Source organism: Mugil cephalus, chromosome 9 (assembly GCF_022458985.1).
Source record: "Mugil cephalus isolate CIBA_MC_2020 chromosome 9, CIBA_Mcephalus_1.1, whole genome shotgun sequence".
NCBI lineage: Eukaryota > Metazoa > Chordata > Actinopteri > Mugiliformes > Mugilidae > Mugil > Mugil cephalus.
This window is the reverse complement of record NC_061778.1, coordinates 14,301,493-14,443,790: the sequence shown is the minus strand read 5'-3', so window position 1 is coordinate 14,443,790 and position 142,298 is coordinate 14,301,493. Positions and strand designations below refer to the sequence as shown.

General features: G+C 42.2%; 9 protein-coding genes across 12 annotated transcripts in view; 4 read left to right on the top strand and 5 right to left on the bottom strand.

The window, feature by feature from the left end:
• Positions 1-31,215: 31,215 nt before the first annotated feature.
• aipl1 (aryl hydrocarbon receptor interacting protein-like 1) lies at positions 31,216-36,170 on the top strand. The gene is made up of 6 exons (XM_047593997.1): positions 31,216-31,558; positions 32,740-32,919; positions 34,313-34,501; positions 34,635-34,811; positions 34,891-35,032; positions 35,424-36,170. Exons 1-6 carry the CDS (start codon positions 31,454-31,456, stop codon positions 35,621-35,623), a joined length of 993 nt encoding a protein of 330 aa, XP_047449953.1. The 5' UTR covers positions 31,216-31,453; the 3' UTR covers positions 35,624-36,170.
• A 1,608-nt stretch (positions 36,171-37,778) lies between these two features.
• On the top strand, positions 37,779-53,077 carry trarg1a (trafficking regulator of GLUT4 (SLC2A4) 1a). The gene is made up of 3 exons (XM_047593999.1): positions 37,779-38,783; positions 50,345-50,471; positions 50,912-53,077. Exons 1-3 carry the CDS (start codon positions 38,376-38,378, stop codon positions 50,923-50,925), a joined length of 549 nt encoding a protein of 182 aa, XP_047449955.1. The 5' UTR covers positions 37,779-38,375; the 3' UTR covers positions 50,926-53,077.
• A 2,196-nt stretch (positions 53,078-55,273) lies between these two features.
• Positions 55,274-74,744, bottom strand: gosr1 (golgi SNAP receptor complex member 1). Its single transcript, XM_047593998.1, has 9 exons — positions 74,615-74,744; positions 73,806-73,917; positions 72,731-72,818; positions 72,234-72,341; positions 71,943-72,034; positions 66,592-66,666; positions 59,408-59,437; positions 56,219-56,301; positions 55,274-55,968 (listed from the first exon to the last, which is right to left on the bottom strand). Exons 1-9 carry the CDS (start codon positions 74,646-74,648, stop codon positions 55,844-55,846), a joined length of 747 nt encoding a protein of 248 aa, XP_047449954.1. The 5' UTR covers positions 74,649-74,744; the 3' UTR covers positions 55,274-55,843.
• Positions 74,745-75,490: 746 nt separating this feature from the next.
• cpda (carboxypeptidase D, a) lies at positions 75,491-93,736 on the bottom strand. Of its 2 annotated transcripts, none has more exons than XM_047593889.1 (21): positions 92,940-93,736; positions 91,484-91,731; positions 86,474-86,616; positions 86,171-86,340; positions 85,327-85,742; positions 85,037-85,228; positions 84,360-84,527; positions 84,132-84,241; positions 83,878-83,980; positions 83,437-83,579; positions 83,175-83,344; positions 82,764-83,069; positions 82,318-82,513; positions 81,932-82,067; positions 81,613-81,759; positions 81,084-81,182; positions 80,917-80,981; positions 80,592-80,723; positions 80,256-80,441; positions 77,929-78,031; positions 75,491-77,567 (listed from the first exon to the last, which is right to left on the bottom strand). In XM_047593889.1, exons 1-21 carry the CDS (start codon positions 93,587-93,589, stop codon positions 77,341-77,343), a joined length of 4,110 nt encoding a protein of 1,369 aa, XP_047449845.1. In that variant the 5' UTR covers positions 93,590-93,736; the 3' UTR covers positions 75,491-77,340. The 2 variants fall into 2 exon arrangements, with proteins under 2 accessions (XP_047449845.1, XP_047449846.1); XM_047593890.1 differs by having other exon boundaries at positions 92,936-93,088.
• Positions 93,737-96,083: 2,347 nt separating this feature from the next.
• On the bottom strand, positions 96,084-99,108 carry cryba1a (crystallin, beta A1a). Its single transcript, XM_047594482.1, has 7 exons — positions 98,989-99,108; positions 98,514-98,856; positions 98,017-98,083; positions 97,741-97,859; positions 97,328-97,469; positions 96,987-97,129; positions 96,084-96,472 (listed from the first exon to the last, which is right to left on the bottom strand). Exons 3-7 carry the CDS (start codon positions 98,053-98,055, stop codon positions 96,325-96,327), a joined length of 591 nt encoding a protein of 196 aa, XP_047450438.1. The 5' UTR covers positions 98,056-98,083; positions 98,514-98,856; positions 98,989-99,108; the 3' UTR covers positions 96,084-96,324.
• A 1,348-nt stretch (positions 99,109-100,456) lies between these two features.
• On the top strand, positions 100,457-104,049 carry crybb1l3 (crystallin, beta B1, like 3). Of its 3 annotated transcripts, none has more exons than XM_047595221.1 (6): positions 100,457-100,552; positions 101,679-101,752; positions 101,871-101,989; positions 102,086-102,218; positions 102,665-102,807; positions 103,035-104,049. In XM_047595221.1, the coding sequence occupies exons 2-6, from the start codon at positions 101,687-101,689 to the stop codon at positions 103,201-103,203; spliced, it is 630 nt and encodes a 209-aa protein (XP_047451177.1). In that variant the 5' UTR covers positions 100,457-100,552; positions 101,679-101,686; the 3' UTR covers positions 103,204-104,049. The 3 variants fall into 3 exon arrangements, with proteins under 3 accessions (XP_047451177.1, XP_047451179.1, XP_047451178.1); XM_047595223.1 differs by having other exon boundaries at positions 100,552-100,570; XM_047595222.1 differs by lacking the exon at positions 100,457-100,552 and adding an exon at positions 100,586-100,651.
• Positions 104,050-104,968: 919 nt separating this feature from the next.
• On the top strand, positions 104,969-121,215 carry unc119a (unc-119 homolog a (C. elegans)). The gene is made up of 5 exons (XM_047595236.1): positions 104,969-105,331; positions 117,673-117,786; positions 118,038-118,131; positions 119,931-120,103; positions 120,207-121,215. Exons 1-5 carry the CDS (start codon positions 105,208-105,210, stop codon positions 120,317-120,319), a joined length of 618 nt encoding a protein of 205 aa, XP_047451192.1. The 5' UTR covers positions 104,969-105,207; the 3' UTR covers positions 120,320-121,215.
• Positions 121,216-122,308: 1,093 nt separating this feature from the next.
• foxn1 (forkhead box N1) lies at positions 122,309-132,569 on the bottom strand. Its single transcript, XM_047594545.1, has 8 exons — positions 132,422-132,569; positions 128,189-128,327; positions 127,146-127,670; positions 126,941-127,053; positions 126,749-126,845; positions 124,452-124,659; positions 123,925-124,350; positions 122,309-123,168 (listed from the first exon to the last, which is right to left on the bottom strand). Exons 2-8 carry the CDS (start codon positions 128,306-128,308, stop codon positions 122,855-122,857), a joined length of 1,803 nt encoding a protein of 600 aa, XP_047450501.1. The 5' UTR covers positions 128,309-128,327; positions 132,422-132,569; the 3' UTR covers positions 122,309-122,854.
• Positions 132,570-138,984: 6,415 nt separating this feature from the next.
• The window catches only part of LOC125013565 (solute carrier family 13 member 2-like), an 8,889-nt gene continuing 5,575 nt past the window's right edge, over positions 138,985-142,298 (bottom strand). The window contains exons 9-12 of the mRNA XM_047594350.1: positions 141,149-141,264; positions 140,891-141,052; positions 140,091-140,228; positions 138,985-139,868 (exon numbers count right to left, since the gene is read on the bottom strand). Coding sequence (XP_047450306.1) covers positions 139,740-139,868; positions 140,091-140,228; positions 140,891-141,052; positions 141,149-141,264 — 545 coding nt within the window. The 3' untranslated portion in view covers positions 138,985-139,739. The remainder of the gene's footprint in view (positions 139,869-140,090; positions 140,229-140,890; positions 141,053-141,148; positions 141,265-142,298) is intronic.

The following is a 142,298-nucleotide window of genomic DNA, read 5'->3' as shown; positions in this document are numbered from 1 at the left end:
CATTGTGTTACTGCTGGTGTAAAGTATGTTACAACAAAAAAAGGGTTGACAGTTGGTTGCCTTTGATCTGCAAAGCCTCACTGCTCCGTGCCATGTAAACTGCATTCCTTCCATTACATGGAAGTTATGGATATGTGAATGCCCTCATGCTAGCGCGTTTGAGCACGAGCACGCTGGACCATCTAGTGATACTCACTCTCGTGACAGTATGAGAAAATGTGTGTGTGCAGCATGCACACAAAAGCACACTACATTAAAAAGTCAAGAGAAAATTCACTCAGGATTTGGTTCTTCTCATGCATGCACTGCTGTGGCTTGAGAAGACTTCAGGTATCGTCAATTATGCAGCACTGTGCACTGCTTGTCAGTATCAAAGACTCTATACTCTCCTCTGTACAGTAGCGTGGCTAAGCCTCTCTACAAATATCTTATTATGTAAATTACATCATGTGCATTTTCAATTCACCTTCAGTCCTCAAGAGAGAGTTACATCCACAGCTGTCACACAAATGTTTAATTTTTTTTTCTGGTTTGAAGGGAAAGTGTAGCACATTCCATTCTCTTTTCCAAATGTGGAATTGTGACTTCAGCGAGCAAGCCTCCAATTGAGGTTTCCGTCCACGAGAAGTGCAATTGCTTATTTGGTAGTAGAACCCGATTCCTACTTCACTCCAAACCACAGGAATGCTGTGTTTGCTTAAAAAAAAAAGATGTGAAACTGAGCGCTGGAAAACAATTGAAAATGCTTAAGGAGTTTGGGTTGGTTAAATGTCAGCGTTACACAATTTGCTTCAACATGGAGACTTTTCCCTTGATGGGAAATATAACGAAGAAAAGGTGGGTGGAATGGAGGCTGTCACAAGTTTCACACGGCCTTCAGCCTGGTGTGTCTCTCTATATTATTTTGTGAGGAAAAGTACTATTTGTGTGGCTCATTTACTTGGGCGTTTAGGGATACTGTATCAGCCCTGCAATAACTGTCAGGATTAAAAGCCAATAAGTCCAAGTGCTGGTCCTGGTGCTTTGGGAATGAATAAAGGACCAATAACACCCAAGATCTAATGGCATTTTTTATATCGTAATTCTCTGCATTTTCATCTGCTTCCAGTTTCATAAACCGTGTGGACCCACACAGTGATCCCGTAATGTTCCTCTGAAATCTTTTAGTCTTGTTGTAGTAATATAGCAAACAGTGCTTCCCAGAGCTATAAAAATGAAAGACAATGATGCAATGCAGCCAGCATCAAAAGAGCTAAGTGAGGCAAAATACATGCGTAGAAACCGTGTTAGCCGACCTGAGGCTAAATGGTGGGGCTGTTTCAGAGCCGAGAAGGTGGTACAACAAAAGTCACCCACCATCCCGGACTCTGTAACGTTTCGAGGTCTGTGTTGGTGGACTGAGCAGCGCATTAGCAAAAACAGGAACAGCCACAGCCACACTTGAACTGGGGTTTCCACAATGCTTGTAGTTATTGACGTAAGCTACATCAACCTTACTGTCGCCGGTTATACGGCTGATACTTATTCACACACGAACAAAATAGAAGCCACACGAATCTCGAAGGTCACAATGTGTTGAGAAGCAAAAATGAAACTGTAAACAAGAGCTCCTGACTTGTGTCTATCCACAGTAAAAGTGCCGCTCAACTAACACAAGAAAACATGGTACCGTCTGTTGGAAAGGTGTCGAAAAGGTGAATTTGATAATATCAAGTGGTTGACACCTCTTTGAAAGTTAAAGCTATAGCGTGGGACTTAAATATTAGTAAACTTACATTGTTTCCAAGCCTTTGCAGAGTGAGTTAACACATTTGAGGTTAAGCTAATCAGTGACTGGTTGATTAAAGACTAATGATGATGATGAGTATGTTGGAGCAACTAGGAGTTTCAAGGAACCAATGGCAGAGAAACAAAGTAACTTAGGTTGTATGAGCTCAACATCTCTGGCAGTATATATAAAAAAAGAAAAAAAATTAACAAATTAGGAAGTGTCCAAAGAAAAAAAATCTGATGCTTCGGATAAAATAGAAACCATTCTTAGAAAGACTTATAATCTGAAACAGAAACTGATCCGTGTCGTTGGTGTTGCGTTTCCTTATTGAAGAGTGTAAAGATTGTAGACTGTAATAAGGTAGGCATGTGTCATAAGTACTCAAGGACAGTGTTTGTAGAATCTGTCACCGGCAGAAAGAGAAGAAAAAACCTTGTCTCAGTAGCTTTAAAAGGCACACACTCTTAAACGTGGGGGGCTTGAACAAAACTAAGTTTTCCTTTTTATGAATCTAGAGTCTAACTTTAAAGTATGTGGGCCTTCAAGTCGCTTTGACACAGAAGCTTAAAATAGCCATTTACTTTATGGAGTGTTGACTACTGAGTGTTGACTACTGGCATGTCATCATTTACAGTAAAAAGAAAGATTCATGTATAATTTCAGTTTCATCTGTGGCTTTTGGCTGTAGAAAAAGTTCCCCAAGCTTCTCGTTTAATGCTTCCCAACACCTAATAGGTCCGAGGATAAAACGCCTCCTCATGGGCGGATGTGACACCATTGGTCAGTATTTGTAGTGCCCGCCTTGTTTCCCCGTACACATGTACGCCGTGATTAGTCGATGCACCTGGTCGTCATCGTGCGTACTCGGTGGGCGTCGGCGCCGAGTTTTCCGGTCTGCGTCTGATTGGCCGGTCGTGCGCGTTGACGTCACGGTCCTGCCAGCTGATCGGAGTGAGAAGCCGGTTTGAAGAGAGGAGTTGGACCGGAGAGAGAGACCGGGGAGGAACCTCGAGGAGCAGCGAAGAGCACGGGGTGGGACCGGACAACCGGATACACAGATTGGATCGTTTTTACATGTCGTTTTTTAGAGCTTTAAACGTTAACACCGGAGATGCAAAAGGCGACAGTGTGGGTGAACTTGTGGGATTCGCGTCTCGTCGAAATCTCTGGAAGTGTCAGGAAAAAAAATTGATTGAGAGTTAAGGTGTGGCTGAGGGTTTCTGAGAGGCTTCTGCACTGAAAAAAAAAATGTTACAAAACCGACTGTTTCGAGAGTGGCTGATAATCTACCACAGCTTTAAAGACTCCGTTCAGTTATTTTTTAATAAGGAATATATTACATAACAAACGCATTGCCATCTTGTTGTGCGCACCTTTTTGTTTTTTTCTTAAATCAATCCCCGGCAGCGGTAGCTTAGATTAATTTGACTATTGCGCAGTTAAGGAGTGAGACGAGTAATTTTCAGCGTTTGGCAGGTTCATGTTGGTTTCATAAGAAATGTAACGGACGTGGCAACTTTACAGTAGCCAGCCCCGCTGAATGCCACAGGCAAACAGGGCGTGGGGGGGTGGAGGGGAAGAGACGACTCTTAAAAATCTTCAAATCTCTCCAAAGCAAAACGCAAATTGCGCATATTTCTCACACTGATCGCACTGGCGTGCGCGTCTGTGGAGCCAGTGGATTGACCTGAGCCGAAGTAAGTGCGACTGTCAGATACGTTTTGCAAACTTTTTTAGCGGAGGTGACATTTAAAGGCTGCAGAAGAGGCCGTGCAGCCGTGGCACATTAAAGACATTCTGTCATTTAGTTTAACTCTAAACTTAAAGAAACGTGACCATTTGGCGATGACGGTGGCGCGTCGGTCGGCCGAGGCCTATATGTAGCAGCTTTATTTTCTGTATTTGTCCACGATACAGTCCGAGACTGTGAGCAGGCTGGGATGGAGCGGGCGTGTCTTTAACCATGGCTAACGCTCGGCCGCTGAATGAATCCAAATCCAGCAGGGAACCGAGAGGAATTATGAGTTGCGCTGTATTACAGTAGTCTGCTTGACTTGTCAAAGAACATCGAGGAGTCGCTTCTCTCACTCTTAGGAACTCGATCATAATTGAGTGCACATGCAGACTGACCCTGTGTAGTCTAATTAAGATTAGCTTTAAGTCGAGAGGAAAGCAGATAGAGTGAATTCCTCAAGGCCCCACCCTTTGCAGCGCAACATGGATGTGGAGAATTGCCTGCACCACCTCCTCCTCCTCCCTCTCTCTCTCTCTCTCTCTCTCTTTCTGTCTCTCTCTCTCTGTCTCTGTCTCTGTCTCTCTCTCTCTCTCTCTCTCTCTCTCTCTCTCTCTCTCTCTCTCTCCCCGCGCCATTAATTTCCCCTTTCAAGCTTGTCTTATGCTGTTTTTCCCCTCAGTATCTCCAGGTGCCCACAGCAGATCTTCTGGTCTTTTAACAAACTTTAGATCTGGATCTTCTTCCAGGAAAACTACAGAGGTGTTAACTGATGGAGGTAAGGCTCGGTTGTATTTGTGTCAACCTGTGGAGTTCTGACAGATCTGTGTTTGCCAGTGTAGCGGAGACACACTGTGACATGTGTTTTATGTCTAAAATCGCTTTGCCTTCTATTTGTTTCTCATTCCTCACCTGTATTTCGGCACCTCTACTCACCGCACCACGTCCATCAACCTGTTGCAGGTCGGTCTATGTACTCTGCCCTCTATTTTAACTAATTCCAGGGATTATGTAATCTGACGGCAGTGTTGGGTTGATGCAGTCTCAGTCTAAAGGTTTCCGCCTCGAGGAAAGCAATTGGTTAAAATGTCTCAACTCATCGAATGACAGAAAACTGCACGAGTCCGGTTATATCACAGCAAGGACCACCACACATGTATTTAATTTAGCTGCCACTTGCTTTTTTTTTTTTTTTTTTTTTTTTCACCTGCAGCCCATCTATGTCAGGCAAATGACAGCTGAGACCTTGTCATCTCTGGTCTTCGTGAGGCATAGACGCTCCTGATGGATCACTTGACCTTGTGCAAATCATGGCCATTTCTGTTGGCCCGATGACTTGCCTTTTTCCCTCCCAGATTGTAGCTGTGGAGGATTCATTAGAGGGTCTCTTTGCTGCTTATTTTACAAGGGCCTGCCCCATACCGACAAGCTCACATGGGTTGCGTTGCAAATATAACTATGCTGCCCCCCCCCCTCTCCTCCATGTTTTTCCTCCAATTCAAGACAATGTAGCACAGACAAAAATGCACTTTAAAGGATGGAGATGCACCGGAATTGCTTGTTAGTTGCATAGGGCTCGCATCGGCCATCCCCCCTTCAGCCTACCTTTTCCTCTAGAGTCTCCTGTAATTATTCTATCTTTGCCTATGAACAGTGAATTATACATGATGCTGCAGGCCGGACCAGAGCCCCGCACCACTGGACACATCTGGGCCACATCAGGAGGCCACCATATGAATGTGCTCCGGTCATGTGCTATATTTTTTAAGAGAATTAGTCTAGGCAGTAATAGTCCCAGCACACGTCCCGCCCACGCTCCGCGCAGGAAGAGCTGTGTTGGGACTAGTTTGACGTAGGAAGGCGATAATGTATTTACAAGGCCCCGTTGACTTAACTTCCATTGAGGCATTGAATGGCATTGTAAAATTGTTTAAAGGCTGATATGAGAACGGATGTGGGAATTTTGATTTTGTCAGAGGAGTCATGTTAAAGGAAGTGTGGCGCAGGTTTGAAAGTGCACGTTGATGTTCTTTAAGTAAGAAATAAGGTGAATTTCCAGTTTCTGTGGGTTGTTTGGTGGGTTGAAGGGTAATTACTGATTATTTGTGAAGAAGTAAATAACTTTTTAAATCCTCAATGGAATTGTTGTTCAGTTGGCAGTCTCCTTCACTCCTACAGACTCTGTACCTCTCTGAACCATTTAGAGCTTACAACCTCATACACCCCCTTCTGCCCTCTTTCTCTCCTTCTCCCCTTTTGCCGTCTTGCATGAATGTTTACTCTGTCTGGGTCCTGATTGTGCAGCCCCGTGGGATTGACCTATGCATGTGTGCGTTTGCGGTTAGCCGGCGCAGTCGTTATCTCTGTGTGGCTAGGTTTGATTAATACAGCCCTCCGTCAGTGACGTCCCTTGCGCCACTCCCCAGACGCAGACTCGCGGAAAGGACATAGATGTAAGAGGAGAGAAAGGTTGGATTTGATGTTTGTGCTGGCAAATTTGTGATCCCTGTGTTCTAGAGTCAAATGTCAAGTCAATGTAAAAAAAAAAAAAAAAAAAAAAAAAAAAAAAATTGCAGGTCCTTAAATTGGGGCAGGTGGCCCGACAAACCTTCCACTTAAAATGGCGATATAGCCACAGGCGGATCTGGAACCATTTTGGCCCGTCATGTCATGCCGACATTGATCTGAACTGTTGAACAATTTAAAAAAAAAAAAAAAGTGGAATTTGATGAGTCACTCCATGGCTGCTAGATTGAGCTCATGAATGACCAGCTCAATAGGCGTGTTGGCGTCTCTGAGCAGGACTGAACATTGACTGTTCCTGAAGGCCAGTCAAAGAGGGGAGGATCTGCGGTGGAAATGCGGCAGCTGCAGTGAGGTTGCACATTTTCATGGCCACACCCAGACAGCCTCGGAAGGCTAACTTTGACTAGTTCAAGCTAATTCTTTTTTCACGGGGCCTTGGGCTGAATGTTGCATCTCCATACGCAGCTGTAAGAGGTTAACAAGCTGAGAAATGTTAAGCGGGTGTTGGTTAAGAAGACCAAAGCTCTGAGGCAGGTGTTGTCAGGGTGTACGTAGGTATGTATGATCTGATTGAAGGACAGATGTACTCTGTCTGTGCTTGCTTGCACGGAACAAAGATGTGTGGGTGTGCGCAGCATAGTGAAGTCTGACATATAGTAGTTGGTGATGCAGCGCTAACAGTATTCCAACCATGTTCCAGGCTATAATGAAACTGCCTCATACGGAGATTGTCATCAGTCTCAGTGAGGGGTTTACCAGAACAGCCCACACTCACATGTATGGCACATGTTGCAGTATGTGCGCCTGCCCTCTGGGGAAAGTTCTCTTTAGAAACAAAAATGCAGAACTAAAAACAAAATGAATGGCTGTCTTTGGTAAATGCAGTTAGTTGAGCTGCGCCAGTTTGGTCGTGCAGTCCCGGTCAGTTTTATCAGAAGTGCTCTCAAATAAGTTGGATTTGTTGGACGGACGTCTATCCTGCACGATAAGATATCTAGGTTTAGTTTTTCCACACTTTTCTGTAGGTGACCCAGTTAAAGAATAGAACTATTGTGCTTTGCAGAATTTGCGCGCATATAGATAGAGGCAGATCTAGTAGCCTGAGGGAACAGATATACTGAGAAAGAAACTACAGAAAGGAAAGGGGGATAAATGAAGCGGCAGTGGGGGCTTTGGGTTGGGCGTTTATTTCACAGTTCTGATTGTTGAGGCTTAATAAGGTCTAGCCTCACGCAGGCATAGGCTGAGCCAAACTAAAGCAGTGTTAAGATTATTTTAGGCTGAAGCAATGCAGTAGCACGCTCAGCTTTGGGCTGGTCTCCGCAGGGCCAGCAGCGAGGAGCGGTGGGCCTCTCGGCAGACCGGCTGGAATGTGGACCATATGTAGCAGGCATCCCAAGAATGTAACTCGGCCTCGTTGAACTGACCAACCTAAAGACGCAGCGAGGGTGCTGCAGGATAAGGACCAGAAAATGAAGGTAGAGCAACGAAGATTACACTAAAGGGCTAAAATAGATCATGGAGGATGGAGGAAAATGAAGGCTCGGTAGTCAGAAGATGAGCGCGTAAGCAGAGGGTGCAGAAGCAAGGGAAAGGAAAATAATGAAAAAGAGGGAAGATGCACACTATAAAAAAAAAAATGTGGTACGAATTATTTAATAGGATAAAGTTTACTACATTGTCTTTGTCAGAATACCGCAGGCAAAAAGATTTGTGGTGTGTGTGCGCGTTGGGGATATTTTCCTTGGATTTATTTCCGAATGCTAAAGGATGTACGATATCCCCTATATATATATATATTTTTTTTTTTAATCTGTTCATTTGTTTCTCCCATACTTAAATAAATCCATGTGTGATGTTTCAACAATTGTCCTTTTAAAAAAAAAAAAAAAGGAAAAAATAAATAGTTTTAGTAACTATGCATTTTTAATACTGACCAGACCCATGGAACTGAAAATGCAAAACACTTTGGGTTATTAAATGTCTTAAAATGTCAGCAAGGAAAAGGCTGAAAAATAGAGTATTTGGACAGTTTTTTTTTTTTTTTTTTGCCTCAGTAAATGTGTCAGTAATTATAGTGTAGTTCCGAGGCGGCCTGCACCATTAAGGCAGGCTTCATTTAAAACTGGTGGATACCAACTCCGCGTCTCATATAATGTATTCAGTGGACACCTGCACAGTGCAATATGGGATGAAATGTTTATGTTATTAGCCCAGAGCTCTGGTTCGTAAGGTAAATAGAGTAAAGGCTGGGTTCGTTCGTTGTGGGGTGTCAGGCCACAGTGTTCTTCCAGCTCACTAGCTCAGGGTGAATGTCTCTTTCTAGTCTCTGTTAGCTTAGCACACTGTGCTCTTAGGCCATCTGGGTACAGCTGGGGCCAGAACGGCAGGAAACACACTCGCACACAGATACACACACGCGCACACACTTATACAAACATTCTCATTTTTTGGGTCTAACCCAGCCATGCCCCCAAAACACACACACACACACACACACACACACACACACAGTGTGATGAGCCTGTAGTTGCCACATTTTTTCAATGACCAACCGAACTGTCAACAGCTTATCATTTTGTCCTCTGTCAGCGCAATAGACAAGCAGTTCTTAAGCCTTTTCAGCCTAATGAGAAATTTAGTATAAAGCCAGGATCCAATAATCCAAATTATTATCTCTGCATTGCGTGGGCCTGCGGTATAGGACCCTTTATGGCTGCTGGTGTGCATTTTGAGACGAGGCGTTACGCAATAGTTCGAAGAGGTCAAAGGTTAAGTCAGTTTCACACTGTCAGTCACAAAAGACAGATTTTTATGGATAACTGTAGATAGAGTAACCGAAGAGAGTTTGGGCTTTTCCCATTCAACTCTTGGCCCTGTAGAGTGTAAAGACAGCAGTAATAAGTGGTGATAGAAACCCAGTGAATATTACACAGCCACAACCATCAGGAAATCAGTGCCAAGGTTGCCCTGTCTGAGATGAAGATTTAATTAAATAATGGGGTAAAAAAAAAAAAGTTACTGTAGGTAACCTTAAAGAAAAAAGAGAAGAGCAAACATCCTATATTTAATCGCTGTGATGTTATCTACTAGTGTAAATGATCCAGACGTTAAATACGTCAGGATCCACGTCAAATTGCTCTATCAAATATTCTTAGGAAAACGTGCGAAAACAGATCTTTGACCTCTCTAAAGAGGTTATCAGATCTATCTCAGAGTTCGTTGCCTTCCACTGTTGAACTTTGTATTCGTTGAAGAAGTTAGTTTTTGGCAGTTATTGGGTAGTTGTAGTAGGTAGGTAGACAGTGCTGGAAAGAAAGCAGGGAAGAAAAAGCTGGCGACTGCGCTGCGCTGCTGCCTGCATTTTATGTGTTATGCAGCCTTACAGTTCGAGCTTTTTTCTTTCTGCTATCTGCATAATTATATATTATAGAGGGTTTGATGCCAAATGCAGTGGGAGTAAATGACTGGGGCCAGCGTTGCCAGATATACGATAATTATCGTATTTATACGATAGTTTCAGGGCCTATACGATAGTTTGCCATTTGACTGACAATGAGCACAGCAGTTGTTTAAGTCCCGGTGGATATTGGCAGTCACTTGCGCATAGAGTAGCTTTAATTTTAAATGCATTCTCCTAGTGTGTGATTTTTTTTTTTGTACATAGGATAGTTTTGGTCAAATTACGATAATTTTGAAGTGACGGTACGATATTTCTTCATTTCACTGACTGGGACACTGCTCGTTCATGAAGTCAAAAGTGAGCGTACACAAGTCCGACCGACTGAACACACATGGTCAACCAGCGGTGTGCGGTTTAAAAAGTGTGCGTGTTGTAAAGAAAGCGCTCATTAGAGAGGTGGTGTATGGCATGTTTCAGCTCTGTGGGTCTCTTTCTTGCTTCTCTGGAGGGAGGATGTTTGGGACGAGGGGATGATACCGAGGATTCGTACCATGCATGGGCAGCTGCCACTTCTTATTCATTTGCCCTACAGGCATTTCCTGTCTTTCAGCACGCTAACTAAACTGCCAGTTTGAGGGGGAGGGTGACAAAGGATATACGTATATACAGAGAGGAAGGATGAATTTGCTGGAACTACAGAGGCATTTAACCGGAGCAAGGAGCGGGCACAAACAGATACATAGGGAGAAACAATGTACTCTTTGACACACTCCTTCTCAGTGCTAGGAAGGGAGATGACAGCTGGAGGAAGCGCACAAATCTTTTCTTTATGTTGGGCCACCGCTTCGTCCAGTGCTCACTGCTTCCACCCCTCTGTTTCTCTATCCCTCCCTCCTCTTAAGTTTTATTTTCCAAGGACGATTTGATCCCGCGTGCATGCAGAAAATTTAACTCTCGATGTTCTTCACAGGGAGCTTGCATCTGACGCACACACACACATATATATATATGTAAGGGGGATTTGAAATCAAGTTATGTCACCGTCTTGCGTGTTTGGTGGAAACGGCAGGACCAGGTCGCCTGCTTCTCATATCATATCATGACGTCGCTGATGTAGATGCCCCTCCACCTTCCTCTCTTCCTACACACACACGTATTCGCTTCTGTTCCCATGCATTCCTGACTCCAGATGCTCTGTAATAATTCCTGTTAGATATTCTTCCTCTTTCCCACCTGCTGACTTCCTGCCGGTTGACATCACCTCTTCCTCAAGTGAACGCTGTAGTCCGTTTGAAGGAAATCAGAGCATTAGTAAGCTGTGCTCGCTGGTGGAGATAATGACTGTGGCATAATTGCTGTCAGGTTTTTGGAGCTGGATGTGTATTTTTGGACAGAAGTGCCCCGTTGAGATGTTGTGTTTGTGTTTGTGGAACTGAGTCACTTGTTTATGCCTTGTCTTTTTTGCTCCACCCTTACAGCTGTCTTTCTCTGAAATGCTCTCCTTCACCCCCAACCATCCAACTTTGGCCTCCAGGCTTTAAAAAAAAAAAAAAAAAAAAAGTGCTGTGGGAAATGACTGGATGTTTCCTACCAGGGGAACACCTGAACCAGACAAAAGCTCTTGCAAGGAACGCATTAGTCTTTTACGGGGCTGCAGTCTATGTTTAAAGCATTCCTGTTTCCCACCACTGGAAGTCTTCTGCTTCTGCGCCTTTTTTTTTATTAAATCATTAATTCAAATCCAGATAAACAGCGGCCGTGGGCACAAACAGAGATGATACCGTGTAGAGGTACGGGGCTCGCGCCTGCTCGGCTCCCTCATTCTCTGTCAGCAGCGTCAAGCGGCGTTATATAATTCACGCGGCGTTGGTGTGCTGGTCACGCTTCCGTAAAACAAAGTGGACAACAAGCAGAATTTATAAAATCTCAAAGCGGGACAATTACACACATGGATCCTTGAATGTATTTGAATGCAAATGACACAGCAGAGAATCAGAGTCTTTGTGTAGTATGTGGTTACAAGAAAGCAGAAAAAAGGAAGCACCTTTAAAATGAGATTACTATCAAGATGAAGTTCATTGCAATGATGTTGATATTTTACGTTAAAGCCTGGATATTTTTGTAGCCTGCATTCATATGTTTGCCAGTTCCCATGATCACAGCATGACAAGGAAAACTTAATATCGCAGAATATAAGCCGCCGTTCTTGCCCTTTCTCCTACATCTCTAATATATATCAGAGATACGTTTGATTTGGGACGAACTGGAGGTCGGTGTAATAAAGCTAACATTAACTTTTCCGCCAAGCCTGTGGCTTCCAAGGGAAAATATTTTAGATTACCGCAATACCAGAAAAGATGAGGGCTTGATGCTGCTTGTGAAATGAATATTGTTGATGCGTTCGGGGGGCAGATAAGAGGCTTGCCAGAATCTGTTGCAAAGCCACTCTCATCCTCATAACAGAGCAAACACATGTGTAAGATTATCCTGCTTCATGTATAGAAAAACAACTACGCTATACTCAGCTGTGGCGTTAGCCCTTTTATATTCGCACAGCATGCAATCTGGCTTAAATCTGCGTCAGGAGTTTCTGGTGCCCCTGTGCGTGTTGCAGGATAATCATTTAACTCATATTACCACTCATTCCCATGACAATGAAGCAGTATAAATGTCACAATACTGGACGCATTTTTTTGCAATTGATTTTGGATAGGAAACGGCATTCTTGGGATGATTCATGGGGCTTCCCATTCTTTTGTGGTGGCCAAGTCATTCCCTGCAAGGCCCTTTGGGATATGTTGTTTTTGGCAAGCAGTCATAGATTTAATCCATCCTCTGTGTGTGTGTGTGTGTGTGTGTTGTGTGTGTGTGTGTGTGTGTGTGTGTGTGTGTTGTTTTTAGTCATACTTCAACAATTAGATACCAGTCAAATTTACCAAGAGCGACCACTAGAGCTCAAACCGAACGCTCAGCCCCAAACAACGTGGACTGCACTGGGAAGAACTGAGGGCGTTTCCCTGCCGCTGGAAGATGATATCTTGCCTGTTTTGCATATGGTCAAATCGTTGCAATAATTTTTTTTCGATTCTCACAGTGACTTTGCAGTTGAGGACGTTTGGGTTAATGCACTACCAGTAAAACCTTGCCCTCATCCTAACCCCAAGTTAACAGTCACCTCATCTCCAGCATTGCAAAACACTTTTCGGCCTAGTTTGTGTTTTACAGGATGGTCTTTGCTTTAGTGCAGCTGCCTCTTTAGCAGCTGAGTGTGCCGCCTCAGGAAAACCCGAATGCACCGAAATCAAATGCAAACGCAAATGGGACGTTTCTCTGTGCCTGTTAACCTGAGAGTAATGACCCAATTGAGGGGGCCGTGGGCCTTTTTTCTCCAAGTTATCACTCGCTCACTGCCAGCAGGGCTTGAATCAGTCACACATGCACTGTGTGTGGCGCTCGTGTGTTTGCATGTTTGTCCGTGCACACTCAGAGGAACCATTTTCAGCCTGTTGCTCAGGCTGGCTGTAATTGTCCTGGGAATCGTCAGCTCTGTGTAATAAATCAGTCCTCTGGTACACTGTGTTCTCCACTCTTGGATGGCCTCTGCGTATGTGTAGTGTGCATGCTTAACATATCGTGAGCAGAGAAAGAACATAGCTAAAGCATAATAGGGATTGAGAATTACATTTAGAGGGGTGAAAAACGTTTTTTTTTGCCGTATGATGAACCATTGTGCGCATGTTATTGGTATATAGTGAGGATATAAGTAAATTCACTTTAATCATTTATATGTTACTTTTAAATGTCTACTTTCTTTTTCCCGGGTTTTGCTGGTCTGGCTTTGTGTGAGGCTTCCTCACTTGAAACATACTGAACTGCACTCTTGAACTTGCTCTCTTGAGTGTCACATTTTGAGCCAATGCTACAACTCAGAGAAAGAAAGTCAAGATATTTCCGCTTGCTGGCTAGCCCCAGCCAGGCAGTTTGATTGAACGTATTAAATGCTCCTTCCTTTACACGTTATGCCTAGATCTGAACTGACAAGTTGTAAGATTTTAGTGTATCGCCAGAGGGAGATGCGTTTTATTCTGTGTCATATTAAGGTTATTGCACAGTCTGTTTTCCTGTAGCAGTGCTGATATTGTTAGCGTTAGCTGCTTCTCTTTTCTTCCATTATTAATTTGATCTGTTTACCTCTCTTGCCATCTTCTCATGAAACCGTAATCTTCTTGCGGGCTTAAACACAACCTGTGGGACACTAGAAGAAACTAATCTTCTCGCTATTAACAAAGGCCAGTGATGCTATCAGGTGCCTCTTTGTAAATTTGCTCGGTGAGTACAAAAGAGAAGCCTTTGCCCTGGATCTCATCTCCAATATTACACACTCACAATGGATCCCTCTGGATTCAGTACAAGATCAAGGCCCACAGCCCATTCAGAATTCTTTCCCAAAGTAGTCTCGGTAGAAGAGGACCATTTGGTCACATTGGGTGTGTATGCATGTGCAGTCCAGAGCTGTCCAGTGTTGCTCAGAGCAGCGTGGGGTTCGTTGAGTTTCTAGGGGTTGCTGGGTTCGCTGTGCTGCTCAGAGCTAGTTTGCCCAAAGTCCTGTCCTTGAACTGTGAAAGAATATGCTGCTAGGGAAAGGCTTTTCAGACTGACTGACTGCAATAGTTGAAGTCAGGCCAGCTGAATGGAAGCCAGGCAAGACAAATCCTGGGCTACTCGTAAGTATTACACAGTGGCCAGCTGAAAGGGGATGTTAAAATGGGACATCGCATAAAGGGTTTTCTTGTCACTTTTAATCACTAACTCTCGATTAGGCCATGGTTGTTCTTTCAAAATTACTTCACAGCAAAGAGTGACGGACCCGACTGGCCCCGTGTTGTTCAACTCAAGGGCTTGATCCTTCTACCAACATTTCCTCAACTGACATTTATTGAGATGCAGATTTGTGGGGTTTTCTCGAAGTGACATTACAGAATACCTGAAGTGTTAGAGAAGCAGTCTCACGCCCAAGGGAGTGGAAGTGTCTAAACTGCAAGGAAAATTCCTCCATTCAGCCCTGTACGGCTGCTGTAAACTGAACTGCCCCACAGGACAAGAGCTGTTTTCTATCAGGAGTTCCAGGCTGTAACCAGAGGCCGAGCTATCTAGCTAGCAAAGACTTCTGTATTCAATTATGGCAAAAGCAGAAAGAATTCTAAATCAGTAGCCTGGCATTCCTGATGCAGGCTAGTTTCGTGCCGTTGCTCACACTCAGCCCGGACGCTTACGGGTCAGTGGACTTTCAAAGTCGCTGTAAATATTCACGGTTGTCCTCTGATATTTTTCTGTTTACCTCCTCACCTTTCTACCACAACATCTCCTTGAAGGCAGCTCAGAGAGAAGCGGCGCATGTGTGCGTGTGCCAGGCAGCAACGTCCATGGCCAAAAGCTGAAGCCAACGCTGGAGCGCCTTAAGATGGAACACAAGTAACAGTTGCTAGATGCTGGCTCCGAAAGAATCTGCATAGAATTCCACTGAAAAACGTCCCAATTAATATTAACTTAGTTAGATTAACAACTTCTTTAACTGGCTAACTTATTTCTTGGACAGGGATTTTGAAGATGAATGATTCTCCATTACAGACATATTAGGGTTTTTCAAGAGCATATCTACGGTTGCGTTTGTTTAATTGAAAGGTGTCCCAACCGATCATCCTCACTTTACGTACTGCACTGATGTTCTGTACACATTTTCCTTCAGGTATAACCACTGCCGGCTCACTGGCTGACCTACAGCAGTTCTTCACTGGCAAGCTTTATGTCCTCATGCAACAACTAAAGCTGCCAGCTGAAGAACTGTTGTGGTCGGCTTTTTCCTGCATCGAAGACCCGTTCAGTCCAGAGTGGCGGCGAGGAGAACGGACGGAGACGGAAACGGAAACCCAGCCTCCGACCACCCTGTAAAGCAATAAGCGGAGTCCCTCATCGCGGAAAAATCCTGTTACTTATGCGGCACGTTCATGTGTTCAGATTCCCACCATGACACCTGCTGTATCATGTAACAAAAGTATTGCATCATGGGAGCCGTCTGTCACTCCGCGTTAGTTTTCTCGTGATGGCTGTGCAGTTCAGCGTTTCTTTTAATGATGTTTTATTATAATGTTGTACAGTGCTGGCACGACTGTAAGTTTCACCTGGCTTGCATCACCCTAAAAACACATTTTGGTTGGGCGTCAGCCGTCAACATTTTTCTCATTCCAGGCATGAAATGCGATTCCTCGTTAAAAGTTAGCGAGAGAGAGAGACAGAGAGAGAGAGAGGGGAAAAAACATCTGAAATTGATTTTTAGCTATTGAAAATCTCCAGTGAAATCTAACTTTAACTTTGAGTGTTGAAACAACCATCTGAATGAGTTTAGAAGTTGTCCTCTGAATTTCCAAAAAAAAAGTACAGCTGAAGCTTCTCAAACTTAAAAATGATTCCAGTGTAGTAACACTGACATAGAGGATCTGAGGTACTGTATGTCTCAGTATGGATTTTATGGTTACATTAGTATTTAACCATTTATTTAATAGTTTAGAACAAGTTGAAGCTATTAACACTCATACAGGAAATGAATAAAATGAAGCCTGAAGTCTGCCGTCGTTAACATTTTTCCTCTGTAACGACCGTGAGCGCCATGCGGAAGAACGCGCATATAAACGGGCAGACAGACATCTTGTCTGTGACCTTCAGCAGCCATAAATCGAACTTCAAGAGAGAGGGCAATGCCCAGAGCAGGATGTGAGAGAGAACGTGTCCCTTTAAAAGCTGCCAGCCAGAGTCGAACAGAGGGAAGGAATGTTCTGGGGCCTTAACAAAACCAGATGCCCCGGCTTACTCTCTGTCGCGCACATGCTTCGTGCTGCCTTCTCTCACTCCTCAAGCTCTTACTTAACACCGCAGATGGAACCGGGCAAACTCCTTCTTCAGCCTGTCTCGAGTACATCGTCTTCTTTATCAGCGACCTTTAATGTGGTCTGGCTCCTTGCTCCTTGTCTGTGCCCCAATCTCCTTATCTTCTTGTCTGCTCCTCTGTACCTCCTTGTCCTCATGCTTGGCAGACCTTTCTCTCATCCCCACCTCCTCCTCCTCCCCCTCCTCCTCTGCAATCCTCCTTCATTTCACTCGTGCAAGACGGGAAACACCAACGCAGGATTATTCCTCTCCCTCTCCTTTACATCCTCTTCAGGTGGCACTGCCAGAACTCTGCATTAATGCGTCATAATGCTGCATATAAGGGTCATGCCTTGACTTTGTGTGTCGTATAGGTTTGTTTCAGGTCAGTGGTTCGCCTGGCTGAGCCGCTCCCAGGCAATTGGTCTGTGAGTGCATTAAGAGATTGCAGAAGGAGGGATGCGTGAGGAGGACAAATGCAGTAAGATGAATCCACCTGACCCGGCAAGAACCTTTCCGCTTTCGGGTAGTGTGTGTTCGAAGGCACGTGGGATGTGTGCATCCAGCCCCTTCCTCCCCGCTACCTGTGCCACGCGATGTGTGGTTGGCCTGTACCTGCGGCAGCTGTTTTGCCAGCTGTGGAGGGCGAGGGAGTGGAGCAGCATCGCCGACAGAGATGAACAGGCAGCTGCTGCGAACAGGGAGATGGAGCGCAATCATCAAAAGAGGACCGAGTCAACCTGCACACCATCAATCATAATATATTTTTTATTGCCTCGGTCAATTTGTCGCGTTTTACAACTCACTGTGTTCTAACGGAAAACCATTTGAAATTGGAATCAGGTTGCATAATTTGTGCGCTGTAATAATGTCTGATTTTTTTTTTTTTTTTTTTTTTTTTTTTTTTTTACAAAAATTGGTCTGTGGTTATCAGTTTCATGCTTTTCTGCCTTCTCAATAAATAAAAACTGAAATGAGATCCATTAAGATCCATTAATGACGCGAGGCTTCCGTACCGCTAACCGTTTCACAACATTAAGAAGAAACATTATAAACCTTTACACTGAGATTCTTCTCATTAAATCCTAATGCTGCGTAAGTGCTCTGTTTCTAACATCCATCAGTCATCTTGCGTCCGACTGGGGTTTTCAGACTCACATGTCGCGAGCTGAACCGCAGTACATTAGTGTTCCAGACTCCAGGCTTATGGACTTACGTAGCCAACACACTTCCTGCTGTAGACATACATTGTGCTGCCAGAGAGAACGTAAACAATAATCTGCTTAAGCCGTGAGCTGTGAACAGTAATAGCAAGCCCTTACTCAAGCAATTTACTATATCTGAAGATGAGATCGTGACTGTATCATGAAGTGGAAATGCGGTGCAGTCAACATGGCACATCATGGGAGCTGAAACAACTGTGCTGATGATTCGATTTTAATAAAGATGAATTCCTCCCTGAACCTGCACGGCAAAATTGATCACGTCACTATATTAGCAGAATATTGCAGCTTTATCAGTTAGTGCTCCTCCAGAGACGTGGGACATCTCCGTGGAATGCATGATTAATGTTATTGATTACACACAAGCTTTTTTGTGTTATGACATGACAGAGGGTCCATTGTTTGTCTTTGATTAGCCAATCATTTTTCAGTGAGAGCAAATTTTCACTGTTGAGAGCTTTTAATCAACATCAGGCAGGCATCTGCTGACGTTTAGTTAGCACACAAACAGCTCAGCAGGCTGTAATCTGTCTTAGCTGTTTGAGACGCTGACAGAACTCGGAGAAATCCAGAAAGCAGTGGAGGGAAAAACAAGGAGACGCTGCAGCGCTTTACAACCGTGGCCACAAAATAGTCAAATAAATAAAATCGAGTAAGTGGAGTGCATTCAGATATCTTTCATCTCAACCTCAGCTTTCTGTTCTTTTCAATAGATTTTTTATTTATTTTTTTACTTTTTTCAATGGTAACATAATCTCTCAAATTTAATTTTGTTTTATTTGAGTCAGACGTCGGGCTTCTTTATTTATAAAAACATCGATTCTGAATTTTCCTCTGAAGCATTATCAAAAGCCAGAGGTCTTGCTGAGATGGTTCTCTCTGCCAACCTTATGGTTTCCACTGCACTTTGGAATGTGCAGCTGAAGTCGCATCGTTGCGCAGCGTATATAGACTTCGGGCCGTTGACTTTGACCCCTAACTGTTAGCAGATTAACTTCACTTCCCCAAGCCCTTAAAGAGAAGGTCACAGAAACTTCCTAGTCTGTTTTAACTATCTTTCTTCTGTAGAGATACCTTCCTTCCAGATCTATGTTCCTCATCACTTCCCATAGTGGTGCTTTTAGCGGGACAGACAATAGATGTGTTGAGGGAGAACAGCGCACAAAACTTGACACGATGTTGTAGATGTCTAGACTTGTAGAGACAGAAATAAATTAAATGCCAATTATCTATAGCGTCTGCTATACGCCCCCCGTTCACCTCTTAAGTCAGAGCAGGAAGAAGATCCAAGGCCAGGTCTGAAGAGGTTTACAAACCTCTCCTAAATTCTTCCCTGTGGGCGAAATCATGTGAAAGCTGCTTAGGCAGATTATCCCTGCCTCGACGGCAGCTGGCAGTGAGATCCTTGGGAGTGCACCTGACTCAATAGTCGCTGTGACGCAACCGCAGCCTGTGGCGCAGCGTGCTCCCGCAGACCCCCGTGACCTTTAGCCCCCCCGGGAGGGAGAAGTGCGTCTTGTGGTCAAAAGCGCGCAGGAAGCAAAATCAGGGGACGAATCGACGTGAGAGTGATCTGATTAAAAGAAATGTAGATAATCTGTTACAAATGAGGCGCGGTAATCAGTTAATTGGATTGTCCAGGAATGTGTTTTAAGCATTTTAGAGTGCGTGATTATGAATAGATATTGAAAATGATTGCGTTTAATCGGTAATCAGAGGACAGTTTGGGATTTGGTTCTGGTTTACTGATAAAATTCGACTAAAATTACTTATCAGTGATAAAATGTTCCTGGTATTACACAGTGCTTTATTATATTGAAGATATACTGTTTCCTCACGTCTAATGTAAGATGAATAATAAAAAAAATCAATAGAAGCAACAATAACAATAAGATAATAAATTAAAAAATAATTCGAGTCAGAATTCTGTAATGAAATATTACCTCACAGGCTCTGTTGTAGTTATGGAGAGGACAAATCCTGCAGGATTCCTGGGCTGTCCCACTGATACATAGCTCATCTGATGCTGTCATCAGGTTTCCTCTGGTGCGGTCAAGTCAAGCTAGTCCCTACATATTCGCTGCGGTGCCTGGTTGCAAAAGTGAGTGGACAATGTTATGTTTCCTGACAGCTTCTGGTCGTCTGATTTTGATTAGTGGATATTATTATGCAGTGAGCCGCTTCTACTGTACCCTGTCCATTATGTAGTCTGCTGCAATAAAAGTCCTGAGTTATCTGCAGGAGCTGCTTCAGGAAGCTTTAAATCTGGGGAAGTGAAGCTTGCCCGTGTGAGCTCACATTTGTCAGCCGCCGGCAATTTACATGTAGATGGAAAGTGTCATTTTTCCAAATTAGGTCTAGGCATAAGTAAAATAATGGTCTCCCTCCGAGCGCGTTTTAATGAGCTCCCAGGTGCGCTATCACTTCTGGAACAACACAATGCTCCAATAAAATCCATGTCCTATCAGGCTCAGCCACTGAGGCAAGTTTTTATTAAAAAATGAACAGACTTCAACTCCAGCGCTTCACGCAGCAGTCAGGCAGAAAAAAACAAAACAAAACTCAGAAGCAGAGCAATGCTAAGAAATATCTTTTCCCTTCAGCTGATGCGACGAGTTAAACTTCGCCGCTTGGAGCTGCTGAAATACCCTTCATTCTTGAAAAACTACAATTTCAGGGTCCATTACACGCCCCACATCTAAATATACCGAGGCGCTGTCTAGACGACAGCTGTAGTGTTTGATTTGAAAACAAAAATATATATTTTCTGTGGTGATTTGCTCACAGTAAAGACAGGGAAATGCAAAGAGAAACCACTGTCTCTCATCTTTGCAGACGCTGTAACATTTTTTTTTTTTTTTTTGTAACAGTTCTGACCTAAAGCCTGTGCAACTGTAAATCACTCTAAATATGACTAACCAGAGTTTTTAGAAAACACTAACTAAAACCTAATCCACTCCGTAAATGAGCTACTGTGTGAAAGCACGTTCAGCTGGTGGTCTCGGCTTATAAACAAAGTTATATTACTGCTCATGCTCAGTGTCTTCACCAGGCCGAAAACATAATGGGAGCAGTCGCTGGCTTGATTTGTCAAATTTATGCACAAAAGTGTCAGCAGCTCGCTCGAGAGCAATTGTAGGAAATGGCAGCGGCTGAAATGTGGCGAGGTCTGGTTTTTCTCGCGTTGTCTTTCTTCAAGCGTTGTCGAGTCTTGCTTTAAATGTAGGGAATTTATCACAATGACCCTCTGTTTTGTCTCTGGCAGCTGTTTAATGGGGGCCATTTTTTTCTTTTTTCTTTTTTAAAAAAGGAGTTTCTTGTCATGTGTCACTATAAAATAGTGATGACTGTGAATCATCTCATGGCTGTCAGTTTTAAGACAAATACCACTGACGCCCACCTCTGCAAACTTACCGTGGTGGAGTAAAGGCAGAGTAATCATTTTAGGTTTTTTTTCGTGATTGTTTGAATGTGGAGACCCACAGGTGAAAATCCAATCAGTCCAAAAAGAAGAGAAAAAACAATGCTTTTATCCTGTGTGTGTGATATAATAGTATTTTGAAGCCAAATCTACAACGAAAAATCTCCTTAAATGTGTCTCGGAAAGCTTTAAATTTGCTTTCGAAACCAATGGGCTGTCAAGGATTATACAAAGTAGCCTTCACCCACTCACCACGGCGCTCGAGCCAGAACCCGTCTTGTCTCAAAGGGGCCTCTACTCGTGATGTGTTCAACACATTGCAGCCGATACTTGGCCGGCACCGAGCTCCCAAAATAGACGGCAGTTCCAGATAGGTGGGCTGCGAGGAGAAAGGGAGAGAAAGTGGGAAAGCAAGTGAGAGTGGGACGTGTGATAATGTAACAAAAGACGAGGAGGCCCGGCTTTGTGTGTCTCAAATCTGCTGCCTGCGCCCTCCACCCTTAAACTTCACCCTGTTTGTGTTTGTGCGTGTTTGCGTGTTTGTGTGTGCGATGACGTCAGGAGCGGTGCTCTTGTCAGCCTGGTGCTCTTCAGTGAAGGCCCATTACGTAATTCCTCGGAAAGTCTGACCAGTCGCGGCCAGACAATCTTGTTAAATGGCTGTGATGGGCAGACACATACACAGACTGGGACGTGCAGATACAGGATCCCACAGTTTTAGAGTATTACGTAGGCCAACGCACACCCGCTAAGGGAGCCGCTGTGATGTGTTTCCCCTGGAATCCGTGTAATAAAGCGAGAGCGCAGACGCCCGTACATGTCTATGCACTGAAAAGGGCCGAAGAGAGCGGAGGCTTACCGAACCGAGTTATAAATAACTGGACGGCCTGCACCTTAAGACGGTTTTGTCTGGGTGGAGGGTGCTCAGAGTTCAATGTAACCTGACAACTTAATCCCTTGTAAGAGAGAGGGGAAGACAGAGAGAGATTGGTGAACATGGAGCCGTCTAGGATTTCCAAAGCTACTGTTGCTTATTAGCGCTCGGAGAGGAAGAGCAAACATTGGCTCTTTTTTGGATACAGATCAGTGTGTAACACACACACACGCACACACACACATATCCGTAGCGTGGGCACATTCACTTATGAACAGATGCACATTGTGCTGCTTTCCTTTTCCGCTCACTCTCACATTATTACTGGGTTACTGTGGAATGAGTAGATAGAACTTGGGAATCAATGAGATTGAAATCCTGGTAAAGGGTCGTACCTTCAGATGGAGCCAGGCCAGCTGTTTACGTCCTACGCTAAGATTTAGATAGCGGTTAGCTTCATATTTAATTAAAGAGTAGATGTCAAGATTGATATCAATCTTCTCGTCTAATCCTCAGACTATTAAAGTGAATATTTCGCCCAACAAACATTTCCTTTCTAGACTGAATATATCAGGACTAAATAAACAAATAGAAGATTGCTGGCTCATCTCATCACTTGCTACGTTTACACTGACACTTTGACATATCCAAATAACTGCCTGGTCAGAATAAATATCTATACGCCACCTCACTCCAAACAGACTGAGGAAAGAAAGTTTTTGCCATGCACAGCTCATGTATAGCTCAATCTGATCATGTTGTCTCTAGCTGGAATTGATTCTTTCTTTCTCTGCACGGTTGCCCCATGTAGACGTCACGTGACACGATGAGCTCACAGGGGAGACCGAAAAAAAAATCGGTAGTCAGTCGATAAGGATCGCAAACAAGTGCTCGGAAAGATGTGAGCTGAGTCTAAAGAGTGAGTCATTTCACTCAGATTTGTGATCTGGGACACGCAAAGGCATTTATCTCTCATCAGATCATTTTATTTAACGCCCATGTAAACACTTGAGATGGAATCTACGTATGATCATAACAATTCCTGTCAGGTTCAGGACACACTGCCCGTGTAAATGTGGCCGTTTGATGTCAGAGGCTGATGGCGTTACAGCTTCTGACAAAATGTCAAATCCGTCAAACCGTGAAAATATTATTTTGTCTCCTTTACTGTAAAGTAGCAGATGTAGGCCACCTACATGCTTCCTCTAATTTTACTAATGCAAAAAAATGTGGAAGCTGAATCAATTCTCTAGTGTCATTCTCTGGATACAAGCCCATTACCAGGGGCACTTTTTTGGTATAGATAGATAGATAGATAGATAGATAGATAGATAGATAGATAGATAGATAGATAGATAGATAGATAGATAGATAGATAGATAGATAGATAGATAGATAGATAGATAGATAGATAGATAGATAGAGAGCATGTGTCTGCTCTCCACATGCAACAGCCATGTGACCTTTGATCATACTGACCTTTGATTTCAGCTGCAAGCAGCAACTTCCCTGAGATGGAAAATGTTGTGCATGTGTGTTTGCATATCTGGGAGTGTCCCTTCTTTGTGTGCATCTCACGCATACTTGAGGAAATTGTCAATAGTTGCTCATGAGGACCAGGACCGGTTCAGCCCCGGGAGCACATGGTCCACATTAAAGCTGGTCAGACGCTGCCTTCTCCCACAAAGACGAGCTCGCCATCGCTCTCGAGTCGATTGTCTGGCTCTTTCAGTGCTCTTCCTTGGTCAGGAAATGACACTTTGGGTTACAAACAGCACTTCCGAGTGGAGTGAACTCTATACTGGGAGTGGGAGAGACTGGGAGATGCTGGGAGTGTCGAGCAGGAGGCTTCAGCAAGTTCACTGGGTTCGTGTTCAGTCATGCAGCGTGTACCAACGGACTGTGGTACTGTAAGGCTGGGATCGATGCATTATTCACATAACTTGGTTTAGCTCCAAATCCCCGAAAGCAATACAGCCTCGTCTCATTTTAAAGATGTGTGGAGCCTCCTCAAGGCAGCTCAGTTCAAACTAAACTAAAATGTACATGAGACAGTCTACACGTTTCTGACTGATCTGCCGTAAAATAAAACCAGCGTAACATTCCAAGCATTGCAGATGAGAAGAAATATGTTACTGCACCTAAAATATTCCTTTTAATGTCACACTTCACTTCACTGCAGATTCATCCATCAGTCAAATACAGGTAGAAGATTTGCCACAAGGGCCGGGCCAGGTTAATTGTATTGAGGTCAGACAGGATGGCCACTGAATAGTTTAATCCCTTGACCTGGTCTAGGACCAGCTTGTTGAGGAGGGAAGTACTGTTGCTCTCTGTTGGCTGCACTTCAATCACATTCAATATCCCACTTCCTCCTCTCACATCCCCACTGGGCCCAGCAGAAAAGGTCAATACGGCAGCATCACATAGCCTGAGCGGGGCACTACTTTAAACAATGAGTAACGCCAGCAGAACGAACGGGCAGGGCGTTTCAACAGGATGACTTCGCGGCATTATCTAAACCAGAAAAGGGCCGGCAACACCACGAGAGATAATAAAACTGCGAGCCAGACACGTTCCATAAATAAAGATGAAAGCAGATCATTAACACTGGGGACTGCGACACGACATCAGTTTGTTCATTTCAGATGTAACTCACCTGCCGCCTGGATCGATCACGCCGCTAAGTGAAGGGCGCTTAAAACACTTTAAATTATTTTTTATCAAGGTATCAGCTTGCAAGTTTGTTAGAAACGCTGCCGATGTGCCGGCTGTGGACCTTTTCTTTTTGAGTAATTCGTCAGGAAGGTAGTGGGAGTGTAACAGGAAAGAAGAGGTACAAAAGCAAAACGCATTCTTATGTAGAAAACTTAGTGGTTTGTGTTAGTCGTTAGTTTGCAGTTTTTCTATTTGTCATTAGCTCAAAAACTACATTTTGTGCCTTGAGTGAAAAAAACAAAAAACGTACTGTCATGCATCTGGTATGTGTCTGTTGTGTGCTGCGAGGAATTTTCTTTGTAACTAAAGTAGGTTTTATTGTCTTTAACGTTACGGCCTTTGCATGCTGCTAAATGAGAAACAGTCAGCGAAGTCGGGGTTTGTTGACGTGCTACTGTGGCAACACCGTCATGAGACTGGAGTTCACAATTTATTGTGCTCAGAGACACTTCACACGATACAACGCGTGCGAGATTTTTTTTTTTTTTTGATGCGCTGACCTGTCGATTCTCACGTTTGTTTCGGCCGCAATAATTTCATGGGAACGTTGATGGTTCCTCTGTGGAAAATGGCTCCGCGTGTGTGTTGTTTGTCGTGCAGTTTGCTTTTTTTTTGTTGTTTTTTGTTTTTTTGGAGAGAGAGAGAGAGAGCTCTGCGGGTCTTGGTGAATGCCTAAGTAGTAGCATGAGGTCTTGTTGTAAGTAAATAGTAGGATTAGGTGTGTACAGGTCTGTGCAGTCCTGTTAGGCCTGTTAGCTCGCAGCACGGCATCCGTGGGATTTGACTTTTCTTTGTTAGCGTCTCATCAAAACGATACCACCAGTTATGACTGGAAAACTTTGAAATGTATCACACACGTAACTTCTTTTCTAACGGCGTCAGCTGACGAGTACTGGGGCAGATTAGTTCAAGGATGTGTCCACTTGTATAGGATGTTTGCTCATCTGCATTTGTGCAGAGATCCTCAGTCCTTAAAGGGACATGGTGCTGATTATGAAAGTCCTGTGGTAGTGCAGGAGTCTCCAGCGGTTTTGAGACGTTACGCTTATTAGCTACGAAAAGCAGCCTTTCATTCATTATTGGGACCGCTTTTATTATAATTCCCTGCAACCCTTTCAAACCAGGAACACCTCTAATGTCATGTGCAGAAGTTGGTTTGGAAGAACACAAGACAATACAACTATTTAAGGAGACCAGCAGCAGTTTATTTCTTCTTTAACTTTAAGATCTTGGAAGGATCTTTGTAGTTTATTACAGTGAATGTCTGTCTGCATACGTGTCTCTGTGTGTGTATTATTCTATGGACCGTGTGACAAACTTGTTGCTCATCAAAGACACAGATCCAGTATTTCCCCTTTCATCTTTGCATTTGTGTGTGCAGAACAAACAGAGAGGCTGTATGAGTGTGTTTATGTGTCATGTGCATTTTGCCCTTTGTCCTTGCTGCTATGTGTTCTGGTATGTAGCTAAAGGTCGGGGCCAGGCAGCAAGCAGGACGGCAGGGGCCCGGTCGGGGTGGGGGTGGGGGTGTGTGTGTGTGGGGGGGGTGGTAGCTGAGGCCGGGAAGAGCTGCAGAGCCAAAGTCCAGCAGCTCTGACGGGAGCAGAGATTAGGACGGAGCCGCGAATATCAGATCAGAACAATACACATCGTTGTGCGCGGGCCTACGAGATTACGGGGTATAGAATGCATGAGGAAATAATCAGTTTGTTTGCAGCGTTTGTGACCCAGACCGCATTTATGAGTAAATCATGAGGATAATTTAAGCGCAGCAACTGATGTGCGCACCTCAGGAATCTGAGCTAATGTGTCATTCCAGAAAGTTCTCCCTCGTCGTTACCCGCTGCATGACTTCACAAGACTCCGGTGCAGACTGTTCCTGAGAATTTTGCAAGTCAGGGCAGCTACAGCACACAAATGCGTGCACACCGACACGCACACACACACACACACACACACACACACACACCGACACACACACACACCGACACACACACACATAATGAGAAATCCACCGTCCTCCTGTTGGTGAGAAGATGTACTGCAGGTTCAAAAATCCTCCGTCTTAGTGGTTTAGACAGCAGTGACTCTGACCTCAAATCTTCTCCACTCGGGCAAAAGGCCAACAGTCTGCTCGCCACATGTCAGGAGCGTCGTATTAGAGTGGATTTACGCAAGGAAGAGAGAATTAAGGAGTTATAGTCACTACACGGCCCAGATCGGCCATTCTCTCCATTGGTTAAACTTGGAAACACGGATGGATCCGTGTTATGCAAGGTTAAATATCTCATTAGTTAGTTAGTTTATGTTTGTTGTTCAGTTGTTTGTTGTTTTCTGTGTTAATCCAACTGCACAGCCACATTTTGTAAGAGATGGTTGTGAGGCTGCCAATTGTTATATAATCTTTTCAGATCCGGGACCTTGTTCCTTGAGGCCTACGGTTTACAAGTATGCAGCAGCGGCATTGCAAGCGTTTCAGAAAACGTATCATGAGCGTCTGTGTGATCTGTTGAATGAATGGTGGAAGTAACGACCTAGATACACGGCGCGGAGGGGGAGGACTGTTTGAATTCCTCAGTCATCTGAATGGAATGGGTATGCGCAGCTTTTCTCCATTTTGGTCACTTTGGTAAATATAGCACTTAGATTAAAGAGTTGAATACAAGATCCAAACATGAAATCCCTTTTGGCTGAAGGATTTCGCTGGTTTGATTGAACTTCTGCCATCTCATTGACTTTCAAATCTGTGGAGGAAATGTGAAGCATGCTCTGGAAATCTTAACAATTTCCCGTGCTATTTTATGCTTCTCTATGGGGGCGTCTGTGATTAGTAAGACTGCACAGTAACTGAGTTGGTTTCAACTGATCAAAATTTTCCATAAACTGTTTCGCATGGAGATGTAAAAATACATTAAAAAAGAAAAAAAAAAAACAGTTACAGATTTTTTGCTCTCCGTATGTGCACTGCATTGTTACAGGTGCAACCATCCAGGTCTTCGGTATAACTCCTCATTCCTTCACCGCCACCAGTGTCTAGACTCCATCTGGGAAATATTCCTCATGACATAACAACACCCTTAAAATGACGCTGCCCTGATGTAATCGCCAAAGATTCACTCAGCTTTTCCGCATTGTGCAAGACGGCATGTCGAATGAATTCTTTAAGTCTTTCTGTGCAGACTTTCCTGGTTAAATTGCTTTAATACATAACAGGTCTTCAGGGCTGAGTCAGTTTTTTTTTCTAAAATTATAACCCTGTTCTAAAGCAACAATTAGGTTGCCTGGGAAAAAACTATCTTAAAAACATCTTAAAGATCTTGAAAGAACCCCTTATGAATGAATTAACTTACTTACAAAACTTACAAACTCTCCGACAAGTAATGTTAGCTCCGTACAAAGTCTGCCCCATGATTTCCCAAATAATAAAGTTATTACAATTTAAATTGTGCAACTACACCACCTTCCCTAATCTTTTTTTTCTCCAACCCACACTTACCTATAAATGCTTCAGTTGTCTCAGTTCTTAAACCGCACCCTCCCCATACCTCTCTTCTCTTTTTTTTTTCTTTCTTCCACCCTTGATTACAGGAACCAGGGATCAAGGATCCGAAGCTGCCTGAGATGTGCCCCCACCCAGAGTCTCACTCCCTGGGTTGATTGAACATAGCATTATCAGACTGAATAAATTCCTCACCCTTCATGTATTCCCCTCGACCATTTTCACCCTATCTCCTCCGAGCCCTTTTCATCCCATCTCCTCAACCCTTTTCACCACCGTCCATCCATTTCTCTCAGGTCCTGTCTACCAATAAACTCACTTGCATAAATTAAGCATGGGTTTTTGTTGGACCAGTAGCAACTGTCCAAAGCAGATTTATATTGGTGTCAAACACACTGAAATACAATTTATTGTTCAAGGGAACGTTAGATGTGGATGTCGAGTGAAAAGCACAGCTTGCTCATTCACCCCCAACTCATTTCTTCCTGTCAGTCCTGAAATTCATACCAGTAACCCTTCTGCACCAGATCTGCCTGTCTAACCACTCAGCCCAACCAGTAAAAGAAGAATAAAAGGTTTTCAGGTGAGACATGTCACCATCAGCGTAGGCAGAGTTTCGTAACCTTCGTCGTCATATTTTCCCTTCAGTGCCGGTGCAGGTGAAACTTCTGGCTTTGATGCTGCGAATTCTGCTTCAGATACACGTTTGCGTGTGTTTGTGTTTTTGCGATTCATATTTCCACTTGAAGGCGCAGGCTTTGGGCCGCACAGTGTCCAAGTCTTTGCTCCTCAGAGAGCAGTGCTTCTCAGCCATCTCTATGGAAGTGACTGCAGAGGCTGCGATTCACTGCGCAACCTTCCACACTGTCACTTCTCGTCAACCTGAGAGATACACAAAAATACAAGGTGTTAGACACACTGTTGGATATTTACCTTAAAATGCATGCTTTATGTCAATTGTGTTAATAAGTTAAATACATTTAACTATTCATATTTCACTATTCAATTCTTCGCTTATTGTGGTGTGGGAAATTTATGTTTTATTTATATATTCTGTGAATATTGTTGTTAAGTTGTTCAGTTTACCGTATGGCAGTGTATCATCTTGTGTTTTGCTTTTCCTGTTTCCATTTTTAAATCCTCCTAACGTAGGAAATGTGTGTGGGCATGTATGTGTGATGTCTCCGAGTGTTGCACGCTGACCTCCAAACTGCTCTAACTGGCTGTGCCTCCTTCCTTTTGCATCTGCTGGGTCAGCTCTACATGTCAATCTGACAGGGGAAGACAGATTCGCTCTCGCTCTCTTTGTGCTTCGTTCCCACAGCAGAAGCACAAAAGGTTTACACATCCATAAACATTATGCTATGTGCGTATATGCTGTGCGTCATGGAAGCAACCCTCCCCCGAGTGTTATGTATATGAATGAATGGCTTTTACATGGGGAATGGCTCCTCCCCAGGAAATCCATGACTGTACTTTCCAGAAATAGAGTATTACTTGCTTGAGGTGGAACTAGTGCATCAGCCATGGGTTTCCAGAAGGACCAAATATGATGGAGTTGTACCGGCTTGTACCTCCTGTTGGCAGGGACGCATGCAGCAGAACCTGTCCTCGCAGATACGTGTGCATACGGTTCAGCAACCTGGCACATTCGATTTCCCACGGTGCAATGTGCACGCAGAAAATTTAGATTTGCATGCACGTATACACAGCGTGAATGCATCTTGACACGCATAGGCAGAGCAATAGAGAAAGGTGTAGGCGGTGTGACGCAAGGAATATGAGTCACTCTGACACAAAGCCGTTACAACACACCACGCTGTCATAATATTACCTCTCCAACAGGTCAGATGGACTGCTGTCCTCTCTCCCCTCACTGGTAGGGAAGAAATGACCCAAAGTGAGGAGGCATACAACTTTATTTTCTTGTTTTGAAATAAAGATGTACGTACCACACACTATACATTGTATAGTTTTCTCATTATTTATTTATTTCAGAGATGTGATGGCATAAAAGGCTGTTACTATAGCAACCCCAAACCTGTCATCCAAGAAAGGCACCCTGCCATATGCCCATGTGGCATTTTCAGAGTAACCGCAAGAGAAGACTGGAGCGTGGCAAGAAGATGGATGAACAGTTCAATGGTATTTGAAATGATTAAGAAATTACGTTACCCCGTGTAGGTGTCGAATTATGCAGCATATTTTTTGTGAACCGGTGTCACGTGTAGATGCCTCAGAGGGCCTCATGGGACAGCAACACTTTCCAGTCAGGTTCAATGTGATCAAGCAGATGGCCTACCGCACTGCCGCCCCCTTCCACAAGGGGGTGCAAAGGCTGCCTTTGCCTTGGCGACCTGCCAAGTACGCACCGCACTGCCTCAGTCAGTACTGTTTGTCACATCAGTGGTGGAAAAAAAAAAAGTCAAACCTGATAGTATGTTGCAGCACTTTCCAGAGAATATCGAGGTCCTATTTGAGCAGAGATAAGGCAGCAGACGTGACTGATAATTCATGGTGCAATACTCATTCCTCCGTGTTGTTCAAGAGAGGAAACACAAAAGCTGTAAAGTTATACAATTTGCGAGCATTGCCAAAGTGCAGTTATGGGGTTTTCTATTTGTGCAATTAGCATGGAATAAGGCATTAACACAGGGTAATGTTTGAGAATAATTGCCCCCTCAAACTGCTTGCAGACTTTGTTAGCAAACATTACAGGAGCCTCACACAGATGCATGCGCGCTGCCCAGATGGGAGACAGATGTTTAACAGACAAGGGTCAAGGAGTCCATGTAGTAATCGTCTGCTCCACCATTTCTCTGTATTCTCTGCATTGTTCAGATCCCCGCATCCACGTAAATCCTGGAAATTTCCTCTGGAATGGAAACCACGTCCTATTTGCACAGACCTATTAGTGTTTGTTTTGTCTCTAAAACGCACACACACGCGGACACACAACTGTTGCCCGGTTCACAGATCCGGACTCTTCGCCAGCGCCAATATGTATGCACAGCAAAATAACGACCTTTCATACGAGACTGATGATGTCATGCACTGCTCTGATGGTAGCTTTACTTAATGTTGTTCCAGTTTATTCTCCTTTCATCCTGACTGCTCCATCTTTCTAGAGGTTTCCTGAGCCACGCTAATACACGGAGCAACAGAGAGTTGATGAAACATAAGGAGAAGGGGAGAAGTTTCTAATCTCATTATCTCTGTCCAAACTAATCCACCAGAGTCAACACCTCCAAGTCGTGCACACACATTTACACGTGTCGTACCCCTCTCATCACAGACACTCGTAACATATATGCTTAGAAATAAAAGGTGACTAAGTGCAAAGAAAAAGAAAAAAAAAGAAAAAGATGTCGGATGTGCAAGATACGCTGCTGCTGGGATCAGAGGGAATCAAGAAAACCATCCTGCATGGAGGAACCGGAGACATCCCAAAATTCATCACTGGGACGAAGGTACTTTCTCTTTGGTCTCTTATAAGCATATGAGTCTTTACTTCGACGCAGACTTAGACGAAATTTCTCTCTCATTAAAATAAAAACCAATATGCAAGAGCTGTTTTGCTGCACTTTAATCACATTTCTGTTTTTTGGACAAAGGAAACACGGTGAATCAAAGCAAAACTCTTAAATCCAGCTCTAATAATCTAATCAGATGTGTTAATATAAGTTATACACATGACGCATGAGCGTCATATAAGCACACATGAGACAAACCTGTCTGTGACTAATCCGTATTTCAAACAGGGAAGGTTGGCTTTGTCTTTCCCTTTAAGAAAAGGTCACTGTATCTCCTTGAAGATGTTTGTGAATATGAATTAAGTAAAGAGTCAGTACGCGACAGTTAAGATTGTTTGAGATGTTTAAAAATACAGTGCAGACCTTAATAGGTTCAAAACATATCCTAAGTGCACCGGCTTTGACCAATTTAGTTGTAAGAACACTGTTTAAGCATATTATTTTTAAGGACATTGTTCAATTAGAAACTCTTCGTGTGTAATGGGTGTGTAGTTGTGCTGTTTATCCCTTAATGCTAGCTGGGTGTATCCAAACTGACTAGGCACATTTTTGAGGCCCTGTAATTTATTTATTTATTATTTATTTAAATTTTAAGTTGATTCCCAGAAGACTACCACTTTTGGCATATTTTGTAATGACAATCACAAAAAAAGGTAAACCTGTGAATATCCCAAAGTGCATTGACTATATACCCTACAACAGATTTCACTAGTCTGACTAAGAGGATAGCACAGGTACCTCTTTGCCCCACTGATTAGTGTTTATATTCATGTTGTGCCACTAAAGGTACCTTGCGTCATCTTGTGTTCATAAAACCGCTCATAAAATAAAATTCACCTGTGTGAAATCAACATTTTTCACGTTGATATTGACTTGCACGTAGTGGTCTCTGGACTGACTTTTAATAGGTCTCCCCTTTCTCATGCAGTTTCATTTTATGCTCGATCTAAATAAACTTTATTTCACCCTGCACCTATTTGTTTTTTCCTGCAGCTATGGGACTGGAGCTGCCTTATGTTGAAGACCATTGTTAAAGCCTTTCCTGACTTTGTTCACACTGTATAGACTCACATTCTTGCTCTCTCGCCACTCTTCTTCTTTCCTTTCTGTGGCTCCAGGTGACGTTCCACTTCCGCACCCAGCTGTGCGATGACGAGCGCACGGTCATAGATGACAGTAAAGTGGTGGGGACGCCCATGGAGATAGTGATCGGCAACATGTTCAAACTGGACATCTGGGAAACCCTGCTGTCCTCCATGAGAATCGGTGAGGTGGCGGAGTTCTGGTGTGACACCGTTGTAAGTGCCAAAGGAAAAAGAAGAAGAAGAAGGAGAAAAGAGCTTTAGATGTGTTTTTACCAGTTTTCTTGACTGTGTGATTTTAAAACAAACCGAGTTGCATCCTGTTAGTTCATCCGTACATGGTGCGACTGTGAACCTTGGACTGAATGACATCACACTGCACATGTGGAAGTTAATGACGCGGTTTTCAATAACGACCAGACAAAAACAACACAATAAGGCTGATTAGCATACAATGCACTCATCTTTTGAATAAGTAGGTTTAAGAAACAGAAACACATGAGTAGCTGCATAAAAAATCAGATGGCAGAGTGGGTTTTCTAAAGATTTTAAACCTGAATCAGGTGCATTACAGTTTAATTTCATTTTTAATTCACATATTGATGACAGCTGTGATAAGCCCCAGTCCCCTGCAAGCCCCTAGAGCGCAAGCATTTACAAAAAATGAATGAATGAATGAATGAATAATTGAATAGTGTTTAGTTTCGTCTGATATCTCCCTATTATTAGATCAGTTGTCCCACAGGTATGACATATCACATTGACCGTACATTATCTAAACCACAAACAGGCACTGGTATTTCTGAATATATGTTGACCCGAGTTTATGTTTATGCGTGTCGCACACTGTCAGAGACAGATGGGTCGAGGCATACTGTCATTAATCCACAGCAGCCTCACTTTTCCCTAATCGGCTCTGGCTTCTGCTGAGTCAGCACTACTGACTCCCCTCCACTCTGATTAGATTTGATGGGGCTTAGAGCATTTATTCACTCCGAACAACATGGCTGCACCCCCACGCTGTGCTGGACCTGCAGGGTGCACTATCACTCCCGTCCAGTTGGGGGCTGCCTTCGCTTACTAAACTGAGGGAAAGAGACTGGATGGAGTGTTAAACAACTCAAACACGACATTCAGATTAAACCCTAATGTACAATGTTGGAAAAATTATTGTCTTTATGTCACTTTTTAGCAGCAACTGTTCATGTTTTCCTCATGTTCCCTGAGGAACATTAATAGTATTGTAAAAACTAAATGCGCTGAAAAATTTGAATATGTAGGGTTAAAAGTAAAGGAGCTTACATTTCCCTCAAAGTATAGGTTGAGAAATGTTCAGTGTGATGGTCTGTGTTAACACCAACACCTCCACAAACTGGAAGGTTTGCAAGTTGTGTGATGGATACATAGTCTTACTGAATCTTATCTTAATTCAAAAGTTTTTCCTGAGTTTTAGTGAGTAAATCCTTACTCTATGATGCTAAACTCTTCAGGTGAGTACAACTTAAGTCACAGGCTAAGAGGGATTGATCATAGAGTTGAGCTGGTCGACCACTGTTGCACAATTAGAAGCTCGGTCACCTTAAGTCTTGAGCGTACCTTTCCTTTGCAGCACACTGGCGTTTATCCACTTGTGGCCAAGAGTATGCGACGCATCGCGGAGGGCAAAGACCCCGTGGACTGGCACATCCATACGTGTGGCATGGCCAACATGTTCGCCTACCACACCCTCGGCTACGACGACCTGGATGAGCTGATGAAGGAGCCGAAGCCGCTGTACTTTGTCCTGGAGCTGGTCAAGGTGAGAAAGAGCAGAGGGACCATCCCATTTTTTTTTTAAATTCACCTGCTTTAATAGGGGTTCTGCATATGAAGACAGTTTAATGCAGATTGTAAGGCTGTAAAACAAATGTGTGTGTGTGTTTGTCCAACAGGTGCAGCAGCCCAGTGAGTACAACAGGGAGTCTTGGGCTCTGAGCGACGAGGAGAGGCTGAAGGCCGTTCCCGTGCTGCACGGACAGGGAAACAAACTCTACAAGCAGGGGCGCTTCCAAGAGGCCACACTAAAGTACAAGGAAGCCATCATCTGCATCAAGAACGTTCAGACGAAGGTGATCTCACACGGCAAGATGGATTTTTTTCTTGTGCATAAGAATCTGTGTATTATACTTGATCTGCTTTCCTCCGCAGGAGAAAGCGTGGGAGGTCCCATGGATGAAGCTGGAGAAGATGGCCAACACCTTGACGCTCAACTACTGCCAGTGTTTGCTCCGAATGGAAGAGTACTACGAGGTCATCGAGCACACGAGCGACATTATCAACCAGCACCCAGGTTTGTAGCTGACCGAGACGGATGTGCGTAACTTCTGTGAGACTGAGGGGATAAAATATTCTTTGCCACGTCCCGGCCGTCTGATTTATGTGCGATAAAGACTGTGTCAGCATATTATTCTGCCTTTTATACGTTAGGCATGTTTTTACAGTGTGAGTCTATGTGTGCAGTTTTTTTTTATGGCAGCTGTAAATGTATGTTTCATGTGCCTAGTAAAGTCTGATCCTATAAAAGGTCTGGTGCCTGCACTTCAGCATGCACAGTCTCCGTTCACAGACACACACGTGTTTGTGTCACAAGCCGGAAAGAACTGTTTAAAACTACTCCTCGCTACAAATACTTTACTCTCTGTCCAGCTGCTCCCTCGTGAGTATTTGTACTTGTCCTCCAGGTGCGTGCAAGGCCTTCTACCTGCGAGGGAAGGCCCACATGGAGGTGTGGAACGAGGCGGAGGCTCGGCAGGACTTCAGCCGGGTGCTGGAGCTGGACCCTGGCATGAAGAAGGCCGTCAAGAGGGAACTGGCCGTGCTCAACATGCGCATGGAGGAGAAGAACCAGGAGGACAGGAACAAGTACAAAGGCATGTTCTGACCCGCCGAGGCTGAGAGGGGATGGAGACGAGCAAATCTGCTAAAGCACAAATCTGAATTTCACCTTTAGCCACCACCACAACAGCAGCTTGTATACATGATGTCTCCCATGTGTCAAAGACAGTATCCAATAAAAGGATCCAGCCTAAAGGCCTCAAGATGTAGCTATGCTAAGTTTACACAAGCATTAAGTAATCTAAGTCAAATTAAATATTACAACCTCATGTTTAAAATTATATCCATTTACTTCAGTGCAAGCAGCTGATGAGATATTTCATACCACAGATAGCAGACGATTAGCACCGAGATCGGAAACTGGACGTGACAACAAGCCAAAGATCAGTGGCTCCTTTAATCTGTAGCTCTTAGTAGCGTTTACAAATTCAAGGCACAAGAGTCGCAGCTTCTCACCCAACTCCCAGAAAGAAACAATTAAATAAGTGTGTTAAATTTGCATTCCGAAATGTCAAACTATTTCCCTCAAGCTACAGTTTTCATTTGTTATATTGTTTTGGATTTTTTTTGTCACGCATTAAAACTCTGTCTATCAATAACCTGTCTCTGCCTGATCGATTTATATGCTGTGTAACAGACCCAGAAGTCGTCTGAACTTGTGATTTCCAACAGTGAGAAAAAAATAAATAAATCAAGGCACTCCTGCAGGTGTGTCGTCCCACCACTAGGTGGAGCTCTAACCACAGTTATTACATCTGGAACCGCCTGCACTCTGATAGAGAAATTATCCTGGTGCTCAGCGGCATTCACGTCTTTATCAGGAGACTAGGAGCTGTAAAACTGACAACCTCCTGCTTGTCTCTTTGCCTTCTTTCCTTTCTACATTTGCGCAGATGCACACGAGAAGCAAGTTTCACATCACTTACATTTACGCAAGAGGTAAAATATTTATATATATATATATATATCAATCAATACCATGACATCACACTGAGAGCTCAGTTTCATTCAGGGAAATCCCCATTCATCCCTATGTGCAAGTGACTGCACCCTCCCACCCACACCATCACCGCTAAGCCCAGGTCACAGCGGAGTGGTCCAGCCACCCTGGGAAATAAGGGCTGGCGCTAATGCACCATCTAATGATGAGGGAAATCGATATGAGCAGATCAAAGAAAGAAACAACACAGAGGACTTAAACACTCAAGCTACCCAGCCCATTACAACCACACTTATGATGTGTGGTGCAGAGTTTATTTCCTTGGGTAAGGCGAGTAAACAAAAAGATTAAAGCAGTGTTTTTTTTTTGTTTTTTGTTTTTTTTTTTTAAAAGAAAAAAACTCATTAGAGACCAGGAGATGGCGTTTATCTTATTAGAAATTCCTTTTTCACATCAACTATTTTATTAAATATACACACCTGAATTCCCCCCAGTGCTGTTTAGAAATGTGGTCCAGAAATAGTTGATTTGTGATGTGGGACTGTGTCATACGAAGCTTTGTCCAAGCACGGACCACAGTAAATTCTGCATAGCAGCACAGACCGCCGCTGGCTTTCCTCCATAAACCACCGGTGCTGATGTTGGGAAGAGGAGGAGAAAGGGAGGAGGAGGGGGAGAGGGAGTAGGAGGAGGAGGGGTTCGACAGCCCTGCTTCGATCTGCTCCAACAAAAGATGCCACAAGTTAGAAAGAGGAAGACAATTTCATACCGGAAGCGTTGACTTTCTGAGTTTCAAATAAAAACCCACTTAAGAAAAAAAAGACGAACTAAATGGAGGATTATAATTTCAATTACTGGTTGTTTCATTGTTAAACTTATCATTTCAAATTTGCATGTTTTATTTAAATGTAGTATGTTGGTTCAGTGACTTTCGTTAAAAAAGAGAGAAGATTTTTTGTGTCTAATTATCAGTCAACCTAGTTTGGAAAACATTTAAAATAGATATTTACCAAAATGAAGACCCGCAATATAAAAGATAATGAATCCAACATTTTTTCCGAGATATTGCGGTTATTTATGATTATTAAGTTTTGGGTATGAAATTCCCTGTCACTAATAAAAATAAATGCATTTAACTTCCGTATAAATTATCTGAATGACTGGAATGTACGGCACTTAAATGCAAAAAAAAAAAAAAGAGAGAGAGAGAGAGATTTTATTTTGTGTTTCGTCACCGGAAGTCATCTGTTTAAATGTGGTACTTTGACAGTGGTCCCAAGTTGAGTACAGTCACAGTGGCTCTGCGGTGAGGAGACGGATGGGGAGAGCAAGAGAAAGTGATTCGTTTGGACGCCGATTTCATTGAGACGCTTCACCTCCATCCTCCCTTCTTTTGAAGAAAAGGAATAAGAATTATTTAAGCTACTTTTCAGTGAACACACAGACTTAAGGGAAAGTGGTGGGACTGCATGAAGACGGGAGACAGGAGCTCCTCTCACTGATCTGGATGTAACAGGGACCTGGGGAGGTTGTTTTTTACAATCCAATTTGGAAATGACTCAAGCGGCTGATGTGAATGAAAGACAAGGGAAGTGATCTGTGAGAGAGATAATGATATCTGCAGCAAGAGATTTTACCTGATTTTTTCGGTTTCCTTTAAATGGTTTATTCGCCTTAAAAAAATAATAATAATAATAATAAAAAACTCAAATAATCTGATAATCTGAGTGAGTCAGTCAAAGTTGATCCAACTTCAGGTGTATTATGGAATCTAGGTGTCCCCTACCTTGTGGTCAGTTTTGAATCCGTTATTAAACATTTATTGTGTGAGATTGTTTGACATAACTGAAAGTTGAACATGGACATGAACATGGACACCGACTTCCTGAAGTCCACCCCCGGCGAGGTCGGAGGAGGCGCACCGCCTGCGGACTTCCATGAGACGGAGAAACTGCTGGCGGTGACCACGGAGCCCGGAGGCAATGGGATGAAAATGTCCACCTCGTTCACGGTCAACGTGGGCGGCGACAAGGGCCTGGACCCGGACCTGAACGGCCACAGCGTCGCCACGAGATCGGGCTCCGTGGGGCAGCTGGCCGCCGCCGCCCCCCTCTCCCCGTCCAAGGCCAGCCTGAGCCGCTCCTCCACCGGGAACGCTGGCGTCCAGGAGACCCCGAAGCCCAAGGATTACCTCATCCTGGTCATCGTCTCCTGCTTCTGTCCCGTTTGGCCCATCAGCATCGTCGCACTGGTTTACTCCATCATGGTGAGTAGCCAGAGACTTTATTGCCGGTGCACCAAACTACCAGCAGCAATGAATCAGTCAATGAATTAAAATACCACACATGCTGATCTCGGTAATAGAGTCTTCCCCGTCTGTAGTTCAAGTTGACGAGGAAATCAAAATAAGAATTAAACTAAAATGAAGTGAGACTTGATAAACGGTGTTCAAAATCATATTTGTCAGTTTCATAGTTGCCAAGATCTGACTGTTGCATTTAAAGATCTAAAGTAAACATTAGGAAGGAGGATGCCACTTCATATTGAATCATATCTGGAGGGTGTGAGAGCAATATTTAAACAGACAGAAGAGCAATATCCGTGGCAGGATGGGTCTTCAAACTGCTTGAGAGGAAAACTCTCACCCAGGGCAGATAAATATCAGTATGTCAAGAAATATATCAGTGTACTTTAGTTTTAAAAAATCTGTTCAACTCAACTCAAGGGTGTTTGATTTAAAGTGTAAAGATGCAGCGGATCTGTACATCTGAGAGGCTCAGACACACACACACATACACTCCTCAGCTTTCACACTGCTGAGAACTTAAACGATTTCCGCTCGGCCGCTGCCACTCAGCCGCCGGTTGTTCTGCCTTAGAGGCGCTGACACCTGAATAATCCTCTCGCCGAAAGTTTCAGGACACTGGAAATGCTGATACAAGACGCAGCAGAGGCACTTGAGCAACGCAAAAGAGGCGACGGGCACTTGATACGCTGTTTGGGACGTTCAGTGAGATGTGTAATACTTGCAAGGGGCCACGTTCAGATTTCAGCACATCACTCTACGATGCTGAGGCTGCACTTTCCCTGTTGTCACCCTCTGCAGTGGTAGGAGGTGTGGAGCAAAGATGGAGGACTTGTTATTGAAGGCTGCAAGGGTTTACAGTATTTCAGTCAGGCTGTGAAAAACGTGGATAAGTGAGAAAGTGTTGGGCGATTGCTCGATGCTGACATACTGTAGACATGTCAGGCATAATGACCACCTTCCTGATATTGTGTAGGTTTCTCTTGTGCCTCCAAAACTGTTCCAAAACACTGACCAGAGAATGGACATGGGCCTACTGAGGGTGTCCTGCAGTGTCTGCCAACAAAATGTAATCAGTCTATGGGTTGATCAGTTTGGGATCTAGTGAATTTGGAGGTCAGATCAACACCTTCTGCAGTTTTTCGTGTTCTTTGAGTTGTTTGTGTGTCATTGCTATGGGGTGTCTGCTCTGGTGTGGGTGGGTGCTACATGTCTAAGTAACATCCACACGAACGAACGCCAGCCCAGAAAGTTTCCCAGCAGAACACTGGATTGTCACGAGTGGTCATAGCATTGTGGCTGGTCGGTGTCGGTGTCGGTGTCGGTGGGACCCTAATATAATGTGAAGCTCATCGCTTTCTGCATGTGAAAAGAGGTTTGACGAGGCAGTAACTGAAAAAAGCAAATGGCTCGATACGGAGTTCAGTTAGGTAATCACAGGAGTAACCTTACACCTGGCGATCAATATGTCATTTGTTGTTGTGTAACATTGCTCACGTGTGTTAAATTGGTGAACGAAACCATGGATGTTTCACACAGATATGTTTTAATTCATACTTTCTTCACAGGTCAGTAAAAGGGTTTTCGGTTGACTGACACCACTAGTGAAAAACATCAAGTATCTGCCTTCCACCAAGGGGCTGATAAAAGCATATCAGTCTCAAATCCCCTATGGGCAGCTACGAACAGCCAGCACGTACACTCCCAGGGTTAGGATTATTGTTACCCTAACCCCACAGAATATCCACAAAGGCTTCCCCTGAGTTAGTTTTATTGTAAATTCCACAAAGAAAGTATTAAATCACTCATCAAAATATATAGACAATTCAGTTCACTTACTCTTTAATTGTCTTCTCACTTGCAATCAGAACATCTAAAGTATGAAATGAGAATACTGACACAGGCTAGAACTGTTTAAGGAATTGTTAAGTGCAGAAGTCATGCGTCTGACAATACTCAAAAAGATTTGCAACAACCAAAATGGACCTGAGCAAAGAGTCTTGTTAGTGCGACGTCCGTCTCTGCCACAGTCTGCAATGTGCGCACCCCTCTCCATTTGTGTGTGTGTGTGTGTGTGAGAGAGAGCCGGGGAAGAGAAAAGACGATCTGCTGCCAATGAGCAACGCAGATGTATACGGCTTATGACAGACCTTTGCGGCAAATACCTGGACAGATTCGAGCAGGAGCCCTCCGGCACCGTAACTCTGTTGTGTCAAGGTTTTAACAGCTCTTGGCTCGTGTCTGCTTAGGTTCCGTTGGCACGGCCATTTTCGTTTATCGTTGCAATTTAAGTCTGACACCGTGGAGTAGCCAAGTCTCAAATCTACAGAGAAACGAGACAGAGACAATACAGTGAAACCATTAGTCCTGTAATATCACTCCTGCGGGTGCTAAACACCAGAGGGAATATCAGGCGGTACCCGCCGCCTGGACTTCCCAGAGCCATCGTCACGAAGCCACTGACATTCACAAGTCAGCTGCCCGCTAATGGTATTGAGAGAGAGAGAGAGAGCGGGAGGAAAGAGAGAGAAAAGGAGGGGTTGACAGAGGGCAGAAGAAAGAAAAGTGAAGGAGGGAGAAACTGGAGCTGCCCACTAACTCGATAGAAGGCGAGAGAAGTCAATTTAGTTTCTCTGCAGAGGGCAGATTGCAGCGGTTAGACAGCTCTGTGGCAGCGCTCAACATCCTCTCTGTCTTCCTGGGGGCAAGGAAAGGGGATACGGGCCTCACGAAGAAGATCAAAACATCATTCGCTACAAGGGCAGATGGGTGTGAGAGAGACGGAAAATGGCCATAAAGTAGTTCCTATCACTTGATTAGAAAAGGAACTGAATCAGATACCACGGGATAAGTGCAGCCGAGGCGGAACAGGAAAACCGAGGCTCACAACAGCCGCTGTGAACAAATGAATCAAAAGTAATGGTGGTGATATCACATGATGTAGCTCTAGAGGGCAATATCCCCGCTAAGTGCTAACATTCCCGTCGCCTGTGTGAACTTGATACGTATGGAAAGCTGCATAGAGAAAGAACTATGTTAAAACGAGATTAATGAGGGGAGGTCAGAGGAAACTGCCCAGGCAAGAAACACAAATAATAAGGAAGAAAGCGTAATAAAAGGAGAAACATCTCCAGGTGTAACTGTGACCTAGATTCAGGCTGCAGTTGACACAAGGTTTCACATTCATGTACCGTAAAGTAACATTTAACACTGACATTTTAATGAATTACTAATGAGTTAAAATTTAAACTTGCTTCAAACCTAAGATTGATTGACTAGTGTGTAGCATTAGTCTGGAAGACTAAATCCCACAATGACAAATATTTTATGGCAGAAAATTTGTCTGGAGCTCCATTGAGAACATATTGAGAATTGATTATGCTCTGGCTAAGGTGTGCCAGGGTAATCATTTAGGCTTCATACATTAATGAACAGAGGAGTAAAGGCAGTCATATGTTGAATAGTTTGCAGCACGGGTGTCAAAATCATTTTAGTTCAGGAGCCACTTAAGCCAGTGACATAATAATCTAAATAACGTCAACTCTAGATATTTCCCTTTGGTTTAGTGCAAATAAGAACAAGTACATTATGAAAATGTTTACAAATAACACTTACAAATGTATGGTACATCTACCCCTAGTGGACAAATTAGGAATCACTGACAATTTTATTGAAAATTTGCCGTTAATATCTTCTGTGAAACTTTTGCACTTTGCAAATTCATCTAGCGGGCCAGATTGGACCCCACTGGCAAGGATGTCCAGTTTCCTGCCAAGGAGTTTGGTTTTTCTCTGTATCAGCTGAAACATGCCCTATAATGAAATCCGAGCAGCGTGTTTCCAAACACAAATTGAGTCCTGTTACGCTAGGCTAGTACAGTGTGTACATATAGGTATAATAAAAAAAAATTAAAAAAAAAATAAAATAAAATTATCCTCAAGTTTCAGGAGCATTTTAGTCCAGTTGATTCTTCCATATATACTTTCACTAGTGAAGAAGTTCTAATAGATAAATGTAAAAGCTTTGTAGAGCAGTGGGTGAAGACGTAGAGAACGTAGTCGCAGCAGATCTAAATATTCACCAGAGGAGTTGATAAAAACCAAAACTGATCAAACTAGTGGGTGAATATTGGACTTTAATTCACCAGGGATTAGTTATTTCTGTCTGCTGGACGTGTGACTAGTCAATAGAGCATTACTATGTTCACTATAACAACTTCTAAGAAAACATTCACACAGCTTTAAACATGACATGACAAGTTCTCCATGCCTTACTGCAGACAGACATTTACTATACTGTCTTATTTATGGCCAATCTTGAACATTTCAGTCCTGCTTGATGTAGTGACACATGCAGTTAGTCCCATTAACAGCACCTGTGGTGCTTTTACACCACAGGTGATAAAATTCAGGGGGGCGCCATGAAACTATTGACATTTTAAGAATGAAATGAGACAGTAATTGTCTTCCTCCATCCTTCTGTGAGCTGCTATCAGATTTAAGCTGCGTATGACGAGAGCGTGCTAAAACCAGGGCACAGTGAATGAAGTCGGTTCCCTCATTGAGCAGTTGGAGGTGTGTAGCTCTTCATCTAACAGCTCACTGTAGCTGCCCTTTCTTGTGCCATTCGCTGTAACGTGTCACGAAATTCAGCAAAACAAAACACAGCTGTCTTGTTTTGGAGACGCAGTTTTGATGGATGGCGGTGGTTAAGTGCTCAGCTCACTGACATTCGAGTTTCTCCATTTAAACGCTTTTAATGTGACGCTGCAGCGGCCGGAAATGTTGGGTTTGCATTAGCGGCAATCTCTCAATCCACTGGCTGCTCTCAGTTGGCAGTCGTGCCTCTGTTTGTGGGGACGACATTAGCAGTAACTTGATACAGCGTTTTTTCCCCCCACAATGGTTGCCACTCAATGAAAAAATATAAACTAAATTATTATATTTCTGACTTAAACCTAAGATTTAACCTATGACTTAAAAGGAAATCTTTGAGTTTGTCTCGAAAAATTTAGACCCACAGAGCACGAATCACATTTCATGAGGTCGGTGACGCAGCAGACAAAAAATGTAAACATAGTCTTTAGGTTTTACTCATTTAAACATCTGTTGAGGCCTCACTTAACCTTGCAAAAGAGACAGCATTCTGTTACTGGTAGCCGGCACGTTGTTAACAACTGGAGAAAGTTACACTCATCATCTTCCACCACCACTCTCTGCAGCACGACCAACTAAAAGCCGGAATCTCTGGTGAGGAAGGCTTGCGGCTGGCAAACACAGAAGACGCGCAGTCAATTATGGGGATTGGAGAGGTTGGGGTAATAGGTTTTTACAGCCCAGACTAGCCTATTTCAGTAATGGGAATGCCCAAACTGCAGGGGCATTACTGCACGCTCTGCAGATTTGCCTGTAAAATATGGACTCGCAATGCTGCACTGGAGGGATGTCGGCGTACGTGTGCGCAGATGTGTGTGCGTAGGCAAATGACTCCTTATTAGTAGTCAAATACTGCAGACATCGGGGGAGAGCGCTTTGTATTGGAGCTAAGGGGCCGACGGGGAGGAAAAAAACCTGTATCTGCTAATATTTTTTAATAGAAACCAGATTTATTCATTGTTTTCACCGAGTGCACATGACGATGCTGTTATTCTGCAATGTAGAACAGAATGCGCGCTGCGAATACAAGTGGTGTTAGAGTAACTACCAGCTTCAGAGGTCGTGGGGGAGGGGTGCCACTAAATGTTTACAGTAGAGGCTTTGTGGATGACGCTACTAGAAGCTTCTCAAGTCAGAACCCTTCGAACCGTCACAAAATATTTATTTATCGCCACGTTTTCCCATTTATTAGCATACTTGCTAAATTTCTAAACATAAAAATGTGAACACGCGCACAAAAATGTCTCTTTCTGACAAAATACCTGCAAGAACAATGAGGTTTGTATTTGCTAATCAGGAAAAAACTGCACACGGATCATATAACATGTTGTGCACTTCAACAGGGTCACTAGGATGGCTGTAGGCAACAGGGAATCACTCAGATTTACAATTGTTAAAATAACAACAATAAATGTATTTCTGCTGCCACACAAGATTTAAATATTGTAAACCTAGGCAAAACCTCTACTGTATGTTAATTTCTCTTTCCTTTTCCAAAATGATACCCACTTACTTACAGATGTGTTTGCCTCACTGTGAACAGAACAGCCAGCATCTAAATAAGCCTATTTGACTGTGAAGAAAGAAAACAATTTTATTTTTGATGCGTTGAATCTGATATCTGAAATTGTGTTTTCAGGTCACAAGCTAAGGTATAAATGAAATTAAAATTCATGAGCTACAGTGGCAGATAGGATGCATTTTATAGCTCCAAGAAATGCGGCCGCGCCGTCGTGCTTCTGACAGATCTGATCATCTGACCGCTTTGAGTGGTTTGAAATTTTAATGGGAGGTTCCAGTGTAAAAAGACTAAAAGAGTCTAAAAGCCCCGCTAGTGGCCTCCGGAGGCCTCGACTGCTCCCCGCACCCAACTGGGTCAAAGCGGGAGGAACCACCTCGAACCCCGTGTTCTCTTTTTAGTGATTAAAAAAAAAGACAGTCACTACAATTTGATTAACGTGAAACTTAGGGAAGATAAATGAGCATATTTAATGGAAATAAAACATGTAAATGGACAATTTTAATTTGACCACAATGTTTCAAAACGGCTCCTGGTTGGTCTCTGCCCCTCTCCACCAGGGTGCTGCCAGTTCTCCATTATTCATGGTAAGAGAGAGAGAACAAGCACTTACTGACTTACTCCACTTGCCTCCACCTTCCTCTGTTGAACACACGAAGACATGAGATAGAGCATGTGTGTGGGGGTGGGTGCTGTGTACAGCGGTAGCGCAGTGGACACTGGTCAAGGCACTGTGAGGGTAGAATTTCTCATTCAGAAAACTAATATGACCAGGCGTACTCTTACTGCGAATCGATACAGATGCTCATCAGTCACGGAAATGGCGCCTCCCACTAACCACACACATCCACACACAATGATCTCTTACAGACCTTGGAGCTAACATCAAAAAAGACTGAGTGTATTAAAGAATAATGCCTATGTACAGGACACGATTTCTATTATTCATTTCTTCTTTTCATGATGGATGAAAAATCTTTTTTTTTTATCTTCCTTTTTCTATTGATGTTATTTTTCTTCTCTCTCTCTGCCGTTTAAAATAGGCAGTGTTTTCTCAAAGAGACCTCCATTGATTTAAGCTGCTGATGTGGCATTTCTCTGTGATGTGAGTCCGGATCAATACAGGCTCCGGTGGGCTTTCGTACCATAGCTTCACATTGCCGTCCTGGAAGTGAGAAGCAGAAATCCTGTTTTATTTCTACTGTCAGGGTCAGTGGATGGCATCATTTAGCTTTTATATATATAGGGTGACCAGAACGAGCAAAATAAAAAGTAAATAAATAAATAAGTCAATCAATTATATAACATGAGCTTGAATGAGATATTGAATGGACCAAAATAATATTAAAAACAAATGCAGGTATTAATGAATTTAACACATTTTATGTCACCATCCATTTAACACTTGACAAAGCTCCTTGTCAAACTAAGATAAATTATATCAGAACCTGATAGTGACACTGAAACACGATGAAACGTTTACTTTTCAGTAAAAAAAAAAAAAAAAATCAAACCTGAATTAAAACTAGCCCCAAAATATGACGGTAACGGTGGGTATGAGGTCCTTTTGTTTGTGTGCCGTGCTGTTATTGTGGAAAACGTAACTGTTTGCATTTGTAAATCACATGCATGAACTTTCTTTTACTAAAAACAAGACTTCATTATCAGTGAAGTTAGCTAATTCCCCAGGCTGCTGCACTGTGGTCAGTGGAACACCCCAGGGTTGCACAGTTCCCACCCACCTGCACCAAATGGGATCAGGCTACCAGAGACTGCCTGGAGACAGAGAGGCTCATGGGAGCGAGAAGATGAAGTAACTACAAGGCAATCAGGGAGGACTGAGGGAGGGCTCTCTCGTTCTCTCACTGCAGTGTAATCGTATCTGACACTGAGGCAACCCCCAACTCCATACCCTCACTACTGAGTAAATGAAAGAGTGAATAAAGCACGGAAGCAGACACACCACAGTGATTCAAGATACATGGAAGTAGCAAGGAAAGTAGAAGCATTGCATGTCTAGAATTAATCAGTATCAGCATCTCTTCCTCTGTTTCATCATCAGTATGATTTGCATCATAATAACTAAACTAAATGCACGTTAATTTGAGGGTAATTTGGGGGGCTTTCATCATCCTTGAAATACTACGTGTTTAATTTTAAGGTTGGCAATTATTCCCATTAATTGCACAATATTTTTATAGGAGAAGGTGACTTACAAACATATAGCTGTGTGATTTAATACAGATGGAGGCCGGGGGCGGTCCATTTCTAGCTGCACTGCCTGTGGTTTTAAAAGACATGTTCAGCACCACGGACAGCTCCTTCAGTTCCACCTCAGGCTTCAAAAATAAAATGTGATCCCTTCAACCTCCTCCCTTTGCTCTTTGCAGTAGCACTTGGTTTAACACGGAGTTTGAGTGACACTTTTATAATTCTGCTTTCGCCCTAAAGTCAGACCGAGCCATGTTGTTCCAATTCACCAGTGACCGGCGTTGCTGTGCATTTCCGAGCAGACCTGCTCGGTTTTATTTTAAGACTGGCCAGGTTGTGTTTTCTTTAGCTGACTAACTATGGAAAGGCCTGTTCACCTGCCTTGAGCTAGTCTGTGTTCAGTTGACACGACTGGTTAAATGGACAAGCAAATAGTAAATGGTTAAATAATTTGAAACTATTTGAATAAAATTATTATCATAATGATTTATCAAAAATGTCAATGTATAGTTCTGACTTCTCAAATGTAAGTATTCACTCCTTTACCTTTTACTGTATTATACACACATAAGGCATAACATTTTAACCACATTCCTAATATCGTGCTCCCTTGTGCCTCCAAAACACTCGTGACTCATCAGATAATGGACATGGGCCTTCTGAGGGTGTCCTGTAATGTCTGGCAACAGGATGTTGTTAGTGGGGACCTTTGGGTCCTATGGGTTGAGGGGAGGGGCCTCTGTGGATCAGGCTACTTGATCGTTTTGGGATCTAGTGAATTTGGAGGCCAGGTCAACACCTTATCATGCTGTTTTTTGAGTTTTTCCTAAACCGTTTTTGTGCGTATACCTGTGTCAGGCTGCTGGGAGTGTCATTGCTATGGGGTGGGGGTGCCTGGTCTGGTCTAGGTGGGTGGTACATGTCTAAATAACATCCAATGCCAGGTCCAAAAGTTGCCTGATAGAAGATTGAATTGTCACAAGATGGTCCATGTTATTTACTTCTCCTATCAGTGGTTTTAATGTTGTGGCTGATCGGGGCCTGTCTTTGGGCTTATAAGTTATGCAGGGACAAACCTATTATACACTTGAGAATATATTTAAAACACCTGATTGATCTATGAATTGTAAATGTAACAGTGCTGTATTATTAGTGTATTTCTGTATAAGTAGCTTCAAGCTCAATTCGACCCTTGATTGAATCTTTCATCCCAGTTTATGCAGGAAAGACCTGGTATCCCTAATATCAATATCATCTTTTGAACAGCACACTCTTTCTTTGTTTTGAATAAAGGATAACTAGTTCAGGTAAATAAATGCTTTAAGGAAATCAAAGGAAATGTTACTACTTACTAATGTTATATGACAGAATAAGGACAAAGATTATAGTATATGTGTGCAGTGTTGCTGTCTGTGGCACATACGGGACATACAGAACATATTAAAGCGTATAAAACTGAGCACCACTTCGAAGGCAAAACAAATAGGATGGAGAGACAGAGACATCAGTCATGTGCGATTTGTGGGGCACGAGGATTGAGGATTCACATCCATCATGCCTCACACGTCTACTCATAAACCAGCCTGTATCCATATCTGCAGCAAACGTAAACCAATATGCAGTATATACGGCATTAAAATGATATAGACTACCACTCCTTTGCGCTGCAGCGATCACCTGCTCCATCCAATTGGCTCTGCAGTCGCATCCTCCCATCACTCCCAATCTGCCAGACTGAAATGGACAATTTCACCAACGACAGCTCAATATAAATTATTGTTGACATTTCACCTCGAGCGTCTCAAGGAATAGACAGTTCAACATGACTGTATTGTGCGCCTGTCATTCTCTCTTTAAAATAACTTTGATATTGATGAATGGAAATCCACCTGATAAATATTTTAAAGGATAACTCTCAGAGAGCTGCTGGTTTTATATCCCTGCACTGTGCGTGACTTTTGTTTTTGCAGTGTTCGTTTTATGTCCGGACCAAAGCTCAGATTGTCCTTTGTGAGCACCTCCTTCATGGGAGAGTGCTCCGTTGGGGCGACGCCTCGCCAAAGGAAGAAACAAAAGGTGTTTTTCTTTCTACCGTAACATAGTCAGCCACAGTGTTTGGCTAGCTGTCAGAGGCTGCCTCTGAAAATCGCGGCCCTCCCCTTAGAGACGATTTCAGTACGGCAGCTAATCACTCTGATATTTCTCATAGACTCATAAAGACGGTTTCTCTCTTCAAACTACTTCTGGTTCTGGTTGGACTTGAACAAACACGTAACCTTTTTTTTTTTCCTCATCACTGGGGCTAACAGTCCAGACATACCTGCAGATGATGCAGTGGGTCATCTAAATACACTGGCCATGCTTCACATGGAGAGGAACCCAGTTGAATTGTAAATATTTGAACTTATTGCATGCTATCAAGTCCACTGCCACTGCTCTTTATTCTGGATCTGATGTACCTAAAGGAAATCCAATGATATATACGCACTTTCTCATTGAATTGAATGGGGGGTTGCGTCTTGACCGGTAGCGTATATGGGAGGAATATTAAGTAAATTTAAATTAGCCGCCTTTCCATCCAAAGCTGCCGAACTGAGACAGTGAAGAGGCAACCCCTTAGTAATAGCTGGTGGCTGAGCGGCGAAAAGCAATTTTTCGGTGCAATATGGCAATATCCAGTTAGTCTGCTGTTATTTAATCCACTGACTGGGTCATCTTAGCTGCCACAGTAACAATTACCCTACCCAAGGCATTCGCCACCAGTTCCCTCCTCACATTTTCTCTGTCTGTTGGGGAAACATAAAGAATTTCTTAGTCACACGTTGCTTTGCACTGATAAACCGCACACTTGAGGATTTGAAAGTCACTCTGGATGTGAGAAATGTGAATGTCACAGTTGCCTACAAGCTCGAAGAGGAGGCAGCGAGGGGAATGTGTCGGCACTGAGGCGTGGTAACATTTACTGTGGTATCGACTGTGCAATTTTATGCTTTTCATAACAAATATTCAGGAATATTAATAACAGCATCACCTAGATTAGGAATATTAGGGAATCTGTGTAATACTTTTAAATCAATAAGCTCTGCTCTATTTCTTAATCAATGTATGTGTTGTTTTTGTTTTTTGTGTGTGTCCAGTCTAGAAACAGCCTCCAGGCGGGGGATATGGACGGGGCCAGGAGGCTCGGGCGGCTGGCTCGTCTGCTCAGCATCGTCTCCATCATACTGGGTGTCGTCATCATCGTAGTCTACGTCTCAGTCCACGGTACGGAAGTGCAGCTAATTTTCTACAACGACGCATTGATGCCACGCTCAATGACGTTACAGTCCACTGGGCTTAATGAGGTCCTGTTTTTCGTTTCAGCTTATGAATATTAAAAGAGATATTACTCACAGTGATGTACGGCGTGTGTGCTCGAGCCCACTTAGAGGCACACACGCGGGGCTTCAACGCCAGAGAACACCTACTACATTACGATTACGGGGGTGATATATGACCCTCGCACACGAGCACGAGACGTGTCCAAACTCAGCACATTTCCAAGCTGTGTTTATGTTTGTGGCAGCAACTATAGTGAGCGAACTGCACGGAAAGCAAAGCAACTGAGGCTCAAGCCGCTTAAGCTACACCTGCAGCACTAATGAATTTGACGGTGAAACTCTGACACCTCTCCTCTCTCCTTCTTTGTGTTTTTGTTTTTGCAGTAACCACCAAATGACACGGAGGAACCCCGAGGAGACGATAAAAGCCAAACAACAGACGCAACCTGCGGAAAAAATAAAGTCCATTCCAAAAGAAATGAAGTACGGTTCATAACTTAATGCCATACTGTAATTATATCATGACCACCTTCAGAGTGCAAAGAAAAGAAAGAAAATCAAAACATTAAACAGACAATTCATGAGAGATGGTCTTGAAAGCAAGTAAACAAATAAAAATCATTCAGAGAAGCATGCATTAGGAATACTGTAACATTTGCTTGATGAAAAAAAGAAGAAGAAAAATCCTGATTTAAAGTGTTCAGGTTAAAACAGAGGAAAAAGAAAATGTAGATTTGTGTGTGGCCAGAAGGAGCTCCCGAGCTTTCCTTTTGGAATATGGACTTCTTAAAAAAAATGAAGAGGACGATCTGTGCGTGAGGACAGTGAGTGAAAGACTTTTTTTTTTTTTTTTTTACATCTGCGAGAAGCGGATTCTGGGTTTGGGCGGCCGCATTATAATCCTCATGTATTCCTTACCGAAACCTCTTGCATTCGAAGCATATTCAGCTACAAATATATTTGAAATATGGATATATGAATATAGAAATATAGACCTTGTATATGTACATTTTATAAAAATGTTTGTATGCCAAGTGGTGCCGGGTTTGCTAAGACTGTCGCAGCGGCTGATTTGACAGCGCTCGGATTATCGGTGGAAATTCAAGGGTTTGTGAACGGGGGCAGGGAACACGATTTTTATTTTTTTTTTTATTTATTCAAGAAAAAAAAGAAAAAAGACTGAGACCAACTGCATGCTCGAATGTAGATAACCGGAACTCTGCCTTCATTTTGACTGTTATTACTCATTTCTTATCTTACTAAGACGCCCAGGTTTGCACATGGAGGAGTGATGTATGTACGTTACGCGAGTCAAGCCACTGTAGAGCGAATGAGGACCGTGATCCAACCTCCTCACCCACCTCATGTCTCAAAGATCCCTTGCCTTGCAGAGACTGAAAGGCATGCCAGATTTTCCGCCACCTTTAACTTACCCCTCACATCCTCCTACCATGTACCACAAACCCCCAGTGACTGCTGCCCCTCGGTTTTATTCCCTCCTTCCAAACTCCCTGTACCATTCTTACATTGTTATACATTGACTGTTAAATGCTGTCGTTTCACTGAACATTGTTTTTCTGCTCCTTGTATTGGTATGAAATGTATTTATATGGTTAAATATATATGCAATATCTACGCATGCTACAGGCCAAACAGGCTCACACACGCACCTATTTTATTTTTGTAAATGAGAAGGTCTATACTTCGACTGGGTAACAACAAATAGCATTTAAAGAAAACCCAAGCACGACGAATTGTCTGTATTCAGTCCGCACTGTATGAAGTTCTACTGTAAATACACAGGACTGTGGTATTGACATATAACAGGCTTACGTTCTAAGCACAGGACAAAAAACAAAACAAAACAAAAAAACAAATGAAATCACAGTATGATCATTGTTCAAATGCTCAGTTTAAGAGATTCTTTTGGGCTTTTAGGTTTTTTTGAATCAGGTTATATTTATGGATGACGTGTGTTGGCTTCCAGTGGTTGTTTAAGGGCTACCAGACGTAAAAAAAAAATAAAATAAAATAAAATAAAATAAAATAAAATAAAATAAAATAAAAAAAGAAAGAAAAAAAGAAAAACACCAGCTTGAAGACGCAGCTAAATTGATTACATCTAGACCTAAACTGACCATCATCAATGTAAAGCTGCGTGAGTGCAGCCTGCCAAGTATTATATGGCACAAATAATTGTGAAAAAGGGGCTTTTATCAGTTCCATTCCAAACCATCGCTGTACATAAAAAAACTCACTTTATCCAAACATCAGAAAGCAGCAAAATCCAAAGATTCCCCATGTTTACTCAGCGCAGGCCGACTGCTCTAACTTTATTCTGTGACATGCACATGACTCATCTCTCAGACTGGTGGTCGGGAGCACACTGGTTTAGCCTAAGCGCTGCTCTGTCAGTAAAACAGTTCAAATGTTCCTTTTTCTTTCTGTACGTCACTGTGTTTCTTTTACGGTTTCCTGTATGTGCCGGTTCTCATCTCTGTGGTGTACATTTTGCATGTCAGGAAATAAACGTTACCATGCATGGTCCAACTTTTGCCTTTTGATTGCTAACTTGACGGTTTAGGAGGAATCGGCGTCACTGCTGGTGACAGGAAGCAGGAAGAAATGTGGCTAGAAGTGCAGACGTGACACCAGCGTGTTAGCAGCTGTTCGGGTCTGTGCTTTTGAGATAAATGGCAAAATGTTCCCATTAACAATATCAAACGTGCCAATGTGAATAACTTACTGTATATTTATGCAGTGGGTTAGCATGTTAACGTTTGCCCAGTAAAAGCACAGTGGCTTATGAAATTATGGGACAAAGGGAAGACTTTGGCCCTGGGTGCTAGCAAAGTGAGGAGTTCCTTGGACTTATTACATCTTGACAGAGCCAAATTCAATTTCAACTGCTAAGACAATTCATTTAAGAAGAAGTAAATCCAGTGGCGGCAATAAAGGTAAGTGTGGTAATTAATCACATGGGCTTTAATGACTGCGTGTGCACAACGTCCAGTGGCTGTTGAGATCTTTCCGATAAACGTGGCGGAGGAGACCCACTGGAGAAAGATCCTCTACCATCCACAGCTAAAAAGAAAGTTCTAAAATCACATAAATAAACACATTTCCTTTCACTTACCTCACATAAAACTGCTGCTGGTGGCTTTGGGGAGGAGTTGTGTGAACATGAGAGGAGCTGCACCTGTGCGCGCTGTGATAGAATAAAAGCTTTTGTGAATGCGATATTTGTGTGATGTTCTTTTCCTGTTCGGACTGAATCAAAAAGGCCCATTCAGGTAGGTCTGTGTTAAGGCCGCAGAGCAATATAATATATTGGACTGTACTATACTGAGCTATACTGAACAGCTGTTGCTTTCATTATGTCTAAGCCCTGTACATAGAGCAGGTGATGATACACAGTTCAGCCTCAGGGAACACAAACGCCATCCATCAACACCGCCACAGCCTCAGACTGCAGGTGGCAGACAGAGGAAAGAAGGAGAAAAATGAAGAATTTATGGCACGTTTTCCTTGTCTAAAGCTCTCCTCGCCCCCACAAGCACACTGCAGAGTAGTGACCTCTTGCCTCCACCTCCCTAACACACGGAGGCATGCTTTTAGACAGAAAAGCAGCAGAATTTGCCGTGATGCGACAGGCCGTTGCGTGGGCAGAGAAGTGATGCATCCCTGCAAATTGTTTTCAGAAAACACTGACACGAATCTTATTTGTTCGCGTGCAGGGGCCGCAGAGGATATGGGGCTTAGCGCTGTGGCGCTTGAGTGGCTGAAATATTCAGGAGCTCTGCAGTCTCCTGGCGGCGCGCACATGTGTCTGCAACAAATTTAGATTTGAGCACAGGACTTCCCCACCGAGGACAATTTATAAAAACTTGGTGAGGGCGGCATCAAATGGAGAGAATGAGGACAAGAGCCCAAATTTATCCCCTTCAGCCCGTTGAAGTGGGCTCACTTTATTTGGATTCCAGTCGACGAACAGCCAGAGGCAGTGAGAAAAAAGCAGATTGATGTTTCTCACACGGCCGACTTGTTTTCGCATTCCTACACCTCCACCAGCAAACTAAGACCTTAATCGAATTTAAGCCGGTCTGCAGTTCCTCCCTTCTCACATGAACGCTTTAGTTCCCACTTTTAAACGGCCATGCCACTCTGTGCTTCGAGTGGATGAAATCAAACGAGGGCTCTGCCAGGTTCACTCCGCTGTGACATGTACAGCGGCCGAGAGAGAACTTAAGAAAACATGGGCAAATTAAGAAAACGCTCTCTTCAGTTTGACGACACATGCGCCGCAAATACAACACAGTCAAATACAGAAATGCAGCGCAAATGCTTTCAAAGTAGCAGCAAACAACAGCAATGTTTCCCAGGTTCAAAACTTAATGACTTTCTATGAGTTGCTGACACGTCAGCTATTATGTCTTTGAGTCTGTTTTTTTATGTAAATGTTCTCATCATATGATTCTAAATACGTCTTTTGCTTAATCTGACAAATCTGTCTTGATCTGTTGTCCAACTCAAAAAGACCTTTTATTAATTTGGTTGTGTTTTCTTAAGCTGAAGTGCATTGATTTTCTTCCCATATACTGTCATCTATCCTGTGTCCACTTGCCATGAGAAGCGTAAAGTGTCCTAAATAAATAGAAAAGCTAGTAAAATGAAGTAACAGTAATTATTTTGAGAGCTCTATCGTGGCATCCTTGCTCAGAAATAAGAAAGCCCAAAACACCTGAACAGAGTTAAAATGATATATTTTGAAAAATAAAATGTTTTAAATGAGTATCTAGTAGTGTCAGACACTTTTTCTTTGCACATACCGATATGAATAATTTATTAATTCACATTTTACAGTCCACAATGAACTATCAATCCCACTCCTTCAATTAAAAATGACCATTCAACTTAAAATCCTTCCACCTGTCAATGAAAACAAAGCAAAAAATGATCACATGGTCTCAGTCTCTTTACACTTTTAACATATCACCCACTCTCTCCAAGTGAGTTAGCAATATTTAAAAAAAAAAAAAAAAAAATCTAGTCTCATTTGTACTTTTGGTCTCCATTCACAGGTTGGCAAAAGAACACCCAACCACTACCCCTCCATCTGTCCCACTGCTAAATACAGGTTCAGTAGAATATGTTGGCCAAATGTGTTCTTTTTTTTTCCAGAACTGGACCAACTTAATGTCCTTCTGCTCAGGAGTCTCCAGGGTCGACCAACAACTGAGTCCAGTGTCCGGGGGGTGGGTGGTGGGGGAGGGGATCCAACACAATGAAGAGAAGTTAAATCCTGACTGGAGGTCCTCAGTGAAAAGCATAAAGCAGGAGGAGAATGGTGCAGATGCCGATCACTGTGCCGAGGATGAGAGAGTCCCTTCTCTTTCGCAGGTTGATTCTCTGGATGAGATTGTTGATTGTTGGGAAACGGTCTGGGAGAGTCAAATGTTAAGGAATATCACAAATATGGGATCTGCTATAGCAATGCGACTTACTTGGTCCAACAAAAAACAACTTTCCACCAAAGAAAAGCAACATTTTGCTTCAGTGACGTCAGTGAATTCTGAAACACCAGTGGTTTCCTTAACAAGAACGTTTTAAAATCTGCTGTATGCATTCTTTCATTCAGTCCCCACACACACACACACACACAACCCTGCACAGGAGCAGCATAAAGGATACTGGCCAGTGTGTTGACTCTGCTCTGTATAGATTTCAGCATTCCTCTTTGGGAGGTCACGTTCTCCTTAGTCGCCATTGCGATGCTAAAAAAGTCAAGTCACTTTTATTTATATAGCAGATTTAAAAAGAACAGAAGTTGAATTTAAAAAAAAAAAAAAAAAGGTTTCACAGTCAAAGCAGTTCAAATAATAACACAAGTACGTGTGAACAAAAGGAACGATAACAGGTTTTCAAGTAGTTGAAAGAAAGATCTCGGCCAAGTCATTAGTAAACAGGCACTGTCTCACATGTAGATAAAACTGTCTATGTTCCATACCAAAGGGGTGAAAGCATGACTATAAAAGTCTTGTATAGAAGTGTCTTGTAAGAGAACTGAAGTGACCCCAAGATGGATCCCTGAGGGATGCCTCATTTAATGGGAGTAGAGAAAGTCATGAGTGATTGTATTCAGTGATGCCCTGAAATAAAGCAGGACTAAGATGGCATAGTAGAAAAAAAGGAGAGAGATGATGAGGGGAAAAGTGAGTTGCAAGTAGTTTCCCTCATTTGTTTGACTGCTTGGGAAATTCATTGGAAATTGAATTCCAGTAAATGCCATTTAAAGCATCAGGACAGGAAGGGCAACAGAAGCACCTATAATATATTCCTGCAAAAACTGAATCCTATTAATCTAATTTGCAAAAAAACATCTTAAATATTTGAACTTTTTGATTCAGAGAGAAAGAATATCTGCTGTTATATTACACTAAATTGCTGTGTTTTAAACAACAGTTGCATCTTACTCCACTGAGGACACAACCGACAACAGATATTTATCTTGCTTTAAGATGTCGTGTAACTGTGTTGTCATAATTCTTCACAAATAATAGGTGACCGTGGAAGCGTTGGCATTGTACTGCCTGAGGATTAAAAGTTGTCCTTCAGCATGATGTGGCTACCCAAAGTATGTGTATGAGACGGCTGGGTTTGTAGCTGAGATATTGTGCCTCACTTGTTCTCAAACTGGGGCCTCAGCAACTTTCAGAGCCAGAAAGTGCAGCTGGGCAGTTGGCAGGAAAAGCTTCAGGGTCTATGTTTGTCTTCCATGGCATCAGTTACACACGATAATCGATAGCATCTACTTAGCCCACCTTTGAGCCCTTCACTTCAGCATTTGAGTTGTAGAAAACCAGCTCCCATAACACTCCCTTGCAATAATTAATACATACTTCTACTAGTTTGTGAGGTTGATGCAATCGATTAGAAGTGGGAATCACTTCTTCGCAATAATGAACCCTTTTTTTGCAGGTTAACATGGTAAATGAACATCTGGCGTGTCAAATAAATATTAGATTGATTTAAATAAAATGAAAACAGTGGGTACTTCATGATTTTGACAAACAGTAAGAAGTGGCCACAGGGGACCAACTCCTCCCATCCCAGAGTGAATGAGCCCCATAGGAGACAGGTCAAAACAAAGTAAATGAAATCAGCCCGACTGCCTACTGTTTTGCCTAGTTAATGAGCAGCCGGCAACCCACGCATGCATGCATGCGTGAGTGTCCTCAAAGGCATAATTTCTGGTGCCAAAATAAGCGTGTTAGCTCATGGCACCTCCTGTTGTTGGAGGATGCTGAGGGGACAGTCCACAGTCTTGGCCTGGTGCATTGTTTTGTGTATCATGTTCTCCTCAGTCAGGAAGAAACACTTTGCTGACTCCAGCAAACCCGACAAAGCTTTGACACAAAGTTAAAGACACGCTCTATGTGATCAGTCAGTGATCTTTAAATGTAACCCGGTTGACTAGTTGTCTCAAGTTGTCAAATAACCTGTGAAGTGAAATTATCGGACGTCTACTTTATTTCTACGGCAAAAGCACATTTCTGCATTTGTTTTTTACAAATGCATTTTTCATGGGGTACAAATCATGACATGAAAATAGGGCTCTGAGCTGCAGAGAAAGATGTTTATGTTGTAATGGAGACTTTTTGCTCTAATTTCATGCTACCTCTTTTGACATTCAGGATTTAGGACTGAGGTGGAGTGGCGACTTGTGACTTAGACTTGTGATTTCCTATGTAAAAAAAATACAGTTTTTTGAAAGACTACAGCAGCATTTCTGAAACACCACAACAAAATACATAGTTGAACACTACATACAATAACATTATGAACAAAGGTGGAGAAAAATCACGTAACATCGGCCACTGTTCAAGCTAGGCCCTGGGGGACCGTGCTACATTACAGGCCCTGTGGGACTGTGCTACATTAAATGAAAACAAATGGAAATATTGGAAAGGTAATGAAAGAGGAAGCAGCATATTTGTAATTTGTGTAGGAGGGAAAGGAAAGAGAGGTGTAGAGAGATGGATGATGGCAATAGATCAGTGAAGGGGGAGGAGTCATTCTGGAAACGGGCGTTGTGAAAGTGACAGGCCTCTGCATGTCATACATAGACTTTCTTATGTGGCACACTTTCAATGTTTAGGTTTGAATCCATTTCTCCCAGTTGAATCATCCATGCACACAACAAGCAATGGTACTAAAGGTTCCTAAAATAAAGCTGGTAAAGAATATTAAATGTTGGAGAAGAAATAAACTATACCTCGTATGAAGCATTAAAATACAAATATTGTACTCGGGCAAAAAAATGTGGTTTCCAGATGGCAGGTTGAATTTAAGCACATTCATACACTTAGAAATTCAAACGTATACAATGTATCAAGTCTATGGGAAATATAACATAAGCCCAAACACTGGAAATCGTTCGATGAAAGAAGATGACCAAGACAGAGTTTAACACTACCCCCCTGTATCCAACTAGAAAATGTCTGAGCTATTTTTTTTTTGCAGAGAATTACTGTGTTTAAATGAGAGCATGCGTCTTGGGTTTTATCATATTAACATTTATATGGAACAAGAATAACCTTGTTATTCAGCATCCAGGTTTTAGATCATCTGGCTGCAAATGGTTTATTCTTAATCATATACATAATGGTGTTCTACCATAGAGATGATTTTTTTTTTTTTTATTTTTTACAGTTCCCCAGCCAAAGCTCAACATGACTTTGTCTTGTCATTTGCATTCACACACAATGTGGGTTTGAGTAAGGTACAGCAGGTTAATAAGACAACACAGGAAGGGGGGAGGGGGCTGTCACATACGTAAATATATGTCTTCCTCTGTACAAGACAGAAAGCTGTTCTTACCTTATTGTGTCGTCCATCAGTCGATCCGAGCTATAGACAAGAAGTGGGAGAGGGGGAGGAGAGAGAAGGAGAAAAACACTCGTTAGATATTGACGTGAGGCAATGCAGCAGGCTACCAAACATGTCCACAAGCCATTCAGTCTGTTATGTCAAGTGGTTTTAGATTTCTATAGGTTTTATAGAACATAGTTGCAGGAAGCAGTGCTTATGTGATGAGGAGTAGATTTCCTTTACTCTTGACGGTATCAGTTAGAGCTTCTCCAACACAGTGGCTTACCAAAAGAACTGGCAGGAGACAATGTATCTTTAAGTTGTTTGATAATGAACTGAATCGGGAGGAATTCAGGAAGTCAGTAGCAACACCCAGCCCTACACGCGACCATAACTACAACTCAAGCATTAAACATATGAATGAACAAAAGCAAGAAAATGACCAAGAGCTTCGTTACAACAGATGATAGATTTGGCCTATTAAACTTTAATAGATGTATCCGTGCAATCTGTGAGAGTAAAGGCATTAAATGGACACCGTATTAACGAAAGTGTTAATAAAAATGTACACAGATCAGACAGAACATTATGACCCCCTGCCTAATATTGTGTAGGTCTCCCTCGGTGGTGGGGGCGTTAGCTCATGTCCTGTCTCCTGGGCTGAGTCAGGTCTAAACTCTAATAATAAACCCAGGGAGAATTCCCCCCCACGGGATCTGAAGCTTCTGCACAGTTACATCACTGAGGGAGTGTCGGATGTTTGTTTTTGTTTTTTGAGAATACTGGAAGGCACACACACACAAACACAACACAACACAACACACACACACACAATCATCCCGTGCTGTAACACTAACTTTGTGTCTCCGGTTGCTCATGGACAACAAAGCTCTCAGCGGTTTATTCTCTAACTGGAATCAATTTGGATAATGTTCCAGAGAACTGAAGTAAACCAAACAAACAGAACTGCATGGATTGTGTTTCAGCGTCCATTCAACAGCTCCACTTCCTCAATATGTAATTTCTGTTAAACTCTGCTACAGGAAGTGAGGGAATGCCTCTCTGCACCCAACGCTCCCCCGACCACAAAAACATCTGGAACATTCACCTACGCTTTAAAGCTTTAAATTCAATCTAAACGCTAACAAGTAATGGTTTTCATCTCATGTCTGAAACCAATCTAAAACCCACTCCACAATTGTGTGGTCATTTCTGTGGTTATAGTCTGAGTGGACTGGATTTGACACGATATGAGATAAAGTCAAAAGGCAAAGCTGAGCATATTCCATTAACAACAGGACGTCCTCGCAAGAACTATTGTGTATGTGCTGCCATTACAGCAGCAGCACAGATTTAATAAGAACATCAATGATCTGGGTTGTACTTCCAGTTACCACTGATGGTGGAAGATGGAAGCTGGCATCAACCTTTCCTTTACACTAAAACGATGCGGTGGTGATTCAACCGATTCAATGTGTTTGTTTCACGCATCACTAAGCTGCCGAGTGCTTGAGCAACTGTGTCCACGCTCTGTCATTTCATAACTTTTGCAGCGTGTAGTTGGAACGAAGCATGCACCATTAATTGTGATAAATGAGTGAAGAGGCCTCCATCTTTTTATATACACATTCATTGCTTCTGCTTACGACTTACTGCATACAGTGCTTTTTAATACACAGTTTAATGAGAAAAAAAAAGAAAGAGAAAGCAATGCTTTTATTTTAATTAATTTTATAATAGTAGACTCACGCAGACAAATGTAGGAAGGTCTACTTATATTTAGTGGGGTGTTTCCTTTGTGCCCTGCAGCTGATGGGGGGGGATAATACCTCAAGGTTCTGCATATGTATATGCATTGTTGGCAAGTATGCGTGCTCTGCTGAGCCAACAGTATCTTTATCTAACAGATGGTGGGCAGCCCTCAAAGGAGCTTCAAAGATTCAGTTTACCAAAGATAATTCATTTAAGGAGGACTGCTAACCTCAAAAAGAAAGAAAGTTGGCTAGAAGACCGAAGGAGAATGCAAAGCTCAAAAAACAAATAGCTAACAAAAAAAAGCTGAAGCAGTGTAGTAGCGTGACTGTAAAACTCCTAAATTTACCAGTGGGCCATTCATGCGTCTTTATCTATGTCTCTTTGAGGTTGATCTTTAATGTTTGCTGGTGGAACAAACAGGACTGATCACAACTAGAAATCTCTGTCTCAAATCTTTGTCAAATGTCAAACTTCAGTTTATTCTTTAATCACTGTATAGTTGCTTAAAAACTGTGTCTCCCATAAAGTTCAGGGGCATTGTTGGCAAGATCAAATACAGACTAGAGGAAAAAACTGATGACTTTCTGCTGTTTCGATTTAATAAACCAAAACTATAATTTGGTGAAAAGGAGGGAAGCACCAAATTCAAAATGAAGGCTAGTTTGGTACAAATGGGTTGTAGTGGGAGCAGCTGGGTGCAAAAGAGTATCCTTTAAGTAGATAGCTGTGGTATCCACCAGGAAGAGGCTAATATCTCTTCAGACTCGAAACAAGTGACTGTAATTTTATAAATCTTACAAACCTAATACATTTGCTTAATAGGCGCATTAGATCCATCAGTGCCCTAAAGGAGGCAGTATGTCTGAAACGGGAAACAAAAGACAGTGCAAGGAGAATGCGGTGGACTGTCGAGTGGCTGATAGTGGTTTCCTTATAAATCAGGAGCTACAGAGAGAGAGAGAGAGTCTTGATTCATGGGGTTTTTATAAGCAAAGATGAGATGGGAGAAGATTTATGCTTTATTCGCTCCATCATCCGTCCACACCTATAGTGGTGAATCTGATTGTGCCATCACATTCACATATATTGGGACTTCTGTGCTTTCAGCTGCCAGCGGGTTGCTTCCACTTCCCTTGGTCAGTTGTGTTTTGCTGCAGCCATTAAATCCCTCATTAGCTTCAAGCTAATTGCCTTTCTCAGTGTGATGAATCAACCCATACTGTCCTCATGCTTCCTGGCTCTCCTCCCATTCACACACACACACATGAACGTAGAATGAGACCACAGTGCTACAGCAGTACAATAACAAGCCTAAATTACAGAAAAGATAGATGAAGTAAGTGATGTTTCTTGCATTGACTGTCCTGATTTCATCAGCTGGTTAACAAAATAATGGGCTTGCTATAAGAAAAAAAACTTTTTGTGAGTAATGCTCTGTCCAGTTGGCTTTTAGAACAATATGAGGCAACTAAGAGAATTCGTCCAGCAAATTGAAACGTTAATGACTTTGCCTGGGAAACAGTATTGCAAATCTTGGCGACAGTTGTAAAGAACAAACTGCATCAGCAAAGAGGAAAAGTGGTAACAAATCAAACGGAGAGTTGATTCAAAATGTGCTGCCAAATACTCGAAACAACTTCTCCGTTGGAACATTTACAGAACTGGTCTTTATGGCGACGCTGCCTTTCATAAACTTTCAAGGTCAATAAACAACATATACAGTGTTACTGCATTTAACGTTTGGAGAGAGGAAGACACACTGGGAGTTTTGGATGTTAATAGAAAACCTTTTACAATTTAAATCACAATTTTGCTGCCCCGTTTTGTGCCAGCAAGTGGTCCAGAAGATTTCCCTTGTGCAGCTCCACTTGGGCGATCCAAAACAAAGTTCAGTGTCCACAACTATTCACTATTCCTTGACATTTTTAATGGCAACTCTGCGAACTTACACCCTCCAACTGGTAGACTTGGTACTCCAAAAAGAGCGGCAGGCTCACAAAGCCCAATCAGCGATGAACATCAATCAGAAACTGAGTTTCTCTCACATAAACAATATTGACAATGTCTTTGAAGGAAAATGCACTTGGAATAGATCATAAATGGGCCTCTATACGTGAGTCAGTTAGTTAATATGGTTAATCTCATAGGTCGTGGGGGTTATTGGAGCCCATCCCATCCGTCTTTGGGCTGGGTACACCCCGGATGTTTCAAAGTACCGACTTTTTGTAATGAAGTGCTTCATTACAGAAGAAGGATTCACTGCTGCTGACAAATAAACACAAACGGCAGTGACACTAACTGGTAATACAAAGTGTAAATTCCCCCCTCACTTCACACTCACTCTGCTGACGTGTTAAAAAAAAAAAACTCTGTTTGAGAGGAAGTCCTTCTCAGAGAGACCACAACCATTAGACCTGTTCCAACAAGAACTTAGTCTTATAAAATGTATCCGCGTACTGTAGGTCTGTGTCATCGGGTTCTGTGGCGAATCGATGAGGACTTTCAAACGCTCCACCATTACTGCAGCCATTTGTAGATTAACTGGAAGAGACCTGTTTGTTATTTTTGTTGAGGAGTGATTTGTCTTGCCTGACCACACTGGCAATCTGGCACATTCACATGCCAATATTTTACAGAGTCACAATATAATGCCTGATACACTATTTCTCTATCTTTCTATCTATTATACAGTATTATCTACCCTAAACACACTGCTGTTGTGGTTTTGATCCTTATGTAGGCTGACATGACCAAGGCAAAAGCAAAGGGCACAAGCAGGGAGTGACTCCACGCTGAGTTGCATCGTGACAACTAGTGGCAACAAGTTCCTGACGTGCAGTGAATATTAGATTTAAACAAAGGAGGTCCACATGTTCACATGCAAGACCCGCCATTAATGATAATATGTGCAGTGGACATAGCTTTCTGAAAATAGAACGTCACAGAAAGTGCGAGAAATCGTGAAAAAACAGATAAAGAGCATTTCAGCACAAATCTCTCATCGTTACCGAGTATCTGCGGTCTGCCTTCATAGAGCCTTCAGACCATCTTGCCACTAACACATTTTATCTCTCTTCTCTTCAGGCCTTCTTTCCTGTTTTATGGCTCTAATAGGATCAATCAAGCGTAACTCAATCCTCATCATCAATCTCCTTTTTCCCCTCCCATCTTCAGCAATGGCCGGGGGAAGCCCTATGGTACAGGTTGCACTTTAAATTGATAATTTCATTATCAATAACCTGATCAATTGTGCTGGGCTGGCACATGAGCTTGGCTGCCGGGAATGCAGGTGTCTGTATTCAGTTTGGATATTCAAAACCCACTGTGAATAAGTGATAATTGGGAAGAAAAGCTTTCCATCTTCTCTCAAGGAGGACCAAGGACCCCCAAACTGCTGGAGAGATTAAGTAGGGACCCCCTACTCACTTTATGTGTTCCATATTAAACTTAAAATTATAAGAATACATTATTATTATTATCATTCTGCATTCAATACTAAGCTATTCAAATAAAGCACAGGCTCAAATATTCACTTTTTTTTTACTTCTATGTTCTGTTCAACTGACAAAGCGATCCATTTTGGCCTCAGTAGTTGCCTGATGAGAATGAGCTGCACTGTTAGCTTCTCTTCTGCTAATATTGCAGCGTGTCTGGGGACTAAATAGGCTCTCAGAACCTGACAGAGTCAGCCTGTAATATGCGGCCTAGTGATTGGCTTAGCAGCGATAGGGGCGGGGCCTGCTGTGTACAGGAGGCTTAGGATTGACAGGTCTAGTGTGGCACTCTGAGACAGCTTTTGTGAATGAGTGCTGACTGAAAGATAACGTCTTCTGCCTCCATTTATCCCTTTGCTAAAATATGATGGATTCAAGTTAATGTTATTTAAATAAATTTAAATTTGTGGGGTAAATTAATATATTTATATACATATATATGTGTGTGTATATATATAAATATCTGATCAATCAAATATTTTGGGACTCCCCTGCAGTCCCTGACCCCCTGTTGAAGATCTATGCCATAGTGAGCATCAGAGGAGTATCTATGTAATGTTAAAAAAAAAAAAAAAACCTTTGCAAAATTACACTGACATATTTTCTACTACAACTAAACTTTACCAAGGAACAACATTTGTTCTTTCAGTGTTACAGACGGTTTAGATTTAGCTACAGCGGCAGCACTGAGCATACACACATTTTAAATCCAGCATTGTCTACATTCCTAGTACAAGCCTGCAGTCTTGTTCTTCTTCTCTGTCTTTTTTCTTGCACATCACATTGTATCTTGGCGTGTCACCAACCCCCCTATAGTTCAGTGGAGAGGTGTCAGACCATCTACAGTGATGTGTATTAGTCTACATCCCCTGTGTGTGCGTCCTTGTCCACAGAACAAACTAAATGGGGATCTGCTCAGAGGAAATCGATAGCATTGCCAAAAAAAAAAAAAAAAAAACTCACTGGTTAAATCTACTAAACACAAGACGCAGGACCTTTCTGCACATGGATGAATATAGTCACACTTCTTTCACTGAGCGCATTGTAAAATCAATTTTCATTTGGAAATTCTGCAAGTGACCAGATTTATAAAACCAGTCAACCAATGTGTACATGGTAAAGCATTAGGGAATTATATGGGAATATATTATGTACAGCAGTATTTCATTGAACATAGGGTACCACATGTTTGGCAGAAGCTTTAGCTTTCTTGTAATGTTGTTGGCAAAAATAATTACAAACTAATCTACAAAACAAATGTGTTGTAGATTTCATACACTTGAGTCCCTATATAAACCTCATTTCATACAAATTCAAAAATAAATATTAGCCACGCAGTGTCAGAGCAGGTGAAGCCTGTTTTGAACGGTATTAGATGGGGGATAATTTAGCTCTTATTTCTTTCAGAGCTTGAAACAGGAAACAAATATTAGGATCAATCAAACTGTTTAGTTATTCCCAAGTAATTGAACGGGATCCTTTTCCCCCAGCAAGGAGAAAAGCTCCATTTCTGCAAAAGATCTGATTTCTTTTGTGTTTCGTTTGGGTGTGTGGATGTGTGACCTGCTGACATTCAATTTTCACTTTCCACACAGGGTGCATCTCACACCTCTCACACACACGTAAACAGTCGTCACACCAAGCTACCACATGATGTTATTCAGCGATGAAAGTCAGCCAAATGGTAGTAGGATACTAATTAGGTTGCTGGAGATTGTTGTTCTAATGTCACAGGAAAATATGCAGAACTTTTTACAGCTTTATCCGTCTGAGTAGGAAATGGATGTGTTACTATTTCTTAACCAGGAAAGGGTGTACAACTTACTTTCATCTGTGAACTGCTGTGATTATAGTACCAACATAAACTACCAACTAATAAATATCATTGAAAAAACTCATCTGAATTTAATAGTTAAATGGATTAAGTGGATTGAGGGAACTCACTTTCTCAGGTGCTCATGTTCTTTTAGAAACAGCTCTGTTCTTCTGTTGTTGACTCCGGAGCCACTCTTGTATGACCTTTAAAAAGAGTGCAGAAAAAAAAGGTTAAAAAATCAATGCCAATCAGTTAAAAACAAACACTAATTTCTATTGATTACATGTTACACAATATTTGAAGAATGTGTGAATCGTAACTTCCTTCACACCCAGGAATAACAGTCTAACAGTTATTGTCAAAGTCAAAAATTCCCAGGAAGCCGACCATCTGGTTCGTGCAACCTGCCAACACATGCTTCTGCTTACAATCATAACATGGAACCGCTGACAAAAAAAAAAAAAAAAAAACACTGGTGTAGCTGCTGTGCAGGCCTCGTTGTAGCAGGCAGACCTGTGAATATATGTGCATTGCTTGTTCCTGCTTTACAGTAAAAGCTTTCCTGTGGTTGACTGGTGGAATGCTTTAAAGTACGCCGTCAACAGCATGGACGGAAAGGTTCAGTTTGCATCACAAGTGACTTAGCACAGCGCATGCAGCAGCAGGATGGCTGTTGTAAAGCAGCTCGGAAAAGTTAAAGAGTTAATTTAATGCAGAAGTGGCCGTCCTGCTACCAAGCAAGGCCATATGTCGCACACGGGCTTGGTTCCCTTCTGCTATGAAGCCAGAATGAAAACACCTTATTTCCATTCCTAATTGCAAGGTCAGGTCCTCAAAGTAAGGCAACGTCTGAGCCGCATTCAATCAAGACAAGGGTCGAGAAAGAAGGTCAGCCAGCAGGGGCCGACCTATTCAGACTGGCTCTTCATTCCTCCAGTCCGCCACAATCTGACGACCCCCCGCTCTAAGATTTTTTTAGCATTTGCATTCATAAATCACTAAAAACTGTGAATGGGTTCGGAGTGGGTGGTACTTTGGGTAAAACATTAATTTTGCTCTGTGTGGCTTCTTTGACTGTTCTTATCAACACGTACACAAGAGGCTCGAGTTAATGAAGGAGCAGAAATGAAACCGTGTTCTCTGCTACTAAGCTGCGCGGCGGCAATGCAGTCAGAGTTAATGGATGGGCTGTTACACCACTCACAGAACAAACACATCACACCCATTCTCTTCTGCTTCACGCAACTCTAGCTATCAGCATCCCCATACATCGGACTCCCATGCGCTCTCCAGGGTTTCTGGTCATTTAACGCGGCCCCACCCTCCTGCTGGGCGAGAACGAGATAAAGAGCAGGGGAGGGGGGAGAGAACTGTGAAGCATCAGAGTATGAGCACAAATATACCATAAACATCCTACTCCACCCAGCTAACGGCACAAAGCCCCTATAATAAATGTGCCTGCTTCATCCTTTGAGCGCCATCCAAAGCCGTGTAGCACCACCCCACAGTGGCTGCCTTGAGCCCACGCTGGCCACCCCAGCAGCAGGGCCGGCGCCAGAATCGCCTGTACTGACAGCCAGCTCCATCACTCCAGCAAGGCTTTTTAAAAGGGCACCGATGTAAATCACGGACTAGCTGTCATTTTTGTTGCTGACATTTAGAATCAAGGCAGGAGCAGGGGGGAGCGTTGGGTCTGAGCTCAGCTCTGCTAGATGCTGTTATTATGAATGGCACAGCTGCACACAAGAAGTCTGCGTGTGCCAGAACACGTCTTGCCGACAGAGTCTGCTAGCGCGCTGCACGATATTGACACAGCGTTTGATAAAATGTCATCTCACCTTTCAGGGGTTGTATGAAGAGATAGTGTGCACTATTGCTTGTAATAAGTATTGATTGTTTTTTTTTTGAGTGTGCACAGCGTAAACAACCCTGACACACATGCAACATCTACAGTGAATGGTGTCCTGGGCTGGTTTACTCTGTGGCCAAGACCTCTACTGCCCTCTACCTGACAAAAAAAAAGGACAAAAAGCTCAGCTGCAGCAGAAATGTCCATCACTGTTGTAATGTAATGACCGCTCACAAATGCTGGATTGAAACACATTGTAATCTCTGTAATATTACATTAAAATGCTTTAAACCTGTACCTACGATATATTGTTTCGATGATATATTGCTGTTTTCTGTTTTCTTCGCAGCATTTTCTACCATTTCGGAACTCGCTACTGATTGGATGAGACTGGTCAGTGATTCCCTCCCCCTCTGCCCCTTTGACAAGGTCAAAAGAAATGCATCCAAGTTAGCTGAAGAGGCGAAAAGCTTCCTTCCCTTCCAGCTGTTCAGACTATGGCTATTTTCATATGTGATCTCATGTTCCACCCCTTTATATTATCTGGCGCCACCAGAAAGATTAATGTAGGGAGGTTAAGGGCAAATTAGAAAAGAAACTGTCTCGATATCTCATTGCGCCGCAGCCATTGTTAATTCCACTACCTGTGAGCTCGAATGGTTCCCTCATTAGCAGCCCCTGGGCACATTAGTCATGGTTAGGCTGAGCACTGGGTCCACAACACCCTCTCATTTCTATGCATTAGATTAATCAGCGCAGAGCTGACGTAGGGTCAGTGGTGCTCCTTAGAAAGGTGATTTAATGGGATGACAGAGTGAACCGCTCCGTGTAATGCTGACCCCGTGGGATGTTACAATCTGATTGGCATCACAGTCTGTTAGCATTTGACTGCGTTCGTGCAGCGTGAGTTTTAATTATCGTTAGATTATAATGAATGGGAGGTGCACTCGTGCAGATCGTTGCAAAACAGGCCGACTTAAAGAATACCAACACTGGTATAATCAAGAACACACTATTACAAAAGTAAATAACACTGTTGAGGGGGAAAAAGTTGTTCCCTTTCAACTCAAGGCCTCTGGAAAGATTAATTTTTAATGTGCTTTTTAACAGATGCCTCTGTAATAATCCTATAGACAACAGCAGCAGCCGCAATGATTCATGGAAAGAGAGACACTGCAGGGGAGCGAGCTACTTTATCCACCATCTGTGCATGGGGCTCTACTGTGTGTGCGCACTGATCACTCACAACCTTTAAACCGCCCACCTGTGAAGTCGGGAACATTAATATTCTTCTGGGAAATCACGGTCCTGGCATTTATGTGGATGTAACTTATACCTACCACCACCTGGACATTGTTGAGGACCGAGCACACCCCTATGGCAACGCCAAGCGGGTGCTCCATGCAATGCTGGTGACATGTGTTACCCAGATGAGCAACACATAAGCACCCGGCCAGCTACGTGGCGTTATACTTCACACCATGTCACACTCTTCCATGGCTTTATGGTCAAGTTCTCATCGTCACATTCCCATTGTTGGCACTTTCAGCAGTGAACAGGAGTGAGCATGAATCCTCTGACTAAAACAAACTGTGTATTCTGACACATTCTGACACCAGCATCAATTTTCTCAGCAATAAGAACTGAGCCTTTGCTCTGTACATGTATTAATGAGCTGTGGCCACCCGGGACCCTGTCGCTAGTTTACTGCTTCCAATCCCAAACCTACTGTAGGTAGGTACTGATGCTGTTAACCAGCAGTGTAACCATCACAATTAGGCCATTGTCAAAGTCGTTCAAATCCTTCCACTGTGCTTCTAACGCATGGCTGATCGGTATATAAGGAAAGTAAGAGCACTAACTCAACCCGCTGCGCTTGCTCTCTCTGAGTATTATTTATCGGTGCACTTCCACTCCTGATTAAAGAATAACATTGTGATACACTGATGGTAGGGCGACGCTGTTGAGCTCCTGCCAGCTCAAACCCTTTGAGGCGGAGAAGACCAGCAGCGAGTTACAGGATGCAGATGGAGCATGTTAAGCGGAGGCACACAGATGGACGAAAACTCAAATAAAGTTGAGACAATTATCTTTTTACCATGGTCGATTCCACTGCAGTGTCGTATGATTGAAGTCTGTATTGAGCACAATAACCAGAGTCATTTTGTTTTTCAAAATTATTTTGTGATAGTGTTTTTTTTGCACATACATGTTATATATACCCATATTTAACTTAATGTACTGCAAAATTAACATTTTAGCCCATGCCCACCCCTTCGGATTGAATTTTGGTCCTCTATGGGAAGAATTTAGGGGCCCTGTGATGAGATGTGTGTGCTAGCTGTATAAATTCTGATATCTGAAAATACCATCACACTGCCGTGCACTGTGATCTGCAAAGCTTTAGAGCATCTGCGTCATAACATCCAGCATATTTGCATAAAGACAGTATCTTTTATTAACCGATCTGACTATATGAAGTCTGCAAACATGTCATCAAACCGTCATGCTTTTAAATGGCTGTGAAAATGCTATGAATACAGAAATAGGTGAGTGGAACATGCCTGCCGGTATGAGGCCTCTGCAGACTATCTGCATCCTAGATGGACGGAGGGTGATCGATAGGATTCCTGCAGTGCTCACCGTATGCTCACCGCTACGTCTCACAGATCAATAAGCCATTACAAAAAGAAAAAAAAAAAAAAAAAAACATGGTCTGTGGGAACCTCTGTCTAATTCCAATACACTCGCGCACAACTGAGCCAATCCGAAGAGAGGACACACTTTTTCAACCAAGGAGGCCAAGAAGGCTATGAATCTTCCCAGGATTTAATGACAAACATTTTTCAAGGGCGTGCCAAGCGGAAGTCAAGGTTCAACTCTCCCTCTAAGTAATACGTTCTACAACAAAGGAGGGCCGGCAATAATACTTGGCAGTGTTTATTCTTAAACAACCACTGAAGGATGGTACATGATATTATTTGCTTTGCATGTTAGAGGTTAATAGAGTTTATTGGAAGCGCTGGATTCGACCACTAATTTAACGTGTCTTCCAAGCTAAAAGCAACATTTACTCAACATTTTACCTTAAAAATAACAACTTAAGAATTGTCATGTTGGTGCAATGACTTACATGATGAATAACTGAGTCACTTTCACTTTACTTCACTTTCACTTTACTTTACTCCACCTCTGTTTTGGCACTACGCTGACAGGTATATAATCACCAACAGTACACCACCAACCAAAGCTCTTCAGTTAGGTTTAAGGAGAGTGTAGCTCAATATTCACAATACAGAGAAGTCATGACAGAGGCAAAGAGACAGGACACGGCATGAAGAGGAAGCTAAGAAGAGAAAAATAGAGGCCAAACAAGGGCAAACCTCAGAATGGCTTTTAGTCGCTGGTTCTGCTTTGGTCAATAAAAGGATGGAAGACAACTGGTTCCCTAGCTGATGACAGTGGTGTCTCTAAGTCTGTAAGGCCTCTGTTTAACAAAACAACCCATTCTTGCACAACTTATGAGAATTATAAATTGTCAACAGGTGTGGGCATTGGAGTTTCGTTACTAGAGTAAATAACAAACTGCTAGAATGCTAAAATGCTAGAATGTTATATTATAGTACTCACTCAATGTCTTTCCTGACAGATCCGAGAAGGTCTTCCCTTTCCCGGATGGCCAGGAAGTTGCCTTTGGTTTTGTGGAATTCATGTGTGTAATCCTGAGCCAAACACAAATAGAAAAAATAGAGAAACAGACAGTAAACACCACTGAGCCAGTACAGTATGGGCTTTGTTAAGAAGTTGCTGGATGCTGGATGAGTGTTTTGAAAGTTAATAAAAACGTAAAATACAGAAAGAGTGTGCGAAATAGATGAGCGAGGAGGACAGAGGAAACTTAGGAAGAGCAAGAGGACAAACCTGTAGGATGTCTCTGTGTCTCTGGAGCGTGTGCATTAATGCAGCATTGAGAGATGACGCACCCGGGGCGTTGGTGTACTCCGCCATCTTGTCGTTCACTGCTGTCAGCTAAGAGACAGTCGATGACCATATATATTATAAGTTTTTCATGTCAAATGCCCAAGTCATGCAAGAACAGAAAGAAACATTTGTACACTTTGGTGTTCGACACTGCACACATGAACAATTATGATTAATATAGAAAAAGAAATACTTTGGAATTTATATTATTTTCAAATTCTACTTTACTGTTGATGCTGTGTTATTGTTTGTATTCGAGTCCGTCATTGAAACAGATACTTTAAATCTTAAATTTACTGGGTGTAAACTGTGTGGAGAAGGGCAATCTGTTCTTTCCTTGATGAAAGACAAGAGCCTTGGCATACATCCATCCTTTTTCTTATCTCTGTCTCTTTGTCAGCCTGTCCAGGGCCACTAGTCAAAGAGAATTTACTCACCTTGGCAAGGAGCTGTTCAATCTCCACAGACATGGTGTCAAACATCCTGTCCTGGGTAGAGTTGTTTAGCAGTGGGGTGGTGTCCGACCTTGAGGGGGGAGAACATTTAGAAAGTTGACTGAAAGATGTTTAAGCTCAAAGTTTAAAGACACTTCAAGGGGTTTTCTTTTTTAAGTTATTATTTGAGCATTTGTGCTTTTATTACAATAGACAAAAGAAACAGATGAAACGAGGTAAGGGACACAGCGGCCTGTATGTAAATTGTGTTTATATAATGAAAAACTGAAAATTATTGAGATGTTGTTTCACTGTTTTAATGATGTATTGGTGTAAAAATGCTTTATAGCACAAGTTTAGCTACAAATGAAAATGCTTAGAGATAACTCACAATGAACCTGAACCTGATTTCTACACTGTTTTAAAATAATATCCTCTATGGAAAAATCTTTAACTTTGTCTCCTCCCCAGGTTATTATATCTTGTAGCTGGTTGAATGTATTGTTCATGAACACTTCCTTCCTGAAGCCAACGCTTTCCTGTCCAAAAGGCTTTTAAAAAGGCAACTGGGCTTGTAGAGTTTCGCTGCTGATCTAAGTAGCTTCTTCAGTTCTAAGTCGAGGTTTAAATAGGAATCTCTGTGGGTAAAACCGCTCAGAAACTTGTTTGACTTGTTTCCGTAAGAACCAGAAACCCATATAAAGGAAACCCACACTGATCACTGATCAGCACTTATTATTTGTTTCCCACAACCCCCTGGAACGCAAGCCAGGAGTCATCAAGGCCCTTCAGCACTGAGCACAGACTGTACCCACAAGATTGGTTGGAGAATTTGAGAGGGGAAGAGGAGAATTTTCAGGAAACACCACATTCCAGTTTATTTCAAACCTGATAATACTCAGAGACAGAATTTAAGCCACATCAAATCAGTCAAAAGCAGTTTGGCCTGGAATAGTTAGTTAACTGGTCTCTATTTCCTCTAAATATGTCTTTGCTGGTGTGGCAAAGAGTATACAAAGATATTTGCCTGAGGTGCTTGTTTACTCTGCAGGTGTGACAAAAAGACTCTTGCTCTTACGTGTCTCCTCGGCGTCCATCCCTCGAGCTGCTGTAGCTGGTGCACAGTTTACTGAAGGAGACCAACTTCAGGTCAAGTTCATTCTCCAACTGTCTGGCCTGCTTTCGCAGATCTGTAACACACATGCACACAACCCAGGAAAAAAGCATGGTTACAATTCGTATTAGAAAGTACAAGTACCGTAAATCAAGAACTGTAGTTTTTTACGTACTGTTAAGGCATCAGTGAGAGTCTTTATGGCAGAATATACAATCCTGTAAAACGTTTCGCTCCATACTGATCCCATTTACATAAACGTTAATTTCATATTTTGATGTGGCTGGACTTTTCATTGCAACAGAAAGAAAAACTGAACACACCAGGGAGTGATAAAACCATATAAAGGTGCATTTTAGTTTGTTGCGAAAGCCAAAGCAACGTCAACAACAACGGCTTGTCAACAGCTGCATGAGCTGACTTACTACAACATTACATTATCCGAGAAAGCACAGTAGAAAACTATGTCTTATCATTAGCACATCATCTATAAAGCCGCTGAAACGACTGGACGTGCCAAGTTGACAGGCCGTCCAGAGCAGCGACGCAGATTTAACAGCTTAAAGAAAAGACTGACTGATGAAGTTACACGGCGATATGTTACCTAGCTTGTTGGAAGCGAGCTAGTTCTCGTTATGTGCTTCAACGACACACCGTAACCGAGCAAAACGCACCGTGACAGTGGCAAATGGATAGTCGGCATCAGGAATCAGACATTTGTTGTTACTGTTGTAAGTGTTTGGTAAAACGCAAGGTAAATGTTGCCTCCTTACCCTCCCAGTAGTTGCTGCTACCCATTCCTGCCATCTTTGTTGTTCTGCGACGTCACCCACTTCCGGGGTGTGTCACGTGTCACTGGAACACGGATGATTTGCTAATAAAGTTTTGAACCGTCGTAGCTACGGTCCATACGGCCACAATCGATCATAGGGCACAACAGAGGCAACAGAATAAACAGCGCCACCTAGAGGTCGATTTAGACTTTATTTTCAATAATTAAGTTACATATTTGGTTTCAAGAAGCATCCCATTTCTCCATATTGAGTGTTTTTAATCATACTGTATGATCTACTTACCAAACTTGTTTTGTGTATTGCTGCTCATTTTTTCTTGACAATAATGAATATAACCGACACTCCGTTGTCCTCCAGTGTTTGGAAATGAAGTGAATTTCCACTCATCGGTCACCTGGAGCACTTCCCGGTTCAGCATCACATTCAAAGTCCGTAGAAAGGGAAAAACAAACTGTTGAGTAAAACATCAACACTGCAACTATAGAGTCTTTTTTCAGACTATAAAACCATGACAACACAGTCATTAGAATAATCTGTCCATCGCATCATCTGTCTGGCACTTATTTGATTGTTACCAGCTCATTCAACATCTGGGGGGAATAAATAATAAAACATCATCTCTTGGTCTGAAACTACTTTGCTAAATCCTGGAGCCTCTAACAAGGCGAGTTGATTTACTCAAATTAATTGTGCATTAAAGGGAGATGAAAAAAAAAAGAGGACAGAGGTAAAGGACACTTGTCTATGATCAACAATTAAAGTTTACATTTTTTAATCACAATACAATTGATTGGCAGTTGGTTTCAAATAACTAACAGAAAAGAGCAACACCATATAACTCAAAAACAACAAAGGTAATGAGACGTTTTATTTTATTGTGTTATGTGAGTTTTTGTGCATGACGTTCATATGAAATGCTCTGTTCAGTGTAGATTCATGGTTAACACGAATTGCATTTTCTCTCCATTTACAATTGGCAAACATTTACAGCTGATTCCAGTTTAGTAGAAAATCTTTACACCAGCGCGGCTCAACTTTCAAAGTTCTTACACACACGTTCAGAGACGCAGCTTAAGAAAAATAATGTACAAAACTGTATCCCCCACACAGATGTCAGCTGGTCAGGAAATCATTTGTTCAAGTAGAAATCAGGGCAGTCTCTTTCGAGGGCAACTGCTGTTTATGAGAACGAGTGAAAACCTGCAGCACAACAGACCGTTCAGATCTAGTGCAGTGATTTCAGCTCTGGTATAGTTACATTTCATAAAACCTTGGATTTCTGATACAGGGTCTTGTTTTTTTTCTTACTGGAGTAAATTTGCATGTACGCACACAAACCTGCTTCCCACTTAAAATAAGTCACCCAAGAGTGATTCTTTTTGATACACACACACACAAAAAAAGAAAATAAAACTGCACTGCATTTAACTCAGATTAAACTGAACAAATTTCACACTGAAATTGATATTACAATGGATATTACATGGCCCTTTACTTTGAAATATATGACTTTATTTGCACTGAGTCTGCACAGCATGTGGCATTGGTGGCTTTGACATCGATTTTGGTCATTAAGAGACAGAAAAACCTGGCGTGACTTCTGCAAAGATCCCCCCCAAGACCAAAAAAAAAAGAAAAAAAAATCAGATGGAAAAAACAAACCTGTTTTCCATGCCGATATAAATTATAGAAAACAAAAAGAAATGAAAATACATTCTTTTCATGATTTGTCGTTTTTTTATTTCTTGGCCAATGATGTGGGATGACCCCTGCTTTCCATTAAGTGCAAGTGACCTCCACTAACTACACAGACTTTCAAGCAAACCTGGTAACGGATATTCTCCCTGACGCCTTTGAGAAGTCTGCTCCTAACACTGACTCGCTGGAAAAATACAAAACTACTAAACCCAGCCTCGAGTCATCTGTACAGAAAACAGTGCAACATTACACGTACGCAGTCTTTAGATCGCTCCTCTCTTTTCATACCACCTGAGAATAGGATGGATCAAATTCCAGTATGTATCATCTACTCACTAGGTTGCTTTCTTGCCACATATTACAGCCTGATGGGGACCGTAAACATTATAGAAACCAAGGCACGATACTGGATTTATTCTCCCAAAGGCTCGGACACTTCAGTGTAGCTCACTTGCATAAAAAAACAATTTAGTGATTACTAAACAAACTGCAGCGCAAGGACTGATACCAGCGAGGAGGTTTTGGGGGATAAAGCACTTCCATCTAGAGTTCAATCCACATTCACAGAGGAAGAGTTCATTTGGACTCATCGGCTTCACCTCTAAGCCGAGCAGGACAGGTTTGAGAAAATATTCTTAAATGGCTCGGAAACAATAAAGCTGCAATAAAAGGATGGACGAGGGCAACAGTGGGCTGAACCTTATTTCTCTCCCTCCGCCTGTTGAACCAGTCAAGCTGAGATGCAGCAGTTAAATAGCCAGTGCAGACACCAGCAGGATGTATTCATTTAGCCGCTGTAATAATTGAGTGACCAGCTGTCAGTCTCTCCACAACTTATTGGTATAACAAAAAACAAAAAAAAAAAAAACTTGAACCTCTCTAAAAGTGTTCATAAAGAGAGACGGAAGCTCACAGTTCATCCCGTTCCTTCTGGGCCAGGGGTTTGATTTTTTTAGGGGGAGCTCGAAAAGAAAATACTGAGCCGAGAGCCAAGCTAGTGCAACGACTCAGATTTTGTTGGCGTACAGAGTCTCCTCATCGCTTTCACTTTCGTCCTGAAACTCGTGGGCGAGCAGCGACTTCTTGGAGCCCATGGAGGCGAGCCGGATCTCGTCGTCGTATTCCTCCCGATGCTGTCGCAAGCGGTGGAAGCCGTCTTTCTGGCGGTTAGACTTGGCCGCGCACACGCACCAGATGATGCACGCCGTCACCACCAACGCCGTCATGGAGGCCGCTGCAAGGGAGGAAGAGAAATGCAAAACTCAGAATGTCTGCTTGCATCCCTAGATACTGTTGCTAGGTGGGAAAACTTAAAAAAACAAACAGGGAAAAAAAAAACAATAAAATTCTGACAGCTTACAATGAAGCAATAATTTACATTTGTTTATGTTATGAGTAAGATATTTAAGAAGATGCGGAAGAAGGAAGGAACACGTCAAGTGAGTACATGACAGCTGGATTCTTAAACTTTTTGATGGCCACTATCTTGCAGAAATTTATCCACATCAACACATGACTTTGTGTATAAACCAGCAAGACAAGGCATATATAGTTAGCAGACAAAACAAAAGGCTAATTGTCACAGAGCAGCTTACCCGCACTGGCCACGACAAGCTGCCTGGGCAGGCCGAGGATGCTGTTGTCCATATCGAACACAATGACGATGAACTTTGCAGCCTCACTGGACAATACCTCCACCTGCAACAGAGCAAAGACTCCCAAGAGTTCATAACACACCTCAAAGAGATAGAGACATTTCCAATCAAAATAGTTTCTCTGCACTAATTTGAATCACAGCTTTATTTGATGTCCCAGCAGCACACGCCAATATCCTGCCGTTTGTAAGTTCAAATAACTGATACTTTTTTGTAGTTTTAACCAACTTTGCTGGACTTTTAACATCACAATACAAAAAGAAAAGCTCTACCACATCCCCGTACACATCCTGGCTATCTTTGAGTGAAGGTAAAAAAAAAAAAAAAAGAAAAAGAAACAAAAAAGGCATTTGGTATTTTCTTCTGCTCTCTGCGGAAGTGTGGTTGTTAATGACCTAATTAGTAACCCTCATTTGCAGGTGTGGCTGCTCAGGTTAATCTGGCGCAGGTTGTCTCGCATGCCTAAAATAAAAACCTCATTAAAATATCCCAAAAGTAATCTGCTGAGAGGTAAATCATATGAATTGAAAATTTTGTTTTGCATAGCTTGCTTGATGTTATGTTTTCCTCCATTGTAAGGGAATCATATCATTGTTTAAGTGTGTTGCAAAAGAATGGGAAACCTAGACTGACAGGTGAGGAAATAAGGATTTCCAACCATGTGGTTTCAGACCCGATCATAGTAATGTGGTCTGAAAACTGAGTTTTTGCAAAAGAGTAAGTGCATATTTGATTATGTTTTTCATGAGTGCAGTTTGTGTAATGTTTTCCGATATCGAGTCACAGAAGAACCTACAGAGCCACCAGAATCCACTGAAACTGTCACTTTCATTTCCAGAGATATGAGATGCGGCCTTATGGCCTGAGGCAGAGCATTCGATGTCCTAAGAAATATGGTGAGACCATTAAGGAGAGGAAATACAAGTTGGCTCCGGGATATGATTTTGACTTTAAGTGTGAGCAGAGAGAATCAGAGCCCCAGAAACCTCTGGAGGATAGGTATATACGGAATGCTGCCGTTATCCCCGATTTATCAACTCTGCCGCCCAGCACCAGAGCTGTCACGACTGAGGAGAGGACCTGCAGCAGCGCTCCAACGATCCATGGCTTCACCGTGCCAGAATACCAGCAGACTTATCATTCAGTGGTGGATCCCCTTCTCTTTAGCCCTTGTGGGAAACAAACAACCTACAGCCTGGAGCTGGGACAAACAATCAAGGAACGTCTATTTGAAACGCTGGCCTACCCCCTCCATCAAATATCAGAGCAGCCAAATGGAAAATTGGAGGTGACCGAGAGATTTTGTGTGCTTCGCCCAACGCCTTACATAGACATAGACGTGAAAGGGGAATCACAGTAAAACTGTTCCATAGACTGTCTAAGGAATTTATTTTTATTTGAATTGGGATTTGAGTCCAAAGTGCTCATTCCATCTCATTCTTTGTTTGTAACTACCAAAATGATGTAGTATACTGTGCTTGTGTCCTATTGCTTATTGCTACAACCATGCCAGAGTTTATATCTGCTTTTAAGTTCCAAAACCGGGATCAAATACTCACCACCAACTTGTTGTTTTAATAAACCTCAATACACTTAAATATAAATTTAAAGGCATGTTCCAAAGGACAAGGGTTTATCATTAATGGATTATTTGACAGGGAATCTCAACTATGTAGGTTTTTTTCAACTAAAGATGTAACAAATGTACTACCAGCCCATGCGTGAGGAAAACATTCGGACATTCAAACATTTTGAAAGTAGTTACAATTCTCAAAGGAAAGTGAAGCAAACTGTACATCACCACAAAATGCAAATTAGGTGCATTTCCATGAACTAGTTTGGAAAAGATTAAACAAGGCTGTGTAGTGTTGTCAGGAGGTGGCAGTATAAGCTAAGATAGGCATAGCTGATACAAAAACTAAACAAAACTGTAAAGAAATTAAAAAACAAACAGTTGTTTTTGTGTGAATGAGAGTAAATTCAGAGAGGGCTTATTCATTCATATCAGCATCTACTGACCACAGAAAATCACCTCCAGAGAACATCTATCCAGAGATTATCACTCAAAGTATTTTTTTTAGATTGTAAAAACTCCCCTCAAAATTATTAGTCCGATTTTCAGCTATTTTGAATAATTCTTTCATTATTATGGCCTAATCAAATACCCTGTTTCAAAAGAGAGAAGGATTTCATCATTGCATACAATTCCAAGAACTGCTATGCATGCTTTTTTCCTGGAAGCTACTACTACATGAATGACTGCGTACCTTTTGACGATGTTGTTGGTATCCATCAGCAAAAGCTTCGATATTGTGGGTGCCAGGTGCTAAGAGTGCGTGGAAGTAGCCGCCCTCCGAAGTAAACACTCTCACCCCTTCATTCAGTACAATGATCGCCCCAACAACAGGTTTTCCACTCTTGTCCGTCACCATGCCTCGTACCCCTTTGTGGACCTAAATGGAATGGAAATTATAGCTGCATGGTGACTGAAATAACAAACCTCTTACAGAATACATCAAAAACCCAACTCTATATGCTAACAGTCAATTGTTGTATGTGGCTATAAGTTAAATTTGTGGTGCTAATAAAATCTTGACCCACACCTCCACCAACATGCTTAGGAGAGCCTGCTTGTTCTCATCCCAGAGTGTGCCCAGCTCCTCAGCAGGAGGGAACAGACAGCAGCCTGTATACACGGTGATTTCTGGACAGTGGCCGAAGTCCATACTGAAATCCTAGAGGAAGGGAAGACACAAGATGAGAAGGAACCGAATTTGCTTTATTTCTCGTTTGCTTTATAAGTATCTCTGGATTTTAAAATATTAAAAAAAAAAACATTTAACACAAACATTTAGATGTATCAATTTCATTAAATTAATTAAAACATTATAATGCATGGGAGTATAGATGCCAGAAACACTGTTTTACCTTCATGCTCCCCATGTGACTTTGCCTCACTGCAGCCTTCACAACTCCATCTGGGACGTTGCCCACTGAGTAACAGAACAAGTCATCCATTAACCACAATCACCCTATTAACAGCTGACATTCAGAGCAGGCATGGCAAGAATCTGTAGTACTGAAATGACACACACCCTGTCCATTATTGGGACATCCCGTGTCCCCGAGGTGCATCTTCGGGTGGTTGTTGGCATACACACTTGCCAAGTACTTCAATGTGCCCTCAGTTTCAACTGGAAAAAAAAAGGAAACGGTTTTCAGCTTATTTATACGTTCTCCTACTCTTGGCAAATTGCTGGTACATAAGAGTGTTAGGTTGAGGAAGGAAAGGACTTTGGATTAATCTTCCTAAACATAACTCTTCTAGGAAATGTAATGCCAGATCTAGATTAAAAAAAAAAAGTGTCATTTTCAGTACAATACTTGTTCTGGCTAAAATGTAGTATGGTTTATGGATCAATTTTGAGGTTTCTAAAATATATTTAGAGGATCACAGTAAGGCAAAAACACAATTCATCTATGAATAGTTATTAAGAAAATCCTTGAGTAACACAAGTTATCAAAAATGATTCTGCACTGGGTCCATTATGTGTGGTCTCATTACAAATCCTTTCTTCAAATAACCCATAATGAGACAAGTAGTGAATTAAGAAGTGTTCTCACTAGTCTGGACAGGTCTGTCGTAAGGGTAAGTAGCAACAAGTGAGCCTCCATCAAGGGCCACCGATAGAGTGAAGTCTTGATTTAGAATAAAATTCATCATCGCTCTGGTCTCAGGTTGGGCCTCCACCACACGCTGCGATGCATTGCCTTTAAACAGATACACACAGATGGTGGACAGAAGACAGAGCTGTTAGAGCATATATACATAACATGTAAATACAACGTGCACAGCAAATGTTTGACATTTCAGACTGAACGCATAGAGGGACCGTTCTGTCTTCTCTGTTCAGCTGCACATATGCAAATCTGCACAACTGACCAAAGAAGTCTGTATCCAGATCTTTTCCGTTAGAATTGGTCAAGCCCCGTGTGGACGTGCACTGTTTCTCAATAGCCTGTTCTCGTCCGTCGGGGTTGATAGAAGGCACAATGAAAATCCGGGTCTCGTTGATTAGCTAAAAAGGAAATGGAGACAGAAGGAACAATTACAGACACGTATTAGTCACATTTAATGGCCAGTATTTTTATTATTAATTATAGTAGGGTGCAAGCTGGTGGCCGAGTGGTTGGAGTGCTGCCGTTTTAACTTTATTTCCACTGTTCTATCTAATAAAGGCAAAAATGCCAACTGTTCAAAACCACTGTTTTCCTAAATGCTAGTAACAGTAGATAAACGTGCATTACCTGAGGGGAGCTGAAACTCACCTTGGTGATTGCTGGGTTCTTGCCATAGTTAATACACAAGAGGGTAGCAAACTCCAGCAGCAGCTCTGTGCCCACTGGGGCATTGCCATGGATCCCTGCTACAAAGCGGATCTTTGGCTCAGATGGCTCTGCCTCTCCTGGTTTGTTGGAGATTTCCAGAGCCCAAACAGTTCTAAACTCGACACTTTGGCCCAAACTGGACACAGAAGAGAAGAAAGCAGGATAAAGGTTAGTATTGTAAGAATCTTGCAATACAAAGTGGCAAGAAAAATAACTGAAGATATAAAGCTGAACAGATCTGCACCGCACTGACCATAACAAAGGTACAGGGTTGGATGAAAGGAACAAAGACAGGATGTCAAACATTTATGTCCCCACAAGAGGAATTATTGTCTGGTTTAAAAAAGAAAGAGAAGAAGGCTTGATGAAAGATACAATGTGCCCACCTGTGTAAAGATGTAATTTTGGGAAAGTTCAGAGTGAAGCTTCTCAGGGAGGAGGACAGCTCTTTGGAGCCTCTGTAGCGCCGCAAGTTGTTTTCTGTGGCTGTGCTCTTGACCAACTGCTCCAAACCTTGGCCTACAGAAAGCTCCCTGATTAAGCTATGGAGCTCCTTCTCAGATGGAGTCTGTTTGGGTATTAAGCCGTTGGTAGACTGGCCATTACCATCGGAGTGCAAACGTGTAAGTCTGAAGTCCACCATCTCCACATGATCCTTTGAGACCGTGGCATAGATCGTCACCGGTACATACCTGGACAAAGGTTAAAATTATTTAAAGCGAGCATCACTGGAAGGAAGGTAAGATGAAGGTTAATTCTCAGTACATACATTCTTCTTTCTGAAATAGAAATATTACCCGTGGGCAGAGGCAGTGATGGAGTATGTCCCGGGGACCAGCAGTCTCCAGTAATCTCCAGTCTGAGCTGTAGTGATGCTGTGCTCGATGCCCTGCACGTGAATGGTGGCATTGGGGATAGCTGTGCCATCCTCAATGTCAGAGACTGTACCTTTTACTCCGATGTGGACCTAAAGAGATCAACAACCATGTAGACATGAGTAAATGCAAACCTCAAGTGAGGGGAAACCTCAAAACAATGCTAAGACTTTCTGTTTCCCACCTGGTGAAGAAACTGAAGCAAGGCTCGTCGGTTTTGTTCCCAGTATGTCGGCAGCTCCTTGGCCCTGGGGTACTTGACACAGCCCAACTCGATGGTGACCTCAAAACAGTTGGTGTTCAGGTAGTTCCAATCCTGCATTCCACCTGGAGAAAAACAAATTCCCCTTTGAACACAGTCTTCTATGAAAGTTCTTGGTCATTGAAGCTAAGACAAAGGGTACTGGACTTTTCTTAAACGACATTTTGCCACTCATAATGAAATAATGCTGAAACATCTTGGCTATTACATTTACAACGGGAATTCAATTATTGCTGTATCACAGTAGAGCATTCACAGAATAACACGATTGCAATATTACTACTGTATGCCCATTTTTCAGAAACACATATCTAAAGGCCTCATGGAATAGTGAGCAACAAAGGAAAAAAGATGTAGACATACCAGGAACAGTGTACCAGTAGGCACCATTGGTGATGCCATCCTGAAAATATTCTTCAGGGTACAGGTCCGGACAAGGGTGTCCGTTGTGCATCAGTGAATTCTCCTGAACACACATCAAACAGTTAAAAGTTAAAAACTACAAAAAGAGCACTGCTCTAGTCGGTCCAGTTTGTTTATCCAGTTTATTCAAATAAAATATGAAATCACAAGCAGATATTACTTCAGCATGAAACAGATCTCAAAGCAACAGCTACCTGTGAGTAGGCTCTGGCCAGGTGTTGGAAGACCTCATCATCAGGCGACCGGCTGTAATGAACTGTGCCTTCTTTGTCATCGTCAAATGGGTAGTTGACCACCAAGGAACCTGAATTACACAACACAAAGATGAGACAGCGCAAACCACTAAAATGTCTTGAATAAATCTTATGCATAATTGGGTTAAACTGTGAATTTAATGCCAAAATGTCAAAACAAGACAATACCTCCGTGAAGGTTGGCTGAGAGGACAAAGGGGCTGCTCTTCAGCCAATTCATTACAGCTATAGTTTCTGGCTGTCTGGGATCTGTGATGGTGGTGAACTGGTCTGGGAAGTTGCGATTCAGGTCGAAGTTGTTGCTGTTGTTGCGCCCTTGGTAGCCCTGTTCATCCCCTGTCAAGAAACAAACATTTTTGTCACCTTCATGTATCTGTAACCACAACATTTCCCCATTTGAAGCTCTACCTCTGACTTCCTCCGACACATGAGCAGCCATACTGACAAACAGGAAGCAGTCTATGAAACCTTCCCACGGTGTAACTCAAGACATTTAAAGCACATGATGTGAATGCTGCAGTATATATTTAGGAAATGAGAAAGTTAAAGCTAAACACTCAAGACTTTTAAGGCAGTCTGGACCGTTTGCAGTAGCTAACGAAGGCTGTAAATTTGATAGCAGTTAGCAACATACACTCACAGAATAGTCAGACAAATGATCAAATTACTGTACTAGCCCTGTAATGTTACACCTTTGCTCATGTATCCAAAACCAATACATCTCAACACCTGTGACCTCACTCCTAAAATAATGCTACACATTATACTTGGTAGGTGTTGCAGATGGTGTCACATTATGGCTGCCTGGCTAGAGCCTTTATAGTGCATGTGTTGCTTTCCCTTACCTTCAGTGGCTATCTCATATCCATCGGGGTTCATAGAAGGCATGATGTGAATGCGGGTGTTGTTGACTAATTGAGTGACCTCTGGATCGACGCCATAGTTACGGCACAGGTACTCAATGAGGTTGAGCAATAACTCTCGCCCCACCACTTCGTTACCGTGCATGTTGCCCACATACTTGAACTCTGGCTCACCTGGCAAGAGAGTGTGACACGTAAAATTAAAATCATTACATGTAAAGAGAAAAAAACTATTAATTAATGACTGTACTACATTGTGATCTAAGACATACCGTGTTCATGAACGGTAGGGTTGTTTGAGATTACCATCACATACAGCTCACGTTCTTCCACAGAGCGGCCAATAGAGTGAAGATAGGTGATAGAGGGGAACTCGCTGTTGTACTTCCGTAAAAACAGCTCCATGTCAGCATAGTTGTGGTGACGAAATTGCTGGGGTTGGATGGGTTGGTGTAGAGGTGGAAGTGCAGTAGAGTTGGTATTGTTTCCTTTGGAGGGGACCACCAGGGTCTGAGTGGTGCTAGAAGGGCTGGTAGTGGAAATGATTGGATGACTGGTTTGTGGCACCGCGCTCGTAGTCACAGAAGTGCTACCTGTGGCCTCTCTGACCACAGGTGTCAAGGTAAAGTTCAGTTCAGAGGCTTTGCCCTCCAGGACCTGGACATTGCTCACTGTCATTGATGTGTACCTGCACAGAGAAAGAAACACACACTTCAATTCACCCTTAAAAATCATCATTAAGTACCACATTAGCTGGCGATCTCTACGGGGAAGTTCCCCACCAAACTTGCGAAACATTTTCTTCACTTCAATAACAGTTAATTTATAACTCAAAGAGGAAGTATGCAACAACTTTGTAGTTAGTAAAGCCACAGCATGAAGACTGACCTTCATTATCTGACTGTCCTAAAGAGCCAGATTAAACGTTTCATTCATTTTGACCTGTCAATCTAAAGCGAAAAAAATACAACAAAAGCAGCACTGACTGAGCTTTCTCTGGTAACTGCAATGAAGTTTGAAACCTAACTATTAGTAAGCATTAAGTGTTATCCAGTAATGAATGACCTCCATTTGTGAGACCTTGATCCTTGAAGGATGTTGGCTGCTATTACTCACCCTGAGGCCACAGCCGTGATGTTGTAAGTTCCCGGGAGCAGAAGGCGGTAGTACTCCCCATAACTTCCTGTGGTCAGGTTGTGGCGTATGCCTGCCACCATAATGCTGACATTGGTGAGGGCAGCACCACTGATCGCCTCTTTCACATAGCCTCGAACACCTATGTGGACCTGGAAGGCAGCAGTACACCTATTAGCAGTAGTACTCTTAAAAGTATTACCCTTTTAAATGAACAAAACACAAGACATACAGAGTGAATGTTGACATATTTTTACTTCTTTTATTAGTTTTAAGACGTTCTACCTTTTCTATGTAGGCTACTAAAGATTCCCTGTTCAGATCCCATTCCTTATGAAGCTCAGCAGCTGGTGGATGTTTACAGCAGCTCAGCTCCAAGGTGATTTCCAGACAGTTGCCATGTAGGTAGTTGTAGTCCTGCATCCCTCCTGGATGATGTAAGAAACAAAACATGTTACCAGTGACTCAACTTTGGATTCCAAATATGCAGCAGTATAATGACTAGGTCCGAGTTCAGTTATTCATGTATACCACACATGTAAAAGCACATGTTCCTTCTTTAAATTTGAACCCCGCTGGTGGCATGCCACTTCATTAGCAGAGAAAGAGGATTTGTGTGGAATGGCTTGAGCCCTTCTTTGTCCATCTGAGCCATAGTTTAAAGAGAGTGTTTAGTGTGGCAACAAGCCATGACATCTGCAGTTTGCCAGCCACCTAGCCCATCCAGTAAGGCAAACAGAAGTGCACACAGGAAGGCGGGCTGTTTCGGCTGGCCATCCCCGTGGAACAACAGCAGGCACTCAGAGGCTCCCTGGCTGGAGGGTTGCTATGGCTGCCTGTTGAGGAGGCACGGGAACCAAATAAAACAGCCACTATTTGCCACTTTTTTCAACAGTCGAAAGGAAAGGCCTCAGACAACAAACACTGACAAATAACTTCAGCGAAGTAACCAGCCAAGACACCAACTAGTCCACTATTTGAAAAACAGTGTAGCAAAGTGTAGCAATACTGTACTGTTTTCTATTGGGAAAGTGCCACGTCTCCAACTGTTTCTTATTCAAACATAAAAAAAAAGTTCTTTGAACATCTAAATATGATTACACTATTTCCTCTTCTTTCTTCTGTTCTAAAACTTCAATCTGCTTGTTTGTGACACTAAATGTTGCATTACTAACCGAGCACAAACTTTAATGGATCCCTCACAAGCTACGGAAACAATGCTGCAGGCTGCAACGTGGTACACGCCTCAGCTCTGAGAGCAGATATACGAAAATATACACCACTAACACAAGCTCTCTGGAGTCATACCCGGTCAAGCGACAGCTGTGCAGATTTTTGAAACTTGGCGAGAGTGACTGGCTACCAAGTCATTCAATGGAAGCTGGATAGGGCCCTTTGGAAGCTGTAATCGGTAATCACTCTTCCTGTTTACACTGGCCGTCATTATAAGCTTCCTTTCTAATATGCGTTCACTGTACATGATCGGGGTCGAAATCCAAATCCAGTTTGTCATTTTGTGCCAAAATACACTCCAATGTCTATTTTAGTTAGGAGAGGGTACTCTTTCTTTTCATTGCAGATCACACTGTCTTTGTAAAATTAGAAAAATTCTGCTAGACTTGACTTGCTGAGGCTTCATATTACTTCAGTTTACCTCCTGACACTTTCTTTGACCTGCTAAATGAGTACAAACTGGCAGTTTCACAATAGGAACCTCTGCAATTATTTACATTAAGGGTGGAATAGAGAAATGCGTCAACGTAGTTCAGCAGAGACTTTAATAAATAAAATATGTCACCTCTTAATGATTAGTAAATAACACCAGATCTAAATTCGGCTGTAACTAGTTACTCAGAGAACTTTAAGTGGCTGCAACCACATGACAAATAAAAAAAATGCTCTTGCCACAAGGCAGTTACTTTAAATAACTTGAACTGAATCAATACCATTGTCCTTGAAACAAATCACTTAAGGTAAACATCCGGCATAAGCTAACATAGTTTGACAAGCTTGCAGCCTTCTGCAGCTCCAGTCTTAAGTATCCTGTCTATGTACCGGATCCAGTGACACACCCTGAACTTAGGAGGAAACCACCGGCCAGACAATGAGAGCCAAGACAGAGCTTACTTGCTGAGGGAACAAACAAGCTTACGATGAAGGAAAACTTTAGGGGCTGGGTGACGTCATAAAAAAAAGTGTCCTACTTTTAGTTGAACAAAAAAGTCATATGATAGGCCGCATTTAACAAAGGTGCAGCAGGAAAGAGTCCGAGCACCACTCAGACACTTCCAGTACACTCACGTTATCACGGCCATTTTCATACAGTAAAATTATATTCTGGACCTTGTTCTTTTGTAAATGTACATGTACTCATGTACATCTTTGAGCAGAGAAAAATAACAAGGCCTACGTGCTCAACAACACCAGATCTAGTTACACACGGAGGGTTACGTGAACCGAAAGATGGTTCCAAATTAAGCACCCACAAGACGAGACTGTGTCAAAAGATTATAGGTCAAGATACCATGTTATGTTGAATTATTATTTCAAGCCCTGGCTGCCGAACAATAAATCTCCTGTTCCTCACTCCTGCTCCTGGCGCTTCGCCTGGACCGCTCATTATGTCACACAATGTCCTGACCGTCTCCATCATCTGCCATTAGCCCAGTTTTAGCAGTGACATTTTGCCCACTGGGAAGATTTTGGACAGATGAAAGCATTGTCCATTCAGCTCTTTTACGCTTCTTGGTGCCGATCTTGATCACAAAATATGAATACTGTCGCTACAAAGAGCTTTAGTAACTCCCCCCTATTAAAAGCAGATTGATTTTTTTTTTCGGCCTGGCTGAAACTGCAATAAAAAAGTAAAAAAATAACCTGCAAAAACAGCCATTTGCCAGAGCCTGCACTTTAAGATTCGGCCGACAAAGACTTACAAAGATAAGCACTAGCAAATTCTTAATGCCCTTTAAGATTGTGTACTTAGGGTGGTAATGATTTACAGACAAACATTGTGACCTGTCATGACATAGTGTCAAGCTTAAAGTGACCTGAAACTATTTTTAAGATATCCTGTTTTCAGGTTGACTGGTATCAAAGCACTAGTTGTTGGCTATTCATAAAAATACTTAAAAGTGTACCTATTGTGCTCAGGCTCAATGTTTCCATTAGGACAATTTGGCAATTAAAGCGCAAAAGAGTAAAACAAAGAGCGATCAAGGTAATTTGATGCGGCCAACTCAAATGAAGGCTAATCTATGAGAAGACATGAACTTCACCATCAAGACACATTGTACTTTACATAACATTTACTACAATATAGTACATCTTAAAAGGAAACAAAGAGCATTGTAACCGCTAACCTAACGCAAACAGCCTCAATTCTGCCCATTCAACAACCCAAAAATATAAAAGTAAACGATCGAGTTTCTGCCCGAGTAATGCAGAGTATGTGTGTTTCTGAACCCGAATTAAACAGAAGATAGAGACACATGACAGGGATACATACACTGTAAATAAAACGAGTCCAAAGATTTAGCCCACGGGCTTTAAAATTCCCAACTATGAGCTGTCTAACTATGTGGTTTAGGCTTCTGCGTTAATCTGACACAGTAGCTACGGTGACCGTCCAGACCCTAACGCTGTAGCCTGACGTGTACCTCCCCAGAAATGTAACTAATAGCAACACAGACCGCAAGAGCTGTGATTGGTCTGCTTAGTAGTAGCGTGTTTTCACTTCATTATTTCAGTTGCTTCTCCATCTCGGCAATTTTGAATTGATTGTTTCAGATTAATAAAGATGGAACACATCAAGGAAAGGAGATACAAACATTTGCATGACAGTCACCAACGTCGAAAGCAAAGCAGGAAATAGGAACAAAAATTACCACAGAGTGAGTCAGGCTGACGAGCACACAAGGCTCGCACCTGCGTATGCTATGTGTGTACATTACAGCGTTTAGTCCCACAGTTCTGGAGAAGAGTCTTAACACTTACAGTAATTACAGCCTTTGGCAGACAAATGCAATGAGGTGCACTGCATTTCAAATCCTGGCAAACTCAAAACAAGGCCGCACAATGAGTTTCAGCGACTACAAATTCATTCCGGGTCATTATCAACTACCAACAATGCAGCTAAATGAAGTGTAAAAGAGCTTTCCATAACACTTTAGAAGGTTGCTTTAGAATTCCCTTTAACCAATCTTATTAAATAAGGGGATAAAGAAAGTGGAGATTTCCTCTAAGAGTTCGTGTTTCTTTGTGAAATGCAACAAAACACGTCTTCTCAGGTATGTTTACTTGTGATTTGTAATGGCAGAACACCTCTAGCAGAAAACAAAACAGCTATAGATGAGTTAAAGAAAGTGTAAAAAAACAACAACTCTGAAATGATTAGTACTTGGTTGTCCACAAACACGTTGTAGCTTGTACACATTTCTCGCACAGATCCGCATAGAGTGCGTAACAAGGAATCCAACAATACCACAGGCTTTGAGATGGGGAGATATGGAGCAGCAACACCAGTTAGACTGTCCATACCACTATTTTCAAAAGAGACATACGAAGATCTATTCCAGCTCCATCCTCTTTGGCCAAACGCTAACTTCAAACTTACTAAGTAATATAATTTGTCACTCTTGATTAGAAATGGCAACACTTCAAATCCATCCGTGAAACTTCAAGCCCGATTTAGATCTAGAATATGAGAGTGGACATCTGCAGCAGCGGACATTAAATCAGGATGTCTCTGCTTGATTACATTCATTAGCTGATTATTGGGTGACATACTAGTAGATGTTTTCACACTGGAGTTCATTAAACGCCTGTAACACTCAATAACTACTCACGCAGCAGTGTTTCGCAAGTAGGTCTACACGCATTTCACGATAAGGCCAGTGGAAAAGAAATGTTGTAAACACAGTCTGAAGCCTGAGAGCGTGTTTCATACGAACAAGAAAAAAAGAAAAAGAATAATAGGTCTTTTTAGATAACTTGCCAACTCCACTGTACTGGTCTCCACATGCCTAAGTGTCTCATTTCAAACAGTTATTTCCCTGTTCACCAACAAATAATGAGACAGTCTTCTGCCTCAACTGGCTACACATCCTCACAGATGATTCAAAGTGTAATGACCGGCCATGTGATGTACTGTATGATGACCGGTTTTAATTTCATAACACACAGAATGGGAGCTTGTGGTTCTTCACTGCATTATGCAATACATTGACATGACATTCATCTTCAACACTTCCTCAACAGCTAAACTTGAAAAGCAATGAGACTTGACCGCCTTACCAGACACGTCGTACCACTCCGCCCCATTGGTAATGCCGTCTTTAAAGGTTTCACCGATGTCATCCGGACAGGAGGGCTCGCCGGTCTTCATCACGGGATGGTTCTCAGAATACACTCGGGCCAAGTAGCGGAAGAGACTGTCGTCCTCTGACTGGCTGTAGATGCCTTGTTCCTGGTGGGAGGCTGAGTCATCAAAAGGGTAACTGGCAACCACGGTGCCGCCATGCAGGTTCCCTGACAGCACAAATCTAGGGAGGAAATGGATGATTGTAGCAACATGGATGACTGCATGGGGAAAGAATTCCACTGTGGGTCATCACAGAAATAAATGTTGTATGTGAGATACCTTTTTGCAGAGCAATCCTAGAGCTCGCAGGACAACTTTCACTGGATTTATTCTTGTAAACATACTGGTTTTAAATCTGGCCTTCCAAGTCCGACATACGGAACATATTATTCAATGCCAGGTTGCACACCCGTTACTCTTTTCTTTTACTCTTATTACTATGATTGTTCTTGATTATAAATTGCACAACTTAAATGTCTTTCATATCTGTGTCTATGTGAACGGACACCGAATTTCCCATGGGACAAATAAAGTATCCATCTAATCAGATCGAAAGATCCAATTCATTCGGGACACTAGTGGAAACAAATACATTCAAATATAACTCTCCTGCACTAAATCTTTCTTCACGCCCATTATAACATTCATTCCAGTGCAGGATAATTTTGGAGGAAGTGGTTTGTAATGCTGTCAAACTGCACTGCATTGAACACAAAAGTGTTTCTGCCTGGGTAGCCCGGCTTATTGACTAAAGTGGAGCTGTCAAAATAATAGAAATTTGTGTTGGTAAAACACAAGACCATTCAATAATACAACAAAACGAAAGCATAGTTAAATCAACAATTGAACAAATTATGAATACTTTACCCTTAAGATGCTAAGACAGGTGCAGGGCTGTTATATTAGAATGCATTTGTTTTCACCAGTGTACCTAATGAATTGGCAAATAAGTGTTCATCGATTATGGCCTTTACTGGACTTTACTAGTGCAAGTCGTAGTTGTCAATGCCCCAACAAAGAGAGGAACTTAAAATATGTGAAAAATTGAGAAAAAGTTTCCACCAAATTTTGCGGTGTCGCTGAATTGCTTGTTTTGTCGTGCCAGCTCTGCATGAAAGAAACAAGCAAACTCACTCATATATATAAAAAGTTAAAAGCACTGAAATGTTTGGCTTTTTTTCTTGAAAATTGGCTTCTTGGAATTGCTCATTAGTGGTGATCATTGTCGTCATTTAGCCAACTCACATAACCAAACCAAATGTTTGGGATTAGTGAAGTTCGCTAAAACCAAACCAGCCAGTCTGGTCTCCAGGCAACACGTCCACGGGGACCAGTGCTATGGTGGGACTCACAGTGTGTTTGTGTGTCTCGTGGAGGACAAATACTCACTTTTTCTCTTGAATCCACCTGATCACAGCCATGACTTCGGGGACACTTTCTGGATCGACAGTCGTCCCTTTGTACTGGTCAGGAAAGCTTCTGTTTAAGTCCATATTGTTGGCATTACTTCGCCCTCCGTTGACGCCCCTGCAGTCCCCCTCGGAGGACTTCTCAAAGCCGTCAGGGTTCATACTGGGCATGATGTAAATATCCGTGCTGTTCACCAGCTCAGTAATGCGAGGTTCCTCTCCATATTTACTCAGCAGGTACTCCACAAGGTAAATCAACACCTGTCGGGACACGGTTTCGTCGCCGTGCATGTTACCCACGTATTTAAATTTCGGTTTCCCCGGTTTGTCTGTGTTGGGGTCTTCGGTGATACGCATCACCCACAGCTCCCTGCCCTGCACAGACCGCCCTACGCTCGACAGGTTGGCAATGTGAGGGTATTTCTGGGCCAATGACTGCAAAAGTCCGGTTAGATGAACATAATTGTAGTATTTGTCATAAGTTTCTACCGTTTCCTCTGTCGTGGTGTTGGCGCTGCGAGTCCGGCGGAGCCTGGCGTCACCAAGGGAGACAACAAGAAAGAGAAGCAAGGCGAAAAGTGACACCCGCAGTTCCAGCGTCGTCGAGAGATGCCTCCAGATGCGTACCATGTTGGCTTTCCTTCTACTTCTACACCATTCGGACTTTCGAAATGAAATACAAACACCAGTGTCGAATATTTTGTGTTTAGCCTCCCCAGCGCCGCACGTATCGCTGTCAGAGGAGCTCTGGCCTGGCTGTTGTTTCCGTCTACTTCCGTTCACCTCACAGGGGCGGAGTTCCACCGTGATGTCACTTTTTAAGGTGGACCGGTCGAGTTTCTTTCTTTCTTTCTTTCTTTCTTTCTTTCTTTCTTTCTTTCTTTCTTTCTTTCTTTCTTTCTTTCTTTCTTTCTTTATTTATTTATTTTAACGAATTAGATCAATTTAGCACTTAGCACAGTACTCTTTATTTATAGGCTCCTTTCAAAACACGCAGGACACAAAGTAAGACAGTATTTAAAATACATAACAGACATCAAAAGCATTAAAAAAAACTACAAGTATAAGACACTGAAAGATAAAATAAAAAGATAAAGCATTTGGTTAAAAAAGGATTAAAAAAATACAGAGAGAATGAAGGGAGGGTGGAAGGGAATTCCAGATGCAGGGCAGAACGGCTGAAGACTCTGGACCCCATTGTGGTCATGCAGGCACGAGGTTGAGGGAAGATGATGATCTGAGAGTTCGACTGGGTATGTTGATGTGTTGTGTGTGATTGTATATATTCTTCATTTTTTTGGAAGTGAGAAGAGTGCAAATAACAATAGTTGATAAACAATGTAACCCGATGGCTCCGCTAAGTTGCTATCTTAACTGTCTGTACGGGGGTGGAAGAAAACCAAGCAAGATTTCCAAGAAAATGTCAGATAAAATTGTTAGGCGGAAACAAAACTTCCATACGACTGCAAAAGACCTGCAGGAAGGGTTGGCTGACACAGGACTGAGGGTGCACTGTTCTACTGTAATGCACTGATTCACAAAGATTGTCTACAAGAAAACGGAATAAGAAACAAACCTCACCGGTTTCAAGACCAACACCACTTTGTTTAAAACCGCTGAAGAACAAAAAAGAAGTTCTACCAGCTGTCAAGCGTGGCTGTGGAAGTCAATGACTCAGAAACGACTGAATGCATAAGGAGATCACTAGATATGAGCAATCCAAAGCACACCACACAACCCACCCCAGAGAAAGACACGCTTGAGTTTTTAAGTCACATGCACAGTGTTTGCAGCTAAAAAATATGATGTGATTTGCAAGAGTGGCAAGTGCAATTAAAAAAAAAAAAACATATAGATATCTATAAAAGATCTCGATGCACAATCTGCTGTGCTCAAATTCTGTATCATTTTAGATGTTTTGTTTTTGAGAGACAGGAGAAACAAGTTTCTTCCCATTCTGGGAATAGAGGTAAGAACAATTTATGTAAATACGGGCTCAGATCAAGAATTCATTGCAATAATTAATAATATTTCTTTGTGCCTTTATTTTTTCTTATAATTTCTTATCGGTTTCTTGTCTTTTTGCTCTCACTTTTGCAAATCCTCAACAAACTCGAAACATTCCCAGTGTACCTGATTTTAAATGCTCACCTTTGAAATTGTTTGTCTTTTTCATGTGTCTGGATGTGTTTTAGAAGGTGTCCATAAATCATAATTTAGACCCGGCTGTGACAATGATCATCACCATTTAAACTGACCCTCAGCTAAAACGACCAGAAACCAGATATCGGAGCCGCCCAACCAGAGGCTGCAGTGGCATGTGTCTTAAAAACATGGACAAGGGCATTTATTATTGTTACCGGACAGATTAACTGCAGTGAAAAACAGCCATAAGGAAACTGCACCCTGTCTCGTGAAGACCAGCATTTACTTCAGCAATGACTGAGTAAGTCCTCATTACACATTACCCTGACTAACTGCTATTTGTTTACTCAGGTTAAACATTAGGGGTAAAAGTAAAAAATGAATTTGTTTGTGAGGCTTCCATATCACTGCAACAGTTTTAGGCCATTAACGATTCTCTTTGTACCTTGTGTGCAGAGGCTGTTATTGTGTGAATCGGTGGATCAACAGCAATGCATCTAATATGTTGATTTAAGCTTTTAAGTGTGCGTTCTTTGTTCTAGTGAGTGATATAAAAACTGTTTCTCATGCTTTCCCACGATTACCTGCATAGCGCGCCACATGCTGTGGATGAGTATGAGTGCATTATTTTCTACTATTACGAATGTTTAATGAACTAAACAAGGCTTGCAAGCTGGAGTCTAAACCCTAGACTAAAAGCCAGAGCTCCTTTAATGCTTTTCATGTTCTCTGTTTCACAAACACTGGTATTTCACGTGAATTCATAAATGTTCACATGCTGAGGGGGAACAAACAATTAAAATAAATCACAACTGAGCACCATTGAGGTTAGCAGCAGACTCTTGTATTTCTGTTTATTTTCAAGTTGCCCATTCTTTCTTTATCGACCACAGGTAGCATGGTGTTCACCCATAAATAGGAGGAGCCGTGACATCGCCACCCTGCTGCCGCCTCGAGGCCTTTAAACTTCCTCCTCTTCTTTCCTCAATGGGGCGTAAGTCAGGAGCTTCTTTTCTGCGGCTGTTTTTTTTTTTTTCTCTCTCCTTAATTCTTCATTTATTCTTATTCTCGTTTGTCAAAAGAACAAAACAAAAGTGCTGTAAACATCTGGGTGGTAAAGCGCCAAAAGGCGTTGGAATGACTGGGTGAGGGGAGGAAGATGAGGAGGAGGAAGAGGAGGTAAAGCGTGAGGGGCTGGGGCTGGGGCTGGAGAGGAGGTCTCATTGCTGGATTCGACGCAGCGACTGCACCTGGAAGGACTGCGCATGGGAGCCCCACTCTCTGTAATGTTTGTACTCGCCGCCATGGCGATCGCATTCCAGGATGTACTGGTAACCACGGTAACCAGGGAACTGGTAGCACACCCAGCTGGAAGAGGAGGAGAGGAAACAAGTGATTAATGGCGAATACGTGGCGTGCGCAGGGAGTGAATGAAATGTGGCCTGCGTGAAATGAAATGAATTCAGATTGAAAACAGTCACACTTCGCACACTCTGTCCAAACAGATAAATCAAATGTTAACAAGCAGCCATTGTGTTTGCTTCATATTATTCAAGGGAGGAGGGCTGGAACCACAGCACTGAAGCGGTGGATACTTAATCTGGATGCATCATTGCAGCAAAATTAGGTTTTAAATATTATGCATAGTGTAGATGAGCATCATGAAAAAATAGAATAGTATAACAATTGTAAGCATCTCCTACATAGCTAAAAAAAAAAATTTATATTTTTATATACACTATATATATTTGGATAGTTTTATGTCGCAATCAGTAAAATAAAATATAATCTATCAAACTGTTCCATGGGGGTAAAGCAGGCAGTGTTTATATTTATACTTCCCCTTAAGCGGCCCTTAAAGAGTTCAAAGGTCAAGACTTACGCGCCGCTCTGAACTTGCATGGATCCGATCTCGTTGTTGCCCCAGCCCATGGCCTGAAGAGAGGGGTAGTCATCGTTTATCTCCCACTGGCGTCCCATGAAGTTCTCCTTCTCAAACACCACCATCTTGGACTCCTTGTGGTTCTGGGGGCACACGAGTGAATCAGCGTCGTTAACATCGGACACACAGTCGATTTAAGCATCAGGCAGCATTTCACATCTCATTTGTCTAAAAATGGACAAATTGGACACTAAAGCGTCACAGTGAGTCAATTTCACGAGTCACAACAAGTGAGAATCAAGATGGGGAAAAAAAGCTGCCTGCTGAGGACAGGAACGCACGGCAGAGCAGATGGGGCGGAAGGACATCATCCTCTCGATGTGGTAGGCGTTGCTGCCGCTCCATGACTCCCAGTGAGGATACTCTCCTTTCTCCAGCACAAACTGCTGTCCACAGAAGCTGGAGTGCTCATATCCTGTCCAGCTGTCACCAACAAGCACACAGACACACGTAAGCAGCATTACTGGATCATGGGGACACTTGTAAAACAAGCTGGCTGGCAGATGTTGGGCAGATGCTTCCTATAAGTGTATCTGAGGGAAGCTGTGAGCAGCCGGGCTCAAGGGTTAAGTGGCGAATGTTCAGTCATGAGCCGCAGAATGTGTGAGGTCATTTTAAGTGTCGCCTTTTCAGTTTAACTCATCAGTGTCTTGTTGAGCTGAATTTTTTTTTAAATGCGGCTTGTTCGACTCACGCTCCACACTCGACCTTCAGGGAGCGGATGTTATCGACGCCGCAGTCCATGATGTTCTGGCAGTCCGAGGTGAACTCCAGACGCTTGCCCTGGAAGTTCTCCTGGTCATAAACCGTGATCTGGAGAGGACACAAATGCATACATGTAGTATGCGCATGCCCGCACGCACACACTGATGTGTGTACAGACGCACACATCATTGACGTTATCAGGCCAGGCATGAAATTAAAAAAAATGTAATCTGCTTTGGCTATTGATCCAAGACATCAAACTCACCTTCCATGGTCCCAATGGGGTGGGATTATTCAGAGCCATGCTACTGTGTGTCTCAGTGATGATTTACCTTCACGGAGGAGAGAAGGGAGAGTCAATGAAGAAAAAATTACACAGTGGGAACATGCGCTTCATCTGTGCAAGATGTGTTGGTATTATATATTGGTATTATATATTTCACATCTGAGCTACCTCGAAATAACCTAACATCAAACAATATAGAATCATAGTCCTATGTAACAAACCCCTGACGTCATACATGTTTGGGTTTGAGACCTTTGCCATGGTCACACTAGATGGAGCCACCTTGAGTCGCCTTTTGTTGCAGGAACAATGCACTTTTTTTTTTTTCTACCGTGTCTGATCACTACGCCTATGCATATGCATGTCTGCCCTCGGCCTATACATTTACGTGGCTCAGCAGAATCAACAAAGAGAAAAGACACAGAAAAGTGACAATGGTCTGCACAAGGCTGAATGCATCGAGACAGAGGGCTTACCTGACCGGCCCCAAAAGAATAGCTGTTCAGTGCTCACAGGGGGCTCCACAAAAACGACGTCCTGACCCCCCAGAGCAAATGGACCTATTTATACATGCTGGTGCTGAAAAGCAGCTGGGCCCGTTGGGTCGTGGCAGGAGTCAGCACATTGCTGTTCCAGTCTTTGTTCGGTGCTGAGCTGCTGGGCTTTAGTTTGCCACCGTAGGACTGGATGGAGGGCACCGTGCCCAGTGCAGATAAGCACAAGTTCAAATTGGTCCGTAACCAGTGGGATGGACCGAGTCCTGGCACGGCCTTGAACCGGAAACAGATCATCGCCTTGTTGTCTCAGACACATTTTGAGCTAACGTGGAAAAGCAAGAAACAGAACACAGAGGGAAATCAAATGTTTTTTAAATTCTCTATCCAAACAGAGACACACTTTTAAAAAAAACTGTCTCATAAACATGGACTTCTCTGTTAATAATCCACTTACTGACTTCTTCCCACACTGCACTATGCCCCATGTTCGCTTTGTCCATCAGGTCCACCTCTACTGACCCCACCTCTCCGGTCCTTCCGCCTTTTCACTAACTGCTACATACACACATGCTCCGTCACGCGCTCACACAGTCATGGACAGAGACGGACGCGTAAAGGCCCGTTCACGCACTCGCACACACACCCAGAGCATACAAAGAAGCTCACGCACGAGTACAGAAATCCATTTACACGGGTCAGCTGGCCACATCCTTCCTCTTTGCATTATATCCATTCAAATGTAATCCCAGTGTTGTGGTTTTTGTATTTTTAATTAAGTAAATGTACAAGAGTATACCTAAACTGTGGCAAAAGTATCTTGAATCGTGTTGTCTGGTCCCTGATTATGAATCTGTTGAAAAACTGATGAAAGTAAATGCATCCTTTCCTGTGTTAAGCACAAAGCTGATTTGTCTGTATGAATGTGTGGCATCATGTCTAAGCTCACTGATGACTCAGTGGCACAGAGGAACACTGACAGGTGTAGTGTTGACGCATCATATCATGCAAGGCTACTTTCCTGAAAGCTAGCGGTGTCCACATAGAGACATAAATAAATTCAAAATGCAAGAAAATGAGCTGAATGCACTGCGCGGGTATTTGGGGGTGCGTTGTCGTCCTTGTAATTCAATAATTAATCTTGTAAATGTGTCCATGTTTGAACACTGAAAGCAAACGTCTAAAAGAGATCATATGTCACATGTGTTGTCTTGATCTCATTTGTTTTAGAAGCATTTAAACCATTAAAGTCTGATAGGTGTGAGAGCTATTTCTAAAACATAGAGAAACCAGTCAAACGTTATGTGAAAAGGCTCTCTGGTGACATGATTACTGCATCTTTATTTCTTCTTTTATCTGATGGCGTTTGCATGCATGTCGCTTTGCATGTACAAATGCAAGCTTGCCGCGGGTTGTATGACATGTGCATGTATGGATACAGCCTGTCCAGCACTATAATATGCAAAACTGTCCAACATTCGCCCTGTCCAAACAAAAGAGATAGATGTCGCTCCTGCAGTCAGCACATTACACACACGGGGCTCAAAGGCTTAGACGGCCCGCATTAAGGATCAAGAGAAAGCGAGAGAATGTGGAGGTGAAAGGCAGAATAAATCACAGAGAAATTGGTGAAAATGACAAAGGGTGAAGATAAGAAATTTAAAAAAGGGGATTTAAATAGAAGTGAATCACAGAATATGAGAGAGGTGGCTGCAAATGTAAGTGTGGGCTGGAGTGCATGCCAGCAAACTTTCTGCTGATGGCAGTGAATGTCCCCGGTTCCCCCACAATGGCACTGGACAACAAAACGGGCAGCTGAGTCAGCCCGACGAGCCTACAGATAAGCAGCGTGACCTTCGACCTCGAACCATGCTCCAAGCAGCTTCCCAGCCAATGAGAAGTCAGGATGCCGCATCTATAGACTGGCTTCGGATGTGAATGTATATATATATCCCCACTCACAAGGCCTGCGTCCATCACTTTCTCCGAAGGTCGGTCCGTCTCAGCCTGCAAGTGTAACTGTAAGTTTCCTCTAAAAGGTACTCTAACGCTTTAAGAACTCCTAGAATCACTGGATGTTGATGGAAATACTGTTGTTTTCTTTGGACGGACAGAACCAAGTGAGGACTGGCTCTTCTCTTATGCCTTAGCTATGGACTGAATTGGTGGGATATTGACATTAGAAACTGCAGCGGGGCGTGATTTATTTATTTTTTTTAGCTTTCAGTGCTGCTCTCATGTTTACCTGCCATCCAGTGGTAAGACTGCCACAAGAGAGATTGGGGCTCATCATGTGTCATGGCAGGCTTTGACAGATTAACGTCAGGGGATAGGCTGGGTAATATGCGCAATAAATAACACTCTGCAGAAACAGATGAAAGTATGATGGTAAAAAAAAAAAAAAGTTTGCTGGGATGGACTTGAACGAGTGAAACATTCAAAGTGGATAATACTGCTTCTGTTTAAGTATTTTCCATTTAATGTTTCAAATGCAAAGGAAAATATACAAGGCAGCCTCTTACTTTCAAGAGCAACTTAAAGAGCAGCTCTTGAAAAAATAAAATAAAATAAATAAAGTTGAGACAGTTGTTTATTGTATGTCTTCACCTTACCCTGATGACGTATAAATGTGCTCCGGTTTGTGTGGGTACCGGTAAAACAGCACCATCATAGTTGCTGGTTGTGGTCAGGAAAGAAACTGACTTAGTATTAGTTAACTCATCTTCAGCAGGCAGATAAACCGTTCCGATTTAATGGTCTGCACACATTTACCCTGTGAAATCTACTTTTTATATCACCTTAAAGCTATGTGTACACCATATGGCCATAGATACTAGAAAGATACAAAATCTTTCAGTCCTTGAGGCTGATTTTCATTTTACAGCCGTCATTTTGCCTTTCATTACATTTGTGAAGGCCTTTTGGATTGAATCTGAGCGTTAGCTAAAGCTTCCATCCGGCAACTCTCTTAAACCCGGAGGAATCCTCGTGCTCAAACACAAACCATTTTACACTTTAACACTCCGCTCTCTCGGAATTTGAGTACATGCTGTGTTCCACTAGTCATGAATTAGTAAGTACGCTCTTTAAACAGATCTCTAAAAAAAAAAAAAAATGTCTGACTGGCTTGGTCCCTCCTCTCTGCAGATCTGATCATGTCTCACTCAGGTGCTCAAGGCAGCATTGGCAGCCACTCTGCCATTGGACTGCGCAATTACAAGGTACTTCCACAGTTACCTTTTTATTTATTTTTTAAAAAAAATTGATTAATCGCAACAAAACAAATAAAAAAATCGAGTAATCCACAATGATTGACTGCAAGACATTTGTCCTTTTAAGATATACCTCTATGAATGTGAGAACTTCCAAGGCCGTAGGATGGACCTGTTCGGAGAGTGTCGTAACCTGTGTGAGAAGGGTTTCGACAGAATCGGCTCCATCAGGGTAGAGTGTGGACCGTAAGTCGCCAAATGTACCATTTAGGTGAGATACAGTATGCCCGACTGAGTGACTGGAGGCTAAATATCCGTGTGTCTGTCTGTCTGTCTCTGCAGCTGGGTGGGTTATGAGCAGCAGAACATGACCGGTGAGATGTTCATGCTGGAGAAGGGAGAGTACCCCCGCTGGGACACCTGGTCCAACAGCTACAGGTGTGACCGCTTCATGTCGGTCAGGCCCGTCAGAATGGTAAGTGAGCAGTGGCAGAAGGTTTTTACTGCTTCTCAAAAACCTGTATTTGCACCTCCCATCCGTCTCCCTCATCCATCTTTTATTTGAACAGAGGAAAGTGCTTTTTATGGCTGCAGTCATATGAGTATTTATAGACTCATGCCAACGCCGCAGTATTTTTGGATTAAAGCTTTTATTATCTGACATTTGTGAGCCGCTGCGTTTTCAATTTGACTTTTTCCGTTTTCCGTTTTTCCAAATGTAGAAAATTACTAGTTTAAGTGTGATGTTTGCCTCCATTTAAATATGAGGTCTGCATTATAGAGCATAGTTCTAGCTCAGATTTGCATAGACAATTGGACAAGATTTTGGTTACTATTAATCTCATACTGGATCAAATCTGGGACCTACAGCATCTTCAGGAGATCAGTTACTAATGCAAACTTGGTGTATTTCTCATACAGGATCCCCAGGACCACAAGATTTGCATGTATGAATGTCCAAACTTTGAGGGGCGAAAGATGGAAGTGTGTGACGAAGACATTCCAAGCCTGTGGTCTTACGGTTTCCAGGACCGCGTTGGCAGCATTCAGGTCTCAGGTGGAACGTAAGTGGTTGTCTTCTCTGGGTTTGCATCTGTCTAGTCAGTAGATCGTAGTGACCTAAAGGTCAGAGAATCTAACTTAACCAAGCAGTGTGAGAGCTAAGATCATGAAAATGACGTTTCTAGTAGCTATACATGCATAAATGTTGAAAGTAATAAGACGAACATTGAAAGGACACATAAGTAAAGCTTCATACAACGCATCTGCTTCTCTCTACTTCTTCACACAGCTGGGTGGGATACCAGTACCCTGGCTATCGTGGCTACCAGTATGTGTTCGAAATGGGCCCTTACAAGCACTGGAACGAGTGGGGCGCCCACCACCCCCAGATCCAGTCCATGCGCAGGGTGAGGGACATGCAGACGCACCGCAGGGGCTGCTTCGAGATGACCGCATAAAAGGGGGGAACAGCAAGGGTTCAGGCTTGTCACGCTGCTAAGACATCCCTTGGAAATTCTCAAACAGCCACTTTGCCACACGAGCGTTACGGCTTTTTAAGTATTGTTATTGCATTTACTGGCAGGATTTGGAAGTATGTGGCACAATAAATGATACTGACTGGTAAATTCTTGTTGTCATGAACCTCCAGAGTAACTGCAACCCCCAGTAAAGACAGCAGCAATGCTCTCTGTTTACAGACCTCATAGAAAGATTAGATGATTTATCATATTTATGAACACAGGGATTGTAGGGGATAAGTAGATTTAATAGTTTGTGTTTTTCTTAGTTTGTTTCAATTTGCATCCATACCTGAAAACTTTTGATTTTATTTTCATTTTTATTTATTACGTGTTTCAAGCTGAAATGATGCCGATAAGCTTGTTCATCAAAGCGCTCTCCCTCTCCTGGGATCCACAGATTTTTAGAAAGTTAAAGGGAAAAAAGATAAATAAATAAATACTAATCCCATCACTGCCCACAAAGTACTACCATGGACAGCTCTCAACTGTGCACATGCCCTGCAGTGAACTTGCAAGGCAGAGGGAGGCACTATCTCCTCATCACACAGGCAACGGTGTCAGAGACTCGATGAGGACACCGGTCAGCCTGTGGTTAAACACTGGGGGCTGTGCAGGGTTGTGTTTTGCTGATGTGAAAATGTTTCGGACGGCCTGTTTCAGCTTATCGGCGGGACGGTTCACGAGGTTTGCATTTTACACTTTCTCAGGGATGCTGGCATCTGGAAAGCAACTTTCCAATGGAAAAAAATAAATAACCAAATAAAAAATATTCTACCTGAAAAACATCTCTCTCTTTTTTTTTGCATTTTTTTTGTGTGAATTTTCTTTTTTTAAAAACACAATCGTTTCACGGTTTTATAGATGAATATTTATTATTTATTATATAATAGAAGAATATTTATATAAGATGTCACTAATTAATCTATGGATCAAATTAAAGTCTGCAAGGTGAACAGGGGTGCTTGCAGTGATTAAGCTAGATAAGGCTGGGTGTCTTTTCTGTGCCCTTTTCGTGACTCTTTTAATTTCCTAGCCAGCAAATCTGCTGATTTGGTTCACTGTCACCACTTTTTCAAAACTCACTGGACACACTGCCTGCTCAGCACTAAATTACTGACATGTGTAGGCCTAAGCGATGAAATGTGAACACAAAACTCTTCAAGAGGCCAAAAATAATTCATGTTAGTGCTGTTCGGTGTAACCAGGTAGCTGCATAGGTGATAGTATGTGACATCAAATGTTTTGTTGGCAGGCTGCTGGCCCCAGATGGCCATAAAACGCAAAGACACATAATGATACTGTTGAGGTTCACAATACAACAGAGCCAACCCCCTCGGGATATTTCGTTCTTATGTTAACGTAAGCTATAACACATTGTCTAACCCGAATCTCTAAAAGAGACAAACACCTTTGAATAACAGCAACATTAACGACCCGGTTTTCGCCTGTGAACGCTTACATAAACAGTATCATTTCCAGAGGCTATTTCTGACACCAACTAACTTCCACACGGGAGGCAGCAAAGCTCATCTCCGAGACGAGGAACGAGTTAGTGTTCTTGAGTAAAGCCCGGCCGTGCACGCACTGTTTATCAGCGGATGACGAGGCGCGCAGACGGTCAGCTACGCACCACTGGTCGGTTTAAAGCCGCAGGATTTGGATTAAATAGCTTGTGAGAGAGCCGATGAGCCTTGAGCGCGAGAGGGAGGGAGGGAGCTAAAGGCTGATTTTTATCTTTTACCGGATCGAGAAGGGGAGGAGGCACGGGGAATGAGTTATTCTTGTAGCAGCACAGAGCCTGTTTGCTGTACGGTGATTTGGCCAGCGCGCAACTAAAGGCTCCGACGCAAGTAAATCTGCTCCTGCGGCGACGACGCCGAGAGCATCAGAAATCCTCAGTCCCTGCCAGGTCACGAACCGAACGATCTTCTTCAGTTGGACATGAAAGTGCAGCAAGGCTGCAACTCATCAGACATGGGGATCCCGGTTAGAACCGAAGAAGAATTGCGCAGAAATACCGTAATAACACCCGAGGATGTGCTCGGGCTACAGAAGATCACCAAGAGTAAGTAACCGGCTGTAACTGTCACGATTGGAGGACTGGTTTAAACCGTACAGTTAGAAAGGATTAGTGATTTTCTTTCCTCGTGTAATGTGTTGTTTTAAGAATTGTTGCCTGTCTCCAGGAACTAGGCACAGGTACCATGGACAGCGACACAGTCTGAGACAACCTCCGAGTCTGTACAGCTTTAAATAAGACTAACCACTTTTAACCAGTGAGCATTACAGTCAGCGAGCACTTAGAGGTTTAATGTCTTATCCAAGGTCAGCTACCGTTTGCCCGAGGGTCGACCACAGCTACTGTTAAAGGCACTATGGCACTATTAATGGTAGTTGTTTCATCTCTCTGTGTCTATGTGTAGGCACTGAAAAGGAGAAGGTGAGTGCTTGCACTTCCTGGTGCGCCTCTCACATCCTGCTGGGTAAAAAGAAAAAAAAAAGAAAGAAAAAGAAAGTGTCCTTTACTACTCCCTTACCCCAAGACACCTGTGACTCTGAGGTAACAGGTGGCCAGAGTTGTGATCCACCGATTATAGCTCCTCACGGACAGGAGGAGTTAAGTTGAAACAAACAAGAGAAGGATATAATCAGCCTGTTTTTAATCATATAATGGAAGCTGTTTCTGCATTGTGTAATGGAAACGGGATGGATGACAGATGAAAGTGAACCCGGCTTATGTCATTGTTGTAATCACAGAGTGAAGTGAGAAGGGGAGTCATTTTTACAAAGTTTGTACACGGCTTAGACGGTGGTTTGGGTCATTCAGTGAATCGGTGTTATGAAAGAGATTTAAACTGAACCGGAATGAGTGAAATGTTACGAAACTTTTGCGGAGGTGGCTTGGATTCAAAATTCAATCCTGAGCCAGTACAAATACCCACAAGCTGCAGGAAATTGTGAAAATGACAGCACGTCTAAAAGAAAGGTCCAAGTGTTTTATTTTAAATGCAGTGGGATCTAAACGACTGAGAAGCTTCACATTCAAGACATTCAAGGAAAGTCTAGTCTTGGGATCAGCTTGACGGATGAATGCAAATATTAAGTCAATGTCTAGAGTTTTCAGTATCATCTCAACAACTTTGAGTTTGTTTGTATATTTTAATTTTACCCTTACTCCTTAATGGAAGGTTTAAAAAACAGGTTGTATGAATTAATTGTGGTCAATCTAAATTTAAACATTAACCAAAAAACAGAATCTAAATCTGTCTTTAACTGAGTGATTCATCTTTTAACAAACAAGAGGACGTTACCGCCGACGTGGCAACGAATCATTTCCATTCATTTTCATGTTTCCAGCTGGAAGTGACAGAGAAAGTCTGGAGTCAAACAGGAACTCACTCTGGCACAAAAGCATCACAACACCCACTCCCTCACACCGTCCTCATCTTTTCTCAGCCAATCATATCTGCTTTCAGTCCGTGGCCCCTCAGCGGTGAAGCAACACTTGGGCTGCATCAGTGCGATAATTCCTAAATCACTCATGATGGTGCAGTAATCTCCGCTCTCCACTGACATGTAATCTGGATTATGTCAGGATGGCTGTAACATAGCATTCTGCTATGAAGTGATACACCTCAGGTAATTAATGACCCGAGAGTCAAAGTATAAAGTCAGAAATATAGCTGCTGTGTTCTCTTCATATACAAAGCTGCATCTTTTAATAGAAACACGTGTGCATCTTCACATTTGACCATCGACAAGGCGTTTCGCGACCTGTCAGCAGTGGTTTCTACTGCAAGGGAAATATAAACCCTAGCTGGTGAAAAGGATACGCCTCATCCTGCAGTGTAAGTGACTTCGCCGGCTGTGCTTTTGGGGAAGTGAACGCCACCATTTTGGGGCAGCCCAGCTCCAGTCTGTCACGGCGGTTCAGCGCTGATAAGCGAGGCACAGTGGCTCATTGTCACACAGGCAGAGCGGAGAAGAAATATAATTCAGGCAGGCGAGGAGGCACTGCTGTGACATGAAAAATGGCACATTATCAGTTTACAGTTTGCATGACGGATGGCTGATGATATGCCTGCAGTGAGAAACTGCTGATACCAAGAAATTTAGTGTCACTTTGGAACATTATGTGAAGATGTACAATAATTACTGACTGGTGACATGCCTGGTCATAATCATACATTTTTAAAGTATCTTACACCATTTAGCTCACGTGTACTTGTTTTAGAGCATTTCTGGATCTGGTGTTGAAATTTGTTGTTTACTTCAGCACGGCATCCACTTTCCTATTACCCACCGTGTCTAATTGCGTTTTCATGTAAGCGCGCTGGAGTGCTGCACCATGACAAGTGGGAATTTTTGGTTAGAAATAAGCACAATTGTGATTCTCACTGAAAACACTTTTAAATTTTACAGCATGAATTTAAAGGATACAGTCCCCGTTTGGATTCCTGCAGCCTCAGAGAGACGAACTGTCTGGTTTAACACACTGTTAGTGGGGGGATTCAGACAGAAAGCGGTGTTAAGACACCTCGGGGGGCTGTGCCAGTGGGTTGTTTATGGTCGCACTGAGCAGCGTTGGGCAAATTATATGAGTTCTTTCAAAGGGGCATTAACATATCCTCTACATCAACTTGCATGTTTTGTTTTGTTTTGTTTTTTAATGTGGAGAGGTTTATTGGCTCTCTGGCAGCAGCTTGCTCAGCCTCGACTAGTGAGATTGACACGTCCTGTAACTTAAGACAGAACCTGGTGACTCTTAAATGTAGGTGTGTCTGTTGACAAACCAGCTAACATTTCACAAATATGAATATATGACTTCAAGCTAATTTTTCAAATGACGCAGTTGGTAGGCTCATTCCCACAGGCTGACGATGAAAAACAAGAATAGGTGGTGTCATGAGAAGGTGGCGGTTTAAGCTACAACACTCATGGTTCTAATAAACCATAGAAGAAGAAAAAGAAGAAGAAGAACTCATGAATATAAAACAAAACAAGTAGTTTGCCGAATGCCCAAACCACTTAAAGAAGTTAAAAAAAAATAAAATGTAAGGGATTCAGGGGTATTTTTCTTAACAAAGCAAGTTAGAATTATTCTTTCATGTCAGCTAGTATTGGATGTTTTTCGTGCTGTCTGGAAAACCAAGAAATGTAATGATTATGCACTGATAATGTAATGCACAAAACGAGACCCGTACACAAAAGAGACGTTCATTCTTTTCTAAGTGACAGCAAGATGTAAGCATCTAAACTCACGTTTTGCTAAATCAGAAATTTAGAAAAAAGGGCGTCTGTTCTCCATTAAATCTTCCTATGACTCGATAGTTCAAAATGTGCATGAAAATACGTTGATGGAAACGTAACTTATGGGGATCCGATACGTGCAGTTGGAGTGAAAAGTTTACAGGCTTGTCAGAAACCAAAAAGCAGCTCAGGCTGCTCTCTGTTGATACCATATTACGTTTTATAATGATGCACTTATGAGTAAGAGTACTAACGTACAGATCCTGTAATTTGGTTTTCCAATTTCTTAAAGACTTTGCATTTGTGAATGTTTTACAAAACGCTTTGCAGGATAAAAAATGGACCAGCAGGAAATACCTCACGAAGTTAAACGCTCCATTTGGACTGTGGGTATTTTTGACACAAAGGATTGCCGGTGTGTGATTTTGGTGTAGATGATTTACTCACATCAGTCCTCTTCCTTTTACACTAATGGGCGATCAATTATTTGGCCTTAATAAGTCTGGGACACAAAGCGGCGCTTTATCTGCGTTCGGGCGGGATTTCCACTCTGTGATGTCTGCCAGCACAATGGATACAGCCTTAATTAAAATTGATTGGTGCAGCCGGTTCTTAATCGCCCGTGCACAGCTGTCGCAAGGTTATTTGTTTTCGGTGTGATGCGAGGTGAAGAGAGATGGCTCGTTGGTTGTCGTTGGAGCAGTCTGTCATCTCACTTCAGCTTCAGAACCAGGTAGTTTCATTACGGTTAAGACAAATTATGTGAGGCTGCAAATGCATGTGTAAGAGTGTGATAGGATTATTGGTCCTATATAATAACCTAGTAATGACTTGCCAGTGCTAATGCTTCTGGATTTTAAAAAAACTCATCATCTGACTGAATCTCATTGGTCTGGTGTACATTTTGAATTTCAATTGACACTTCTCATATTAAATCACATGAGCTGAGCCTCTTTGATTCTTTATCTTGTTTTTGTAGACTTGTTTGAGTCCTGACGAGAGGTAAGCTGATCCAGTCATCCGCAGCAAGAAAGGCAATCATCGGTGAAAAAACAAAACATATTTTTGTACAGCCTAGATGTTTTACTCTGCTTCCTCTTGTATTGCACGTTTCTGGTGATTTTCAAACCACCAGTTTGAAGAGTCTCTCAGAAACATAGCTATTAAATGTGTTTACTGTAGAACGTCTATCTTATCTTATCTACTTTATCTGAGACGGCAACTGCCCCAACAACTGCCCTAAACAGGGATGATCCCGATCAGGATGTGGCCGTCGTTATTCTCTGCTTTTTCTACAGAGCTGGGAAACATTTACTGTTCATGCAATTTTTATAACGTGACCCACACATGTGTTACTCCCATTATATAATCCTATTATAAACCCCATCAGACTTAAATGGGGGACCTTTGTTCTGACAAGTTCAATTTACTTTGTTAAAGAACATACTCCAGAATACTTGGATTTACTTTCTTCTCTGCGCTTATGGGCCAACTTCTGGATGAACCACAGCAGCTAAAAAGCTGTTTTTGCTTTGAATAATCTCCCAGAAACAAATTCAAATTTGTTTGCAGACCTGCTTTTGTTTCCAATTCCTAATGAGTCACTGAATTTCGAAATAATACATCAGCAGTTTCAGTTTCCTTATGAATAATGCAAAGGCGTAGATAAGCAGTAAGTAAACGGTACGTAAACCATCACACATCTGTTAAGATCTTTCAACTGTAGAAAACCTTTTATTAATCACTTCTGCGGTTTTTGTGAAGATTTTACAGGATCGGGTATCGCACATCAAGACTCAAAGCAAGGCCACAGTTAAGAGGCGATGGTAACAAAATGTATTGTTGTGTCTCATTTCAAATATGAGATTGAACACGTCTGCTTGGAGCATGACATTTAGATTGGTTGTGCACTACTACAGTATGTTCTCCTCTCTGACCAGAGTACAGTAGTACGAACTGTGACAGAAACACTTTGACGTATTCTCACTGTAACAACTGGCGCTTCCTCAGCTGTCATTTCCCAAATGTGAAAAATATGCATTAATACACAGGACGAGATGTTACGATCTCTTGTGCCATGATCTGAGGCAAAACTCCTTTAGAAACCTAGTCCAACTGGAGAACTGACCAGCAGACCAGTGGTCAGCTACTAACTAGCCTAGCCACCAGCAGTAGGTTAGAAATGATGGGAAACATTTCTTCCTTCTGCCTATATCAGAAATAAGATACAACCAGACACCAGCTACGTGGCCTAGTCCACAGCAGGAGGTGATGATGAGAGGTGGTGGGACATGTGACTACACTTCAACCAACACCGCTCCCTTCTGCTAAGATCAGAAATAAAACACTATCAGACACTAGCTAATTAGCCTAGCCACGGACGTACACCACTAGAAAACACCAGCTAAAATACAATGTGTTTAAATTTAGCTTGTGAGCTTGTGGTTAGGACATCGGAGGTTGTCTGCACCAAATGCTCAACCTTTATAGTAGTAACTTTAGCATGAGAAACCACCATTTAACTAATTATCAACATTTTCTTTGGAAGAAGAGAAAAGAGAAAAGGAGAACTCTATATGGTACAACTAAATTATAATAGATTAAAATATAATTAATAACATTTCTACTTTTGATTTCACTTTTGATGGGGCCGTTCATATGGACATTTCTTGTGAACATGGTAAACACGCCCCTATTTGGACCTTTTTCACAACACAGATGTTGATTATCACACAATAAATGAAAGCCAGGTTAGAGCTCACATTTATTTGATTTGTTACACCTGTGTTTTACAACTGTCAAAATTAGCTGGTTGTCCCCTTTCTTCATGGAGCCCAGATGGCGCCCATTGAAGGTGAGAAAGGTTCATCATCGCATTGAACTGTTTGACCATCGTAATCTCTTTCGAGCGTTGAATGTCGCCATGCTTGTCAACACACTCACAATAACAAGCGCCTTGAGACAAAATCAGTTTCTCCATTTCCATACTCTCTATTTCCGACTGAGCCAACTGGCAGCAGGTAGGAGCATGTACAGGTACATATTCAAGCCAAAAAAAAAGAAAAAAGAAAGAAAACGATTCACAAAAGTTGAACCTGTTGCTATAGGAAGCGAAAAGGTCTGAATGGCTTATGGTTGTCATCTTCAAACAAGGAGTTTATAAGCCCTCATGAGATAATATATATATATTTCTTTGCCCTCTTTTGTGGTGCCGGTAAGATAAGAGGAGGGACTCTCATCTGCATTCAGCTGCACAGAATGCAACCTCTCCATGAACCTCACTATTTGCCAGTTTGCCTACAGGTGCTGTTAACTGAGAGACATGAAACAGCTTGCCACGCACAGGTGCACCGTACATCATAACGCGAACGTGATGGTGTTGAAAGTTAATGTCATCAGCTGCCCTCGGCTATAGAATATTTTAACAAGAGGTAAACATGTCTACATTGTTCTTTCTCGCACATCATCAGAATTGATCAGGGGCCATGGAGTCAAATGGAACGAATAAGGCATGTGAAGTCAATCCTTGTGGCTGAAAAGTCTGTACCTCCGAGCTAATCTTGGGGATTAAGGAGCTATAAGTGGCAACTCGCTTGCTCTTTATGAATGCCGCTTTGGTGTCAGACGGGCACCGTGGATCTGAACACACAGACATGGCTCGACTCAGGACACGGCGCTAACTTTACTGACATACAGTAGCTGCGGCAAATGGGACTTTTTTTTTTTTTTAAATCCCAGTTGAGTGAAAAGGATTTTGTTTGACAAAAGTCTGGCGTTGGTCTTTGGGTCTGTGAGCGTTAATGACACGTTTCCCTCCAGCCAGAGGAAAGTGCATTACAATCTGTAATTTCATATTGTAATTGAAGTCACAGTTCGCACACAGCATCATAATATCGCGTTCTCTTCTCCGCTTTGTGTTTTGTAAATCAGACAAAAGGAAGGCCCTCTATAGGAGGAGGCCTCGGGTATGCCTTCATCAGATCTCAGACGTGGAGCTTTTCATTTGCATACCACTGATGCCTAACCCGAGATGTTCTCTTTTGATTCGCTGCAGCACCTTGTTGTTGCGGAGCAGGCAGGTGGATGTGGGGAAGGAAAAAGACGGGCTAATCGAGCTGGCGCGCTATCAGAAGGAGCGTTGCTAGGTGACAGTGTTGAAGGAAGTAAAGTGGAGCACTGTGTGTCTGTGTGTGTGTGTGCGTGTGTGTGTGTGTGAAGGAAAGTGGAAAAAAAAGAAGCAACTGAGGTATGAACATGTGTATCGCAGTGTGTTTGTTTGAGATATTGGACCAGAAAAATCTTTAGGCCTTTGTTTTTTTATTGCACGTCGCCATGTTTTTACAGCAATGATGTGATTTATGAGCCACATCAATCAACACGTCACATCTGTTTGCGCAAAAGGCAGAAGAATAAAAACAGCTAGTCGTGGTTTTATTGAGCAAGTGTGAGAGCGTTTATCGTGACAGGAGAACAAATGAATCAATGTGCGAAGATGTCAGAGCAATCCTTAAGTGATTCTTCGTACCTTTATCAAAATGCTGTTTTAGTGTGAGAGCCTTTAGGCTTATTATTAGACCTCACAACACACACGTCTTAAGAGGTTACTCAGGACAGACTGCAGACAACACAAAGAGATCTCACTGGTTACTGGTGAAAAATTAGGTTTTTTGGTAGCCGGGTAAAATTAGTTCTTAATCTCTTCTTTTAAAAGACACTTTTTCAGAGTAGTTACACTGGTTTTTAGAAGCACACGAGTGAAAGCTTCGGTCATATGCAAGAAATTCATTTCACAATCCCACATATCCCCAAGTTCATCCGTCATTTTCTATGAAACTAGGGCCCTGACTTGTTTATAAAAATGGCTGCGACAAACCGCAGCCTATGAAAAGAGATTAATTCATCGCACATTCAAGGCGCTTCTCAATTCTATTCCATAAATATCCATCTTGTATCTCTGTCACGCCTTATTTTAGCTCCTGAATAGAGCAGCTTTTCAATGCTACTACAAATCTCTCAAAGTGGGTATACAGTGAGCTGTCATCAGCCACGCTGCTCCATGTGCACGGGCTGTGAAATCAAAGTGCATTTTGTAGCGCAGCCTGAGCTTCTTGCGAGTGTAGGCGTGACGCGGTGGCGCTCAGATTCCTGCACTGCACAGGGTGACTTCGATGGCTGTGCTATCAGATGAAATGCTCCATCTGTCTTTTTTTTTTTTTTTTTTTTTTCCCTGCGGATTTGGTGAGTAGCCGCCTCTGATTCACAAAATGCATCTATCGGCTGTCAGCTGACCACAGAGACGGTGCGCTCATTGGCGCCATTCAGAGTGCTCTTCACACAGATTTTCAAACAAATACCTGCAATGTGCATTGTCCACACGGAGATCTGACAGCTGTGTCTAGCTCACGGCTCATCCTCATCACAAAAGTCTTGAGTGAAATTCATAATTAAGAATGGCTTGTTGTTTTGCCCAGTTTCTTGCGCAGCTAACCTAACTGCGGCCTCACTGGTTTGGGACAGCTGCACACAAACATAATTCCTCCCACATATTTGTCGTACACCATAATTCGATTCACTCATGTCTTCAGTGCAGTCACGGTGTCAGTCATTCTGGAAGTGGCCTTGCATTTATATATTGCCCTACCTGCTCAAGGACAATTCAGCATGAGTGCCAGAAATCTACCCACTGAACCTCAGCAGCCTCTATGTACTGTACACTGGCCGATGGGACTGTGAACTTTCCCCGATGCGTCTCGGGCGCGTGTACACTGACATCCGAACAAGCACGTTCTGCCTGGACTTCGATCAAATTCATTTAAATGCAAGGCATAAATGGGGAGGCTTGAGAAGAAAGTTAAATAGCCTAAATCGATGTGACCTTGTGCTTCATTTGGCTAAAACTGACAGAAATGTTCATTTGTTCATTGTGTTAAAGTGCTTTAACAGCAAAGGCTGAGTTGCTGGTTTTGGTTTTCAGCTCAGAGTCTCAGCAGGATTACACCCAGGCAGACTTTAAACTGACTTATCTAATACATCCTTCACCCTAAAAATCTTGTTGAGGCTGCAATTACATTAGCTATTTTAAGTTCAGGATACTGAGTCAATCATTTGACCCAAGGCCCTGATGTGGATTTCATCGCCCCTCGTCTGTCGTATTAAACAGCAACAGTAAAAAGTATTAATGGATATAAACCATGTGGTAGATGCTTGTATTTCTGGTACAAGTTGTCCAAACATGACGCGCTCATCTCTGGGTAGATTGCACAGTGTTATGTAATAGCATTTGATGAGTTTATGAATAACTTCCAGTCAAACTAACTCTCATATCGAGGCTGCATAGTGTGCACGCACTTCATAAATCCTGTGTTAAAGTTTTACCTTTCTTTTGCTTCATGGGAAACCGCCTGACAGTAGGCTTATAGTAATGTTCTCAGAGCAGATAATCCCCTCACATAAAATGAACTGGCACTAGAGGGCACTGCATCAAACAGCAGCTCTCTAACCCTCTTACTAGTTTGGATGGCAGCATAAAGAGTCTTTGCATTTTTGAACCAGAGCAGCTTTACATCTCTTGACCGGTCTTGTGATGCTCACCGTGGAAACATGGTTCGCAAACATGTGAATCATTCTGCAGGGATGAGCAAAGTTCATTCTGCAATGTATGTGCAGCATACATGCAGCAAATATGCAACATTCTGTGAATGTATTCATAGATGTATACACAGCGTTTAATGGAAACATGCCTCCTATCAGCATTTACGCTATCATTGTTCAGCTCACTGACATGTGGTAAACAAGGAGATATCAACTAAACAGCAAAGCTTATACATAGACACATAATAAAGGAGACATTTTTGTTGAATAAATAAAATAGTCTGAAATTTAGACACTAGAAGATTTAAGACTAAATTGCTTTTCAAGCACTTTGTGATGTCTTGTTTTTAAATGGTGCTCATTAATACACTTTCATATGACCAGCTGCAAAAATACTACACTCTCCGCTGTTTAAAAATGTCCATACGGGTCAGTCAGTTTATGACTGTATGTATGAAGTTGAACAGAATCTATTCTGTAAATAATACATTTCCATTTCAACTATGAAATAAGTTTAATAATTTTCCCTGGACATCCTCTCATTGAATAAAAAAACTCTTTGATTTCAGTTTGACTAGCTATTCTTTAATCTAAATTCTTCCTATTATTGAATTATCTGTACTAGACAGCAGAGCTCTAAATAGTAATGTTTCACTAGAAGGACCTTTTTAGACAAGGTGTCAGGTATTAGGTGGTGCTGCACTTTGTGAAAAGCTCTATAAATATCTTGGAGCAGGTGGCTAAAGCCTGCGTGGCCCATCTGCTCCTTAACCCTAAGAAATATTGGAGGATGCAGCCGCGCGTGTGTGAACATACGCATGTGACACAAATGCTTTCATGCATGTTGATGATTCATTCTGTGTGACTTTTCATTTGCCTTATTACTCTCTTAATGAATGAGCTCTACCAAATCATCAATAAGAAAGAGCCTTCCACCTTTATGCAACGTAGGCCGCTAATAACAACTGCTCTGACGGTAACCCTGATTAAATCGCACTGTATCTGTGTGTGGGGTTTTGTTGTTATCATGCTGTGGGGGCCCATTTTCCAGGGAGTGCTAACATTGTGGGGGTATTTTTGTTTATTGTGTGCTTGCATGTGTGTGCTGTGTGGTCATTAATACGTGTGTGTTGTAGCCATGTGTGAGACACTCCCTTCCCCATGGTCCAGGATTAGACCTAAGAGGCTTATTGTGTTTTACCATCACATGGACACACGCACACACACACACGCACACACACACACACACACACACACACACACACACACACACACACATACACGTGGTGCAATCGTGGGCCACTCTGAATATTCTGCTGTTCAACGTAATCATAAACACGTTGGAAATAAAATTGAGAATAATAAAAGCTCTGACTGTATCGTCTAGGCGACTGTAAAAACAACAGATTTTAATTATTCTAGTAAAAAAAAATTAGATTAAAGATTACAGTTAATGTTAAAACAAGATCAGTCATTTGCATGCACGTAGTAATAAATAAGTAATAATAGTAATATGGCATCATGATATGATACCATACCATACCATGCCATACCATATGACAACACACGACAACACACCACACAATGCCATAACACACGATTCGATATGATACGATACGATACGATGCCATGCCGTGCCGTGCCGTGCCACACCATGCCATAGCACACCACACCACACCACACCACACCGTGCCATGCCATAGTACACGATGAGATACGATACGATACGATATGATACGATACGATACGATACGATGCGATACGATTTGATACGATACGATGCAATACCATACTATACCATACCATGAATCACATGTTATCATACAATTAATGCACAGAGTGCGATTATCTAAACAATGCGGTTTCTAATCAACCTCTAAGTTCTTCATCTGTTCCTGGCATTTTGTGACATTTCTTTATTTCAGCTAATGCTCTCGCGATTAAGTGAATTTGGCTCAAACTGAACCACTGGTTATATTCATATGTACTGAATGTTCGAACTGAGCGCAAAATTAATAAAAGTAGGAAATCAAAAGACTCTTTGCTAATTTAGAGTTACATTTCATGTCAAAACTATACTCTAGGCACGTATAACCCTTTGGACTGGACCAGTGTGTTTTGCTTCTCTTTTACCACGTTGAGTGGACCTAGTAATCGACCATGTGTGACTTGAACTGCTGTCTTTGCTTCCGTGAGTGCAGCTGAGGTTCACAGTCAACTTTGCATTGCACAGAAAGATATGACGTGTAAAAAAAATAAAAAATAGCTTCCAATGGCAGTGGCATTGCTCGGAGGTTACAGTGGAGCGCATTTAAAAGGAAGATCAGAAGAATGTGCTCAGAGCAGATCAGACTTTTAATGAATGTAAATGAGGCCAGCTCAGACCTGCCTGTAGCCACACTTATTAGTGCGTATCTTGTCAGAGAGTCGTAGAAGTTTTTCATTAATTGGCATTTTGCTTTATGCAAATTGATACTGTGAACAAAGAAGTAATAGACTGCTTGAGATTTTGGATACTCTGTAAAGCCTCATTCTGTCTTCTACTTCGTTTTTTCTTCCCTTCAGATTACCTCTGCTCTCCAGAAGAAAATGTTCACATGATCGACTTCACCAGGTTTAAGATCCGTGACATGGAAACAGGGACAGTCCTGTTTGAGATTACAAAACCTCCAACGCCAGGTCAGAAACTAGATAACAGATTAAAGCATGGAAGGTCCATAAGGTGTGAATACATGATGAATACAGAGTTTAAATAGATTCATGTCTCTTTTAAAGTGTTTTTTATTTATCTTATTTTACCGCAAATCCCTCATCTCTGTAACATTGCAAAGAATTTTCTACACATGCTGTGATTTGTACTTTAGCACAAACCTTTGCCTTAATATGTGACATACAAATTAAATTGCTAATTTTTTCCCTCTCTTCTTCAGCTGGAGGTATAAAGCAATGTGACCCCAACGCCGGCCGATTCGTCCGATACCAGTTCACCCCAGCTTTTCTGCAATTGCGGCAGGTCGGAGCGACGTAAGTCAACTTGTCAATGATAATGACTCGCTGTGAGAAAAGAGACATACCTCTCTGTGTCCCGAGGCCTCAAACTGACGTAACGCAACAATGTCTGGTCAGTGTCTGCTCTGACAGGACCGGATGTAGGAGGATGCGTGGGCCTTTGAGTGGGACAACAGGCTGTTCGATGATTAGTGTGAACATACAGAGCAGCCCACCTGCTGAGTCAAGCACCAGATAGCTGTCGGGGCTCCTCATCGGTGGTGTTCATTATCAGACTCCTACTCTGTCACTGAATGCTGAATTCTGCAGCTGACTCATCCAGATAATCTGGCCTTAATGAACAAGCTCAAAAAAAATGTCATTTGTGTTTTGGAACATGACATTTTAAAGGATTTCTGTGCAGGATTTATCGTGACAAAAACTGTGTAATGTGGGACCTTTGGAAGTGAACTGCCATGTCACCCTCTGAGACCATCACCTGTCAAGTAGCATGTATAAATGACATGACCTCAATTTGCCGACACGCCAATGAAGGCCGCTAGTTTGAAACGTTAGCATCTACGAGGAAAAACTAAATTAGTGGGATTAGTCAGCGTTGTCCTAAAGCTATGTTTGTGTGCTGCCTCTTTATGTCTGGTTTGATTTTCATAATAAGACACGTGGGAACATGATTTTTTTTATAATTACAATAATTACATAGCAGCGGCATAATTGCATTGTAAGCAGGTTGTAAAAGGAAGGATAGAGTTAGTTAAAAAAAAAAATATGGCAGATCAGGCAGCTTTTGCAGTGCCAATGTGGTGGGAATCAAATCATTCCCACCACATCAATCAATCAAATCAATCAATATTTTTGGCTGTTAATCAACAGCTGGAAATGTCCTTAAGGTGTCAATAAATTGTTAATCCCAGTGACTTTCATCTCACAAAAAGTGTTAACAGTAATGTAGATGTTATTTTTTAGTCAGCACCTTACTCCTTCAGCGATAAAGGAGCTGTCTCAACAACACACGTTTCACACGGAGCACCACACTAGCCGAGACCTGTTAATCTAAGCCTCATGTACACAGTAGACAGTAGGCCACGCCCCTATCACTGCTGAGCCAATCACGAGGCCGCATGTTACAAGCTGACTCTGTCAGGTTCCCCGCTATTGACCGAGAGTCTGTTCAGTCCCCAGGTGAAATATTAGCAGGTGCATATATACAGTGTATGTTTATGTTTATGCGCAGTCACCCTACTGTTGCACATGTTTGAAATAAGAAACGAAAAAAGCATCAGTTTGGGGTCCTTGGTCTGAAAAACATTGAAGACCCCTGATCTAAAATAAGAAAACCGTGCATCAAGAGATAGACATGATTAATGTGCTGTACGACCGTTTGTACATGTTTGTTGCGTCCCAGGTGTGGTTGCCATGTTTGAATGACAAAAACTGACTGCTGCCACCTGCTGATACGAAGATTTATTTGCTCGGGTTGGTGTCCTCAACAAGTCTGGGTCTCGGGAAGGAGGAACTAGAATTTAAATCCAAGAGAAGTTTCTGATGCAGGAGATAAACAAGAAACTCAGCAGTAAGAAGAAGGATTACAGTCTAAAAAAGAAAGTGATCAGGCTAACACAGATTACCACTGGTGAGGCTTTTCCTCGCTGCAGAGTGCTGAAAGAAGACAGTAGGTATGTGAATCATCAGTGTTTCTGTAATCACTCTTGCTGCAAGAGACAGGTGGAGGGCAACAGGTGGCTTGAAGTTCTCCTAATGTTTTGTCTCTCTTTCCCTTCGCTTACATTTGCTGCTCACTTCTTGTGCCTCCGCAGAGTGGAGTTCACAGTTGGAGACACCCCCATCAACAACTTCCGAATGATCGAGAGACACTACTTCCGCGATCAGCTGCTAAAGAGCTTTGATTTCGAGTTCGGTTTCTGCATGCCCAGCAGCAAGAACACATGCGAGCACATTTACGAGTTCCCTGCGCTGTCTGAGGAAATCAGTGAGTGTCGCACACACACACACACACACACGCACATACACACCCATGCAGAGAGGATTTGATGATAAAATATCCTGAATGCTGTCTGCTTCTTCTCTCTCAGTGCGTGAGATGATCCTGCACCCTTATGAGACGCAGTCCGACAGCTTCTACTTTGTGGACAACAAGCTGGTGATGCACAACAAGGCAGATTATTCCTATAGCGGGGGGCCATAGGAGCACGTCCACCCTTTCCTCCTTCCTCTTCTAGACATTTTCCACGATCCAGCGACCACTTCAGGACCAGAAACAGATGAACTGATGGACAAATCACTGGCATTAAATGCTGTTCTCTCTCTGTCTCTCACTCCCTCTTTATTAGCTCCATGCATTTCTCCCTTTGCCTCGTCTTGCAGGAACACTGAATTCTGCCAGTTTTTTTTTTTTATCATCGGTTTGCATCAGCGCGTGTCAGTGAGTGTGTGGGCAGCAAACACATGCAGTGTCTGTACATACAGTCGAGTTCAATCTGTGAACGTGGGCTCCACTTGATCATCAGGAAAACATTTTTTTTTAGTTGTGCGTGTTTTGAAAGAAAAAAAAACAGGAGTCTTGTTTGTCAAACAGGCAGAAACACTCAAGGAGACAAAGAGAGAAATGAAATTACCCTTAAGCGATGAGTAATAAAGGATCCATTCAGATGTAAATTTGCAGTATATAGTTTGTATAGAGATCTCATTACATTTTTACTCCCAGAGTTTCTTAAATTTGTATAAGTAGCACACATCTGAATGACTCAGTCCTCCTCCTGTGATCTGTCATCGTCCGGTGGAACGGCGGTGCTGTGTCCTCCGTCTACGTGTCATTTGTTTTATGTCTTCATGTTCATAGTACTACCGCGTCTGGAGTATTTTTTAAACAAATAGCCATTTTGAAGTGTCAGAAAACATACATTAGCCAGAAGTCAGATACCAATTTTGATATCCGGTTCGTTCTCTGTAGTACTGAACACTGTGTCTACTTTAATTATGATAAATGGTTTAAGTATAAAATAAAAAATAAAAAAGTATGTAAAGATTGGACAGCCGAAGTTCCATCAATGCAATAAATATGGGATTTTTGCGAAACTGTGATACACGTTGTTGTTCTTGTTTTTAGTTTCACTTAAGGTCAGCAATTTAAAGAAAACGTTGTTCGGAATTTATAAAGTTATTTTTAAGCAGCCATCGTATATACTGCTGATGCTGTGTTGTTGCAGTGATGTGGGAAAAAAGTGTTAATTCCAAAGATTAAATCAGATTCTTACTTCTATAAATAATTTGTATATTTGGATTTGGTTTTTATTTATTAATTAATTTATTTTTTGGTTTAGTTGTGTAGAAAAAATCTTAAATTTTCTTATACTTCTCCATCATTGAAGAAGCGACAACATATAAGAATAATGGACGCAGGGCATTTCCTTTCATTTTTAGGTTCGCTGTAGACTGAAGTGTTAAAACTTTTTGAGTGAAGAGAAACTTGTAGTTTTTAAAGATCATTTAAGATGACCTTTGAACACATTATACATAACTTCAGTCTAAGTTTTAAAAGAGTATCTGTAATACTGCACTTTCCCTCATGTGTGTCGGCCTAATTAACGTATAAAAAGTAAAGTAAAACCTGTGACAGCATCATGGACACTAATAGTCTTTGCTGCCATCTTCTGTGACAACAGTCTTACTGCACTGTTAAAATGACATTAGGCATCATCGTTCATCACTCATTTTACCAATGAAATTATGCCTTAGGCAACGATTGTATAATATTACATATAATAATATAAATTAAGGTTATATAATTGTTCTATTGAAGACAGTGGAAACATAATGGTACAATATTCTCTTTTATTTGCACCATACTCTAGTGTTTTCACAGCGCTTGGTGAATTTAACTGCAATATTCATGTTCTTTGAACATGAGACAGCAGATAAATCTGTCAGTTTACCCTCTGTCAGTTTGGTGCGAGGCGCACAGTCCACTGTGAGTAAAGCTATGGGTCATGAGACTAAAGAATGAAACTCATAAAAGTCGGTGTAAAGCTGCGAGTTTGTCACTACAGTTTGTACTTTACCACAATTTCGCATTGTTTTTACATTGTCCTTTCATATGTGAGCATCCTAGTAACTGCTGGCGTCGACAGCTACATCTACTTTTGGTGTCACATCACTACAAAAACTGACAAAAATGTACAGCAAGAATATACACATTTATTTATACTGGAAAACTGATTGACAAATGGCAAAAATGAAACATTTTTTAAATGACTTAAAAAATACACAATTTTATTCAACAAAAATATGAAATTTGTCAATCAATGCAACAGCACAGCTTGTAAAAGGTAAATAAATACAAACATAAATTCACAAATTAACACCACAGTTTACTATGAGCAATTTAATTACAGTTTCATGAGGGATGGGAAAAGAATCGAAACACTTCGTAAACTGATTATGAAGTCACCACGAGAAATGATACAGGCTCCTTGAAATATACAGGTAAAGAAACGTGTACTCGAAAAGATAAAAGGGTTAAATTGTTCATTTCTTTTATTAGCTCGACTGTGACCTCAACTGTGAATAGTTTTACAACTGTAAAAACAGGGTCTGTCACACAGAGATAAACAGAAGGGTGTCACGACAGCCAAACAGACAGCGTGCCGTGAAGCTTGCAACAATATGGTCCATTCATATCGTTCATACTGTTTGTTACTAGTCAGGAAGGGTGAAAGAGGGTTTACATTAAGGATATGGATGTGGTGCAGGAGGTCAGATACCCAGCCAAACTTTCCACTCCTGAATAAACCACAGGGTGCAGTCCATTCAAACGGCCGTGCTGCCCCACGTCTCGTCCGGTGCCCGTGTCCTCCTCATCCTCGTACTCTGCTTTACATTGACCGCCGGCCGCCTCCGCCGACGACTCACTGAGAGGAGGCGTGATTAGCTGCAGCTGGCAGCTGTCCTGTGAATGTTGGCAGGCGGACAAAGCTGTGTTGCTAACTTGCGGCTCTAACACCAGGCTGTCCTCCCTTAACTCCTCCCACAAGTTACCTGAACAAAGGAAATGAAACACTGAGCCAAACAGAGCTGAAAACATAAGATGAAAACAAGGGAAACTGGACTTTCTGGAAGATGTTGTACCATCAAGTAACTTCTTCAGTTCAAACAGACTGAGGTGGTGACTAGGGTGTGTTAACAACCAAATACTTTCTAAATTGACATAGATGGCTCCTTTTACGCCTCTTTCCAAACCATTTGCCTTCTTTAACTAAAATGTAGACAGTGGGTGTTAACCCGTAACCCCAACCCTGTCCTCAAGGAGTCCGTTGAAGTACCATTGTTTGGGGAGGGAAAACAGGACCAGTTTCCCCCAAGGAAAGTAGTTGGTTGTTAACAGACCCTTGTCACGTGCAGCACCTACAGATGTTCCGTATGACAACCCAATCTACCGCATCTACTGCACGACTGGCCCAACTTCAAATCAAATCAAATCCAGCTTTATTTATACAGCACTTTTCATACATATGTGGCTGAGCACTGAGGGACCGAGTGAGGAAACAAAATTCTTTAGGACGTCCACCCTCTAAGCCAGCAACTCCCAGGACGGCACCCTATACACAACTCCTGATGTGGAGGATCCCTATGAGGAACTCAGCTGTTTTGACATCAGTGTACTAGAAGTAATGGGGCAAGATAGTGTGGGGACAACAAAGGGGGCAGGCTGGATTCGAACCTGCACCACATCAGCACTGTAGTATGATTTCTAATCTTTTTATCCACCACATCTCCTCTATCCAACTCTCTTACCTTGCAGCTGCAGGTCAATCAGGGTGGGGTTGAGTGTGTCAATGTCATAACTAGCATCCCCCTCCAACAGCAAATCCTGCAGGGCGGCGTTGTAAACAGGTGGCATCCTCCCCGGCATGGGCGAGTTCAGGCTTCCGGTGGCTGATGGATCGCCGGCCGCAGGCTGCTGTCCACAGGGCGAGTACACAGCAAAGGAGTTGCTGGGGTGAGGAGTGGCGGGGGGAAAGTAGCAGGGCTGCTGAGGTTGAATGCGGGCATAGTGGGAACGCCCCACTGGTTGGCACGCTCGTCGAACCTGGGCTGGGGTACAAGACGACGAGGCGGTCCTGTAGAGAGGGGCCATTCTCGATATGGGAGCTGGGCTGGTGTAAGGTGGCAAAGACCTGAGTTTGTCGGGTCTCTCTCCGAGTAGACGATCAAGGTCTTCTGTGGAAAAAGAGTCGTAAACCATCAGTCAACCAGCTGTTCAGATTAAAATCTGTAATGAATTCTTGGTGAAAATCCTTCCTCTGATATGTTGGACCCACCTGGCCTCGCCATGCTCCTGCGAACACTGATGGGGTCTTTGCGACGCCACTTGTGCAGCTCTTCCTGCATCTTCTCCACCTTGGCCGGATTGAGCGCCCACAGGCAGCCTTTACGTGATGTGTTCCCATTTTTGTTCTCCACCTTCTCAAAGCACTTGTTCAGGGACAGGTTGTGCCGCACAGAGTTCTTCCATCCATCCGGGGCTGTCTGAACACAGAGAACAGAAGACATGTAGGAAAAAGTTTAAACCAGCCTTTCTTACGCTGAGATGTCAAAAATAATGCTGACATTAATGGCTGATAATTGGTCTCTGATCTCTTCCAATGACGTGTTTTGTCCAAACTGTTTAAAGCCTAAGTCATTAAATCATCCATACATTTGGGATGCTGTGAGCAACGATGTTTGCCAGTTTGCTAAAAAACAAAAGTTATTTGATGGGCAACAGTGAAATTAATCCTACAGCGTTTTGTTCCTTTGTAAAGTGAAACGTAGCCCAGGACAGTAACAAAATACCACAATCTACAGTCTTAGCAGTTCTCTAAGGTTACTTACGTACACACTTTAAGCTGCATGCTAAGATTAGCATGCTAACATGCTTAGAATGGGAACGCTAATCTGCTAATATTTAGCGGGCGTGATGTTGACCATGCTAGTTTCATAACTGATACAAAAACCACAGTTGAGTGCAGTTGACACACGACATAGGAATTAGGTTTGTTTAGGGTGGATTCAAATATTGGACAGATCCACTCACTGGCACTTGGAAAAACATGAATATTTATTGGTAGTTTAGTCTGAAGTGATGGACCAACCGACATGTTGACACTTACTAGTTTAACAAATAAGACAAAAATCAAATGGAAAAAATAAAAAAAAGTTTTAATTTGCTTTTAGAAAATGTTTAATAATACGTTTAACTTGCGCTGCCCTTTTACGATATAGACTCTCTTCAAGTTCAGCACAGAAATCTGGTCTCACCTGACCTTTCACTCCCTGACTGATTGACCTTTCATGTCTATGTGTCAAATATTACAGTTTAAATACTATGAGAGTTATAACAGGTTAACAGAGATCCATTGAAAGGCATCATGAAACCCAGACTCCCCTGGAGGGCGCATAACATTTATTACTCTGCCACCATCTGCTCCGGCAGTGAATAATATCTGCATGCCACAACAAGTGTCCACTGAACTGAACCACATTCAAAACACACTTCACAACATGCACACAGCACTGAGACATATCTACGAACCCCTTTTTGCTAATTTCAGCCAACCTCCCTCAGAGAACCACTTTTATCACCTGTCTCCTGTATTCTCTGCTCTGGCCCTGCAGCCTGTGTTTAATGTTACATGCAGCTGTTTGGAAAGGCGCCATCTGTAAGATGCCTTCCTGAATATGAATGGCAGCGAGTCTTTGAGCTCGTTCCAAACGTGAGTCTGAACTGATCTGATTTGTAGATAATCGGAAAATCTACAGTATTTGTAATGACCAGGGTTCAAAGGGAGCCCACAGCGGCCTCATTGAATCAATATTAATGCACAATTTATAGCACCTTTACTGCCCTATATATCTTTGGTTTTTAATCATCAGGTTTGATTTCCTGACTGGTTAAATGGTTGCTGCTCATGCAGGCTGCAGGTGTAGCGTGCACCACTATTAATCATTTTAGGGATCTTATGGGGGTAATAAATGCTAAAAGCTGTTACATGGAAGGAGTTTGGGTGACCTTGGACTTTTAACATAACGCTGGACGAACCTGAAGGCACGCCTGGCATGGCTGTACACACAATCATAGTTCCAACTAAGACAGGGGTGTCAAACTCGTTTTAGTTCAGCCCAACTTGATCTCAAGGGGGCTGGACCAGTAACACAATAGCTTATTACCTGCTAAACAACGACAGCTCTAAATGTTTCCCTTTGTTTTAGTGCAAAAAAGTACAAGTTACATGTAACAACCGTAAATTTCTCAAGAAGTGTAAGGTGCAAGTGCCATTTCTTACTTTATCGAAAAATTTCAGCTAATATCTTCAGTGTAATTTTTGCAAATTCATCCCACGGGCCATATTGGACCCTCTGGTGGGACGGTTTTGGCTCCCGGGCCTTATGTTTGACACCTCTGCACTAAGATGTATTGAACAGGTCAGTGAGGATGTTGCACTTGTGAGGATCAAATGTCACTCCAGTGTCCTGGTCGTCCCTCTGGACCACATATTATTTTAAGGAATGCTTGACTTCCTTCAATTTGGTCAAATTCAGCACGTGTCATAAAACAACATGTGTAGTATTGTAGTACCTTGAAGTATGGGAAGTGTTCAGTCATGAAGCTGTAGATCTCGCTGACTGGCAGACTTCCTGTCTTACTATTCTTCAGAGCCATGAAAATCAAGATGCTGCAGTCACGAAGAAGACGTTTTACATTAGTGTTTTATTCACATTCGTACACTGATGAATTCCACACATCGCAGCTTTAACATATAAATGTTACCTGTATGAGTAAATGGGCTTTGGAAAGAGGGACTGGTCCTTGTGTGACTGAGTGGACAGGGAATATTTGGTGTTGGTGGACTGGTTGCTATTAGGATACAGCCTAGATGAAACCTGTAGCAAACACATGCAACAAAAACACATTTATCTTCATATACTCGATATCTATCTATTTATCCGTCTGTCTGTCTGTCTAACTCACTGACCTGTTGCAGAGGGCTCGATGAGTTGTAGGATGCATAGTTTTGGGACAGGAAGCAGGAGGGCTCCACTGGTGCAGTTGGTATCTCTGTGTAAGAACTCTGCGGATTTGAGAAAATAAAAGGAAGTTTGCTATTACAGCAACTTGATGTCAGTTCATCACTCTGTGTTGGATTGCAAAGCCTTAACATAAATAAAACTGAGTGTACCATGACTCCAGAAACCTGAATGCTGCCGTTGTACTGGTCCCAGGCTGTCGTCCCGTCCTCGCTGTGGGAGCAAGTGTCAGGGCTGCGCAGCTCCTGGAGATAGGACGAAGGTGGCCTCTCCTGGAGGCAACCGGCAACGGCCACTGCTCCATCACTGAACTGCCGATGGTACGGGTGGAAGCGGTCAGAGTCAGCGAGCCGGTCTCTTGACCCCGACGTGACGCCCCCGTCTGCGCTGTGCCTCCTGTTTACACATGCAGTTCTCAAACTGAAGGTGTTTCTCTCCCACTGCGTGAAGCAGACGTCCATGCCCTCTTCGTTCTGATCACCGCCAAAGAGACATGTTCATCATTAAATGTGGAATACAGTTTACAGCAAATAAAATAGAAATAAAGACTAACGGTGATGTCGTCATACAGATAACTGCTCAGCCTTTGTCTTATTCACACATTTAAGCAAAAAAAATATCATAAACCTTTATTTCCGATGCACGCTTTCTTTTAGACTGGAAATAAATGTCTTTATGGTCAGCTACGGTGGCACTGATTTCACATTTAACATCTAATTAATGGAGACTGGTATCAATACACTTCATATCACAAGTAGCCAGCTTTAGGTATGTGTGTTCAGACTGTGCAGATTGAATCTTAATGCAAGGTCTGGACAGGCCCTTTTATCAGTTTTAAGTTTTAGTCATTGCAAAAGAACATCTGTCAAAAACCCTTCCAAGTTCTGCACCTCGTACCGAGAGCAGAGTTAGAACTGACTTTCTGTTTCTAGTGTTACACAGAAGAGGGCTGCTTAGAGCAGATACTGGAACGCCAGAGGTAGCTCGGTACCTGTGATTCTACCATCTGTTGGCAGGAGGTCCCGAGGGGCTCGCAGGTGTGTCGGCCGACCTGAGGGGTTGATGCGTGAGACTTGATGCTGCTTGGGGAATATGTCGGGGAGAGTGACATTCTGTACCAAACTCTGCTCCTGTGAAGAGATTCACAAAGAGATTCAGAGACAAGTTCATCGTCTGCAGTAGATGATTTGCTGTGGTTTGCGTGAGCTTTAAAAATCTTTTAGGTTTCTCACATCTGCAACACAATCGCACACTGAGATGAATGGTCCCAGTGTAGCGAGGGGGTCGATCTACAGAGCTTACTGTAGAAAATTCAGGAATTACACAGATTCCTCTGTCATATTTTTTGAACAATAAGGTTTAACTTGGCTTAGAATAGAGACCAGAAACACTGTGAATAATAATAATATATATATAATATATAATAATAAAATGAGCCTACCGGCATCCCCAAAGCGATAAACCAGTAATAAAAAATATTACTTTTTATCTTGTATATTTAATACATACTAAGACGGATGTGTAAAATTGACAAACTTTGGCATTGCAGCATTTTTTTTTTCACTAGACGTATGGGCTTTCAAAAACCAGTACAGTTTTATGCTAAAATAAGCTAAGCTAAGCTAAGCTAAACCAACCGCTGACGAACACAAGAGTAATATCAGTACTTCTCATCTAACCGAGTATGAAAGAGAAGAACCCAAAACTGTCAAACGGCTTCCTTTAAACTGTGGAATCAAGTAAGAAAGGAAAACAGATGATAACAGTATATTCTGTCACCACATGACTGGAAGCAATTCTGACGTGTTTTGAAAAAGTATTCTGTTCACCGATCCCCAGAGATCCTATCTTTCCTCTCTTCTGAGCCCTTATTGCACTGTAAATCTGCCAGATACACAATACTGCATCCTCTGACAGCATGAGCGCAGTCGTGGGAACATTCATTTTCACTGCCACTATATAAAAACAACAAAGTCTGACACATGTTGCTGGGAGGTGGGGGAGAGGGTTGGGGGGGGGGGTTCATCTGACTGAGCGCAAAGACGTGTTATCTGATCCCAGCGGGGGTGAGAGACACGTGGCCCCGGTTCCAGTAAAGGTAACCTCAGCCCCGACATAAACCAAGCTCATTAAAACTGCCAACAAACCATGGCTGCCGAGGTCACGTACAGTAAAGCCAAATAGTGCTGAGGCGCACAAAGTGGACTCAGCCTTCCCTGGTGATGTGTGAGAGGGAAGTAGCAATCGCGGGTCTTTCTGTTCGCATCAAAGGAGGCTAAAGTGTCGAGGTGAAAGTTGAGAGATTGGCTTTTTTTTATCGCTGTGGCAACAAACCCTCTCATCTGCTGGACAGACACGCTGCCACCAGCCAGAACGGATGCACTTACAGTAAGAGAAGTAGGAACTTAAGCTGAGGCGATAACGTGTCTGTGTTCCCAAAAAAATAAAGACCCATGTTTAAATGAAACCCAGAAGGTTGCTTGACAACAATTACTGCTGTTCTTCAGATTAACATGCTTAACACTCTTTGAAGCATCTCCAGGAGGAATCATGTTTTTTACTAATGCCAAACTAATATTAAAACAAAACTTACTGAGTTGTTTTCATGTGTGTCTCCAGCGTACTGTACTTTAAATAATCTATTCATGATTCAGTTTGTGGTTTTCAAAAGAAAGAAGGTTTCTAAATTAAGATGCTCAGCTACAGCTTGAAAATCACTCATCAGATATTTTTTACCCAAGTGGTTGAAAATTTAAAAATACCTTCAGAACGGCAGCGATTTTTATCAGGAAGACAGAATGTACAGTATATTTTCAGAAGGCTGCTGACCAGGTATGTGAGCACAAATTGCTGCAAGGGTCCATTGAGCCTACGGCAGCTGATCTGTCTTCAGAGCATAATGTACAGCTCCCGAGACCCTGCGTCCTCATATGGGGACATTACGTTTTAGGTTTGTGACAGCTTATTCTGCTTCATTTAGACCTGCTGTCCTCATGAAGAGACACTTTTGTCTGCCACGTACTGGTAGCAAAGGGTCAGTTTGTTTATTCTTAATAACTTTTCTAGTTTGATAATGACATGCAAATTTAACAAATTCCCAAGTACTTGTTTGAGGACGTTGGGATTTCATTGTTTTCAAATCTTGTTTTTGCATTAAAATACACATTAGTGACTTAAATTGTAATATACAGCAGAATAATCCCTGTGTCCATGTATTTTCTTTTTTCCAGTTCAAAGATGATGCTTTTTTCCCCCCAAATACCTAAAGATCTTAATATTTTCTTAAGAAATTAAGATGCATTCCAACCAAGTGCTTGGGCCTCAGGAGGTTAAATGAGCTTTGCGTTTCTATCATTTTATTCCATCAGTCCGTATTCATTGCCACATGTGAAGAGTATTTACTGCAATATGAACTGTGCAGCCCCCGAGTTGACAGCGTAATAATGCGTGCTCACGTTAAATTCCTCTGTCAACGCTCTTAGGTGTGGTTCTTTTTGAGGCTCCAGCCAAAATATTTCATGAATAAAGCATTTTTCAAGTAAGTAAAGTATATTGATGTAACACTTATCTACAGAAGATGTCTCGTCTGATAACAAAAAAAAAAAGAATCTATCTCAGAATGAACTTTGGTTTATCTTGTGTTCTCCGTTATCACATTGTTCAATACCATAAATGTACCACAACTTATTTTTGCAGTAAACACGGCTCATTCTCCGCTCTCGTCTGTTTATTTCACACTTTGGGGAGACTGAACAGTAAAAATGAACACAACATCACAAAGCTGGTTTAACTTTAAATCTCACGATGGCTCCATTTATATTTTTTTTTGTGTGGGGACATTTTCAAAATAAAATCTGATTATTATTCTTAAAATATTGCCCTTCTCACAAATAATGATGAAACCAGAACATGACTAAAACAAATCCATAGATATTTGGCTTTAATCACCATATAGAAAACACTATAAGCGTATTAGTGAGTTTGACCAGTACAAGCAGCAGAAGATGGATGATGTGATATATATATATATATATATATATATATATATATATATATATATCAGATTTAATCAAATAAAATATCGATATCTTGAAAGCATAAATCACCTCATAGAGCTTTAAGTACTGAAGCCAGTATCATTTACAGTGGTGAAATATAACTCAACGTTTTTGTACTTCACCCAATTTGTCACCATTTATTTGACAGCTAATAAAACTTCTCAGCAGCTAATATAGCTTCAACCACAGTTGTACATCAGTTAATCCCCCATAATCTTTTTTTTATGCATGTTTCTGAAGACAGTATGCCTATTCTGATGTAAATGAGTTTGACATCAGCATGAGAGGATCTCTCACTCCACCCTTCACTCGTCACATTGTTTTCTTCCCTGCAGCAGAAACAGGATGAGATCCAAATAGGCTGTTTGTTTGCTTTTTTGATCTTGTATCAGAGCCAATGCAAATCTCTGGCACCGGCCTTCTCGTCATAGTTGGGATGAATTAAAAAGAAGAAAGTTCTGTGGTTTGGCCAGCAAGAGTAGGGCGATACATGTTTGGATGCAAATGTGAAACCGGCCGTGTTCTCACCTGTCTGAGGTCAGATTTGAAGCAAAGTGTCTAGCAGGCATATGCATAGGAAGATAAAACTTGTCAAAGATGTAATCATCAAGAAAAACTTCCCAGGCGTTTCTTCTAAGCTGTGATAAAATCCTACTTATGTGTTTTACGTGCTCATTTTCTCTCCTCTCTCCCTAACTAAATGGAAGATGGCAAATAAAATATTCTCGATGAATATTTTTTATGCAGTAGCCACATAAAACCTCACCACGTAAATGAAATGCTAAATTCTACTTAACACAAGAGCTATTAAAAATATATATATATATATATATATCTTTTAAATTTTAAACATGCCTCATTTTACTTAAAGTGCACTAAAAATAAGTAGACGCGTGTCAACTGTCAGAATCGGTGTAGATGTCAGCGCATTATCTCTGTTTCTTTGCATAAACCAAGCTCTGCACAAATTTACGGCTGATGTCTGTTATCGGAAAACAAGTACAGGTACATGAAGGCTGACTGTAAAGATTACATCAGGACAGGTGTGTTGACACGAGAACGCCGCCACTCAAAATGCACTGAGTGAGTGGCACAGGAAAGTGTAAACACAAGCAAAACACAGTTTATCAAATATAATTCACATGTGGGAAAACCGGCTCACTCACCTAATCAATAAGTGTCTTTGTAAATGAGCGGGTCCAGTTCAGATTTGCTCAGTCAGTCCAGAAACCACTGTTAACACCTTAAGTCCATTTCCCTGTGCACCTCTTTCCTCCCACAACTTGACAGTGAAGCACTTCGATTAGATTGACTGTCTAAATGTGTATGGAAGTGGTTGATGGGTTGGTTTCAGATTTTGGCAGCTCAGAATATCATCCTCATTTTGTGTGTGTGTGTGCGCGTGTGTGTGTGTCTGTGTGTGGCACTCGTCCAGACTAGCCCAGCAATAAGATATACAGAAAGAAAAGCCTGCCGCAACAGGCTCCAAAAGATCTACTGGTTCAGTCACTGGCAGCTGGCAGTGCTCTCTTCCTCCTTCCATCAGTCTTTCTTTGCCTGACTGAATGGTTACTTGTCTGAATGGGACATAAGATACACTACTGATCACAGCCAGTGGCAGAGAGCGGGCGCCGTGCCCCGCTTTCTGAGCTGGCCCATGGCAAAAGGTGTCTTAAACGTGATCTGGTTTCACGTAACCCTTCAGTACTCATGCAAACATGTGCACAGGTAAACACAGAAAGGACGCTGGGTGCATTTTGAAGAACGTAAGAAATATAACAGACCCAGAAAAGCGCCATAAAGCACTCTAGTAAACAGAAGCAGTCAGTCAGGAAATTTCAGTTTCTGGTGTTACCGGCAATGTCGTAACTAACAAAATAACCCACCAATCAGGCTATTGTTGTCTATCGGATGCAAAACCAGACTAATCTCCAAATCACCATGCATCTCCTATCCACGTTTTAAGCTGCCGGGTTGGAGGCGTCTTTACAAGAAGTTGTGTTTTCTTTAGAAATTTAAATTAGTTCTGGGCTGAAACATTTACGCTGAGCGGGAAGGAGGCAGGAAAAAAAGGGAGAACGTAAGAGAGTGTGTAGAGGTATGTCAATACAGGTAGATTCTTATCCTATCCTCCCAACGAACCAGGAACAGCAGCCTTGGCTCGTAGCTATAGCTTGAACAAACTCTGTCCTTAGCAAGAGGGCGAGGCAGAATGACAGAGAGAAACGGAGGATTAATTACAGATTGAATAAACTCTTGTGTTACAGTGCAAGGCCTCTGCAGAGCAAAGCTACTGCCGAAGGCACTTTCTGCCAAAGAAGGAGTTTCTTGAGGAGGGAGTAATGTGGGAACAGATTCCAGGGGGCTCTTCAGTGAAAGTCTCATTGTCTCCTGGAAAATAATTGCTCCAGTGCTCAGGTGTTCTCAGTTGCAATATCATGTTTGCCAGAGCTAGAACATGCTATAGATCATTTTATCACTCTGTGGCTATATTCCTGGAAAATATTGTGGATGAGCTGACACACTTTTGCAGTACACACCTGTATGACACATCACGACAAACAAAAGAATGCGGGATGGCAGCTATTTGCATCTGGGATATGAAGAAATATTTACTGGTCATGCGTATCTGAGCAGGTACTTCCCTCTGTTATATGCAAATTAGCCTCTTGTCAGCCAAATGGAATTCACTAGCTCTGGCTGACTGAACTGACTACTTGGCATAAACAGTGATACTAGGCATGAGTTGCAGATGTGCTCTCTGACTCCAAGGTCACAACTACGCAGCTCTTTTACAACTCAAGCAAAGCATTTATACTTGTGCGCTCCGAAGACTGGCCTCACTCTGTAAAAACGCCACCCAAATGCTAGATGGCGCTGTGTCTTTTTTTTGTCTGGTTAAATTTTGTCAGCCTTTCCCTGACATGTTCCATATTCATTGGTTCAAAGCAATCAATTCAAAAATTGCAGAGATGGAGAAGCAGCCGGAAATACCAACAGGAACTATGCCACTACCAAGTGGACCAATTGCAGCTCTTGACGCGACATTACATTTCTGAGGAGGTGCACGTCAGGCTACAGCGGTGGGGTCTGCATATGGTCTGGGCTGTTGCCGTAGCTACGGTGTCAAATGGACCCAGAAGCATAAACGCATTACCCAATGATTCATTAATTATTTAACTACCACAATCATGATGACCTTAAGAGGCAACTATCACAGATGAAAACCAGCCATGAAAGCCAACTAAAGAACAAAGAATAAACCTTTATAGTCTTTTCTTGTTTGGTCCAAACAAGTTCTCATTATAACAAAATGTAAAGCTCGGCCCTCGCCACCAGTCAAACGTTTGGACACACCTTCTCATTTAATGGTTTTTCTTTATTTTCATGACTGTTTACATCGTAGATTCTTACTGAAGGCATCGAAACTATGAATGAACACACATGGAATTATGTCGTATACAAAAAGCGTGAAATAGCTCAAAATGTGTTTTACGTTTTGATTTCTGCTCTTGGAATTCTCAGTGAGTCCTGAAGGAGTTCCGAGAGATCGCTTGTTGGCCCTGTTGCCTTCGCTCTGTGGTCCATCTCATCCAAAACCATCTGGACTTGGTTTAGGTCAGGTGACTGTCATCTGGTGCAGCACTCCATCATCTCTCACACAGCCTGGAGGTGTGTGTTTGGGGTCATTGTACTGTTGGGAAATAAGTGGTGGTCCAACTAAACACAAACCGGATTGCAGATTGGCGTGTCGCTGCAGGATGCTGTGGTAGCCATGCTGGTTCAGTGTGCCTTAAATTTTGATTGATTCCCAAACAGTGTCACCAGCAAAGCACCCCTCACACTATCACACCTCCTCCTCCTCCTCCTCCTCCTCCATGCTTCACAGTGAGAACCACGCATGCAGAGACCATCCGTTCACCTTAAGATACAGCAGCTGGAACCAATTATCTCAAATTGGGACTCATCAGGACAAAGCAATGTCCATTCCTTGTGTTTCTTGGTCCATACAAATCTCTTCTGCTTGTTTTTTTTCCCCTTAGAACTTGCTTCTTAGCAGATATTCGTATATAAAGGTCCGATTCACACAGTCTCTGAACAGTTGATGAAGGGATGTGTCTGCTACTAGAACTCTGTGAGGCATTTATCTGGGCTCTAGTATGAGGGTGGTGACTCGGATGAACTTATCCTCAGCAGCAGAGGTGACTCTTGGTCTTTCCCTTCTAAGACTTAGACAGACTTAAATGATCCACGAGGGAAATTACTTGGTCACAGTAGCTTAGCTGCACATAAAAGGAACACTCTTAAAAACCACGAGTAAAAGGAAAGATAAAATAAAACAAGATTGGATTAAAATAATAACGAATAAGCATTATCTTATAAAATAAAATAGAAAACAGTGTAATCCAAATTTATATTTCTGTACATGAGGACCGCCATCAATGTTTTTATGGGATAATATTTGAATAAGAATTGTGTCCGTGTGTTGGTTGCTGCTGATGAAGTTGGTAAATATGCTGTTACACACAACACCAGGTAAAAATTCTACCGGCGTACATGTAGCTGTGAGGGCTACGTCTATGACCACAATAAATGGCGACTATTTAGCAGTAGTAGTTTCTCTCCTTCTCCTTTGTTTAATTTAAATATTATTTACGGCTCTGAGCGTGTGGCGATGTCCTATAATCCCCAGTGAAAAAGCAAAAAATCTGAGTGTGAGAGAAGTTGCAGAAATATCTTCGTTGTTCGTCGTTGTCTATCGTTGTTGCTCCTCATCTCACAATCCCCTCGGCTTTATATTTCAGCACTTACGGAAACACTGTTTTAACTGACTTCGTCATGAACTTGTTTTTGGCTTGTTTGTTAGTAACCGTAACAATACATTTACGATCAAATATTTGAGACTTTACATGTAACAGCACAGCACAGCAGCCCAATGCATAAATAAAATCTACACTTCTCTAAACAAAAAGTGTTTAATAATGGCATGATAACAAATAAGGACGTAGAAAATATGCCAGGGGAGGTCGTGACAACACTGAGCTGCAGACATTTAGAGATTATCTACCTGAACGCACAGGTGACAGAAACAAATCAGTCTTCTTCTGTGGAAGCTGTGTTTCTAAGACTTGTAGTGACTGCACATGCAAACAGATTCATAATTTTATCACACATTTCAACGGCTCCACCAAACAACAATCGGAGTCAAGAATATGACCAGCTTTTCCTTTCTTTGTGCCCTAGCCAAGAAGATGCTTTTCATAAAAGGCGAACGTTATTGTTGTTGTAATAACGCCACTTAATCAGAGGCCTATGATGTGGCAGTTATAAAGTATCCTATTGAAGGATTTACTTGTCAGAATCTCTTGAACAAACACCTTAACCTGTCCCATGACTGTCGCTATGCAGCATGTTTTGTTTCTATCACCTTCAACACAATCCTCTAAAAATACTTTTGTTAGATAAGGGGATTCCTGCAAGATAAAGTCAGAATGGAAGTCAAATTCCACATCTTCAGTCATCAGAAACAGTGATTTATGAGTGTCTTTCGAAAACCCAGAGGAAAACATTCAGAGTCCCCGAGGCAGCCAGCTTTATCACTGAATACTTCACTTCTCTTTGGCTCAGGGTTAGGTTATATAAATTCAGTAATTACTTTTCCTGTCCCAGGGATATTTAATAATGAAATGTGCAGCTGTCTCTCCAAATGACTATTCTCGATATGACCAATTATTGGAAAAAAAAAGAAAAAAAAAAAAAGATTCAGAAATGCAAAGTACAGTCAAGTGTCAAATATTTTCAGGAATGTTGAAAACTGCAAATGTATCTCAGTTGTACATAGTCACCTGTAGCCACTCTAACACTAAAATTAAAGGTTAAAAAAATACAAAGAGCTTACAAAGACTGACATAAAAGCCATTCACACTGTACATAGAAAAGAAATAAAAATAAATCATAAATGTGTTGTCTTACCTTTGGTAAAAGACATCCATCGCACGATCATTAACATCCATTACAGTTAAGAATCAATGTAGTGACCGAGTGTGATACATTTTCTTCCTGACTGATGCCGTTGATCAGCCTTTATCAAAATCATCGTCCCTGGATTAAACAAAAAAATTTGTATTTATAAGTGCTTACTCCTCTGACCTCTGTGGACTGTAGTTTCCGCATTTTAAAATCCCTTTTACTCCAGGCCTTCACCCACATGGAATTGCCATGCCATAGAATTCCATGAAATGCCTTCAATCAGTCTCCTTTAATAGATTTTCCTTACCTTTAATCATTTTGCATTTCTCCCTCACTGACCCTTTGAAGGGATTTGCCTTCTGTTCTCATGGCTCTCTTTAAATCCTTTATCCTATAGAGGCAAGGAGATTTGAGGCCAGAATTAAATTTAACAGGCAGAAACCACAGTGAACCTGGAGCATCTCTGTTGTAAAATGTGCATTTTCTTTGAAGCTGATTATTCGGTCTCATTCGTTTTTCTTAGTACTCTGACTGTTTTTCCAGTCTACACTGGTGGAAAAAAAGTTTTCCGAAACCCCGTGCATTTGTGAAATATTGCATCAAGAATCACAGTTAGGTCTTCAAGTTCAATTTTGTTTAGTACAGTCACAGACAAAATACTAAACAAATCCTAAAACAGCCATTAAAAACTTGATTTGGTTCCATAAAAACACATGAAATTGTGGGTCATTTTGGTACCAGTGATCCACTAATGAAGGCCGTACTTTTTAGTAAAAGACACATGTTTCTGTTGCCGTACTATATAAAGGCGGCAGATTTGAAAGTTCTTAAGACACAAAAATGGCTAAAACAAGGAACCTAACGCAGAAAGACGCCTGAAGACACAGATTCTCGACCAGGAAGGGTACAAGTGCCGCCAGGAAGTGATCACGGCTAAAGATCCTACAAGGTTGTCAAGAAGTCCCTGATCGATGAGAGGCAGAGGTTAGTCTGGCATCACTGGGCCCAAGCACACAAGAACTGGACAGTCGGGAAATGGAAGAAGATTCTGTGGTCAGGTTTATCTTCCTCCTGCTAATGTGAGGGTACTCAGAAGGCCAGGTGAAGCATTATCTCCAACATGTATATTCCTACTGTCAAACATGGTGGAGGCAGTATCATGGTTTGGGGATGCGTGAGTGCTGCTGGTGTTGGTCATCTCACTGTCCTTCATTGTTCCATCGAGGTCCAGACTGGATGTTTCAACAAGATAATGCTCCTTGCCACACATCCAAGGCCAGTAGAACTTGGCTGCAGGAGCACAGTATTGAGGTTTTAGAGTGGCCAGTTCAACCCCCACACATGAGCCCCATTGAAAATCTGTGGTGGATTATCAAAAGGTCTGTTTCAAAGTGCAAACTAAAGAATTTAGAAGAATTAAAAGGAGTAATTCAAGACGAATGGGACAAGATTACCCCTCAACAGTGTGAAAGGCTGGTGGGGAACATCCCAGCCAGGGTTACAGCTCTACTGCATGATAATGACAGGAGTACTGAATATTAATTTGATGATGTGATGGTATATATGGCCCTATATAGGATTTACGCCATTTTGTAGTGATCAAATTCTTAAAGTAGTGACCATCTGATGGTCACTCAACAGGTGGTGGATATCCCATCATGCATTGCGTCTTTAGTGGCGCCGCAGTTAATGTCCGTTAGTGGCTGTTAGACACATTTTGAAGTTTTGTCAAGAAAATGTGAAACTTCTTTTAAACATATTTTTATTTTTTATTTCATGAATATCACACATATTTGTTTACACAACCATCACGTTTTAGTAATCTGTAAATTATAATGGGATAACCAGGGGAGCCATGGCAGTCTGACACGTAATGATGTGACAATAGTAATATCATTAACTGCGTGTCAAACAATGATGTGTAGTGTGTGCAACCCTACATAGGGAGTAGGGGTTAGGGAGTGAGTGAACGATGTCAGACACAGGGAATATCTGAGATTGTGTAAAATTTTAAGGGTGTCCGAAAACTTTTTTCCACCACTATATACACTGTATATGGATGATGGAGAGTCTCTTCACTCAAAGAACTTTGTTACAAATGTAACCACCCAATACAACACAATACAAAAAAAAGAAAACAGACAGTGGTTAAACCGGTTGAGTAATTCCATTACAATAGTTTAACTCTGTTTATTACAGATACAATGAACTCACAATGTTGATATTTAACTGCAAGTGTATGAACTGTGATTTAATTGTCTGACTGTCCGAATAAGCTGAATGTGGTTAAGCTAAAAAAAAAAACAACAACAACAACAACAAAAAAAAACATCAAGCTGGACTCCAAAACTACAAGTCAACATATACAACATGAAGCACAATATAAAACTGAAAGGTGTGAATTAGGATGTACTGTTTTGAGTGTACAAGGATTGTTAAATAAAATTATTAAGACAGCTGCCAGCCCAGGCCTCCATCAATGGAACCCAGATAAATAGACAGATATTATCACATTCAAGGAGTCTTGCTGACATTAGCCCAACTTGGAAAGGTATCCAGCTGAAACATGACTACACCCCATGTGTTAATGGCAATGTTGATGGTTAAAACTCCAGCAAGGTTCAGCAAGAACCCAGCCTTGGCCTAGAACAACCACAAGAATAACACAACATAAATGAAATCATATTTGGACCCAGACAGAAGGAAACACAATGTTTGGTAACATTTGGGATATTGTGTGTGTTTAAATAGATAATAATGATAGGATATAAAGATTAATTTAAGCTGTTTATCTAAAAAAAAATAAAAATTAAATAAATAAAAAATTGGATATGGCCCTTTATTCAAAACACTGGAGAGTCTTACCATGTCCATGACTTTAAGGTTGCCGAAGGAGAAGGCGACGGCGTTGGGTGGAGTGGCCACGGGGAGCATGAAAGCCAGAGAGGTGGCAAAGGTGCAGGGGAGCATGATATACAGTGGATGTATCTTAATGGCAATGGCCTGAAAGAAAAAACATTCACACAAATGCCAATTAGGCAGGTACAGTGAAAGTATTAAAGGTTTTTGGAAAGACTGGTACATTGTTGAATTGTAGAAACCATTAACATGATTCAGCGGTTCAATTTTTTGTCGATGATGTCTGATGTTATGAATGAGCATGCTTTTTACAGTGTTATCTGTTAGTTGTGTATGTAGCAGAAGAAGAAAGAGAGTGGAAGAAGTAATGCAGCAGAAAGAGGCTGAGGCTGCAGCTGCATTAGTTTTGAAACAGGGTACAGCAGACGGAGAACAGATGCTAGGCTTCAAAGAGCAGACTGACTGGTGTTGTATTTTCTCGAATTCTCTCCAAAAACCACAGAACTTGAACCATTTTTCAGGTTTTTTTTTTACATTTCTTTGTCATCTTTATGTACATGTGCCACGCACACAATGCATGTTACCGCTCACTTGGAAAGATTCGTACAAAAGACCTCACAAGACAAACTGAAAAAGACAACCAAGGCCAGCAGAACCAAAAGGAGTGATGTCCATTTGTCCATGTCCATTTAGTAAGTAATGTTCATGTGTTACATAACTCTGTATCTGGCCAACAAAGTAAAAGAAAAGTGGTTGTATGTGAGTGTAAGACTTAAAGATTTAGCTCGTTTCGTGTCGTGTCTCACCATGGAGGCCAGCACCGGCAGAAAGAGCGTGGTGGTGGCAGTGTTGCTGAAAAATTCGGTGAACGTGGCCACCAGTAGAGTAAGGAGGATGGAGATAGCAAAAGGAGGGATGCTCTGCAGCGGTGTGAGACTTTGTCCAAGCCACACAGAGAGTCCTGATTTCTTTATTATGTGGAAGAGGGGGACACAGACATCCAAACCATTAGAAAACAGGATTATTTTCTGATGAATGTCATCTTTCTTATTATACAAAGTTACCTCACTTCCATGGGCCAATGCAAACCCTCCGCCGAGGAGTAAAAGGATGTGCCAAGGCATCTTTTGATGAACCACGTCCCAAGTGAGCAGCGGAGGAGGGGCATTAGCAGCGGACCCTGACAGAAAAAGCAGACGGAAGAAGAAAAAGTTGAGAATCTTAAAAGTTCACTATATATGTTCAGCTATTATTCACGACATTCGAAAATGATTTATGTTTAACCCAGCTGCAGAAATACAAACTCTTTATTGTCTCCAGATAAGATGCTATAACCATAAACATGGTCCATAAAGACTAAAAGAAAAACAGATAAGCCACTTAATTTTCCATTAAACGTGTCGTTGAAACCAAATTCATACCTCCAAACTAGAGCTTCTTTTTATGGACTTTGGCACCTCAAAGTCTGTGCGTTACTCATTGTGTCAGCCTTCTGTGTACAAAACATGCTGCTTTTCAACTTTTTTTTTTTTTTTTTGACAAGCAGCAAAGCCCTCGTTGCTTATAGGTACGAGCTGGACACGCTTAACTTGAGTTACCAAGGGAGAAAAAAAAAATAATCGTTGATACAAAAGTAGTTTGTGTAAGGAGCAGCACAGCATGAACTGCTTGACCTCGAGGCTATCAGGCTACAACTCAGGAAGGAGCTGGGATAGAGTTTATCACGAAGCTCTGAATCAGCGAAAGGAGCTGTCAGAGACAATAAAAGGTACTGAGTGTATCTTTCACTGTTAAAGGACACATAGATAGAGAGGACAGACATAAAACTGCACTTCTAGCTTCATATCACGTGTCGCAAACATGAAACGTGAAGCAACAGCGATAGGAAACTTTCCATGGAACTGTTCAGGCGTGTAGTTTCACACACTGGATGACCTAACAGAAACAGAGTTCCTGCTTCTTAATCCGACTCATGTACGCTTTTTTCATCACAGCTTTGCGAGTGACAGCATAATTTATGCTGTCACTCGCAAAGCTTTTATGCATCTAATGTAATAAGAAACAGACACTTTACGTTCAGATATTAAATGTAAAGTTGTAAATTCTGGGTTAAATAGACACGAGAGAAGCAAAATTGGAAAGGTCACTGGTTCGAATCCCTTCTACTCCGTGAGGGGCTTTAAGAAAGCACCTGAACCCCAATTCAACCAAATT

Excerpts from the sequence above, each read along its gene's own strand:
- aipl1 (XM_047593997.1), top strand. The coding sequence starts at position 31,454 with ATGTCGGATGTGCAAGATACGCTGCTGCTGGGATCAGAGGGAATCAAG. Across the intron at positions 34,502-34,634 it reads TTGTCCTGGAGCTGGTCAAG|GTGCAGCAGCCCAGTGAGTA; the intron begins GTGAGAAAGAGC and ends TTTGTCCAACAG. Across the intron at positions 34,812-34,890 it reads TCAAGAACGTTCAGACGAAG|GAGAAAGCGTGGGAGGTCCC; the intron begins GTGATCTCACAC and ends TTTCCTCCGCAG.
- trarg1a (XM_047593999.1), top strand. The coding sequence starts at position 38,376 with ATGGACATGAACATGGACACCGACTTCCTGAAGTCCACCCCCGGCGAG. Across the intron at positions 38,784-50,344 it reads CACTGGTTTACTCCATCATG|TCTAGAAACAGCCTCCAGGC; the intron begins GTGAGTAGCCAG and ends GTGTGTGTCCAG.
- gosr1 (XM_047593998.1), bottom strand. The coding sequence starts at position 74,648 with ATGGCAGGAATGGGTAGCAGCAACTACTGGGAGG. Across the intron at positions 73,918-74,614 it reads TAGCAGCAACTACTGGGAGG|ATCTGCGAAAGCAGGCCAGA; the intron begins GTAAGGAGGCAA and ends TGTGTGTTACAG. Across the intron at positions 72,035-72,233 it reads GACACAGAGACATCCTACAG|GATTACACACATGAATTCCA; the intron begins GTTTGTCCTCTT and ends TGTTTGGCTCAG.
- cpda (XM_047593889.1), bottom strand. The coding sequence starts at position 93,589 with ATGGTACGCATCTGGAGGCATCTCTCGACGACGCTGGAACTGCGGGTG. Across the intron at positions 83,070-83,174 it reads ATCACTGCCTCTGCCCACGG|GTATGTACCGGTGACGATCT; the intron begins GTAATATTTCTA and ends ACCTTTGTCCAG. Across the intron at positions 81,760-81,931 it reads TCTGGATACAGACTTCTTTG|GCAATGCATCGCAGCGTGTG; the intron begins GTCAGTTGTGCA and ends ATCTGTTTAAAG.
- cryba1a (XM_047594482.1), bottom strand. The coding sequence starts at position 98,055 with ATGGCTCTGAATAATCCCACCCCATTGGGACCATGGAAG. Across the intron at positions 97,860-98,016 it reads CCCCATTGGGACCATGGAAG|ATCACGGTTTATGACCAGGA; the intron begins GTGAGTTTGATG and ends TGTCCTCTCCAG. Across the intron at positions 97,130-97,327 it reads TCCGCCCCATCTGCTCTGCC|AACCACAAGGAGTCCAAGAT; the intron begins GTGCGTTCCTGT and ends GTGTGCCCCCAG.
- crybb1l3 (XM_047595221.1), top strand. The coding sequence starts at position 101,687 with ATGTCTCACTCAGGTGCTCAAGGCAGCATTGGCAGCCACTCTGCCATT. Across the intron at positions 102,219-102,664 it reads CGGTCAGGCCCGTCAGAATG|GATCCCCAGGACCACAAGAT; the intron begins GTAAGTGAGCAG and ends TTTCTCATACAG. Across the intron at positions 102,808-103,034 it reads ATTCAGGTCTCAGGTGGAAC|CTGGGTGGGATACCAGTACC; the intron begins GTAAGTGGTTGT and ends TTCTTCACACAG.
- unc119a (XM_047595236.1), top strand. The coding sequence starts at position 105,208 with ATGAAAGTGCAGCAAGGCTGCAACTCATCAGACATGGGGATCCCGGTT. Across the intron at positions 118,132-119,930 it reads TTGCGGCAGGTCGGAGCGAC|AGTGGAGTTCACAGTTGGAG; the intron begins GTAAGTCAACTT and ends GTGCCTCCGCAG. Across the intron at positions 120,104-120,206 it reads TGCGCTGTCTGAGGAAATCA|TGCGTGAGATGATCCTGCAC; the intron begins GTGAGTGTCGCA and ends CTTCTCTCTCAG.
- foxn1 (XM_047594545.1), bottom strand. The coding sequence starts at position 128,308 with ATGTCACTCTCCCCGACATATTCCCCAAGCAGCATCAAGTCTCACGCA. Across the intron at positions 127,671-128,188 it reads AACAGATGGTAGAATCACAG|AACGAAGAGGGCATGGACGT; the intron begins GTACCGAGCTAC and ends GGCGGTGATCAG. Across the intron at positions 126,846-126,940 it reads AAGCCCATTTACTCATACAG|CATCTTGATTTTCATGGCTC; the intron begins GTAACATTTATA and ends TCGTGACTGCAG.